Raw genomic sequence first — 144,179 nt, forward strand, 5'->3', positions numbered from 1 at the left:
TTTCTTTGATTGTCTTGGAGAGAAATGTTAAGTGCACCAAATGCTCACTTCAAGCTAAAAGGTTTCAAGGATCACATGCTGGCCTAAAACAACAGATGGATAATCCTTGAAAGTTCCTGGAAAGCGGAAACATAAACAGCTTTGTTTGTTAGAAACTGCAAGGAGCTGCTTTGGAGGGTTTCTCATGTGTATCCTTCTTCTTTGGTTACCTGACACAATCCAAATTGTCCCAGCACAGAACATCACCCCACCATTGCTCACACATTTAAGCCAAACATAATATAACATACATATAAGAGGCAGCCTCATTTAAAAACGTCTTTATTCATCAACCGGATCCAAGATCTTGTTTTCAGACTTGTTTACATTCCGACAAACAAGGTGAGAGCACATGCTGAGGACAGGAGAGGAGGCAGGTCGAAGTGCATGGGTGCTCTGTCATACAATCCTCTGTATGTATGTGTGTATGTGTCATACAGTCCTCTCTGTATATGGGCGTGTGTATGGGCACTGTCATGTGTGTTTGGTGTGTGCGTTTGTGTGTTCTCTCTCTCAGACAGTCTTTTGATCAGGCGCCTCCGGAGCTGTTGAGGCAGATGCTGAGTCCTCCAGGGTTTTGTCTAACCCCTGGCTGCAGCCTCGGTCACCTGACTGCGCGCCGTCTTTCACCGTCGTCGCAGCGATGGAGTAGGACGCGTCTATACTCTCGTACGCCTCTGATGTCCACTGAGAAAGAGGAAAAGAGAGAAGGCACATCAGGTATAGCAAAGCACATTTAGTTTAAAGTCAGAGCTGTTTTTACACCATTTTGCATCCCTAGTCAAATTGTGAAAGTAGGACTTCCATGTGCCCACAATGCAAATGTATCATGTCTGGTGGTTTGATTAGATAGCTGATAAATAGTTTTGCCTTACTGGCTTTAAAAAAGGCAAATACCAGCTTATCTTCTGTTTTTATAATGATTAAAAAAACTGAATGGGTTTTTGGTTATGTGTCTGAAATAAGGTCTGTGGTTAACACATTTTTCACGGATTGTTCAGCGACCTTAAATACCCCAGTAAATCCCCCTTTTGTGAATTTTGAGTCTGCAACAAGTATTAAAGATGGTTGCTTACAGGTGATAAAAACCTACAAGCTGAAAGCTAAGCGTTGGTGACACTGAAGTCATGCAACTGTGGTGTTTGTTTTTAGCCTAACGTTAGCTTTTCACTTCAGGCTGTTGCCTTATTAACCATCAAAGTCATACAAGTGTTCATTGTTAAAGCTCATCTTGCTGAACAAAACATGTCAGTATCATAATCCCGATAACCCCCCAGTAAAATATCCTGTTGACTTTTAGATCTGACGCGAAGCTAGGGCCCCTAAAGACTACAACACTGATTTCACCTCAAACATTTCAGAGTGTCGGATAGGAAAAGCAACCTACTATAGTAATACTTCTATTGTCATAGAAGCAGGGGCGGGTCTAGACTTTTTTTGATTGGGGTGGCCCAACTGGGGCACGGACTTATGCAGTGGTGGCATGAAGTTTTTTCCACACGCAGAAACACACACACATATATTTTGCAACTTTAAAAAAAGATGAATTTGGAATCTAATTTGTTGTTTTTTCATCTCCTTGATTGTTCTATTGTTTGATATCATGAGACAGCTGATGTGCCAGGTTGTAGTGACTGTTTCTACTCAGAGTCATTCTTCTTTTTTCTGATGATGCATACATGTGGGCTCCTCCGGTTGGCTCATTGTGAAATTAGGCAGCTCACGAATGCCTGTATAGGGTAAGGCAGGGAGATGCTGGAATTACAACCTGATGAAGGTCGGTACGACCGAAACGTCGATTTTATTAAATAAATAAACAACAAGCGAGACAGTGTGCGGGAGTTTCTTCATCTAGTGTTTTAAGAATGCACCTCCGTCCGACGCACCCGTCACGATTCAGGTGTGCACGGGTCTTCTTAAGTAACTAAAAAGTAAAACAACAGAGTTGCAACATATAAATCTTGTAAGCTTAATTTTTTAAGGACTTAAAAAGGAGATGTCAGTCCAGAGAAACAATTTCAAGTACTAACAAAAGCAAATGTGCCATGTTGAAATGCAAAGAGAGCTACTAGCAGCCTGTTGCAACAAAGCCAAAAAGCATAAGTCCCGCCTCTGTCAAGGCAAATAGCCAATCATAGCTTAGGATTTTAGGGTGGAACTCGAGGTGATCAATTAGATTTCAAGGGGGGGCCAGGCCACCTCTGGCCACCCCTCTGGATCCGCTCCTGCATACAAGATCAGCTGTGGGGCTACAAATGTACATTAAGCCTCTCCTTATTTGATTATGAGCTACAGTAATCGTGTGTGCTTCAAGGCAGCCAGAGAGCTCTCTCACTGGGGAGCGTGAATTTATATTAAGTACATTTCAAGATCATGTGTGGTTATATTAAATACTCCTTTAAGGAAATATTCAACATTTTGTTTTTCTTGCAGAGGGTTAGATGAGACGATAACTACCGCTCTGATATCCAACACTTTTAAAGCTTCAGTCAGTAGATGTTAGCTTAAAGGATACAAACTAGAAACAACCAGCCTGGCTCTGTTTATGAATAAAAAATGCCTACCACAACCTTTAAACTTCACTAAATTATAAATTATACATTATACCTTGTTTGTATAATTTGGGAAAACTATTTATGCTTTTTTGTGAGCCAGACTATTTCTGCTTAAGGAGGAGAAAGTAGAGCAGTGTACCCTCGCCTGGACAGTGAATGACTACATTTATAGCTATTAGCGTTTTAGGAGCCTTTCAAGGACTGCATAAGCGGACGAGAGACAGAGGTGGTGCTTGAAGTAATAAATTTAATTTGCCGCCTACCTGTGTGGCCCTGCTGCTGGACCTGTGTGAGGGCCCGATGGCGATGTTGACGCTGGACGAGGACTGTGTATCGGTGGTGTTGCCCCCTTCAGCGGCGGAAAGCCCGGAGATAACGAGACCACTGGAGAAACTACGCTTCCCAAACAGCAGGCTGAGAGTGGACGAAGACGAGGACACCTGGAGGGAAGGAAGACGGCAGTAAGTCAATAATACATTAGAATCACAGGCTTCAGCTGGTCATCAGAGTTTTTATGATGATTTACAAATCAATTATACATTTTCAACCATGTGATATATTGGCTGCTTCCCAAGTCTCTTATTTGATAGCTCCTCGCTCCTCGCTCGAACCAGAAGTAGTTCCGGAGCCGCCATATTGAGGACCGTCTCAAAGCTCGGTGCTGCTTGGAGGAGCGAGAATCGAGGAGAGAGGAGCGATAAGCGAGGATACATGAGAGCAGCCTCCACGGACACGCGCCCTTATCAGATATCAGTTAGTGATTGGACGCTGCAGCAGATCGGACTGATGTGAAACTTCACAACATCACCTGAGTTTCATATCGCAGAGAGGAAGAAGCAGACCTTAGAACAGACTTTACAGGGCGCCTTGAAACCGACTATAAACAACGTCGGTATAATGAGTTGGTATTTGACAAGCTGAGATTGTTTAGAACGAAATATTGATCATAACTGAGTCAACATCTGAGTAAAAATAAGTTGTCTAAAAATCAAAAGCAGCAAAAACAGATTCGTTTCTATTAAAGTTAATCAAAAGAAATACCTCTCGTCATGATCAGTTATTCCCCTGCTAACTTTTATCACAGATGAATGAATGAATTCAGAGGGAGCAGGAGAGTCTCTCTGTCAGCAGGTAACACTTCTTACGTGTGAGCGTGATCATCAGTGAGGTCGGGTTTGATTAGCGTGACGTGATTTCTATTTATCCTGAAACTTTTAGCCTAATAAATCATTTTCATAGTTCATGAACAGACTGTATTTGGGCTTATTAAATAATTAATGATTAGTGATCGAAAATGTAAATAATGAACAAATAATATAAAGACATAGTGCTGTAGGAAATGTCCGTCTGGCTCTGCAGCAGGAACACAGACTGCAGCCTGTTCTTCATGTGCAGGTGTTTGTTAAACAGGTAACAGGTTACAGAGAGAATTGATTAAATACAGTGCACATGTGTGCAAACACTAACAGCTGTTAAAGCAGACTGACAGCTGATCCAGCTGTGTTCAGCTGGCGCAATCATCACAAACAGACGTCGCAGCACGTGACGCTTCATCGGAAAGGACGTCTCATGTCTCTTAAAAAACATTCCCTCGTTTCCTCTCTCCTCTCTTGGTTGCGTCTCCCCATGCATCTCTGGTGGGAGGGACTAAGACGCAAGTGAAGGAAGCATGGATGCAATTTAAGAGACATGAGAAGCAGCCATTGTTGAAAGTGTGCCTCTACAGAAGTGTAACCAGCTCGTACCTGGCTGGAGCGCTGCTGATGCTGTGCGGCCTGCAGCTGCGAGCTGATCCCACCGGCGCCTGACAGACGAGGGACCTGAGGAGAGACGAAGATCCTCTTTTCCATTTCTAGTCTTTGTAAAAGCACATTAATGCAGTAATTAAAGCAGGTTGGTATTTACCTGGGAGAAAATTGAGGCTATGGAAGTGTTAAAGGACAGCTGGCTGTTGGACAGACGCTGGACGAGCCCGTGGGTTGAGCCTGAGTCCAGGATGGGCCCTGATTGGCTGGTGACGGGGGGGCGCTGACTCTGCGGCTGCACTGACCGACTGCGGTACTCTCTCCTGGCTGTAGAAACGCACAAACTTTACTGTGTAACATAAATAAAATAACACTTTATATCATATATAATTAACAAAGATAGTGAGACACATTTTTGTGTGTGTCTGTGCGTACCTGCGTTGTGGTGTCTGTGGCTGTGTGTCGTCCGGGCTCTGTGCTGGTACAGGCTCAGGCTGTTGGACGTGACCGAGGACGGGCGGTTGTGGCTCAGCGAGGAAGAACCGCCGGCGCCACAGTCCACATCCTCCATGTTCACACCGCTGTTACAGCTGGTCAGGTTGTCCTTACGCACCCTGCAGAGCGCACACACACACACAAAACACACCGTTGCGATTAATTTATTCATGTCAAAAAGGGACATCAAAAATTTAGCAAGCCTTGACTACTCCAGCTAGTTATGCACACACACACACACACACACACACACGTACATTTACACCCAAAGATAGATGTTACATAACTGTGCGAGCATATGTGACACACACACACACCAGCAGAGTCTTCCTCTTAAATTACTTAAATGTGTTCTGGCTGCAGCGCCCGGCCGCTCTCCTTGGCTTCCCAGCTACTTAGTGAAATTAAGGCAACACCTTTTACTGAAACAGGATTAACAATCTAATCTAATCTGTAAGGAAAACACAGCCCCCTAAGAAGCTTAAGAGAGAGCCACAAAGACACACACACACACACAAGCGGAGCACATTAGCTGACCTGCGGAGGTTAAAGCAGAGCCTGTGTGATAAATTATGCTGAAATTAGTGTCTAAAGGAGGGATTGAAAAACAACACAGAGGGATAGGAAGAGAGGGAAGGACAGGTTTTAAGTAGCAACCAGAGGAAAGTCTTTTGGCAGCCATCCCACTCTGCAATCTCTTCCATCAAGTGTGCACTCCCGCTGTCCCTGCACATGTATTTAAAACGTAGCAGAGGAAGTCTCTCCTCAGCTGGCACCGTCTTCCACTTAGTCGATATCCTTAAGTCCACAGAGACGCATCGCTCAGCATGCAGCCGGCGCATTACACTGCCGTTTGCGTCTTTTACAGGGTGACTTACGGGAAATACAAGCAGCTGAGAGAGCGAACAATATGTGGAACCTTTGTCTCGTCTTTTTGTACTTTTGCACTCGTCTTAACCTCAGTGTTGCCTTACGCAGCTCCAGAAATCATACAGGGCAAGTGTTTTTTCTGCTAAAATAACCACTGTGAAAATGACACGCTCTACATTACGTGGCATGCTGGAACGCGACCGTGCAGTAGAGTTTGCAAAAGTTATTTAGCAACTCCAGAATTAGAAATGTTGTCTTATGAAACGATGGTGCATTGTGTAGCGCTGTCGCCTCACAGCTAGAAGGTTCCTAGTTCGAATCCCGGTTCAAACGAAGTGGGCCTTCCTGTGTGGAGTTTGCATGTTCTCCCTTTGCATGCATGGGTTCCCTCCTGGTACTCCGGCTTCCTTCCACAGTCCAAACACTTGCTCGTTAGGTTCATTGGTGACACTAAATTCCCTTTAGTGAGTGTGAAAGGTTGACTTTGATTGACTGGCCAGGTGTAACCCCGCCTCTCGCCCAATGACAGCTGGGATAGGCTCCAGCCCCCCTCGCAACCCGGAACAGGATAAGCATGGATGGACAATGGCTGGACTGATGGATGAAGGTCCTTCTAAGCAACAATCAGAAGATCAGCTGAAACTGATAACATACAGCCTCTGAGACTTGATGATTGTAAGAGGCTGTAACAGGGCGCTCTGCATAAGTACATTAAACTGAGCCTCTCATCCAGAGGGTCCTGTTGAAGGATCCTTAAAAGGGTGTTGCCGGAAATGCACCCATGACCTTTCAATTACAGCATCATCATTTAACCCATCACACTAACTTAATAAAAGATGCTATGGGGAGTCTTCTCGATCTTTAGCACGTGAAGAATGTGAACCGAAGAGTCACAGGTGGAAGTTCAGTGCCTGAGTTGGGAAACAATGTACATGTTTAAATATTTCTTCCAAACTGACCGTAACCATTTAGAGCAGAGCCAGGAACGAATGACGTCCAGGCTTAAAGCTCCTCCCCCGATGCTGCGGAGCGTGCGGTGAGTTCCTGCGTATGATGTTGTAAGCGGTGACACATACCTAAAGAAATAAGAGAACAAATGTCAGTAACAAGGGACACCTGCAGAAAGGCAAAGCTGTGAAGATAAGGACGTTTAATACCTCATTTAAAGCCCTTAAAAACCATGCATAACTGAGCAAAATCACAGGCACATATTAATAATTCACACCATCAATTAAATCCTAAAACTCCTCTTTTGATGATGTAGCAGGGTAGCAGTGAACGACACATACATGGGGTAGCCCAGCGGCTGGTCGCAGGACGAGTTGACCATGTTCCTCAGCGCTTGCTTTGAGTTCTGGATGCTGCCACGCTCCGGGTTTCTGTTCCGTAAAAACACCAACTCCTGCTGCTGGCCGGCCCACAGGCCTCGCACACACTCCTTATTGATCTGCAGAGAGAGGGGATCTGATTATAGGGGAGGATACATCCCAGAAGGAAGAGCACATGGCTTGATGTTTTATCATCTCTCATTGAAAAAAAACAATAAATTCAATGGCATTACTGTTCCTCTGGTTCAGCTTTTAATAGAATATAATAAAATATAAATTCTCAACAGAACAGAGATTAAATTACAGAGGTAATATGTCTCCTGGCACAAAACAGAACTATTTTCTCCTCTGCTTTTTGGCCTCATCCAGGAGACCGGATGCTTTAGTTTTAACTTCATCCATCTATGAAGGACTGAAACTTAATGTGGCGGAGCATTGCCAGGAAATGAGTGCACTTAGCAAAGTAATTGCAGAGTCAAAACGACTGATTAACAACCCACACAGAAAAGTGGCGCACAGTTGTGCACAGGTTAATAGCCTCAGTTAGGGATAAGACGTCACTGCCCTCTCCTTGTTTAATCCCGGGGTCACAGTTCTCCTGTATTTCCTCCCATATGTGGCACATTTTCAAACCTTTTTGTCCCTTTTTGTTACCAAAAAAAAACTGCTTGAATCACTGCGGGCCATCATCTATAAGCCAACAGACTCTAGTGTTCCCACTCAGGCAATAATACAGCTATACCAAATGCCGTGTCCTTGCATGCACATGACTCGAAAGATAGCTGCTTGCTCTTTGTCCTCCTCGGTGAGCGAGGCGCAGAGAGAGAATAAAAAAAACCTGTGTAGATGGAAACAGACTCGACATTCACTGAGACTCAAATGTTTCTTGTGGGGTCTCAAGGTTGGCAAGTATGACTCACTCACTCTCTCGCTCTGGGAAGTTGAATAGGCTACCACTCTTACATCTGTATGATATGAAGCCACAGCTAGCTAGGTACCTTAGTAAGCATGAGCCAGTGTTGCAGTCGAGTCACCAAACCTCGAGTCTGATGTGAGTCCCCAGTGTTCGAGTCAGAGTCACCAAAGAACAATCAGAGTCCGAGTGATAAGACCCCATGACCTTAGCGATCATCTTCAACCCAGTAGTAACGTTACCTTTGAAAGATAAACGCATGATTCGTGGCGCCCCTTTAGGCAACTGTTGCTGAACAAGACGGCACGTGAACGCACAGGCAGGTGAACACACACACACACACGTGCCAGCCCTTGACAATAAAAGTCCTTATCAGTAAATGAGTCCCAGTCCCCCTCTCCATCTTCCGAGTCTAATTGCAGTCGATGCTTGAAAATGTGAATGTTGAAATATTCCTTTAACATCATTTTCTCAGGCTGAACTGTAAATATCCTCTGATGTAAAACTTGTAGTGCTCGGAGTTCAGCGGGACTTTAAGCACTTAAAGTAACTGTGAGTAAAAAACATTGATCGTCAACCCTGTTGTGGTTATTGAGTGCAATGTGTTGATAACTGAACTTTACTTAAGGCAACTTTTATGTTAAGAAATCTGCAAGTCGGCACTTTTCAGGAGACATCCTGCTTCTGTCTGGCAGTGCCTTTGCTTGAAACTGAAAAATCACACACTTCTCACACATACATCACAAACTCCCCGTTTCTTACCTTGATGACCTTGAAGCTGAGGTGGCGTTTGTACAGCATGATGATCTTATACTCGTCCGTGCCGTCGTCGATCATGTGTCTGAGTGTGAGCAGCGTGTCGCGGCTGGATAGCACCGCCTTACGCCAGGCGGGGTCACTCTCGTGGCAGATGACCAGGCTGCTGCGGTAGTTTGTGATGGCTTCGTACAAGATAGATGCCTCCTCGGTCTCCTCCAGACAGGTGAAGTGATCCTGAGAGGGGCAGGGGAAGACATGAGCGAACGCAGGGATACACTAGTCTACAAATGATGCACAAATGTGAACAAAGGCACACCGTGATACGACAGCAGCAGCCATTTAAAAGCATTAAATACCTGATGCAGCTTGAGGCTCATTCTGACTGCAGGAGCCACCACCTTCTGCAGGAGGTCCAGATCAGCAAACACCCACTCGTCTTTGGTGGCGATGCGGAAGTCGCCTTTAAACAGGGTGTTGAAACCGTACAGAAATGACTCCAGACTTTGAGGAGGGAGGAAGGAGTTTGTTTCGGGAGAGAGGAAAAAAGTATTCTCAGAATAGAAACCACACAGACAAAAAGTCAGGCGTGCAGGGACAGTGTATGGTTTAGCTTCTAGTGCCCCCTTCTGGTGTATCTGCCACACTACAGGAAAATATCTATGATATATCATCCGGCCATTAGGAACACAATTCTTAAGGGAACTTTGCAACAAGTTAAATGGTAAAATTATGTGTAATAATTTCCTTCAAAACTAGCTTCAGGGAGACATACAACTATGTCTGAATGCAGTAAAATACACTTCACGCTAGATAACATTAGTCTGTATTTTTAGCTGAATTAAGAGTTAATTAAGACTTTAAGAAGTTTTAACCACTCAGATATTTTATCAGCTAATCAATAGCATTAAGTCACAATTTTGTCTTTCCAAATTGTACAACATAAAGGTCTCCCAAAGAATCTTGCATTAAAGGACTTGCTTCATGAAAAACATATTTCACTTAATGAATACATAAAAATGCAGTTAGAATTAAAAGAAATCCAAAACTAGCCCTGCCTTCCAAAAAAGGAAGCAAAACGTAACATAATATTTCTCTCAAAAATGTAAAGTTGAATTTAAAAGCGATTACACACTCGCTTCATTATGAAGACTCCAACGTTTTCTTGCTAAAGCCTCACTTATAGAGATGAATGTGAACTAATTTAAGCTAGCTGCAGTATCACAGTCTAACTGACATTACTGTAACAATATTTTTTAACATTAAGCCCAACCTATAGCTGTCAACACACAAGTCTGATAAAACATTAAAGCTGCTGTGAGGAACTTTCAGTTTGTGTTGATTTTGGCGCCCCCTGTGGACAAAGCAGTGCCTCTGATCTCTTTGCTGATTTTGTCCTGCACATGCTTAAGTGGTGATTTTCAACACAAAATCTCGTCCTGCTTTCTTTAACAGTCACATGTATCACTCCCTTTAAACTCTTGCCCTGGAAAATGTAAAGAAAGGTAGCGTGCAGTTAATCTCTTCGTCTGACACCGACACCCCTCCATTAAAAATAACTTTATAGAAATAATCAGTCTTCTTCCTGATGGTTTGCTTTTGTAGCTCATATAGAGTAATCAGAATTAATTTCAGCCTGTTTCAGAACCATCGAAAAACTCCTCACAGGAGCTTTAAAGGCTGACTGTTCAAAAAAGTGAAAGGTCAAATCTGTTTGTGCTCCTCTTTGGCGTGAACAAGGCTTACCTGTTGGACATGTTGTGTGATGCAGTCCCGAGGGATCTCCTTCCCAGGACAGAGAGAGCGTAACACAGAGTCACCAAAGTGGAGTCTTCATCGCTTTCCACAGGCTGAACACAAACACGAAGAGAGAGTGACATATGGGACAAAGTATGACGAAGATAAAAGGCAGATCAGATCCTCTAAAGGTGCACTTATGCTGATCAAAAATTGTGTTAAACGTCTTCTAAGAAAACAAAGTATAGTACAGAGTATTTTAAGTTTTGTCCAGTAGCTAAGACAAACAAAGGAGTGTTACTGAATAATGAAGTCTGACAGAATAATCATTAAGCGATGTACCGTCTCCATCTTCCCTGCACAGTACTGGATCCACTCCAGGTAGACGTTGCAGAAGCTGGCGCGCGTCACCCCCTGCAGACAGTGCACGTAGTCTTCATCGATCTTCACGCTAAACACCTGAGGGTCACGTTCGATGTGGTGCCACTTGGTGTAGGACTGCAGCGCCTCCTCGATGGAGGCATCCTTCAGCCAGGTGGACAGTTTGGGGGAGTGGACCAGGTAGTAGATGATGCTCTGAGAGGAGAGGGGGAGGAATGCAAATGTACACGGCTGTGTGTTAAAGCTGCTGAGTCCTTTTTGGCAAGCTGTTTTTTGTAGTAATGATTAATGTATAAGATATTAGTTTATCTGCCACTGTTTAACCTTTTGGCCGGAGTCTATTTAGACAAGCAGAATTATCCATTTAAAGTCCACCTCTGAAGAAAAGGTGAACGAATATGTCAAAGGTTGATGCATTATTAAAGCTGAACTACATTTCCATAGAGTCTAATATTAGCTACATTACACAGAACAGAGAGAGAGGGGATCTCAGCAGATCACATGTGGTATGTCAGGATGTTCTGACATCATGGCTTATTCTGAGAAAAAGTGTCGAAACTTAAATCAGAAAATTAAACTTTTCTTGGCTTGAAGAACAGCTCCAGTCATGTTTTAAGACATATAAAATGCTCTGCTTGAAGTAATAAATTGTGTCTGATATTTTTTTTTCCTCCTTCTCCCTCATTAAAAAATACATTTCTCCTTTTGTAAAATTACAGGCGAAAACAAAACACGTCTCTGCCATCGTTAGGTGGCAACTTGTTGAAACTTAGCGAGCTTGAAATGTAGTCATTATTAGCAGTAGTAATGTTAACGTTAGTAGTCAGCAGTTAGTTTGCAAAAATTACGATGGCGGTTACAGCTGGCTCGCACATCGCCGAAGTGGTTGCCATAGGTTGCACATAATGATATGCACAGAGTCACCCCATCCATTAACGAGATTAGCTCCTTCGGTTTGTGACGTCTCAAACCTGCCAATCTGAGAACGTGTTGTTCAGCCTGTCCTTGGTACACTGCAGTTTAAAAGCAGACAGGCCCAGCCATGGAGATGACTGCTTATGTTGTCCCTGATATGTCTTGTAGCACATGAGAAACACCACATGGAGACGTTTACAAGGTTAAACACTGGAGACTTCCCATGTACAAATTCTGGCCAATATTTTGTTGCATTCCAAAATAAAGGGGTAATTTTACAACACAATCAAAGTATTTGTTGAAGTATATTTTCAGTAATTTGTAAACTACTCTGCCTCCAGCAAATGCAACCATTAAAAAGTCATTATGACTAAGATTTTGGATTATGGGCTGCACAGTGGCGCAGCGGTTAGCGCTGTCGCCTCACAGCTAAAAGGTTCCTAGTTTCTATGTGGAGTTTGCGTGTTCTCCCCGTGCATGCGTGGGTTCTCTCCGGGTTTCTCTAAATTGCCCGTAGGTGTGAATGTGAGCGTGAAAGATTGTCTGTCTCTATGTGTCAGCCCTGTGATTGACTGGAGATCAGTCCAGAGTGTACCCCGCCCCTCGCCCAGTGACAGCTGGGACAGGCTCCAGCCCATCCGCGACCCTGAACAGGTTAAGCGGTATAGATAATGAATGGATTATGGATTAGGACTAATATCCAACCTCAAATCGTTCCCAGAATCTGGATAAAGAACTTTTAATACCATATAAGGGTGTGGCGTTGTTAGTGGAGGGCTGAAATGATTACTGTTTTAGTCATGAAATCAAATCAAAAATCCAACATACCTTCAGGTAGTAGGTGATGAGGAGCTTTCGGAGGTCGTACACTTGCAGCATGGTGGCGGCGTTGTTCTCGCTGATGCTGTAACCCTCCAGCAGGTACTTGGTGGCCATCACCTCCCAGGCCAGCCAGCGCAGGTTGAAGGCCGCATTGCACGACAGCATGTGGGGCAAGTGACCCGGCTCGCAGCAGCAGCACGCGTCGTCCTCCTCCACCCCCTCTGTGATGGCCTCCACCTCTCGCTGCTGGCAGTACGTACCTGACATGGAGAGAGATGGAGAGGATGAGCCAGACGGAATGGGAGTTTGTGATTCATTTAGGGAGAGGGATGGAAATGTAAGAAAGGTATGACACATTACCTCTGAACTCCAGCCCCCTCAGCTGGAAAGTGACCAAACCGTTGCCGATCTCAATGAGGTGGACCAGGGCGTTGAGGTAGTCAGACGCCAGAATGAAACAGTCTCCGGCGCCGTAGTTGCCCCATCGGCCCAGCATGAGGTCGCCGCAAAGTGAATGCTGCAGCGAGCGGGTCAGGTACTCGTAAAAGATGGAGTTCAGGTTGCTATCATCACATCCTGCAAGACAAGGACATCCGGAAAGAGTTCAGACAGATGGATGGTTGGGTGTCAGGAAGTAGATGAAGTCTGGCTGCTTCCTTTAATGAGTGATTCCAAACTACAAGAAGTTTTGTTGCTTGATTTTGAGAGGTCTGTGAAAGAACTCACCCGTCTCTTTATCCACTTGGGACACCAGTCTGCTGTTAGAGTTGTCGATACGCTTTGTGCTGTGACGGACGGAGACAAAAAAACACAGACATAGTTTGCTGACGTTGTTGAGCAGTGTGGTATCATGGGAGTTTGTGTCTTCATTATAAAATATCCACCATTGTCTAAAACAGTGGTTCCCAACCTGGGGTCCGGGCCCTCCTAGGGGGGCGCCAAAAGATCGCTGGGGGTGAGCGAGGCTTTGTCTGCACTGAAGTTCAATTCAAATATAGTAGCTGCTTTGTAGGCCACACCTCCGCAAACTATGATTGGTGTTAATTTGTGGCAATAAAGATCTGGAGTGCATCCCTTTATTGTTGTGGTGTACGTGTGTGCGGGCTAGGGGGGGGGCTCAGTCTTTCTTAAGCAGGGGTGGCTCCAAGGAAAAAAGGTTGGTAACCACTGGTCTAAAACATCAGACGTGACTAAGTAAAGTGTTAAAGTCTTACTTGTGAAGGTTATATCACCTTCAATCGCATTATGTCACTTCATTCTAATAAATGAGGTGCAATCAATGCTAGCTAACGCAAACAGCTAAAGGAAAGATCATCATGTATCATCTGGTGTTTCCTGTGACATTAAACGCACTGTTTGCTTGCACAGAATAAAAGTTTATCTTGGTTTAACCGTTGTTGGAAGCATTTGGGATAATATATGAACACAACTCTAAATTCTTTTTGTAACCTGCAGATCCTCCAAAAGGCTGCAGGTGTTTTAGCTTCTTCTGAACATGTGCTTTTAAGTGAATTTTCTCTGTTGCCATCAGGACGTCGCTATGTATGTATGCTATTCAAAATCGTTCTGCTCTGCAATTAGATTGCTAAAAGCTCCTGAGGTTTTTTATATCTCTTACAGAGTATTTATCATTTTATCAAGACTGATCCTTCACTGTTTCATCCAGTTTGTCTATTCATTAATCAGTCTTTTCAATATTTGTATTCATTTTAGATGTTATGTTTTCATTATGTCTTTTTATGTGCAAGCTGCTCCAAGCCAATTGCCCCTAGAGGGATTAATAAAGTTGTTTGAATTGAATTGAACTCATCAAAATAAAACAAAGATGTAGTTGCGTTAAGATTTTTAAAAATGTTACACATTTTACCTTTAAGACGAGTCAGAGTTTTGTGTGTTTGTCATGTAAAACAGGATGAATAAAATGTAGCTGATAGAAAAAAGCTGAAAAAAGCGATTTTGAGTCGAATCAAAAGCTTTCTTTTAAAGTAGAAACCTCAAATCAGGTTGAAAAATGCTGTTACAGACAATATATCGTCTTTAAATCCTATGTACACTATATTACCTTTGTTTAATGTTAAAAATGAATGCCTCCTGAGCCATTGACACAGTCTAAAGTAATACATATACATAATACATATTTTAAGACTATGCAGTCTCAGTTGTTGTCCATGTAAAAATGTTTGTTGTCATGTCCACTTAGTGTTCACAATGACAACCTGCACACCTACTGCCTGAAACGCCAACATCTAGCTCCTGCAGAGGTGCTGCTGCCACCATGTTAATGTTTCACTACTGAAGCAGACCACAGCAGCGTCTAAATATAATCACAGTCTGCTTCATGTCAAATCCCTGAAGTTTGCACAACAAAGCTGCAGCTATTTTCGGAGAGCTTTCAGCCGACTGAAGTGCAAACAGGCTCTCGCATCAATAAGTAAGAGGGAACAGAGGGGTTATGTTGTGGAGGAGGAGGAGGAGTCTGCCTCGCCCATTTTCAAGGATTGATTACTTTTTAAGTAAACACACACAGAAAAAAACAGATCATAATGATGTTATTTTTAACACTAAAAAAATGTTTCTCAATAATTCTCTAGAGGATCTCCACAGAAGCCAATTCTTTTATTTTTGTAAAATGCTCTGTAATATCCTTCAACGGCTGGGAACTGTAGTTTTTTTGCAAAGGCGTCTCAAATATGATAAAATAGTGCATTTCTTTGGGACTATTTTCTTATGCGGATTATTTTCCATTTCCTGCTCTAGTGAGTATTTACAGCAGTAGGACGTCGCATGTGCAGTTGACTCAAAGTATACTACGGTGCTGTTCATAGTAGTTGTAGTTTTTTCATTGAGGCCTTACTTGTAGTTTCGTTCCCAGAACTTGATGGGCCGAGGATAGGAGGAAATAAAGATGGCGCTGCCCAGGAAGGGAGCCAGCGGGGTGTAGAAGACAGTGGTGAGCAGAGTCTGGAGCAGCAGCATGGCCGAGTCTGGTTTCACACACGGCGGTCAATGGAAAAAAAAGCAGGCACTGATGCACTCTCACTCACACACACACACACACACACACACACACTGAGGTCTGAGCAGAAGGATACGAGGCACAGCAAACGGCTGAGCGAAGGCATGGAACGCGCTGCCCCAGGCGATCTGCCAGGGAGCGATGTAAACCAGGATGAAATGGAGCTTCAGCAACAGCTCTCGCATCTGGACACAAACACAAACACACAGCAAGTCCTCTGTAAAACACGTCAGCACAACAGTGGTTTTAATAACGTGTTGGTGTCAGTGTTATTTATATGTATTAAACAACCTTTGTCACACAGCAAAATAAAGTGATATCTGTGATATTTCTGCGCTAGAAATGTCAATAAGCCCTCTGTGGTCAACAGCTGGCAAATCAAATGTATTCATTCCACTTTGTCTGCGTTCGGCAGATAAAAACAGTTAATAATGTAATATTTTATGTTTTCCTTTAGGAACATTTCAGTCCTAAACTTTGAAGACAGTATTGAAATTAAAAATGAAATATGTACTGTCGCTTTAAATCAGCTCACAGTGATAGAAAGTTTCCATCACTGAACAACAGAAACAGAATTAAAATTGTAGCAGAGTAATGGTGCCACATTTCTCTTTTGGTTCCAGCCATCGACCTATGTTGCATATTATTACCCTCTCTATTCACTCCTACAATTCCCACAATGCAACTACATGGAATGTTTTCACCAGACTCTCCCAGACTAGTAAATGCCCAACTTTTTCACATCTCTTGTTTTAAACACAGACTTTCTGTTAAAAATATATAATCTGTTTCATGACATCACTGTGACATCATCAGGGTTATTTTTCTCAGATTTCGACAAAGCTCCTTCAGAGCCACAGAGGACTTCTCGTAACTGTTTTCAGAGTCAAAAGTAAAGTCCCCCAATGATGAAAAAACAGACTTTTGTTCATAAAATCGGTTGAATTCCCCTTTTCAATTTCAAAGGTCAGTCAAGTGACATCAGTCAGCCAATTTGTTGACTGTTTATATGTCTGTATCTGAATGTATCTTCGACACACACATGAATGTAGTCCAATGCACCGCTCATTAACCTACTCTGTCTCCGGATATAATTCAGCGGTGTTCTCTCACCTTGTGGAAAACAATCGACATGATGAAGAAGTCTAGCAGGAAGCTCTCGGAGGCGTGCGGACAGTCGAAGTGGAAAAAGACGAGTGTGAAGAGCAGAGTGAGGAACTGGAAGCTCGGGTCGCAGAAGGATGAACGCAGGAGTTTCAGTCCGGCAACTGTCGTCAGGAGAACATCACAGCTGGAGGCGACACGAACAAGAGTTAGACGACAGATTCACACATACACACTGATGGACAGGCAGACTGGCACTGCAGATGTGTAAAAGTTATATACGTGTGATAGGGTGCTGTGTGGATGCACTCACTGGATTCCCAGCTTTTTGCGATGACTGAGGGCGAAGCCGTCATTAGTGAGCGCGCTCAGTACAATGGCGGGGTACACCACGTACTTCTCAAAGCACAGGAGCCCCACATACAGTCGCTCAAACCACATCAGCACAGCGTCCTCTGTAACACAAGGATTATTTATCATTTCCAAACATTTTCTGTTAGAAAATCTGAGAACTTGATGGACTTGATGTTTGTGTGTGCTCTCTGATAGATTTCCAGTTGGTCCAGGGGTTTTAACTATGTCTATACAGTACAGCATACAGTAGGTATGCTGACCTCTGGGTTCAAACTGGTGGTACTCCTTGGTCTTGAGTACCGGATGGGAGATCCACAACCACGGGTGGTGCTTCCTCAGCTGGGGGATCAGGTAGTGGGTCACAACTCCGACCGTCCCCGCCAGAGCGTACAGTACGATGGTCACAAAGGGCTGGGAGAAATGACATAATAATTTAATAGTGAATAATTAAAGAAAGATGATGAAAATTAACAACTAAATAGAGTAGTGTAAAAATGTAAAAAGGGGGAAACAGTATCACCTTGAGAGACAGAAACACAGTGCTCGCTGTAATGGCGAAGGTCAGGATGTAGGCGACAGAGCACACGACTACATCAGACAGCAGAATCTCCTTCTGCAGCGGGGACGAGAGAGATGTGATCGTTAATAATCCACACTGAATGAAAACTAATTTGTCAGACCCATTTAGGTGCGATTACTTCTGTCTAATCATTCGGAGCCTCCAGTTTTTGGAGATCAAAGACGCAGCAGCTTCACAATCCCACATTAATACTGTAAACGGGGGCTGGAGGCTGGTTGTCCGTGATGCATAATTCCCTGTAATCCCACACAATGTTGTATTATCCGTCTTGAAACACAGAGTTTTAGACTCAGACACATATGGTGTGTGTGAATTCCAGAGCCTCAGGTGAAAAATATTGACAGCATGATGATAATTATTGTTGGCTGCTGTGATATAAAGCAGAAAACGCTATTTAATTAGAGCTGAGAGTAAAATGAACACTGGAAAAGTGTGTTTGTGCTGAAGGCCGATCAGAACATTACTGATGAAACAGTTTCAGTGTCGTCCTCTTTACTCACCATAGAGTTCTGCAGCTTCTCTGGCAGTGGGTCTTTACTGTCGGTGTCCTCCTCCTCCTCTTCCTCACTCTCCACCAAAGCGGGCATTATCTTTGACTTGATCAGAGACCTGCAAATAAAAACCACCACTTCCTTAAAGACAAATCGCGACCCAAATTTTTTAACCAGTTAAATTCATTTAATTAAAAAATCTGTGCAGTTTGGACCTGAGACGGAACGAAACATCACAGTATAATAGGTAGCCAAAACGATAAGCAGGCGGCACTGCATAAGAGGAAAATATTCCCTCTACAATTAATTAAATTAGCAGCCTTTTTTTAGCAGAAGTAAACAAAAAAAGTGCAACATAAATGCAACTACTCTAGGACTCATCAAGTTTCAAGAATGGGATTACCCAAACAGTGGATACATGGAGTGTGAAGAAATGAAACCGCTACTGAACGCGCTTCACTGGAAACCAATGTCCTTCAAAATAAAAGCGCAGCAAAGACTATTGGCCACAACTGTTTTTTTTTACACATCCGCGACCAACTGAAAACAGCTCCGCGACCCACTTTTGGTTCCCGACCCACCAGTTGAGAACCGCGGCATTAGAGGTTCTTACTTGCTAAATAACATTAACAGACATAACGTAATCTTTTATGTTACAAACTCTAAAGCAACCGACAATCAAGAACATTAAATTTAGCTTGAACCTGAAATATTTCACAATGTGCCTTTCTTTGTCGTTTTACTTCTTATATTTCCAACATTATCTTTAGTCAGCTTTTAACATATTGGCATCAAACTTCTTGAGCAGAATGAGTAAAAATAGTTTTTATTTTCAAGTCAAAGTTTCTGCTTTTCCTGTATTTTTTGCGTCCCCCTTTCTTATCTTGAATCTCAATAATTTGATGCGAGTGTATGGTGCTGTAAAAGTTGTAAATATTTATTTAAATTTAAATTCAAATTGACGTTTTATGTCTGCAACCCTGTAATTCTGCTGCTGCTTCTCTTGAAAAAGAGATTTAAGGATTATTACAAAGAGCTGAGTGCATGGAAACCCGGCTCTGTGTGTGTGTGTATGCAAACACACACGCACTGATACTCACAGTAGTACGGAGGGGTCACTGCTCTGTCGGCTGAGGTGGTACGAGAAAACCACCAGAAGGCCACAGAAACCAGAGAACAAAGCAGGTGTGTGCTGCTCGTCCCATGGCTCCTGTAACAACACACAGACACACATGCACCGTGTTAATCACTATTGTGTGTCCTTAAAGCCGGAGTCTGCTGCTGCTTTCAGATCTTCACAGTTCAAAGCTTCTTCCCGAAGCTGCAACCTTAAAGGCACTTTCAAAAATAACTGGCAACACTGTCTGTGTTTCTGTAGCTCTACTTTCATCAGTGAAACTGCCCGGCTCCACGCTATTTATAACTGAACTCCCTATCTGCTTCTATTCCTATAACCAGGAGGATGCCCATGAACCGAACTCCAGCTCAAAACTCTAAAGGGGAAAAAGAAGGATGGGGAAGAGAGAAGATGTTATCCAGTTAATTTGTACCTTTAGAGCTCCGAAGCAGAACCCGTAGAGCAGAGACAGAGCGATCAGACTGCGGAGGATGCTGTAGACTGCAGAGACGAGACTCGTAGCAGCTGAGACGCACATAAATGAGAGAATACAGGCAGAGAGTAATAGTTAACAATGAGAAACAAAGCTTAGAGTGCAGACTTTCAAGGAAGATTCACCTTTATTAAAAAGTCAGCTTTTTTCTACAAGTAATGGTTCATTCACAAACAGTTATGGACATTTTACATGAGAGATTTCTGTTTTTTTCTCTTCTTACTAGGCAGAGTTTTGTTGGAGGAAAGGGAACATATGTCAGGATTAAGCACATTTTAATCTGATAACAGCAGGGAGGTTTTTCTTATGAAACCACAACCACGAACTCCTGATAAAGCAAGATCAGTTTTTTATGTTAATTTCTAGTTTTTATGTAATTTTCTATCTTTGGTTGTTGATTTTAAGTCACGAATATTCAGTGCTTCAGAGAAATACTTCTCAGGCTTTAAACGTTAAGTGCATATTACACAGATTACATATCAAAATCAAACCAAAGCCACAAACGGATGCACTCAGTGTAGAAGACAGTTAAAAGCAAGCATTAAGTAAAAACACAAAAACATCTACGTGCTTGTTTAGCTCAGCGGGTAAATCACACATGTCATGTACAGTCCTTGATGCAGCAGCCTGGGTTTGACTACCAGCCTCGGCCACTATCCACTATCCTCTCACTCAATAAAAGCATAAAAGGCCAAAAAATAATCTGTAAAAATAATCACCCATCTAGGTTTTAAGGACTAAAATATCTATGAAATTAAAAGGTAAGAAACAGTTGAACCAACCTGTCCCTCCAAACAGGTGCATGTCAATCTGCTCCAGCAGGTAAATAGTGAAGGTGTTGATCTGAGGGAAAAGGCCCACCAGGAAGGTGATCGGGAAGCAGTACGTAAAACCTGTAATGTGCATGAAACAAAACAGATATTCCTTAATAATTATTGTTTTACACAGGAGATAGAAAAATAACAAACAGCAAAAAGTAAAATAGCTGTGTAAGAGCAGCTGCATGAAAAAGAAAGAAACTCATCCCTACCCACGAGCAGGTCTCGTATGAAGTGCAGCGCGTCGTGGCAGACGATGGTGACTCCGTACAGCGTGGAGACGGGCAGGTCCTTCATCCTCAGCAGCTGCTCCAGCAGCCAGATCAGAGTGCAGAAGATGCAGAAGTAGGCCGCTCGGCTGTAGGCCACCATCTGGTTGTGACCCTGGAGACAAACACGCAGAAGGACACAGATTAGGATGTTAAAAAATATAAAACTACAGATAATGCCAACACCAGACACTTATATAGAGCTGGGTTTTATTAGGTTGATTGATTGCACAAATTAAAACATGCTGGAATCTCTTATCCTTGTATTTTGTTTAGAAATTAAGTAATCATAAATTATACAATTCCCTATGCAAAATAAAGTGTAAATAAAAAGGTAAAAATTAATCAATATAAGACTGTTTGTTGGCAAGAGATGGCTTTCTCAAGGCACTTATGAGGATGTTTAAGATTATGTGTTTCCATGGTAACATGAAACAAATAAGAGAGCTCCAAAGAAAGTTACTTCACAGCAAAACTGTTATACGGAAAAGGGAACTGATTTTTTTATTCATACCAACATGGTGCCAAATGCTGACAACAGGCACCACCAATGAGTCAGAACCAACCTACACATGCATCATGTATGTCTGCATCAAATTTCTCAAATATTAATAATTATCATGCGACTAACATGAGTTTTCCAGTGGGCCGATTTAGTCTTTAGTTTAATATTTCAGAAGAAAATGAAGGTTAAACTCACATGTGTGGGTGAAGCTGCATCTGGTTGAACACTCTGGAAAGCAGAAGCCAATACTGAATCAACACTTGCACTTTAATATAAAAAACAAGGTTAATTCTAAATTCAACAGAAAAGGAAGTGAGTGGGCGCAAACAGAAACGGGCAGGCATGAGGTCAGCTTTACTTTTCATCTTCGTTAGGTCACATGTTTCCTGCCTCCATGCAGACTGGTTAAAGTGAATCTCACAGCTTTGATGTTTTACTCACAGTTTTATCCAACAGCTCAACATTAAAGATTTGTGTAAATTGCTAAAGGCTGGACACAGATAACGTTTAGGTATCATCCACTACCTTCTAGAGAGGTTTCAGTGTCTTTTTTTTTACCTTCAGTAAAGAATACTGGCAGCTGGCGATGACCAGGCAGAACTGGAAGACCCAGAAGTCTTTGAAGCAGCCGTGATTGAGCAGAACGAAACCCAGGAAGGAAACCAGGAAGGCCATGAAGACTGCGACTAGATTCTCCAGAACTTCCTGGTTTCTGTATGGAAACAGCACATGCAAAGAGAAACACAGGTTATGGTTTTGCATACAGTAGCTTATAAGGTGTAAATCCTTCCTGCACAAAACTGATGCTTATTTGTTGCTGTATTTAAAAGAGACACGCAGGCGTTAAGGGTTTGAATTCAAGAAACAATGCTCAACAGATATGACACTGATTGATAACACTAGAAAAAGTGACACAAATATAACTTAATTGACAAATAATTAAGTGAAATTGATTGAAAGTTACTGCTGTGAGATTAAGGTTTCCAATTTAAAGGGCAACAAACATCCAGTGAGTGGCGTTGTTGTGTTTGAAATCAGCTTGTTTATAAGAGTTTGAAGGAGAATCAAGGAATCACTGAACTTTTAATAAAACATTTTTCCAATGAAAATAACTCAACATTATTGTCAGAGATGAATAATGTGTATTAGGCTTCCTGGTGGTGCAGTGGTTAGCACTGACGCCAAACAGCAAGATGGTTACTAGTTCCAATCCCCATCCGGCTTCCTCCCACAGTCCAAAGACATGCTCATTAACTGATGACTCTAAATTGCATGTAGGTGTGAGCATGAAAAGTCTGTCTCTATGGCTGCATTCATACTGCAGCTAAAAGTGTCCCGATTTTTTCCCCCCTATGTGAACTGATTTTTTCAAATCTGTGTGAACAGCAAAAAGTTGCATGATGTCGCATTTCTTGAATTAGGACCTGTGCTACTTGAATATGTGGTACTAAATCGGGATCAAAACAGGCGACCTGTACACAATTTGTATTTGAACACTCAAATCGGAATTTGTCCGCGTTGCCTTGGTAATATATAGTTTCCAGGAGTGACTCTAAAGAAGAAGACTTCTTTTTTCCACTTGACCACAGAGGACAACGACACACAGCAGTGGAGAGACGGCGAAATAGCAGATCTAATTGCTATTTGGGGAGATGCCTCTATCCATATGAGATGTCGCTTATTTGCACAAAAGTTTATGCACATCCAAAGTCCCAACGCCCGAGAGCCATCCATGTTTTAAGGAAAACAAATGTTCTATTCTCATTGATATCTTACCTGGGTCACAATCTAAAATAGATGTGAACAGGGACCCCAAAAAATATGAGCCCCAAATTGGAATTGAGCATGAAGGCCTGCAGTATGAACGCAGCCTATGTGTCAGCCCTGTGATTGACTGGCGATCAGTCCAGGGTGTACCCCGTCTCTCGCCCAATGACAGCTAGTATAGGCTCCAGCCCCCCTGAACAGGATAAGCAGTATAGATAATGGATGGATGGATGGATGTTCGATTTCTAGACTTCACAAATGTGTGTGCATTAAAGTGGAAAGAGCTTGCAGGCAGGTTTTTTATGTATTACCTGTCCAAAAGAGCGAGCAGGGTGAGTCTGTCGTATAAAATGTTGATCCACTTCCCAGGAAACAGTTTAAGTTTGTAATAAATCTTCCTGGTCGGTTTCTCCTGAGTGGACGTCTCTGATGAATCATCCAGAGAGTCTTCTTCCTGACAGACGCATGCACACAAACACAAACAATTAACACCCACATGATTCCACTGCAGTAGCACAGGAAACAAGGAGAGGAGGCTGGTGTTTCCCGTGTCGAATATTCCAAGTACAGCTAGGATCATTAAACGTACACAGAACAATACAAAGTGGTGCAATCATGATTCAGCAGAGACTCTGTGTTGTTTCAGCTTCACTGCTGCTGGTCTGCATCCAGCACTGATGTAGAATAATTCAGGACTGATCATTTGCCGACTGTTTGAATCAGCAGCGGTGACTCATATTTTGCAGTTTGACAGAAAAAAAAAAAACACTAATCCGATTTACCAGTTGGTTGATTATCGTTTATGTCAGCCCCGGGGGACTTTCTGTGGTAAAACTAATGAAGGGAAAGACACATTTAAAGAGGAATCCGCATGTTTATTTACCTGTTTTAAGTCGTAACCAGATTCGTCTATTAATCTATATTTAATACATTTATTGATTGTTTGTAATTTGGCGTATCTTTTGTTTATTAGTCCATGTTTTATTTTGTTCACTTTCAGAATGCACAGTGGTGTAGTGGTTAGTGCTGTCTCTGCACAGCTAGAAGGTTGCTGGTTCAAATCCCGGTTGCGGACATAGGGAGCCTTTGTGTGTGAAGTCTGCATGTTCTCCCCGTGCATGTGTGGGTTTCCTCTGGGTACTCCGGCTTCCTCCCACAGTCCAAAGACATGCTCGTTGGTGACTCTGAATTGTAAAGGTGAGCGTGAAAGATTGTCTGTCTCTATAGCCCCTTTCCCACTGGTCAAAAAACCTGCTCACACCCGGCTTTTTTGCTTAGTGGGAAAGGTTACAATGGTATTCAGACCCAGGTCAAATGACTATGCAGTAGACCCGGGTAATTATTGCCTCGGCTCTGATTGGCAATGATAGTAAACGCGCAAGTTCCATCCGCTGTCGCATAAATACAGAAGAACAACATACAACTGCAAATGTGTTCTTTGTTTCGTGCAAGATGCAGCAACACTGGCAAGACAGCGAGGTGAGAGAGCTTCTTCTTGAGGGGAACAAGAAATAAGGCGAAAGGTTTCCGGAGTATACTCCACTGGCAATGGGAAAAGAGACAATCAGCATTTATTAGCGGGTCTTCCCGGGTCTGAAAACCCCGCGTCAATGCGCTAATTTTGGTGCGAAAGGGGTATATGTGTCAGCCCTGTGATTGACTGACAACCAGACCAGGGTGTACCCCGCCTCTTGCCCAATGACAGCTGGGATTAGCTCCAGCCCCCCTGCGACCCTGAACAGGATCCTGTGTATCCTTGGGGCCTCAAAGACACAAAGGCAAAACTGACTTTCAGAAGAATTTGAAACCTACTTTGTTTACATCCACGTCTGCTTGCTAGCAGTTTTCCTCTTCACTCCCTTTGTTGGCACATTGCTACATTTCTTGGCACCTTACCACCACAAACTACTCAATCAGGAAAACCACTGAACGGGGTATCATGTCGCCCGAGGGCATGCAGGTGCAAAAAAAACTCTTAAAACCACACAGGATACTTTTAGGTAACAATTTGTAGGACCCATACTTCCATGCAATTGCAAATCTTAAGACACAGAAATGTATAATTTTATAACATAAAATGTATCAGAAAATCAGCTGTAGTACATCGTGGGTGCTGAAGAAGAAAGGAGAAGTGAAAGCTCACCTGGAAGATCTCTGGGTGCGTCCTTCGTGGTCGAAGCCTGTGTGCCGGGATGATGCGTCGCTGGAAAGGGCAGTCAGCGTGACCCCCCGCCAGGCCGTCCTGACACTCTGAGTTCGAAGACGTTGACAGCAGGTCACTGAAGACACACACACACACACACACACACACACAAACAGACACAGAAAACAGCCCTCAGTAAGTATGTTGATTAAATTCCACACGCAGATATTACAGCTAAAGTGGAGATTAAAAAAGGCATAAAATCTAATAAAAGCAGTGTAAGAGAGCATGCAGGGAGATAGACATGGAAAAGGATAAACAGGATTTGGTAGAAAAACATAACTTGTTGCAGGTGCAGGTAAAGGAACAGGTGATACAGAGAGGGAGAAGACAGTGACAGAAGGATTTAACAGCACTACCACATGTTGCCAGTGATGAGCTCAGCTCCCAGCGGCAGGTTGAGAGCTCTCTCTGCATACAGCTTACGAGGTCTGTCCCCTGGTTAAGAAAAAAACACACCAGCTAATCAGTAGATAAATCTATGATGTGGTGATGTTTTTATTTAGCAATACAAAAAGACAGCAGAGACTGAAGTATAACTGAGCAGCTGAGCATGTTGGAGCAATTCCAGGAAAATGTAATTTAATCCACCAGCTTGTTGATCTGTTTCAGCTGCTAACAGAGGCATCCACACACACTGTATATTTGTTCAAAAGATCCAAATATTATCAGACAGCCCAAGCAAAAATAAAGTCCTCAAACTGATCGGGTGCCTGGATATATATTACAAGATATTTTTAGTTGCTTCTCACTACAGCTGAATAACTACACTTCCAGGAACTAATAGTTTAACATTTTTAAATCATTTTGCTCAGCAGCGGCTGCTTACTGTGTACAGTGTGGAAGGTGTACGCGTCTTCTTTGTTGGTGGCCTCTGGTCTGCAGATGACCTGCAGCATGGAGCTCTCTGACTGAGAGGTCTGCGAGGGCAGAGAATCATAGTCCGGATCCTTCTCTCTGTCTGTCTGTGGACTGCAGACAGGAAACACAATCAGCTGGAAGCCCTGGATGCTAGTACACTCATCTGTAAGTTGTGTAAATGTGTGTGATTTTTTTTTAAAGCATGTGGGTGAATAGGCTTGTGTACCTGTCAGGGGAAACTATTGGGATCTGTGTGGGTGTTATGGCCTGTAGTGTGTCGGTAGGCAGACTGGTGGGTGGTTTTGGTCTCTCTGGTTTGCTGTCTGTGTTAGTTTCTGTTATCGTCTCATCTGGTCTGGAAGTCACACTCAGATTCTCTGCAAACAGATCAAATGGAAATGACTTGTGGTTAAACTAGCAGAATTTTTATTTTTATTCTTTAAAGCTGCATTTATCAATATTTTCTAGATGAAAGATGGAGGGAGTTGAACCAACCTACCTACGAAACTTAGCTCTGTGGGAAATGTTAGCATCTTTTAGCTGCTTTTTTGTTTTAAGGTTTAAAACGTCGCTGTTTTGTTCAGTCTCTTCTCTATTATCAGCTGGCAGCAATGTATAGTACCTGCCTAGTACCAAATGGCATACAATGGTAGCAAGTACCTAGTGAAAATGATGGAGCAAATGGTGGAGCAATTGGTCTTAGCTTGTTACTTAAATAGCAAGATACAGGATACAGTAGCAAGCTAAGTAGCAAGCTAAAAGCCCTCTTAGCTTGCTACTTAAGAAGCAAGCTAAGAGGGGTTTTAGAAGTTCAGAAGTTGGTGGAGACCAAAAACAGAGATAAAGGAGAGCGGGAATTTGACTTATATTCGCCATGCAGCAAGAAACATAACTCCCAAAAAAATGCTAATGCCGCTAACTGTCTGCTGGATGTGTAAATTGGCAACTGTTTGCGATCATGTTCGCTATACTAGCTTAATAGGGCAATGCTGTGTTTAGAGCGTGATCGGCATCCCCCAAATGGTCCCAAAACTTAATTAATGGTGGTTTAACCAAAGAAATCACCTTTTCAACAACACTAAAAGTCTACAGGATCACTGGCAGCAACTACAAGCTTTGCAGCTCCATTTATCCCATTAAACTTTAATGGTTTACATGAGCTGAGCTACTGAGTTGCCTCCTGCCCAACATTTTTGGAGCCTAGCTTGGCTAAAAACATCCTAAAAATATCAACAGATGTAGTATTATAGTAACAGATCTAGAATAGTACAGCATTAGCATGGAGCTTTAACCTTATGTTGCTGATGGGACACCGTGCACCAACAATAGGAAATCATCACAGCTCACAAACCGACACTGACACTATGAATGCTCATATGCATACAAATCTGCTTTATCCGTGAGCCTTCATAAGGAGACTGAGGTAAAGGAACAAACCCTCCTGCTGGGATTTACCTTCCTCTGCAGTGCCCTCTTCCTCTTTGCATTCTGTCACATCGTCTTCCTGCGTGCTGGCAGCTCCCCCTCTGGCACTGAGGGACCCCAACAAGGAAACAAACTCCAAGAAGTTGGATTCGTTGGGTATCTGGCCCTCCTTCGCTTCCAGATCTGACTTGGAACTGGTCATGGTGGTCTGATGAAGAGACAAATGTTTGTTTGTATATATGCATGGACAGATGGATGTGGATAAGTTGGATAAAGACACAGAACTAGAAACGAAGCCAACATACTGTGTTATGAGAGCGGTCTGAAAGCAGCACAGCATCTTTCCCGCTGTCCATGCTCAGCCCTCGGATGTGAGTCCTTCCCCCTGGACCGTAGCGGCCCAGAGCTGGCGGCAGACGCAGGAAACCTTGGGAATCCACATTGAGATCCAGAGGATCCGTGTCATCCGGGTGGGAGTGGACATCGATACCTGATGAGCTGTTATCATTAGTCAGCTGTGGGCTCGGCGTGCTGTCGTTAATCATGTGCAGATCGAGATGTTCCTGATCTGGATCTGGACCCTCCATTGTGGTGAACTCAGAACTGGTTGTTTCTCTACACAAGTGAAACTCTTCACTTTGGCTTGTTGTCTGTTGCTGTTTCAGGGTGGGGTCATCGTCCGAGCCAGTCCGTTCTTCTTCTTCTCCTTCATCCACTTCCTGCCTCTCTTCCTCAGGGGAGTCAAAGGTGATGACGGGGATCTTGATGTGACATTCTCCTGCCTCTTTCTGGGCCTTAATCGACACACAGAGACATATCATACATACACATGGAGTCTTGGCGCAGACTACAAAAATGTCGACATTTGGCTTTGCGTTTATACATAATCTACCTGTGCATTTTCCAGAAGGCTCTGCTTGACGCTCTCCTCCAGCTGAGCAGCTGTCTGAGGGTCACAGCTCATGGTGATGATGATCTTGACCGTGTCGCTCTCGTCCAGGTGAGCCGACACAGGCCCGGGTCCGGAGTTATCAACCAGAACCACTTCAATCTCATCAGAACAGTACATCTCCTCCACCGGCTCAGCCTGAGAGACAACATGAGATGTACAGATCTGTACTTTCTTACTATTAAGAAAGATGACGCCTTAATCCTCTTCCTTTATCTGTATACGTCTTACCTGTGCAGAAAGATCTGGAATGTCGATGAAATCCTCTTGGGAAGTCTCCAATGAGTTGTTGTTTGCGTCTGAGGGCTCTTTCTGCCCCTCACTCGCCTCCTCGCTCTCATCTTCACTGCCCTTTGAGGGTGGCAGACCTTCATCAGCTGTTTCCATATCTTCCACCTCTTTATCCTCACACTCTTTCTCCTCTTCTATTCTGTCCTGCTCTGAGTCTTTCTCTGATTTTCGCTCCTGCTCTGATTGTTCTCTATCGGCCCCCGTCCAAGAGTTCTGAATGTCTGTTCCTTCTTTCGTGGCTACACTTTCAATTATTTCCGTGTCCATTTTGCCCGTCCCACTAGCAGATCCAGGCCGCGTCTCTTCTCTTTCAGCTCGGGAAGGGGTCCTCTGCTGGGCCTGCAGCAGGGGGGCGGCCTGGTCGGGATTGGGGCTGGAGAGGTCATCTGGAGAAGGCTCTGGGCTTGGTTGCAGGCCTCCCTCCACAGGCTTCTCCTCTGCAGCACTCTCACCCTGTCCTGGAATTAAAGGAAGTGCAAATTCTAATTGCTGATTTAAGGTGCATTTATAATGAACTGCTGTAATCCTAAAAAACTGCCATGGTGGACATTTTATTGTCTCTTCTTTGTCTGCAGCGGCAACTCACAAAATCCACACTTTTGTCTACAAGTAAATACCATACTACAGCCAAATGACAAACAGGATCCCTCTACTAATCAGATAGCAACATTTTGTGCAATCGTCTGATCAAATATAGCACAGTCTAGAGAGGGATTTTAGTCTGACTAATCACCAGTGCATGAGGTCATACATTTACTGGAAGCAGTCAGCTGGTCTTGTTGGCTGGCTGCTAATTCTGATGCTGCATGTCTAAAAACATTTACAACAATGATGTTTGCAGAAAAGGAAGTTGTCACTCTACATTTTCTAAGTAGCCATCGAGTGCATTAGGGAAGAGGAACAGAGTTGGCTTCTATCACAAACTGATTCTGTAAACAAAGGACACTTGTTTCATTAAATCACACAGAAACTCTCAGTAGCTACAATAACAGCTGCCGTCTTTCTACATCCATTCATTCTATACCTATCACTTAATCATGTTGTCTGTGTCATATTTAGAGTTACAAGGATTACATCTTTTATTTAACTCATAACTACTGCTTCATATAGGCTGCATTTGGTAAACTAAGCAACTGCTGAATCATTGTTATTCGCATATGACGCAAATTCTATAAAACTAATGAGTGATTTTACACAAAGTAGAAAGTTCAGCCAAACAACAACTGAATGCATCCTCCTGTGTTGTCAAGGCAACCTAAGTTTACCTTATTTATATATAAAATAATCTACAAAGCACAGTGGCTTCATGTGATGAATAAAATTAGACATTTGCAGTCTTTCTCAGTTGTCTCTTTTAGCCTGTGGACAGATTTCTCTTTTCCATGCCTCTCTTCAGCTCCGCTACAGTGCCGATGGTATGCTAACACTTTCTAACTTTAACCAACACCCAGCACACAGAATCCACAGACACACAAAGCACAAAAGGTTTTATCAAGCGAAGCCCGACTAGCTAACGGCAACTAGGCCAACGCCAGGGGAAAACTTAGTTTGGTTTTGTTAAGCAGTGTTAGCTTGCTCGCTAAAACTGACAAAAATCTTGCTAGCTAATGCAACAACACACTGGTAAATTGGCTGTCTTGCTGTTTGCAGTTTGTTTTATCAGCTTACAAAACAAAGCCACCAATGTTAGATTGATTCAGCATGACTTAGTTAAGCTAGCGAGCTAACCTTGTGTTTTTTCTCGCTTACGTAATTGCTAGCGATATACTGAATGAGAGGATATGTTAGTTGGCTAGCTAGCAAAGTTACATCACCAGTTAACTTTACTATGATGTATTATGACAAATGGGGGGATTTTAGCCAACAATAATTGATTCGCTTAAAGTACACAGCTAATGTGTATGTGATGCTAGTCCATCAAATACAGTCTTGTGTATGTCAACTCGCTGTTTTGGCCAATGCCCAGAGCTTGCATCTACAGAGTGTGAAATGTAGTAGCAGTCAGGATAATTACTATTTTTTAACAGCCAACAATGTAATTTATTCAACTTTTTTCCCCTTAAAGTTACTCATAGAACCTTTAATCTTTGTGCAATGGATAATTTAGACATCTTCTAAATTCTTACTAAGCTTTAGACAAAGCCTATCTTTGTAAAACAGGCCCCTGGTGAATTTGAAGGCTATCATATTCATCAAACATTTGTGAGAGTTCCCAATATTTGTCATGTTTTGCAACACAAATTTTCTTTAAGTTACCCATCTGTATCTAGTAAAATCCAGAGAACAAATAGCATCACCTTCCATAGGCTTCACCTCGTCCGACTTTGAGCAGTCCTGCAGGGAGAATTCAGAAACACATGAACTAAATTAGGACATCATGTAGGTCAACACAGTGTACTCTGTAGCTACTATACATGTTGTCACTCACCACCCCAATCAGTCCTTGGTCGGTTTCAGTCTGTTTCACCGTCACCTGTATCACTGGACTGGGACCCTTTCGAGCCAACATTGTCATGGCCACACTGTCCGGGACTGTACTGCTCTTCCTGTTAGACGAAGACAGGAGACAGAAGAAATCATTCCAATCCTCATGTGTGTTGAATACAAAAATACACAGATTTATAAAGATGAAGTAGTGCTTAAAATACTTGTGTCTGGACGTTCCGTTTAATCTCCTCACAGGCACTTCAAAATTTATAAAGAAACTAAAAAGAATACAGACAAACTGGGAGCAGGAAATGATTGATTTTCTTTTTTTAGTCCCTTTGCAGATCAAGTGTGTCAGAGCCGAGTTACAGACTGAATATCCCTGACCTCCCTTCATTAGCTCACCCATTCACCGAAGCTGTACTGAGTCAAGTCTTTGAAATGAAGTGGAAAGCGTCTGTATCCCACTGTGAGACACTTGATCACGAAACCAATCTGATCTCAAAGAAAGACAGGACTTAGAAAAGTAGACACATGCAGAGAGCGAAAGAGGAGCTTAATAATGGTAAGAAGAGGATGTCAGGCGTGGTGAGACTCTTAGTTATACTGTGACCATTATTCTAATATGAGGCCTAAATGTTCGATTCTATGTTAGTATTAAGTTGTATCATTAGGGATTTATCCATCTAGCCTAGATTTGGTAATGGCTAACTTGATATCTTTCTAAACGGCCTTGAATTCGCCATTTTTCTCTGACGGAGAAAAGCTCCAACATTGTTATAATGTTTTACTGCTGTATTCAAGGTTTGACTGACAAATTATGATTTCACTGCTTCTCGATTGCTCAACAAATTAAATGATATTAGATAGTTAAATTCAGGAAGGTAAAACATATCTGAGAACACATTAGCTAGCAAAAGATAAGAAACGGCAGCTACGCTAGCATACAACCATCTCCTCGATGACAGTATCGCTAGCTAGCTAAAACAACCATAAGCTAGGAGGTCTTGCTCTCCTATCATATCAAATAACAATACCCAACAGTAATTTAAGCTAGCAAGTTGTTGAATGCTAACGTTAGCTGTTGTCTAATGATGTTGAGCTTATGAGTTATCGAGTGCCATGTCAAACTAGTTTTACCCTAGTTTTCTAGTTGACGTTAGCTAGACGGGCTTCACTGGGTTACACTTTTGAGCTTGGTTAAACTATCCATTGTATTTACAGTTGCTGTTGAATCTGGAAGCCATGAAACTATAGAGATTTGTCGGATTCCCAGTGATTGTACGACTTGCGACCTGGAAACCTGCAGTACGACATTAATAGCTGAGCTTCCCAACTGGGCGAGACGTCAGAGGAAAACGGCCACAGTTTAAATATGAAGAACACGGTTGTAAAGGTGAGACCATATCTGTAGTCAAGAGCATTTGAGCTACTTTAGATTAATCCCACTGACTGTGGTTTAAGGATTATAAGTATGTGTGTGAGGGTTATACCTAATATTGGCGGGCAGGCAGGAGTCCGAGGCATTGCTTTTCTTCTCCGGAGCCTTGCTGAGGTCAGAGAGGCTGCTGCGGATCACCGCCTCGCCTTCGTCAAACATCACATGCAGCCGGTAGTTGGCCATCTTGATGAGGATGAAGAAGACAGTGATGGAGGTACAGTAGATGCTCAAAGCCATGGTGGTAGGGGGCAAGGCCTGAGGAGAGGAGAAAAGAAGAGCTTTAGCATGTTAAAATCTCCAGAGACTCCTGACTCCAATGGGACAGTGTTTGATTTGATGCTTGACTAGAGGCCACAAAAGCACAAACTATCTCTTCTCATTTTTTTGTAAGCAGGTAAGATTCTTGATAAAGTAAAGCGTACTTGGTCACATGACCACAGTGTACCCAAGGTTTATTACAGGCTCAGCGAACCACATGATGTAATTTGATTAACTGGTAGATAACTGAAGTGTATTGATCCCAAGGGAACAGCCCTTAAGGAAGAACAGGAAGATTTAAGACAGAACATCTGCATCATGCTGATACATGAGTCATACAGGTCTAGAGAGAGTTTGTGCTGTGTTGGACTCTTATTGATGTCTGCAGGTAAAAATTTACTGTCTGAATTTATGTCCCAGTGTCATTCATGCTTTTATCCAATTGTTTCCTCAACTTTCTGCCTTCATTTATCTGGCACTGTGTGTTGTTAGTGACCTTCATATAAAAATGCTAATAAACATGAAATTTGAAACATCTTTTCCCCAGAAAGCTTGTGTTGTTTTTGCAGGGAAAGCAGTGGGTGTTTCCAAACAGAATGAAAACTGTCAGCAACAACACTTTAATATAGCTTTAGTGGCAAACGTCTGAGCTGTCACTCTCCCATTGGAAGCTCCTACTTTGCCTGACTAACTCTCCTTAAAGGATGGCTAATTTGACATTATCTAAACACATGGTAGAAACACATTTAGCCCTGGTTTAAAGGACAGAGATGTGAGTAGTAATACATTATATCTAATCTGGTTAAACCTCTCATCCGTATAGATGTTATTGAGGAATTGAGACACAGTATTTACATTATTTATCTTTTTTACATACAATAACAAAAAAGCTGTCATTGCTCTGAAGGTGTGTGTGTGCTAGCCAGATCACATCCCTTCTTTCAGTACTGTACAAGGCTGTTATTGCCATACCAGAAACATGTGAATCCACTGTGGTATCACTCATACTTCATCACAGCTAAGGTCAAGGTGTGTGACCTATCGCAGCAACTCTTCCCCTCATTAATTGCATCTTTCTGCTGTATTGCTTGTATTGTTTTTCTCCTTCATATCTACTGTATCTCTTGATTTCTACAAGGTAAAACGCTATCACAAATCCCATATGGAAGTTCAACTATCAGGGTAACTGCAGCCTTTGTTTGTCTATTTCAAAGGCCATGACATGAAAATAGTAGTGAACTACAGTTTCACGCCTCCTGTCTCTCCCATTGCCACATCCAGGAGCAGCCATGCGTTCCCTCACCGCATGCAAGGAAAAAATACTGCGACAGTGCTGCCTGTTTTCCTCCAGCCTTGTACTTCCCTCAGTAGCACCCAGACAATGAAGGGTATTAGATTCTTGCAATGGCACTACACGTTTATCCAAGAGAGGATTAAAAGGACGCATGACAATAAAACGTTACCTATAGGTAGAGTGAGCACCTCATATCCCCTTCGCGGCCTTGAACGTCATGTACCCTAAATAAAAACTCACCAGATGGAGAGACAGGGGCAACATCAGGAGAAATATCCACAGATAGAGGTGGCAGGAGTTGTTGAATTTGTTCTGGTCCGGGTCGTGGTACCAGCCCCCGGTCAGAGATGCCCAGACTCCCTGACGCAGGGTCTGCACAACCTGGGAGCCCATCTCTGCTCCTCTGTCCTCCTCCTCCTCCTCTCCGCTCAGGTTGGACGGACGGATGATGCCGCTGCTGCTAGGCTACAATGAAATGATCTCCTCTAATGCATGCTACTGTCGCTACGCCTCCATGTTGGGGCGATACGACACGTCTCCAGAGCCTTCTCTTTCATGCCTCATCGGTCTTCCTCGGTGCTTTCCACTCGTCTGCCTTTTCCCATCCCAATGTCGATTCGTCCATTGCTGCTGCCGCGGTCCTCATCTTGTCCTGTTCGTTTCTCTCCTTCTCCCTCTCCACCTCTCCTCTAGCTGCCTGTACAGATGCGCAGCTCTGACCGCCTCCCCTCCCCTCCCACTCCTCCTCTCTGCCTCCTCCCTCACAATCCTTTGCTATTATACGATTCCCACCTTCAGTGTTTATCTGCGCACAAACGCAGCCAGGCAGTTTGCGTGCAAAATCACGCATACAATCAATCCACTTGGTGCATATGTTTTGACCATATGCAAGCTTATGTGTATAGTATTTAATGGCCGTGAATTGTTAAAGGTATCGGGTTTAATACGCATTTAGCCTCATCCATTATGAATACGCTATTGACATTATTGTATAGGCTTTGTTATTGCGTCATTATAAGACTATATTATTATTAGTAGTAGTAGTAGTAGTATTAGGAGGAGAGAAGTAGTATATGTTTGGTAATGTTTCAGCTTATATATATTTATATATACATGAAAATGTATATATGTTATATAAATTAAGGATTTGTCTGATGATGTGATTTTCTGTATTGATTGTGAATACTTGATGTCTTACAATGAAGAAATACAACTATGCATGATGTTTAACATTTAAATATTTAACATTTACATTATGTCTCTTAGTTAAAATTTTTGGAGTTATGTTTATATATATATATATGCAGTCTTTGATCTTCTTGTCCTTGTCCTGCACTTTGGACTGTGACACCGGGGTCCATAGCACCTTGTATGCCTTAACATGTTTTTAAAATAGTGGTAGTAGTCGTCGTAGTAATAGTAATAGTAATAGGAGTATAGTAGTAGAAGAAGTAATAGGAGTAGTAGTTACGTCTTCACAATAATATAATTTGCTGTTCCCATGGCTGGTGTTTAGAGAGAGAGAGAGAGAGAGAGAGAGAGAGAGAGAGAGAGAGAGAGAGAGAGAGAGAGTGTGTGTGTTTGTGTCAGTCATCCTATATGGCCCACTATTCCCATAATTTCCCTGAAGGCGCGCTCTCCTCACACATTCCTATGGTAGCTCCTCCCCCCTCCCCCCTACTGCTCCGACGGTCACGTGTCATAGAACAGCAAATCAGAGGCCACCACAGCGAGCAGCGAGAGCAGCAGGAGCGTCCCACTGATCCTCAGCATTGCCACTGCTGGGTCCGACTTCGTCTGGCGACAACGGCGATGGGGGTGTTGTTTTGATTAAAGTTGACGGATTTTTTGTCGTTTTTTCAAACTCACATTTTTGCGTTGAAATCCAGGATATTTGATTTGCTTGCTTCGTTCAACCTTCGGCTGTTCCTCACGTCACCGAAGAAGAAACAAACTTGGGAGTTATCGATGTTAAAGCTGAGAGGAGCAACTTTTCCAACTGCCTCACTATCAACGGGCTGACCTATGCTAAGCTAGCCCGCTAGCCAATGCTGTTTTAATTCACATTAAAAGTTCACAAACGAGCAAGCGGACGTAAAATTTCGGGCTTCAGTAACTGGATGACTTACCCCGGTGACTTTAAAAGAGAAACCTGTCCCACTGAGCCTCTGTTTGTTTCATCCGAGTGGACGGGGCAGGTGCACCTCTTGCGGCACCTGCGAACACTCGGTAACTTAGCTCCATCGGTAGAGAGCTAACTTTAGCTCGTTCATGTTAGCATTAACAGAAACTATGAAGTGACTGTTTCTCTTCTTGCTGAGTTTAAAGACATAACTTGTTAATGTCCAACTTTGTATCGCTGTTTGAAAGTCAGCCCATAAAGTGTTGACATTAGTTTAAACGTGTTAACCGGAGCACCAGCCTCGCCGGTTGTTATTGACCCTCATACACTTTACCGGAGTGGCGACGTGGATTCAGGCTGTAGACTCTCAGGACTTTGGTCGCCGTTTGACCCTGACGTGGGTAATCGCCTCTACTCTCATCAGCTAGTCTCGTAGATGTGACAGCATGAGGCTTTCAAAAAGCTACTTTTTACCGTTTTAAGTTTTCATTTTGCTCTAAAAGCTCTGCACCCTATGGTGCCGCTACGGCCACCAAGAAATGGATGTCTCGCAGGCCGCTTTCCCAAACGGTGAAGGGCGGCCGGGCGGCGGTGGGACTCGGGAGCATGCCGGGACAGAGTCCCCCACAGTCCGGGCGTGGGCTCACTCAGCCCCGCTGTGCCCGACTCGGTCCCTGTGGACAGCCGCGTATGACTACGAGGCCAGCGGCGAGGACGAGCTCAGCCTCAGGCGAGGAGACGTGGTGGAGGTCCTGTCGAAGGACGCAGCAATCTCCGGGGACGAGGGATGGTGGACGGGTAAAATCAACCACCGGGTCGGGATTTTCCCCTCCAACTATGTCACCTACCAGCCCGCTATTTACCGTCTGCCAGCTACGAAGGGGACTGTGGGGGAACCAGAGCGAGTCCCGAGCTCGCCCGTCCAGATCCCCTTCAGTGAACTGGTCTTGGAGGAGATCATAGGCGTGGGGGGGTTCGGTAAAGTTTATCGGGGCACATGGAAAGATCAGGAGGTCGCCGTGAAGGCGGCTCGACAAGACCCAGACGAGGACATCACAGCCACCGCCGCCAGTGTTAAACAAGAAGCGAAACTTTTCTCCATGCTGCATCACCCTAACATTATTAAACTGGAGGGAGTGTGTTTGGACGAGCCCAACCTGTGTCTGGTCATGGAGTATGCCCGAGGCGGGACACTGAACCGGGCGCTGACCGGAAGGCGCATCCCTCCACACATCCTGGTCAACTGGGCCGTGCAGATCGCACGCGGGATGCACTACCTACACGAGGAGGCCGTGGTACCCATAATACATCGTGACCTGAAATCTAGCAACAGTAAGCAAAGATTGAAGTCTGTGTCGTTTGTGTGCATGTGACAGAGAAATTAGGATTGAAAACTAACTTTAGGAGAAGAACTTGTGCAGCCACCTGTTGCACATGGTGCAAACCCTACTCTTGGTTGCAGTGTTGTCAAACTCCTCTTCCTAACCTGTTGTTTTAACACTAGTCTACCCCAGACAGCTTCACGGTTCAATATAGCAACTCCACGTTTCAACCTGCCACACTGTGCTTTTTTAAAAGGACATAAAAGACATGTGGCTTTAGGAAATGTTAACCTCATGCTTACAGATTACAAGGAAAACATTGTTTAGTCATTACAGCCTCTATTGCAGTTGCTTAAAACTTAATAATGCACTTAATTTCACAACATGTAGCACTACCCTTTACTCACACTGGATTTAAAGAGTTGTTAAAGGTATGCGGGTGTATGAAGTGGTGGGGGGATACCATCGAGAGGATGTGAAATAAAGTCAGAGTTTGCTCAGCTGGGCTGCCCTCCCTCCCTCCCCTGCACTCACCCCCTCATCATCCTTTAAAACACACGCACACAGACACACACCTTCCCAGCCCCCTCTCCTCGCCAAGCTGAAATGTTGTTCAAATAAAGTCAGTGATTTACCAAACACATAGCCAGACACACTTGGTCCACACTGTCAGGCCATGTGCTCGACCAACCAGAGCTAATACCAGAGGTCATAGGGTAAAATAAGGCAGGCAGAGAAACTATCTTTGTTTAATAACAGAAAGAAACACATTAACTGAAGAGTTTTCTGTAATGCAGGGGATGTCTCTTGGTAACTTAGCTGGATCTTGTAGTTTTAACTTGTTTCATTGCAGCAGTAAGCCAACACATGCACTTGTTCCTTGATGAGCTCTTAATTGACAAGCGGCCAGCAAACTGTAGTTTCCCGGGACTGAATAATGAATGGACAGGAGGACTCAATGAGAAAAAAAGGAGTCTGACTCAGATACCCACACTGACACAAGCTACCCACTACAACTCAGGTGTGTTTATGTGTGTAATATGACTCCAAACACTATTTCTCCCTTTGTGACCAGAGAGTCTTATTGACCTGGGGCTATGTGGGGAGCAGCTCTTGTGTACTGATGTCTGTTAATCTCCAGCTGTGAGAGCCTATGTGTGAATGTTGAGTCAGTAGACCAGAGCCTCCATGAACACCAGATTTAGAGAAACTCTTTGTTTACACATGAAGAGAGTCCTCGTGTGTAGACTGACTACAGAAATATGTGTGCAAACCTATAACCAGTGATTATTATTACATTATATGCTGCAACCATGTTCTGTTTACAGCACATGGTGATAATGTCAGTCAACTAGCTGTAGGGATAACCCTGGCAAAAAAAATGTCACACTTAATCACCCCGAGCGATAATGATAATATAAATTATACAATATATTGAGAGCAGTTGAATATTGTTTATAGTCTAATTTAAAATGTGCACAATCAGTCATTGTGTCTGCAGACCGTTGAAAGAATGTTTTTGGGTGTTTTTTGTTTGCATGTGGTGCCTCTTATGCCAAGGGATGAGCAGTGTAGAGGAGCCCAACCCTAAAATTAGTCTCATTTAAGTGCGGAGATTTGTGTAAATTATAGGGCAGATGGAGAGAAAGGATTTAACTGCTGTTTAGACAGTTTGAGTTAATCGGATGTTTGGTGAACATACACAAACAATCCTCCCCCGAACAGGCACAGTGCTGCGAAACACAAGTCGGTGTGTTTGTCCTGCCACTTCACTGTGACCACGAGCGGTGGGTGGCAAACTTTTTGCAATAATGTCCCCTCTTTTAGAATATTTTTTAGCCAACTATTTTGGGTTGAAAAAAAACAGTATTAAGAGGTACACCAGAGTGATACCAACAGTATCAAAACCACAACCTCTAAACTGTAAAGGTGAGGTGCGCTCGCTTCATGCAACTTGGCTTAATTCTCCCCATAAAGCCTGGGGATGGCAAAAAACGTGCATTTAAACACATTATTGTGGATACGTACAGCATTTCGTAGGCTTAAATCAAATGCTCTCTGTTTAGCTGTCATTCAATATGAAATCTTCCAGTGTAAATACAAACAGCGTAACAAATAAACATCCTTGATTGCGTTTGTTATGACAGCTGACCGCCGTTAACGATTGCATTGAAAATAGGCCTATCAAATGTGGGTTATCAAACTTGCATTTTTGTTTAACTTTTTTATATAAAATAATACATCAAAATAAAAAAAATCAACCATCCTTAGGGGCACTAGTAAACAAATTTGAGCAACACTTAAACAAGTTAAGAGAAAGGCTTGAACCTAAATTCGTGAGGGCCAATTCACAATGTGCTTCTTGCAGTTCTATTGAAACCTACAACATCTTAACCTCAAAAATCTTCCATACACAAGATCCAATTGCAATGCTAAATGAGACCCAAAAAACACTAAATTCTACAAGTTGGCATTTGCAAGAGCTACTAGTTGCAGTTAGTTGATGGTCCCAGGGTCAGAAGTCTGAACATCTGTAGTCAATATACAGTCTTATCTAAGTAAAGAGAGGCTGAAAGAAGCTGTATGTGTTTGCTTTGGACCAGGGCATTGAGTTCACAAAGGACTCTCCCCTACACAAACACACAAACGGCACCCTGTGGTGTGTTGGGTTGTTTTCCTAGTAAAAAAAACTAGAATAATGCAGCTTAGAGGAGTTGTTGCATCTGCTAGCGTGCGCCTGTTTGTCTTGTGCGTTGGTTCGTCTAAAAGGATAAAAGGAGGGAGAATTATCTACACGGGGGGTAAAAGGAAAATTGATACATTGCCATGAGTGGTTGTTGATCAGCAATCTGTCACTTTTTTAAATATTTGATAAGCAAATTGTCTGTCAAAGTGGCTGTAACGCTTTCACTCCAGTATTTTACCCTCTCAAGTGAAACCAGGTCATAGACAGGTACATATATAGAACCTAACTTCTCCATCTTCCCTCAACTGCTCAACCTGTCATTTATCAACTCACAGTGTACACACGCTGCACACAGACAAACATACAGCTATTTGATCAATGATTAGCCTGTAAAGTAATATGTTGGAAGTCAGCAAGATTTGTCCAATCTCTTTTGTGTTTTTCAACCTAATCTGTAAAATCCCAGCCTGCAGGGAGGAATGTTGCTAATGAGGGATAAAAGCTTAACATACGTTTGCACAATGGACTGGTCAAGCAGCGGTTGCTAGGCTACTGTGACCAGAAGAATGGCTAGGACTCGGAGGGTCTCAAAGCCCTCGTTTTGTTTTGTCCCGTTCATATTTAATCTCCCAGAGAGCAGCGGTACTCTTTTATTGCCTCAAAGTGAGGGGGTTTCCCTTCTTACTTCGTTATTTTTCTCCTTACTTACCTTCCTTCCCTTTCTTTCCCCTCGGCTCCCTCTGGCTTCTTTTATTATATTTCATGTCTTCTTTTTTTAGTCAGTGAAACTCACTTTAAACTTTAAAGGATAATGCTGGCTTTTTCTTTTAATATTGATCAGCAAAGTTCCTGAAAACTAGCAAAGAATGTATCCCTAAAAGATAAGTATTGTGTGTGTGGCTGCAGCATGTGTGCAGTAGAGCTTCACTGTCATCAAAGGACTTCTGTTTACTATTACTGTTGTATTGTTGCACTGACTAATTTCTTTATTAAAAAAAGCTTGGTAACTATAGTTTGTTCTAAAACAACTGTATTTGTGGAGACTGGCTTTGTGTCGGGAAGACGACTCTGTGCTGGCCCAGAGTTGTGGTTCCATGTTTGCATTGCTTTGCTAATTTGACCAACTGAGAGGAATGCAACGTATTCACTCTCCAATGTCCCGCTCAGAGAGGGGAGCTGAAATGCTGTTACAACTTTGTGCTGCTGTTTTTAAATGGTCTGCACATCTTATACATGTAGGGAGTCTCACAAACTGTTGTCATTTCACTGCTCAGCGAGTTAGCAAAGTTACCAAAAATGTTGTTTTACAATAAGGCCTCCAAGTCCCTCTGAGTTATCATCCTTTGCAAGTCAGTTGGTGATAACATGAGAGGAGGTGTAATGATGACCTCTTGTTGGATGATTTATTGTAATGAAGGTATGTGGCCTTGGTTTAATTGCTTCTAAAAATCTGCAGTCATATCATTGATGCAAAACTTGTATCATGTTCGGCTTTGGAGAAAATACGTGTTTAGTAAGATTAACTGTTATTATTGGTTTTCTCAGGGTTTTGTTCATTAATTTGTTTACAATGAAAACACACATTCATCAACATTTCTTTAAAGCTCCTGTGAGGAGTTTTTTGCATGGCTATAAAACAGACTGAAATTAATTCTGATGACTCTGTATGAGCTACAAAAGCAAACCAGACCATCAGTGACAGGACTGATTATTTCTATATAGTTATTTTTAATGCCTGAGACTGCTGGTGCGGGGTAGGTGTCAGACAAAGCGATTAACTGCACGCTGCCTTCGTTTACATTTTCCAGAGCAAAATTTAAAATAAGTGACACATATGACTGTGAGAGAAAGCAGGATGTGTTTTTTTGGAGGTTAAAAACCACCAGTTAAGCTCCTGACAAAATCAGCAAAGAGATAAGAGGTACGGCTTTGTCCACAGGGGGCGCCAAAATCAACACAAACCAAAGGGTCCTCACAGGAGCTTTAAATGTGCCAATTTTAGCAAGCTGGCTAATTTTCAACTGCAGCCCTTCGGCACGAACTCCAGGAACAAGAAAGACAGCACAATAAGCTTTCTCAAGACTGTGAGAGGCATGCAGAGCAACATATGCATATAGTGCAATATTACAGCAACTATGTGGTAGCTACATGTTGCCATGCAAGCAACACAAAGCATCAAAACACAGCAAGCACGACGGTTTGTAGCCATGTTTTCAAATGTACCTAATACATGCAGAGCACGTAGCAGTATTAACACATTCAAAATGAGTTGATAAGTGTTGAGACATTACATACTTTCAATAACCCCTTCCTCCATCCCTGCAAACAACTTTGATTTAAACATTCACCCTTCAGCTAGGAGTGAAAGTATTCTTAGCGCGGAAGATAAGAGCAAAGAAATCACACTGAAACCTGGCCCTGAGCCAGCACTCATAACCCACTTTACCTCTGGAGTTTCACATCTTGGTGCGGTGCGATAGTATGCCAGGAATGTGTGCTTGAACGCCACTGAAACTGATGGAGTTCCGTTTGGAGCGTGTGCAACCGCATTCTCCCGTCAATCTTAAGCTATTGTTTGACTTCATCACGCTGTCGCTGTGCTCCCTCCCTCCCCCCCTGTGTGTGTCTCTCTACACACAACCCTCCTTCTGCAGATCTCTGCTGACTTTGCAGAAGTGGAGGAGGCACAGAAAGGAGTTTCTTTAATGTCAGGAGACGGAGATGAGCACAGATGATGTGAAGAAAATGTGGAGAGAACGGCTCGTGCAGATGACAAGCGCACCTGTTATTTCCTTTACTATATCTGAAGCACACATATAATTAAGTTTTAGTGTTGTTATGAAGCCTACTCTACGCAAGCGGTCACATTAATTGTGTGGTTTTAACAGTCCCAATTATCACTCACAAAGGAAAATGACCCACCTAATGGTGAGGACAGTTGCTGTGGAAAGTGACCAAAGCACAGGCTGTACATTGCTTTACATTGCTAACTGCTAGTGTAAGTATTGCGAGCTAATTTGCATCTTCCTTTACATGTTGCCTGTCCTTCTGCTATTGCTCTGCGACATGAAAATGCTAAACAGACCTGGTTATCTTATCGGTTTAGATGTCCCTGTGAACCTCCCTACTTTCAGTTTTGTAGAAGAAAACCTCTTTAAACTTGTTTCACATTAAGAGATCATAAATCCACTACAGCAGAGAACAGTTAGGCGAGATGTAGCTCAGGAAAAGTTAAAGAGAACCCCTTTCCTCCTGTAATTTTTCCGTTGTCTCGCTCCACTTGTGGAAAAAGGAGTATCTAAGAGGAAAAGTTAGCAAAGCTTGACTAGGTGTTGCAGGGCAACTTTTCTCAGGCTTCCCACAATTACCCCTTTTGACACACAGACAGTTACTGCCTGTCTTTTCTCTGACCAGAGAATGGGCAGAGGGGAGAGAGGAGGAGTGGAGATGCTTTCACTGTGTTTTTTATGACCTCTCCCTGACTGCACCTATTGTTGCAGGGCAGGGTGAAAAGGAAAACGGCCCACAGCTGAGAAGAGCTGCCTTCCCGAATCAACCAATCCCCTCTGTGGCTCCTCTAGCACATTGATCGATGCTAATACAGTAAACGGTACTAGCTGAACACCTTTTAACATGTGGTATGTTTTAATCAGGTTATGGGTTAGTTCAGGCTTAAACTGACAAAAACTAAGAGAGGAAGAGGACAGACAAAGAGCAAGTGGCCCGGAGAGACGTGACCATGATAGATGGATTTAGCCAGCCATTAGCCCTGATCCTTTTCCCATCAACCAGAATGCCTGGGGGCACTCTCATTTCAACAGGGAGAGACGGACCAGTCGGGGAATGTTTAGCAGCCTTGTTTCTGCTTACTACAGGAAGCCCACTTGCTCTCATGCTCAGTCTGTTGGCACAGTTAAGAAAATACTGCCACGTCAAGTTAGGAGGGGGGCACTTTACAGCAACCATGTTTTATCAACGCTCAGCTCAGGAAAGAAAATGCTGATAATGGACCATTTCTAATTTAGTTTGCATCAAGAGGAGCATAGTTTCACACAGCACTGTTTCTAGAAAGAGAGATTAAAAAGTGTAAGTGGCTCCTTCAGTTTTGGTCGTTTACAAGGTGTTTAATGGAAGCAGAATTATCGGCAAAGGTCTCCTTCATTACAATAAGTGAAAATACTGTATAAAAAGACTGAAAGACGACTGAATTGGATGTGTCAGAACATCTCTTAAAGATGAAGTGTCTCTAATATAATGAACGACTGAACACATGAATGAAGTTTTGTCAGAAAATAACAGTTTAAGAATATAATTTGTGAGCTCTGCTTTATCTTTCCCTCTCATTTGTTCCCTGAGTTGTTGCAGGGTGTAAATGTATTTATAGTTTGTTGAAGAGAGGAGAAACGGCCCTGTTTGCCCGAGACGCGCGTTTCTTTTTTTTTTTCTTTTTACCTTGAGGGGAAGAAAGCAATGGGAAGAAGCGTGGGACCTGCTTTGAAGGCAGCTGCTCTGCTTCTGATCTTCCCACTGCTCCACCATGAAAGATGGGTCTGCCTGAAGATCCACTGTTTGGAAAGGGGAATTAAATGGGGGCTGGACTGAGGGTGGGGTCTGCCTTGGAGGCATGACCATCTCCAGTTGCGTTGCACTGTTGTCTGCTTCAAAACATTTTCTTTTCAAAGGAGTGAGACTTAATATATAGAGGTAGAGAAAGCAGCACAGGGACAGAAAACAACATACAGTCTGTGTTATGACCTTTTCAGACATCACAGCTGTTATGGACCGTGTTTGAAATGCATCATCTTGATGACCAATTCAACACTGGAAAAAATAGATAGTTTAAAGCTCCTGTGAGGAGTTTTTAACTGGTTATGAAACTCACTGAAATTTATAATGCTGCCTCTTTATGAGCTACAAAAACAAACCAGACTATCAGTGACAAGACTGGTTATATCTCTATAGTTATTTTTAATGCCTGTAGCCACTGCCAGAGGGTAGGTGTCAGGCAAGCATTTAACTTTGTGCTGCCAAATCAGCCTTTCTTCTATATTTTCCACTGCAAAGATTGACAGCGAGTGACAAGTTTGAATGTGAAAAGAAAGCTTTTTTTGTTGAAAAACACTTCCCACACATGTACAGGACAAGATCAGCAAATTACATCTTTGTTCAAACAGGCCTTTTATCATCCACTGGAGAAAAAGCTATACTGAAGACTGACTAGCCACAGACTGATATCTGCTAGCTCAGCTGTTAAGGCTGAATTTAATGAACACAGGCACCGAATCTATTTTCCCAGTACTTTTAGGATGACCCTAAAAGAAGTCAACCAGAGCATCTTTTACAGCCTTTTTAATGCAGTTTAATGCGACTGTACTAGGTATTAGCATAAGACTGTTATACTGTAGGTGTTCCACTTTTATTTTGGACAGTGAACTTGACTACTTACAACTTCGACTTCAATTTTGCCTCATACGGGTAAACTCTCAGTGTTAAGAGAACCTAATTTCAATGAAAGACTTTTTTCTGTAGATCAGGCATATAAACTGTGACAAGGCTAGAAAAACAGAATATTGATCTGCGACAAGATTTTTATAAAAAACTCTCAGAGCTTAGAAGAGGGTGAAGAGGTCATGGGAGGTGGACTTCAAAGAGGTGCTGGTGATGTGTTGGCTGGAGGTGAGCCATTTGTCGGTAAATAGGAGACCATGACGAGTCCTTACTTGGCTTCTACCTTTCCCACCCACCTAATGTTCTCTGTTATCGTCTTATTTATTTCTTTATTGTATAGAGTATTGTCTGATTTTAAGTTAAAGGACAGTAGTCCATTTTAATATTGCTTGCCAGTTCTAACAGTAGTATTTAAGGAATGCATTGTTAAACTGTAAATGGACTGCTTTTAGCTACATCCCATTCACCCCATTCTCACATTCATTCATACTGGAAATGTGGGCTTGAGACGCAGGGGATGACCTATTTTACCTCCTAAGCCACAACTGTGATGGTTTACACTGCTGGAAAAAATTAGCAAGCAAAAACCATTTGGTGCGAGTGAAGAATGTAAAAAAATAAACGTAGTAAAGAAGTCATTATAACACAAAGTAAAAGAGAGATGTGTTCTTTACATTTACACGATTTAGACAAACATAAATAATTCATATTATGTAGGAAGTACACATTTGTTTTAACTGGTCATAATTGTGCCAGGGTTTTATCACAGCTTATTTATTTTTTGTATTTCAACATTATTTAATGCTTACTGTTTAATGCTAAACTGTTTTAATTAGGCTGTATAGACAGCAAATGTCATGGGTGTAGAATGTGAACAAAATTATCATAACAATTCACTATAAATGCATGAAATGCTTCGACTCCAAAGCTACTAAACATAGCTTCAGTCCAAGGCCTTGGGCTTCCAAACAGGTATTTTTCTAAAACTATATAAAGACATTTAATAGACTTAAAGATGAATAAAAGGGAAGATATTTTTAGCTGCCCCAATTGCAAGTTTTTTTTATCATATTGTTTATTTTATCTGGTGAGATTTGGTTTCATTTCATTTGTTTTGACTTGTTAGTTAATGAGTAGTTGAAAATGGACGTTGCATGTATTTAGCAATTTATAATAATGTGTAACACGTTATCATCAATCACAGGTTAACCAGCAGTAGCTACGTAGTGAGTTCGGGTTACTAGCTCGGCTGCTAATAGACTCCGATAGCTAAACAAAAAAAGCTGGCTGGGCTTGAAAGGTGTTTTTGTGGCATAACGTCAGCATGGAGTCATGTAGACAGGAGCTCAGCCTTTTATTAGATATTTCTAGAGGGCTGACACTGAAGTCTCACGGAGCTACAAAGAAAGTATTTGGCATGATATTCTATAGGCCAATCAACGCAGACGGGTTTATCCCAAAACCACTGTTCTTCTCAGTTGTGTAACTAAGCCATCATAAGTCATTATAAACCTACAGAGCCTGCTGGGAGGAATCTATGGAATCACTGAAAGAGGACTTGACAACAGGAAGTAGGAGTATATCATTGGTCTAGTGAAACCTGTTTGTAATGGAATTCCTATTGTTGCAGCTCAGGTAGAGGATCCCCTCAGTGCCCGGGGCTAGTAATGGCACCTATACCCCAGTTATTAGTGGAGACCCAATGGTTTAAATGCTGCTTGAAAAAAAAAATCAGGCCCATTAAAAATACATGAGGATTTCTGTAGCTGTGTGTTCAATGTGTGCCAGTTCTTATCTCATTGATTGGGATGATGATTGACACAATTTTCTGTTGTGACAAGATGAATGTCCTTGATGCTTTTAGTCATTTGAACAATGATCTACACAACTGGGTATTATAAACATTGTAAAAGCTATAGTTTTGGCCAGCATGAACTTTTTTGCCATTTCAGGTAATCCCCATTTTATCTCTGAGATGTAACAGTGCTGTGGGAATGAGAAAAGAAAGGCATCATGTGCTACTAAATGTTTGCAATGGTCTGTTTGTGCTTTGTTGCAAGTAGCTTATTGTGATTATCCATCAACTTTTGTGGTCTGTAAAAAAAATGGGCATCAGAAGATCCCTTAACCCACGTTGGTGCCATCAAATAGCTTGTTTGTAATTATAAAATAAAACAACCACCGGCAGCAAATCCTCATGATTGACAAGCTTGAAACAACAAACGCATATTTGCTTAATACAACACAGACTTTATCTTTTATTAAAATATGATTAAAGTCAAGCTGAAACGGCATTTCCAGTAGTAGAGTATCTATCTTCCGCATCATGACGTATTTCCGAGTGAAACAGGACGTGCAGGCGGGACATATCATTAGAGGGATTTGATTTGATCGTTGAGAAGTGGGCGTAGACGGACGTTCTCCACAGCGCAGTAGCTAGCTAACTGACCGAGCGTTCTTGGTGCTCTGCGGCTAAATGTTGCAGATTGATTGACAGGTGGATGTCATGATATTATTGGTTGAAATTGGTTGGTACTAGCTTACGTAAGCACACGTGATATTTTGTTTTACAGGAAGAGAAAAAGATTTTGATATACGAATACGAAGAAATTGATTTTCTGTATTTTTTTGGCCTATATTGTCAAATAGATGCACAATATTACCGGGGATGTGATCTAAAAGGATTAAAATGACATTTGTCATTTCACCTCGACTTTAAGACTGACTGAAGATTTCATCTACGTATTCTTCCGCTGCAGTTTCCTCTCATTCACAGTAACTATAGATGCTTGTATAAACTTCTTTACTAAGTTCTGAGTACAGGTTTTAGGCTTTAGAAGAGGAAAATGTTAACATTTCTGATCACAGCACTATGCAAGAGAGAAAGTATCTCACTTACTTACTTACTTCTTACTCTCTGCTCTTGAACTCGGCTGTCCTCCTTCCCGCTCCCACTACATCTGTCACTGTCTTGACACATTTGCTGTGTAATTGGGCACACATGGTGTTCTGCCTATTCAGGGCATGGCTGTTCAGAGCACTCGCCTGTTTGGAATGATTGCTTTTTAGGAACTGTCCGATTACTGACCATCATATTGGAGAGGTCAAGATCTGCTGGTAAACAAATGCTTGGCCAGTTTTTTTGCTGAGATAATGGAATTACAGACAGACAGACAGACAGACAGACAGACAGACAGATTCCTTTCTTAATAATTACCTTTCTTCTTAACTAGGATTGAAGATCTGTTTGCTTACTGTAGGTAAACCATGCCAACTGGGTCTTAGATGGTTATAAAAGAGGTGCATGTTTTGGCAGGTTTAAGTTAAGTGTGGAGGAATCAAGTCCAAGGTCAGTGAGCTCTTTAGGAGCACACACACAGAGTGCAGCAAGTCTATTCATGTAATCAAAAAAAGCCTCTGTTGAAAACTGGTAACAACAGGCTTTTAAATTAAATGGCACTTTTCTATCTGAAGTGTACATTGTGATTCAGGAGGTAAATGTCTTGATGTGTTTTTCAAAAGTGTAATTTACAAGTTTCTCTGCTACATTTTTGATACTATGTAGAATCAGTACGACAGTTAGGACATGTTCAAATTGACCTGCAGCTGTAGCACAGCATGTAAATACAGAAATGTGACTAATGTTGGAAATAATACCAAGAGAATAAAAGGATGAAAGAGTCTGGAAAAGGCTGCTTCTTGTTGTCAAAGAGAAGACACGATTATCTGGCAGTTTTTTTTTTATTAGCACAAAGAGAGCAGATTTACTCTTGTTTACAGGAAACATTGGACAGGAGGAAAATGTCGTTAACCGTCTCTGTGTGGTGAAGCTTCAGAAAGCTTTATTGCTCACTCCTCTGTTTAATACTGATACTGGCTTGTGTTTACTCTGACATCTGCAGCTTGGTCACTTTTGTTTTTCTGTTTTTGTTTATGTATTTTTTCTTTGCAGATTTTATGCAGCATATTTAATTTAAACTTAATTGTGGTTATATATCTGTACTTCCACTTACATATTTAATTACACTACTATGTCAATGACTATGAAATCAGCATCAACATGTAGGTAATACAGTAAAAGATTCCCTCTTATGATATACGACATTGAGGACCTCAGGGGATCAATATTTTGAATATCAAAGAAGTGAGTTAGGTTAAGTAAATGACTTCACTAGCGCAGGGAAATAGAATGATTGGTCAAATTTGCGGCAATTGGCTAAAATCGCATGGTCGAGAAAAAGTTTGAATTTGCGTGAATTCGCAGGAATGCAACTTTGCAACTTCCTGGAGGGAGCATGATTGGTTGGTTGGTCAGAGGGTTGTGTCTTCACTGTGGCCGGGCTCTCTGGGCAGGTGTTGTGTTACAGGCAGGTTTGGAGGGTCCCTGCTGTCTTTAATGTGTTTAACAGTTTTAGGACCTGAGGACAGGTGCTTTGTGCCACTGTCAACCTCCTGTTTCTACAGTAATAAATGACCTGCATACCTCTGTTGGCCTTGTTGAATATCACTATCATCTACTCACCTGCACGGCTGTCGTTTTCATGCCCCCCGCTCGTCTTTCTCCTCTTTAACCCCTCACGTCTATCACTTTCGATCCTGTCTTTCCACTTTTCCTTTTCTCTCAATCACTTGTTTCTTTTATTTATCCTCCCACTCTCTCACTGAACCCGCTCTAATGTATCCCTTCCCTGTCCTCTCCCTTTCCAGTTTTATTACTTGAAAAGATCGAGAATGACGACATCGGGAGGAAGACCTTGAAGATCACAGACTTCGGCTTGGCCAGGGAGTGGCACAAAACCACAAAAATGTCCGCCGCAGGCACCTACTCCTGGATGGCCCCTGAGGTCATTAAGTCATCTCTGTTCTCCAAAGGAAGTGACATCTGGGGGTAAGACAGATGACGCACAAGCCCAAGGATAGAATATATATACTCCTACTCATTTGTCTGACGTTATAGCTCATCCCTTTATTAAATATTCTTTCTGTTTGATATCATCTACCAGCTACGGTGTCCTGCTGTGGGAGCTGTTAACGGGGGAGGTGCCATACCGGGGGATAGACGGCCTGGCTGTTGCTTACGGTGTGGCAGTGAATAAGTTAACTCTACCAATCCCCTCCACCTGCCCTGAACCCTTCGCCAAGCTCATGGAAGGTAAATTAAACAGGAAAACATCTTTCAATTTTTTTTTTACAATAATACTATTCCCAAATCCCCGGAGAGTTAGATTAATATGATAATTAAAAGATTATTATCCTTCAGTCACATATACTAAGATATACTTTTATTTCCCTGTAGGGAAATTTGTCCTGACGTTTCACAGAGGATAAACATACAACATACATACACTACAGAAAAAACAACAATGCACACAGCACAACACTTCTGATAACAAAATACTCCTGGTAGGGAGCACATGTTCCTCCGACTCCTGAGGTGTGTTCATGAGCTTTACGTCAATGTGGAAACATCATGAATGCTGAAAATCAGCTGTATGTTATGCTTAGAGCTTTTAAAAAACACGCTTCAGTGGTGTATCAACCTTCTTGAATATAACACTACAGTGTTAAGTCATGACTTAAATTAGCAGCTAAAAAGGGTTCATTCCTTAGAGACGAGTCCACTTTAAATCATCGATCCAGAATTTATCATCTGAAATTGCTCAATATCAAAGCTTACTTACCGGCCCTTTTGTCAACACTCACTGGTAATATGTCCTGAATGGAAGCATCTGTCCAGGATCAAATTAAGTACCGTAAGATTCGGTGTATAAGACGTACTTTAAATAAAAGTACCAGTGCGACCGATATACCAGTGTTCATTTAGTTACCAAAAATAATGACAAAAAATTTTCATTAACGATCTTTTTTTCCGTGACGAAGACGAAACGTTGACGAGCTAAAAATAGATTGTTGATAATTAAAACTCTTTTTTTTATTAATGAGATGAGCAGGACTTTAACGTTCTGTCCGTCAACATACAAGCAAACTTTCTCTGTGTCACCCAGGCTTTCTGCGCCATTTGACGCTTCTTCTGCACAAAAAGGAGCGATCATCGGCTGTCTGCTTCAGTCAGACTGTTTAAATGAGAAGCAATAATGAAAAGTGATGTAGCTGCTGTGTCCTCATCGTTCTTTTACTGTATGGATGATCTGCTGAAATTCAAAGTCTTAATTTTACCTGGAGGGAGAGAAAATGTTTTGACTAAAAGTAATGACTAAAATTTGTTGACTTTTTACCGACTAAAATGTTTTGAGTTTTCGTCGACTAAAGCTAGACATAAACTATAAAGGGCAAAAATGACTACAATGTGACTAAAACTAATAAGTGTTTTCGTCTAAAGACTAAATCAAAAATAGCTGCCAAAATAAACACTGTAATATACCGGTATAAAATGCAGAGAGGTGTGTAATTGTGTTCCTGTATTTTACCCAGACGATGGCACTATAATATAGCTAAAGCTTCGTCATGGACATGTGCCACCATGATCGCCAGTGCAGCCACCACCCTCACAACAGTCAACATTACCGTAGGCTGAGCTTAACTACCGCACTGGTAGCTAGCAGGATCGCAAACTCGACATGGTGAAAACAGATGAATGTGGTCCAAATGAAATGAAATTGAAATGGTGTTAAAATAACTTTTTTATTAATAAATAGCTGTAGAAAACCTTTTTCCCTCTGGGATACCCCAAAAACAGACTGCGTTTTATATTCTGGAAGGATTTATATTCTGGATTTTACGGTACTTGTGTTATATTTGGAAGACATTATCATCGTCCACCTACATTTTCCATAGCAGCCCTGCAGTCATAACATTGATTCAAAATGAGCACTTTGTTTTGGCCAAGCTTATACATGTTTTTGCTTTGGTGGACGACCAAAGCTTCATGCAGATCAAACAAAATATGCAGCAGTGTTTGTTATTGTGTCAATCTGTGTGTGTGTGTGTGTGTGTGTGTGCAGAGTGTTGGGACCAGGACCCCCACGTGCGTCCCTCCTTCTCCTGCATCCTGGAGCAGCTGTCAGCCATCGAGGAGGCGGTGATGGCCACGATGCCCCAGGACTCGTTCCACAGCATGCAGGACGACTGGCGTGTGGAGATCCAGGAGATGTTTGATGAGCTCAGGACCAAAGAGAAGGTCGGTCTCAGATACACACACAAGGAGACAAACATCTATAGGCACAATATGAAGGCCAGCAGGTGGCTTTATGTCCTCCTCCTTTTCTGCTGTCTCACACAGTGGGGGAGTAAATGTAACAGGCCTCTTTTTTTTTTATCAATGATACATTTTAACTCATCCATTATTAGGATTTATTCCAGCCCTACTGAATCACTGGGGGAGAGCTTTATGGACTGAAAAGTGTAATTGGTTACTTTCAGCAGACAAAGCTAATCGCACGTTTAACACAACGAGTCATTAATGCCGAGGTGCTTCAGCGTACTTCCCCTTGTTAAGACCTTAATCTGCTTCCTCCTGTAAGTCTCCCGTCGCTGGCTTAAAGAGGGAGGTTAATTAGTGTTTGGAGCAACAGCAGGATCAGGACACAGAGCTGGGTCAGGTACCGTATTGGTCGGAATATAAGACGACCCGGATTTATAATTATTATTTTCAACACTGATTTTTTTCAAAAAAGGCTTTGAAGACCTAATTTGTTTTTATAAAGAAAACAATTTATTTTAGCTTTGAAATAAATTCACGTTTCCAATATATTTTAGATAAATTGTCGCATTTAAATTAAATAAAGTTCCCTTTAAATCATCTATTAAAAAAACCCCACTGTATTTCTTGGCGGCTTGACTCAGCTGCATTAATAACAATTTTACATTTAATAACAATTATCTAAAATTGACATCATAACTGCGCCTCAGTTGTTGGTTAACTTGGCCTACTTTTGAGCCAGTTTGTTCCAGATGATCACCGTGTCTCTCCATCCTTCATCCCCCTGGCACTGTGAGTGACGTCTGGCCTCAGCACTCGCTTTAGATAAGTGATGCTGTCTACTGCTGTGAACGTATACTGACCTTTAAAAGTCTAGACAGCGAATATAAGACCCAAAAGGTGATAATGAATTGAATGAGAAGGATACTGAAAAGATCAGACTTTAAAACATAGAATAACTTTGTATGTACCTGGTTCTGGTTTATCAGTGATGGGAAACACTCATTTCTACATGTGCTTTTGTGTTATGTAACTTCGAATAATCCAATTTAATCACTTAAGCACTCTGATATAATCTGCCCTGCCTTACGTTTACAAAACACTGTAAATTCTGCTCAGAATATAAAAGTTTCAAATATCAAACGGAGAAAAATAAAGAGCTTTTGAGCATTAGCGAACATTTTCCCATCGCAAATTTCACAAGCTTACTAGCAGAATTAGTCGCCACATCAGCAGGTTTCCTGTAAACATCCCGCAGTAATCTGTGTCTAGGTGGGTGGCTGGAAGGGCTTGACTGTAAAGCTGCTTTATGGAAGTCATCCAGTAAGGATTATTATTACTCAGCTGAGTGCAATTAGAAAGAAAATAGAGGGAGTAAAGAAAGCTAAACAGACGTGTCTGCTCCCGTGGCTTACTCCCTGTAACACAGACTGAAACAGCAGGCAGTAATCTCCTGAAACCAGGTTGTTAAAGACGAAGTTATCTAATAAACAGCTAACACTCCTGCCTCTCTTGTAGAAGTCTGTGTGCAACAGCTTTTGTATTTAGACAATTATAAGATGTTTTTTCTTCTAGTGTCTAAACTATTTATAAATACTGGCTTAAGCTTTATCACACAGATGGATAGTAACCAGCGACAGAGATCTAGCCACGTTTTCCTTTTTAATAGCGGATGTCAACATTACCCACCATGCTGGATACTGGATGAACAAAAATTTGTTGGATATTTTTTTTTACTATTAGCTGCTAAAGTAGCCTTGAGCTGCTATCTTCAAGCAAGCATGATAACTAGCCACTTAGGTCTGGTTTCCTCCCTTTAATAACTCTACAACTCCAACTTCTGTTGTCATAATATACCTGATACAATGACTCGCAGTCTTTCACTTCACTCACGTGTATCTTTCCTCTGGTTCTTCCAGGAGCTACGTTCCAGAGAAGAGGAGCTGACGCGGGCCGCCCTCCAGCAGAAGTCTCAGGAGGAACTGCTGAAGCGCCGGGAGCAGCAGCTGGCAGAGCGGGAGATCAACGTGCTGGAGAGAGAGCTCAACATCCTCATTTTCCAGCTCAACAAAGACAAGCCCAATGTGAAGAAGAGGAAAGGCAAATTCAAACGTTCCCGACTCAAACTGAAGGATGGAAACCGCATCAGCCTGCCGTCAGGTGAGTGGCTGCATGTCCGGACATGGTTTCTTAGTTAGATTGGTGCTTTTCTTGTGTTGGTGCTTGAAAGAGCTTGAGTGTTACTGTGAGTGGATGGAAGTTAAAGGGGGTTGATGTGAGATGTTCTGCTCTGGTTAGGAACCATGTTTGCATTTTGTTGAAAATGGATGTTGTTGTGTTAACTCTATTTATAACTGCTCTGACATCCTAATAACATCACCTACCTGTCCTCATGTGCGTGTTGCAGACTTCCAGCATAAAATCACTGTGCAGGCATCGCCTTCCATGGACAAGAGGCGGAGCCTTCACAGCACCAGCTCCTCTCCTCCCAGCAGCCCCACACTCATCCCGAGGCTACGAGCCATTCAGCGTAAGTCCAGTGTTTTTCCATGTCAGCCTGATTTTCTCCTCCACCTCTGTGGTAGAATTGTTCTGGTTTTCTATTTGTCGGGCCTATTTCTTGGCCTGGTTTACGTCAAACCTGCTATTTAAAAAAGAAAGAAATCACACCATCTATTTCAGAATTATACGGGAACATTTGAACAGTATCGTTCTCAATAACCAGAGCCGTGTGAACAACAAGCTCCAGAGCCAGAAGCAGTCAGCCAGTTGTTTGAACAGTTTGATAATGTTGTTAGTCACGCACCGACGCCCCTCCAATAACTGGAACTAATTCCTCGTGAGCATTTATGTAAGATCCCGATATTCAGCCAGAGGGTGCACATTGTTGCTCGTTTGTCACAATAAGCCCCGACGGCTGATATGGATCAACCGTTTCACAGCCGAGTTTAAATCTGAGGAACGTGCGAAAATCAGCAGAAGCCACAAAAACATTTTAGTGTCACTCTACTTCATGAAAGCGGTTCTGCTGGCAGGTTAATTATGTAGCCTCTCTGTAACATAGGACAAAGAAAAGACTTCAATAAAGACATTTATTTTTATTTAGAAATAAACAGCAAATAGGTGCACACACGTCCAGATAATTACAACTTTAAATAATATATGTGGGTATGATTTTCCAAACCCATCTTTAGATTTCACTTTTCATTTTTAGGTCACTGTTTCATCTGATTTTTTATTTAAATATCTCTTGGCAGCATGTCCATGAATACTTTAACATGCTCACTAATTTCCATATTATTATGCTTACAAGTGTACGCTACCTGTGTCCTAACGCTCATGTCGGTTAGAGGTAACACGTATGCTTCCCTCCTCAGTGACGTCTCATGTGCAGAGGGACAGTTTGCATGTTTACGAACAGGATGTTGATCTGACCAGCGAGCTCACAGGCTACTGTGGGCTCAGGAGGAAAGGCAAGCTAATATCTAGCCACACGCAGCAATCGGTGCTATTAGCCACGCTGCGTGTGGCTAACTTTGACAACTGGAAGGGTTTGATGCCTAACAGCTTCCCATCAGTGGGGTTTGTCGGGTTTGATTGGCGAGGGTCTCCTGTTGTTTGAATTACAACAAGACTTTGGTGTTTAAATGGTTCTTAACCTGAGCTTAAAGGACAAAGTAACAATGACGAAAGTTTCTGCCACAGACTTGGGCCAGTGCAGTTTATATTTGATGCTTTTTAAAACTGTTAAATCACACATTTCAAGTGATCCATAGTTACTCGTATTCTGGCCTAAGCCTGTTGTCCTGATGTCTTTGACGGGTCCTGTCTTACCTCACAACTTCAACTTCACATTGACTAACCAACAACTATTAGAAGCTTTTATCACACCAACTTTTTGGGTTTTGGTTTCAGTTTTTTTGGCTTCTCAATTCAAAAATTGCTGTTTTTATAGTTTTCTTCCTGAAACAATCAAATCTAATTTTAAAGACTTTACAAATGACATAATACCTTTTTAACCTCGGTGACAGGTCTACGTTAGACAACATCAGCAGCTTGCTACAGCTTGTTTTTAGTCTGTGGTGACACCTGTGGTCACTCTTGTCAACAGTTACTCAAGATGAGAGCAACCGTACGTGGGGCCGCAGCACCCTCTTCAGGCCAGAGGAGTTCGATGATGTGAAAAAGGGAATCAAGAAGAAAGGAAGAACCTGGGGCCCCAGTTCAGTACAGAGCAAAGAAAGGCCTGCTTCTGCTGAGAGGTACAGGGAATGCACACGCACACACACACACATGACGGTACATTTTCGATCATGCTATCTGGGTGGAGACTGGCCACCTTTTGGTTCCTGTTTTCAAACATAACTACATCCCCATGTATACACAATACATTAGTAGTAATACATACTAATGTATTGTTTTTTGTTTTTTTGCTCCACACATACCTTTTTAGAAATGTAACTTCATGTCTGTGGTTTCAGAGTGCGTCCTCTCTCAGACGGCAGTAACCCATGGTCCACCAGCCTGGTCAAGTCCCAGAAGTCTGTCCCCCTTTCTGCCCTGTTTGCTGAACAAGGTGAGCCTGAAATCCATTCTGAGGTCGTATGTTTTAAAGTTTAAAACCTTTGTGTTTGTTTGTTATTATTGTGAACATTTTTGCTCAGCATTTTTGTTGTCATTTTGTCCAAAGTGACAAAGAACTGGTCAGAGGATCAAAAGGGTACATGTCATTAATTTACACTTCAGGTTTATCAAACAGATGGGGCGAATGTTTTGATGTTTGTCCATCATTTGTGTGTTCATAATGTCTGACTCCACTCGTGTGTTTTTAGCGGGGGCTGGTAAAGATGAACCCTTCTCCCAGGAATGTCCCGACAGCAGCTCCAAGCCAAAGCAGCTCAAGTTCCCCAACCAGGTGTACATCGATCTACCTCTGTGGAGGGACGAGCAGCAGCCTCAGAACCCCGGTGGGCCGGGAGATGCAGGGGTCGGGGCAGCAGGTCAGGGCGGCCCGCCAGAGACGTCAGATGACCCCTACACCACCACATCCACGTCGTCCACCTCCACCACCCCACAGCTCACCCCAACCAACAGCCTGAAGCGGGCGTCAGCTCGCCGGAAGACTGACTCGGTGCTGTACGGCTGCGGCTCGCTGCTGGCTTCAGTCGTGCTCGGTTATGATATCAGAGAAGCTCTAAAAAACTCTGGGGAAGATTGTGAGCCTCAGCGTGAGGAGAAGGAGAAGAAGAAGAAGGAGGGCCTGTTTCAGCGGGCAACGCGGTTCCGCCGCAGCACCTCGCCACCAAGCGGGCGCTCCCGCAAGGACGAGGCATCGTCGAACCACACCACCACCCAACCCGTCAATCTCATCTCTATGTCAGCCATCATGGAATGCAACTCCACCAAGTGCCTCTTACAGTCTGAGGCAGAGGTGTCGGATTGTAAGCCTGGGAAGGTTGAGCTTGTGACTGTCAATCATAACACGGAACCACCGAGACCCAGCCCAGTGGCATCCACAGAAGGCCAGAGCAACAAGACTGTAGCTAACACACAGACACCAGTGCAAACCCAAAGCAAGCCACCGGAGAGCAACCACAACACGGGAACGCGTCTGCGCAGAAAGAAATACACAACCAACCACAATAGTGAGTAACTCAAAACAGGGGTACAAGTGGAGGAAGCTCGAATGTATGATCTGATAAAATATTAACGCACAAAATCTGTATCTCCCCTGTCTGTTTCCAGCCAATGGCCCGCCCACGCTGCCTCCTCCAGCCACACAGAAGAAGCAGGAGAAAGAGAAGGACGGCTCGTCAGAGAAGCCCTCCGGTGGTGAGGCCTTCTCCAGACCAAGGCCGGTGTCGTTCCGGGCCAAACCTCATGCCTGGGCCCTGCTGCGAGGACGCAACAAGAGCTACTCGCTGGGCCACTACTCCGGAGAGAAGGCGGCACAAAACCTAAACGTGGTGCTGTCCTCAGAGGTGGGGATAGGCTGCTCCCTGCTGGACATGGACACGGAGGGCCAGAAACGAGACTGCACCGTGCCGCTCTGCCGCATACAGAGTTCCCCTGCACGGCCCTCTGTCTTTGAGCTGGAGAAAGAATTCCTCTCTTAAAAGCCTCTGTCATATTTCATCCCATACAACATAGAGTGTTCCAGAACATACAGACAGAAGTCTTTTGGCCTAAAACTCCTGGAGGGTTTAGAACCAGGCTGCCTTTTTTTTCAGAGAACCCAGATGTGTCTTAGTTCGAGAACATAGTAATGTCAGTGTTCTAGAGCGTAAACAAGAATGAGATTCCTAGGAGACAGCTGTGTCACAGGAGATCTAGAACGTGCACGTTAATCTCAGTCTGAGAATGTGCGAGGCCTTACACACTGCCCACACACGCACCAGCGAGTAATTCTGCAACCTGAGCAGAACATTCCAGACCTGGATCAGCAGCTCCTCCTCTGACCCCGCGGTGCTCCACTGCCATTTTTGTTTGCTCATCTCTCTCTCTCTCTCCCTTCGTCACCCTCTTCCTCTCTCTCTACTGTCGGTGCAGCAAAACGTTGACCGCTGCTGCAGCTTTCGCAACACAATACCCTCACCTTTTTATTTATATATATATTTTTATAGGTAATTTAATACGAAGAGACTTGACCTTACCTTAGCAACCAGCAGGATATACATTCCATGTCAGTTTCAAAGTCGTGTGATCACGCTTTTAGATGTTTTGACTTGAGAATCATGCATGCATGTACCCTTAAAATGTTGAACAAAAAAAATCTTTATGCCTTGTTTGTAAATATTTCTTTTTATCCGGCATCAGCCTGATGCTGGCAGTCGTTTTGTATTGCTTATATATACTGTTTTATGACTGTTAAAAGTCAGCGATGCTGCAGCACAGATTGTGTTCATGGTACCAGTTACATACTGCATCGTAGCAGAAATGCAAGTACTTTTCCTCCAAGAATAACCGGAAGAATTTAGAGATGCAGGAAGACAAAAACTAGAAGTCTTCCTAAACATAAGTGGAAACTTATCAGTTCAAAGTTGGATGAAATTTAAAATGACTGTTGAAGTCATGTGTTGGATTTTTCTACGAGTATTTATAGAACTTTTTTTTTGGTTCACTCAGCACACTGCAGCAGAGCGGGGGAACACTTCGATACAGATGGTCCTGTCAGGAGAACCTGCCTCAAATTTATTAACTTATACCTAATCCCTTTGGGGACAGCTGATTGGATGCTGTAACGACACAGCATCATTTCAGATTCAGGTCATGAACTGATTACTACACAGCCTGGGAGTGACCGAGACCCCTAAACGTGACCTAAACCTTCAAGTGCTCAAGTTTCTTATTATGCTAATCATGTCCTCATTATATTAGGGTTTGCACACGGTTTTGTTATTAATGCAAACTTTATTTTTTATTTTTTATTTTAATAGCTGATTATCCAAATACCCCATTGACATTCTAAGTTGAATATACATTAATACACAGTTTTATTAAAGTGATAATCTCGAAGATCTCAGTTACGTCTCTTTGGCGGCACCTATGGCGATAAATGGTAACCGGAAAAGCAGCCGCTTAGCTCCGCCTACCCTCTCTGGCAGACCAACCACTGCTGGGTGATGGAAAACACGTCACTAACTGGGCGCAGCTTATGTTTGTTTTTTTTTCGCAAATGTCGTCACAGACACCCAGTTCAGAATACTGCAAAGGCTTTCATCAGTGGGCCATAGGCTCAATCAACATTGTGTTACATCAGTTGGCGATAGATAGTGACTAAACAAACATTTATTTAAATAAAAATCTTCCAGATTATTACTTTAAATTTCTTTAAAATGTTTTTCTCCGGACCTTTGAACCTGACAGTGTTGAGGTCTGACTATGCAGAATATATCCTTCTCCTAGTTCCATGGTCACTCCCGGGCCCCTCTCTAAACATCGAACAGACTCTCTTAACATCCATTCTTAAAAGCTAACTGATGATTAAGTTCCCCCAACTTTTTATGTCCGTCTTCTTCTTAAAGTCTGTTTCCTGAGAAGTTCATTAGAAAATGTGCTCACTTTTGAAGGACGAAACAAGGGCTCATTTACAGTCGAATATGACCTCCCAAATGGTGTATATATAATTGTGATTGCTGAGTTGTTTATCACTGTGGCATCTTTATGATGATTTAGAATGTGAAGTATCCCATGTTATGTATTTTATGACCACTGACTGTCAAACCAACACTGTAAAGGCCTTACTTATGCTGTTAAAGGTGCAGTTTACAAGCCAAGATATCACTGGATTTACCCTTTTTTAATGAATTAAGGGTTATGTGTAAATACAATAATGCACTGGTGCTTTACATTCCCCTCAAAATATTGTATTTCAGTTGGAGGCTGAAGTCTGCAGGTTGTCGTTCACAGTTGCATCTTTGTTGGCAAATAGTTAACAAAAGGGCTGTGTGTATTAAGCTCAACGATGTGTCGACAAACCCAAATAAACATTCCACTACATTAGGAAAAAGTGCAGCAAGAATATTTGTACCAGTTATCAATATGGTGCATTCAGGCTTCTGGCTATGGGACCAAATTCATCTCTACCTGCACTAAGGCCTCTCTGTTATCAGGACCAAAACCACTAAATGAACTAGCTGCTAGAGAGAAGTTTTTACAAAGAAAACTATTCTGTACGAAAACTTCACAAACAATCTCAGAGAAAGGACCCTTCACCCTCTGATCAAATAACAAGACTTCCTGTTAAATGCAACACTTCCTGTCAAATCACTGAACATCTGTCACGCTGAATGTGTCAGGTTTAGCTTTGAGTACGTCTGTTTCAGTGAACAGTTCTTATCACTACAGTATTGGTTATTTCACGCCTGATTGATCAAGAGTATCAAGTTTATCAATATTTTGAATAAAGTCAAAATGAGACTAAACATTGTCTTTTTGTATTTCTTTTGAGGCTGAAGCACCACAATTATTTATTGCTGTTCGCTGTGTATTTCAAGCTCATGTCTTTGTTTGTGACCCCACAAATGTATTAAAACAGTATGTGCGTGTGTATCCCCACAAAGATCAAGGATAACCACTTTGCCTGTGTGACCCCACAAACATAGAAAAATCAGTTCCAGTTCCTGTGTTTGTGTGTGTCAGTAAAAGTCATCACAAAGACGAAACATTCGCTCCACGTGTGACCCCACAAATATATAAGAACCAGTGTGCGTGTGTGTGGTCCAACAAAGATATATGACCGGTTTGTACGTCTGTTCTTGTGACACCACAAAGATATAAAAACCTGTTGTGACCATAAAAAGATCAAAGATATAAAGACTAATTTGTGGTTATGACCCAGCAAAGATTTAAAATCTGTCAATGTACCCATAAAGATAGATGAACCAGTTGTTGTAGTAACCGATTTGTGTTTGTGACCCCAAAAAGAGAGAAAAACAAGTTTGAGTGTGTGACCCTACAAAGAAAGAAAAAACATTTTGAAAGTGTTTGAGCCCAAAAGATGTTTTGTCTAATAATTCCCACTAAGATATTAAAACCTAAGACTTGTGTTAATATTAAATACGCAATGTGTTCGGGAATCCAAAAAGATGTAAAAAACTGGTTGTGTGTAACCCACAAAAATAGAAGCGTTTTGTGTGTTGTCCCCACAAAGATAGAAAAAACTGGTTGTGTTTTGACTCCACAAACCCAAAAACCCAGCAGTGAGCTGGCATGCACATATAGTAAACTTTAATCTGTTGTGGCCATTTGTCCAAAATAGTTTTTTCAAGATTTTCAAAAATATCTACATATTTTTAACAAAAAAACACTTCTGCACCGTTCCCGTTGGGTCGGTCTCAGTCAAGATTCACTATTCAAGTACTTTAATTTCCAGCTCAAAGCAAATGTACATGTTTCCATACCGCCTCTCATTGGGCCTCATTTACGAACAGTGCGTACGCACGAATCTGTGCTTGAACTGTGCGTACGCACGTTTGACGCACAAATCTGGGATTCATCAATTTGTTCTTACCTAAATTTCTTTGTACTCTGCGAACAAATTTAGAACTCCCTCAGACCATGCGTACGCACAAATGATGAAAGAAATGTCCTAGGAAATGTTAACACACACCCTTTAACTAAATGCATACTATATTAAAACTTCATTTATTGAAAAAAAGGCTTTAATAGACAACAATAATTGAATTTACTAATGTGTGGACCAAACGTAAATGCCGTGTCATCCTCATAATTTATTGTCATATAATTAAATCTTCAATTATAGCAGTTGAGTTAGTTTATTAAGTGTACAATAGAGTAGACCATATGAAAATGTTCATATTGAAATGTAACACTTTTGTTACAATTGTTTCTATTTCTGCTGATGTGAAATTTTTCTTTTTTCCTTTTGAGGCCATCTTTCACGTTCTTTCAGCTTCTCCGTAACACCGCTCTCTTCATGCGGCACCAAACAGATGTCCTTATATAGAGAAATAGAGGCGTGGCAGTATGCTGATTGCAGATCGCAGACATGCACCTGTCAATTTAGAATGGTTCTGATTTACTAACATACGCACGGTGGTGAGAACAAAATTGGCCGGTGCGCATGTGTCATAAATCCGACGGTGATTTTGCGCAAGTACTTATTTTTTGCGGAGAGTAAGAACATTTCTGCGCAGATATTAGTGAATGAGGCCCATTGTCCTCATGAAAAAACCCTTGTCCCCTTCCTGGTGTAACCCACCTGCTAAACATCTGAATCCTGTCAGTCATTGGTCAGCTGTTTAGCACCCCCTTGTGTTTACAAAGAAAAACTTAATACAATAATAATGAACAATAATCCACTGAAGAAATAGCTCCTACATTATCATATCAATAAATAGAGATAACTGTATTGCAACATGGTGTGTTATTTATGTTTTAAAAAAGTATGATGTTTGTAACTTAAATTAGTGTATCTCTGTTGTGCAACAGCTTTTATTTTGGTAATGTATTAATCACTACTAGTAATACTTTATGTTAAAGCTTGGCTAAATTTGAACTTAAACACAGCTAGTGCAGCAAGCTGCCTATACAGATCCTAGCTATTAGCATTTTTCCCAGAGATTAGCCCTGTAGGCCCAATTATAGGCCTACTCTGTGCTGGTTCAGGGACCAGGACCGACTGAAAAAATATAGAAAATATATATATCACTATGTTAAGTTTTGGCTGTGACCACTAGGAGGTTCAGTGAGCCCCTGAACCAATGCAATCCGCACCTTTTCAGCACAAGACTTTGCGTGAGTGATGTAAGAGTACAGTAATAGATCACACACGAGCCAAGGCAACCCCAGAACTAGCATTTCTATAAACCTGTGTAAGCTTGTAACAGTAGCCTTAAAGACTGGACAAAGACAGTTAAATGGCCAGACAGTCAATAGGCAACACAGAAATGTAAACTTAAAACAATGAGACAGAATTAACCTGTGTGGCTTTATTTGTACTGTAACACACTCAACAAATACATTTGGCAGCTGAACTAGTTATTAGATATAAGTTAGTGTTAAATAATAAAGTGCATCACTTTTTTGGGCACTGACGTTTTTGGCTGCAGCCGTCGAGGTAGCGGTGAAAATTAAAGCTAAACTGATGGAAGTCCAGTCCTTCAATGCGTCAGGTTTGTAGTTTGTCTGAAGCAGAGAGAAGAAAAGACAAAGGAGAACATATTAATGAACAGCACAAAGGAATAGCTCTCCAGAGTTACATTATCACTGTTCTATACTCCGTCGCACATCTAAAAATAGTAAACAGGGTGGGGTGAGCTGAGGTAATTATAGTCATTGTGGAGAAAATCTCCTGCTAACATTTCTCCTCCAGGAGTTTCATTTTCCCTCCCTCTTTCTGTCTCGCTGCCTCAGGCGATTGTTCTGCGACAGCCGATACGTGACTTCTCATTGGATAATCTTTTGTTACAGCAGAGAGGTTACCTTTCACTGGCTAACGATACTGTCCAGCTGGTCTGTGAGGACGCAGTCGCACAAAGCAGAACGTGTAACATATTCTCACAGGTAAAGAAGTGATCTGCACTGAAGTGGTTTAACAAAACACTACTACTAGTTTTAACTCCAGTGAAAGACATTTATCTCCATACTTGGTGATTTTGAATGTGATTTTTTAAAACCCCAAAACTACCTGATTTTCACATGTGCAAAGAGATGTGGTCACATTGTATCACATGTAAACTATGTGGAAAAATGTGGAATTAGAACATTTTCCTGGTGTGATATGAAAGCCCTTTATATTAAGATGTGTTGAAAAAAGTTTTATTGTTAATACATTTATATTTTAAATTAACCATTTAATAGCACTGTGCAACTATGCTTTTAAAACAGTGTAATATAAATTAAGTTGTCATTATTAATATTATGGGTTCCACTTCTTAAGCTAAAAAAACGAATGAATGAAAAGTTGACTTATGATATTGATACGTGGTTCTCAAAGGACAGCAATGCTGCAAACATACAATGATCTTATGGAATATGATGCATTGCTGTATATTTAATGCGTAATGAGTAATTTTATATCTGATACATGAAGTACATTTTGTGGATGATACTTCTTTACTTTTGTATAACCACGGTAATGAAATGAAAGCTTTTCTCAAGGGTCTGAGCTCTTTATCCACCACTGGACAAGACTTTGTGTGTTCATACCTGTGTGATCAGAGCGCAGTGACACATTTCACAGAGCTACGAACGCTACTCTTGGCCCAGCGGGGGATGGTGGTCTGTGCTTGGAAGCAATATTTTGCTTTGTGTTTGAGCTCTCTCAGAAACAGCTTGCAGCACTCCATCTCATGCACCTCCTGAAGAACAGAGAGTAAGACAGGAGACAGATCAGGGGGATGCTTTGGTTGGACTATGATGCATATTTTTACTTAAGCTTCTGTGCAGTGTGGCAGGAAAGTGTGCCTTAAAGCAGAAATGAAATAATGTGTAAGTTGCCCTCGTGTTTTTTTAGTTATTGTTGTACTTCTTCTTCCGCTCTTCTTGTATTTCATATTAGTAATTGTAGAAGTTTTGTAGAAATGTTAAATTTCATTTGTTCCCGGCTCCATGAGCCTATGTGTTACACTGACAGTAATACCTTTAGCCGTTTTCATGCTAATTGATGGATAGAAAATGTATCATAAACATTTCTGATGATTCCGGTTTAATGCTTTAGTCATTTATTAAGCAAAACCAACAATCAGTTTTTGATTCCAGTTTCCACCAATGGGAGGATTTGCAGCTTTTCTCTGTTTTATACCATAAAAAGAATCAGTTTTGGTTTTGTACTACTGTTCATCAATGCAGACATTTGAAGACATTAACTCACCAAGGCCGTTTTCCACTTTTTCTAACAGTTGAATATCTGGCAAAATCTGCATTTCATTAAACTAACCTTTGTTTAAAAGGTTTATAATTTACCACGGCTTTCTATGTAATTTGATACAAACTATAGGGGAAGTAGAAATGAAAGTGGATGTAGCAAATATTACTTTTCCACTGATTTGCGGACTACCGCTGTTAAGCCTTAAATATCCATCACTTATGTTTAGCCTACCTGCTGTGCACTGGATAAAGACCCTCTAGGCTATGCTACAATTTGTTTTATTGTAAGTGCAGAGTGCATACTATACATGTAATTTGTAAATTAAAAATGCAAAGTTTTGTGTCTGTTACTTGTTCTACATGTGTGCATAAACATTTACATAGAAATGCAGAACAAATAAGACATTTAAGAAACACAAAGGTATAAAATAAATTATAAAAACAATCATATGATTTTCCAGATAGTGTATAAAAGCGTATCATCTGCATATGTCAGAGTTTTAAAATATACAATCAAATTGTCTAATATAATTTTTAAAAAATAGCAACCTAATAATAACAATAAGAATAATGTGCATGTATACCTCCTCTCCACTGGTGTGTGTAACGTAGACCTTGTAGTGCAAGCTGCTGTGCATCATCTTGGTGAGCAGTTTTTGGGGCCTCACACGGACCACAATCCCTTGCTCTGTGACATTCAGCCTCAGAGACGGAGGGCTGATTTTGGCTGCAGGCGAGAGGATCGTGTTTATTTTCTCTTTTCTTTGCACAGTGACAAAGCACAAAATCCACATTGAGACAAATTAAACATTTTCTAACTTTTAAAAAGTGGATTTAGTGTAAATTTTGAAGCTTTAGGTTAACTTTGTACTGAAAGCTTTCCTTCAAACATTACATACTTTCCCAGCTCTCTGAACAAAGAACTGTTTTCTTTTTCTTTGTGTCTATTTTTCTTATTGTGTTATTGCATCACTTGATAATGATAAGAATGTGTTAGAACACTTACTGTCCCAACGCGGGCTGAATCTCGGGGAGAGGGCCCAGGCTGATTTGTTGGAGGGCAGCGAGGAAGCGTGCACTCTGGCATAGTACCACTCACTGGGGTCAGAGGTCACGCTGCTTAGGTCACAATGCCGCTTCTGGATCCCCTGACAGTTCTGCACATCTAACCACTGGGGCTCTCCATAACTGAGGAGTAAAGACAGAGACGGACACAGAAATGAACAGGTGATCATTTATTTTTCGTGTAAGCATTAATACCACACAATGACTCAACTAAAACAAAAATGAGGTTGGAATAAATAGTTTTTCTACCTGCCTTTAGTGTGTGTGTGTGTGTGTGTGTGTGTAATGTCTCACATCTTCCACTGGATGTAGTACTTCAGTGAGGCTGTGTTGTTGGGTGGAATCCAGCGCAGGATGTTTTTAAAGTCCATAGAGTCAAACTTCACCTGGGTGGGTGGCGCGAGCAGCACTGGAACTGAGGAAGTCATTCATTACGTTTTGGATTATCAGTAGAAAAGAGTGTCAATAAAATTCTTAAAACAAGAAGTGATTGATGGTGGTAATTACAATGTGACAATGTTACAGTTTAATTTAGCATCCGCTTTTGTCCAAAGCGACGTACATCTGAGAGTTAGTTCTGCGGACCGAATGGAGTTTGATAGCTCGTTCCACCACCTGGGGACTACAGAGGAGAAGAGTCTTAGAGACTTAGGGCCCTGTTGTGATGGGAGTACCAGGTGCCTTTCATTGGCAGAGCGTAGTGGGCGTGAGGGAGTGTAGACCTGGATGAGGGCGTTCAGATAGGAGCTGTTTTTGTTGCTGTTTTGTAAGCGAGCAACAGGGTTTTGAATTCGAATACAGGCGGCAACTCCAGTGGAGTGACAGGCGGCAACTCCAGTGGAGTGACGTGCTGTTTTGGGTTGATTGAAGACCAGTCGCGCTGCTGCGTTCTGGAACGTCTGCAGAGGTTTGAATGTGCATGCAGGAAGGCCTGCTAGGAGGGAGTTGCAGTAGTCAATGCGTGATATTACGAGAGCCGGTAGCAGCAGTTGTGTTGCATGCTCTGACAGGTAGGTTCTGATAATTATTACACCAAAACTCTTTAGGAAAGCACAATAAAATTTGAGTGAAACCCATTTGAAAATACAAAAAGACAGCTCAGGATTTATGCTATGATTACTTATAGCAGCTTCATAATAACAACAACAGAACAAGTAATATTCAATCACATTTGATTGCCATTCAAATAGATGATATATGGGCTCTGAAATGATAATAAAATTCAGTGTACGGTGGGACTTAAGGGATTTCCTGAACCTTCTTTATCTTATCCATCCATTATCTTAAGGTTTAAAACCAAAGCTTAACAAACAACAGTTAAGTAAGTTACTGTTCTGCCCGACAGTAACAGTTATTTGATGTATTGTGTTTAGATTTTTCTAAAAGGATTCCTTATTATCTCCTGGGTCAGGCCTAAAGTAAGTCAAATTTAAACTTTGTTCATCGCCTGTTTGTATTTCTATACCACAATATGTAACGCTATTTCAGATTCACTGTTTTGTTGCATTTTATCCTGAATTAAACACATGACATCAAGCATAAGTTAAAAACACAAGATGCTCATAAGGTCACGAGTGTGTATTATCTAGTATTAATAAGTTCTGTAAGTGATTTGTTTTTTGTGTGAACCATTAGCTTTAAGTTAGAGTCCACTCGTCTCAGCTTCATGTTACAAACATCAACCTGAGGGAGAATTTGGTGATTCAAGCTGATACCTGACAGAAATAAATCATTTCAATTGAAATCAATTCAAACATAAAATAACAACAATAATCCACGTTGTAAAAAATAAATACTATATACCTTGTTCTGTGACACAGTCGCCCAGATTCCCCAGCAACACGGCTCCGAGCAGTAGACGGTTCATGGCGGTGAAGCTGTTGATAGATGACAGACAGGCCAACAGACAACGAGCCACACTTGACTGACGCTGCTGGCAACATGAACCTAACATTTAACATAGACCAACTTCCTTCTTATGCATGATGCTTTAACCTTTTATGGTATTAAGAACACACCGGGGATGGCTCCACACAGAAGTACACCTTTGTGCAATTTACATGTGACGTAGTATTTTACAAATGTTCCAGCCTGATCGGTGTTATACCTCAGACATTTGACGTAATGATGCAGTCACAGACTGAACAGTCACCTTCAGTTTCCTTTACACGTCACAGGTTTTATTTGATGGAAATGTTTTAGAAATCTAAGGAAAAAAAGTATGATTATTAATTGCTCAACAAAGTGGTTCTTAAGCTTTCTCACTTGAAAGCTTTAAAATGCGTTCACCCCTCCACCACGTATACCACAAACCACGTCCTTTCTTGTTGATCATTGAAAAAGATACAAGTATGAACTATTACCATCAAACGGAGATACAGGGTCCCAGGTTTTAATAAGGTCAGCCTGGAGCATCCTTTTGTTCATCAGTCCATTCTGGTCAATTAAATATGGAGTTAAATCCCAGATCTAAAGGGCCTTGAATACTGTACATAGGACTAAAAGTTGTTCCATTTAGTTATCATGCACGCATTTCCGTCTGTGTTGTGCAAATTAAAATGTAAGTAACCGCCAGAGTTTTTGATTCAAAGACCAAAAAGTAAAAACAAACCAAATAGCAAAATAGACTTGTTCATACTTTTCATTTGACTGATTTGTTTCATGAGCATTTCTTGTTTTTGTTTCTCTCAAAACAAAGCAGACTTTTTAGAGACCCCAGCTAGAATATTGTATAAGCAGGAAATAATGTTATACTTTAATAAGCCTTCTTCACAGCAGATGTTTTGATGAACCGGGGCCATAGGCTTCAGCCGTCAGTAACTCGTAATTCCCAAATAACCCTTCTTCAAATGAAGTTCGATAAGTTGTGTGAGGACTTAGCAGCCCTTTGTTCTCTGAAGGTCAGAAACATTACCACAACTCATTTATTACAGGAACAAGTGATGGAAACCTCTTCAGTTAACTGTAAAATGTGTGACCCACTGAATCACCATGACAGTGCAACAAGCCATTATTGTGTGTGTGTGTGTGTGTGTGTGTGTCAAAAAGGTGACAGGTGACATCTTATCTACTTATTGCCCGCACTTCATGATTCTACTCCGTCAATTATTTTATTATGTCATTAAAGGATTTATAAAAATATATACAGAAGCTGCTGAGATTCTATTTTTAGTGCAGATTATTTATCTAAATTTACTGTGCAAAGTTAATATTTCACATCATTACAGTTTGACTGCAGTTTATCAAGTATGCAGTTGTTTTTAATAAATGTTTTCAACCTTATTTTGAATACTTGTCCGTCATGTTCAGTGTGTGTTTGAAACACTTCTATGCAGTGTCAGTTAAACCTGTACATCCTTGTACTGCAGAACCCATATAACTATGGTTGTCACTCAAATGATCTACACCACACTGTTAAGATTACTGACTCCAAGAATAAAGAATACAAAATTCATCTTTTTCATAAATTAATTGGGAGCAGATTAAAAGTAATGGATAAAAAGATTAAAATAATAGCTGGAAGTGGAACTCAAGGGAAATGGATGAACTAACTTTAATAGATTATGGGTAAAAGCTCAAAATGAGTGAATACATTGTTCAAATAGCTAGTGAAAAAAATATAGATAAATGGTTGAAATTGTTACCTAAAATAATGTTAAGTTAAATTAAGAACCTAAAAGTGGATACATTGTTGAAATATAAAGCTAAAAGTAATGAACAAATGGTGGATGAATGGTTCAATAGTAAGCTAAACATTACAAACATAAGTAAGATTAATGAATGAAATAACTAAAAATATATATATAAAACCTTTAAATCTGTTCTCTACAAAGTGGACCACAGTAATCGTTATAGTAATGGATTGATGGGGAAAGGTAACGGATACATGGTTTAAATAGCTTTAAGTTACAGCTAACAGTTCAAACAAGAAGCTAAAAGTAAAGGATTAACGCTGAAATCCTAAAAGTCAAATGTTTGGAAACGCTCGTATTGTATACATTGATAAAATAGTAAACTAAGAAGCAGATAAAATTGATGAAATTGTTATACAAGGGTAACTGATAAACTAGTTTATAAAGGGTTAAAAAGCTAAAATAAGTTAATAAATGGATTTAATAGGTTAAAGAAATTACACAAACAGCTGTATTAAAAATAATGTTCAAAAGTAATAACTTTGAGAAAGTAATTGGATTTATTATCGGTATAAAAAGCTAAGGGCAATGGATTAATTGTGCAAAAGTTGATAACTATTGAAACTGTTTGCTAAAAAAAGTGGTTGAATTGTTAAAATAGATAAATTAGCAAAGAGAAAAAAAACATTTAAAATATAAAATAATGATTAAATAACGAATGGATAAATGGAATTGTTGCAAAAAATAATATACTGGATTAGCTTTAAGTTGCAGATAAATTAAGTTAAATTAGCTAGCTAAAAGTAGTGGATAAAATACATTAAGTGTTAAAGATAAAGCTAAAATGAGAGGATCAATGGATGAAATAGTTTATTGGTTAAAATCTGTAATAAATGAGCTGTTCGTGTGTTCAGTTTCTGTCTCTCTAGGAAGCAGCAGCATTTATGCAAACCTAATCCAACCAACCTAACAATTAGTTTATCTACAGAATAACAAACATGCATTTTGCAGTATTCAGCTTTATACAATCTAATATGACTGTGCAAAGTGTTGTTGATAAAGTTAGTTTATCTAACAGGGCTGTTATCAGACACAAAAAAAGGTCAGGAGCCACAGCAGCAGATTACCAGGAACCTTCAGCTCTTTCACCTGCAAACCACATTACAAGATTGATTTCAGTATACCTCATAGGAAGTAAAAATGGAGGTTTGTTATCAACTCTTACTGGAAACAAGAGGTTGCTCCCAACTCCCACACACACACACTCACAGCAAAGAGGAAGGAAGCGTAACAGACATCTGTGTACACACAAACACAAAAGAGGCTTCCCTTGTCACAAGGGTGGTTGGTTTCAGAGGAAGGAACATGGATTGCTCAGCCTCTAAGCGAGAATTAGTCTGCTGAACTACATCTTTATAACAACTTCCCTTCTTTTAATGGCTAACATTTCACATACAGTAATTTGATGATTACATTTTGAATAAAGATTTAGGTCACACGACATTGCACCATTAACCACGCCATTTATTTGAACAGGATACAAGGAGAAAAAAGGTAGGAATTCACATCTTATTTGAGACAGTGTAATGGTAAAGAAAGAAATAATGGCACCGCTAATAAAGGACGTGGCTGACAACAGGGAATAGCAGAAAGACACTTGTTAAGGATTATGTACAGCTAGGTAACATGTTAAGTGTTTGAGGTTAAAGAAGGGCTATTATGCGGTTTCACATTTTAAGACATGCAGGGGTTGACAATGAGCACAATTTTCCAATGGCACTCTGGGCCAGTAACTTTCCAAATTCACTGGCCCTGCCATTAAAACCACTAGCCCTGAAATAATTTTCAGTACTATTTTAACGTAAAATTCAGTTTCTCCTTATGTAAGGGTTTTTATTACTGAATGTGCGTTCAGTCAATTGTAGAACTATTATAAAGTCTTGGTTCAGCAAATCTGACACCCACATGAATAAGTAGTTATAGCTACAGTTGCGTTACTTATAAGCTGTACCAACCATTACTGACGCTGTTAAAATGTATGTTTAGTTAGCGTGATCAGCCCGTGAGAGTAACTTTTTGAAACAAAAACTTACCGTCTCCTACTTCCTGTAGCCGTTAAAAGAAAACCGCGGCACATCCGCTCTGTGAACGGTCTGTTTATGTAGCCGCAGCGCTAACGTGCACCGGGACGAGCTGCAGTTGATAACAGGAATACACACACTTGTTGCCACCTCACGCAACTGCCGTTTGACTCAAGCATCCCGCAGGCACATCTGTGACGGCAGGAGCATCGCGTGCATGTTTACGGTTCACAGGCAGGTGACTGACACACAGACTCTGCATGCACACAGAAGTCAGTTTACTCTGTGCTCTCAATAAAAGCTGCACTACGTGATATCAGACGGACTTTTCCTGTTCTATGTGTGGGAAGCACCACTATGGGTGTTACGTGAGCGTTGGGGGAAGTAAATCTCCCTCGCGTGTGTACAAAAAAATATGTGTGTGTTTATACTAGTCCGCGGTAGCTTGCTAACGTCAATTAGCGTGTTCTAGATTGACAGGTTTTTCTACACGCTGCAGCAGGCTTCTCAGAGCTGGCCAATCAGAAGAAAGCGGGCTTGTAGGGGCGGGGTTTCTTAAAGGGTCAGAGCTGACTGAGCAAAATTAGCATAATACCCCCCCTTTAATGGGCTTGCCAGTTTTCCAAGCATTCACTCCAACTGGGAATCAATACTCTTCTTTTCATACTTAGAATTGGTGGATTGAAAACTTTTGCACAAATAAAAGTTTATTTTAATCAGTCAGCGTCATTTCGAAAATTTCCTGTTGTTCACTTCAGCCAACCAGACTGTATTCACACATTCAACAGTGTAAGCTTGGGAATACAAACAAGATATATTTTCAGTTTTTTAACAAAAACAACAACCTGATACAGAACAGTCAAAGTTTAAAGTGCCGACACAAAGCTCAATACAAAGTATAACAGTCTGTTTAATCTGACTTTATCCGCTAGTGCAAGATTGGCTCTCATTTCATGAGAAAATTAGAAGTTTAAGCTGCATTTAGTGCTTTTAAAAAGACAAACTGAAACAAAGCACATTTCTGCAGCAAGGATTCCTTTAAATTGCTTGATTATTCTTTTTCATTTAATATCACAAACACTAATAAGTAATACTTTAATAAGATTTTAACAATACTAATACCATGTTATTTTATCATTTGTCCCTTGTGGGCCTTCTCCTAAGCTAGCAGCACATTAGAGTGGATGCAACCAATGCTCTACGGTTCCATATCACTCTGTATTCATTGAGCCATTCTCACTAATGATTCAATTCAATCTGAAGGACTTCATCTGACCAGTCTTGTGACGTAACCCTCTCCCAACCCAAATAATCAATGTCACTCAGAAAAATGTCACAATACAGAAGACGCTCAAACGTCTGACAGACTAAAGCATTTGATCAAGTGCAAATAAGGAAGAGGACATTCCGTTTTCTTTGCCAGACAGAATACAGTATTTTGACATTTGAGCAGAGTAGATGATGAAACGGTATGTAAATATTGTAATAACTATGTTTCATTATGCATTACAGGAAATGAAGTTTAGACCCTTTAGTACATTGAGTGCAGCGAAGCCTTGAAAGGCGAGTCTGTACACGATGAAGGTAACAGGTAACAATCTGCAGTATTAAGTTGAAATCATGGCATTTATATTCTGCTCAAGCTGATGGAGGAAACGTTTTTCTGAACTTTGCAGGAGTTGAGAGAAGAGATGAAACTACTTCCTGGGTGTTAGTTTCTTGATTTGCTGCTGAGAAAAATGCTAACGATATATTTAATGCTAACTACCTCAACACCCAAGGCTGGGATCAGCATGAACGTGATTTATAAGAACAAAGAAGATGTTCAGTACGTGCGCATGACACAATCAGTCAAAGTGTTGTAAAATGAGTTTTTTTCTTAATCACTAGCACAGCACAGTGTGATTGCTGCAGAATGGATCATAACGGTCATACATTTATAGTTAAAGAAGAAGCTAAATAAGCTCATTTTTGTGTGTTTTGATTTGGCAATCACCTTGATCTATTTAATATGACAATTCTAAGTCCATTCCGCTGGTGTAACTCTAATAGAAATTGCTTTGCCAAAATTAAGTTAACAAAAGGCTGCTCGTTGTGCTGCTCTGACATTTAAAACTGTAAATGATTTTAGGAGCACAAAAAAAAGAGCTAGGTTTCTGATTGAAGGAAATTTGACCTACTAACATATGGCTGCTTAAGGGATACAGGCTCCGCCTTCAGTGACGGTAGCCCTCAGCCTGTTCATCTGGAGCTAATTCAACCAAAACTGGGCGTCTCTCGTAACCGGAGCGGATCTCTCCGATGTTTTGTGTCTCGTCTTCTTCCAACCATCCGCCTTGCCTGTACTCATCCTTCTGTTTCTCCTCGTCTTCACACACGACTTCATCCTCTGTCAACTCCCCGATACGCAGGCGGATGTCATCGGAAGAAACATGTGTCTCTTCTGTCACATCAGTGGTTGGCAATAGAGGTGTGGGTGAGTGAGGCTCCACTTCTGGCACACTGACCTGCTCCTGAACCACTCCGAAGGTCAAATGCTTCAGTCGACTTTGGATGTCCTTTAAAGACACAAAGAGAAACCATTGGATAAGTGTCCCAACAGTAGGGACACATTTTTTTAAGCTTATATGTCCTGAATATTTTCCTTTTTGATAAGAGTTGTCCAATAAAACCAGAGTTGGCTGGATGAACTTACCATAGACTTTGGGAGAGAAGAAGAGGGTGTGGTCTTTTTTTTGTAAACCATGAAGAGGATTAAAACCAACACAATCAGGCCCAACACGCAGCCCACGATGATGTAGACGTAAACTAGACAAACCAGATGTAAAGTTAATACATTTACAGACAGAAAAATATCCATAAGGACAAACAGGGACGTAGGGAAGTTAAAAAAAAAATCACTCAACAGTTCGCCTCAGCTGGTGTCTTCTGTAACGGATGGGAGCAGTAGTCTTGTGTGGCAATAACGGACATCCCCTGCATCTCTCCCTTGATCTTCAGACAGTGTGTCTGCTGAGCAGTGTCCACTGGAAGAGTCTCCTCACACACACTCTCCACACAGCTGAAACCGTGGGGTTGCTCTTTCTGTGCACACAACACACAGTGATGCAGACAAGTAATTTGGATACACAATGCATTACTACCAATAAAAAATAATACTACATTTGCAGCAGTATTTTCTTCTTCTGACTCTACTAAATCAACTATAAACATTACTATTGTTTCACTAAAGTAATAATGAGAAAACTGATACTGAGTCTTGAGCTTATTTCTTCTGCGTTTACTGATTCATCAATTTTATAACAAACTTTAGAAGATGTGAATCTGTGCAGTCTGACCTGGTTCAAGATCACAACGTCGTACTTAAATTCAGGTAGCTGTTCACTGAATTGTGGGTCATGACTTCTTCTCTTCCTGACAAGCCCTTTTTTGTGGTGAAACCACCAGGGATGTATGAAGTGAAGCTGGACAATGTCATCCTTCTGGGCGGTGACATTAACTGCTGGAAGGTCCACAATACCTGGAAACCAACAATAACATATCTTTATAGTTAAGTGCATCTAAATGTAACAGATAATGTTTAGAATAAAAACAGTCTGTCTGATAGAGCAACATTTTCAATATTTCTACACCTGCTTTGTTCACCTCAAATAGCAGTCTTTTTCTGCAGCCAAAAACTGTTGATCACTGGAATAGTGTGAAACTGTCAGCAGGAAAGTATGCTATGATGCTGTTGTGGTCATGGTGGTGGCGTGTTTTGTTTACATTTAAATCACGTGTGTCCAGGGTCCAAAATTTACTATCTTAACCTAATGCTAAAAAATAACAGAACATATGTATTTTTCAACCTGCCCTTAAAATTACAACATACCAATAACAAAGCATGCAAAACATACAGGTGGAGTCAACAATCCTCCAAAAGCAGCTGACCTGATTTATTTCATTTGCCATTGTAGATTTCTCCTCCCATTGTTAATTTTGAACCCTGCATGCATGCTTATAAATGTGCAGGTTATAATATTAATTATTACTAGGCTGTCATTCATGCATAACTAAAATTAAACCTGTTACACAGCAGAGATAACTTACATTATTCTATAATTTTATTCTAACACTATGGGGTAGGTGTTAATCATAAAAGGTCAAAATTATACTTATTACTGGAAAAACTGTATTGTGTCAATACGCATCATTTTAGACTAGAAAGATAATGTGCACAGTAACCGTGACAATTGAACTCTATTTTTAATAGTTAATTGGCCGCTTTAGTTATGACTCAACGTCCAAACTGGTTATGCCCCAAGCAGGGCTCACGTGAGCCGCTATCTACCGGCTGCTGTCCGGCAGATAAAGATATCAACGGCCAAAATGTCTGGTGGGAAAATTTGCAAAATAAATAATTAAAAAATTTGTAATGGCGTATTGAATAAACTATTGTATTTATTAAATACGTATTGCCATGAGATCTTAAATATAAACTTATACAGCCTTTGCCTTCACTGTTAAGACATCAAGAGACGGACAGGTGGAGACGGACAACGGCAAAGTGTTCCCATCATTTTCTTGGTACTCTGCAAGATGCAGTGCCGATGATGAGAGCGCTACGTGGCTTCGGCAGGCTGAAATTCTACTCTGACTGGGCAAAGCTGGGCAATTTCCATGTCGAGTGTGGCTGCAGAACGTGGATTCCCAATGGCTTGGATGGCTTCAACCTTGCTAAAGCCCTGACCTAAGAGGCTATTTGTCAAACGCTAATTTGGACCGACGAGGCAATTTTTTTTTAAACATTTTTTTAGACCTATATTGGCTTCTTCATGTAGCTTATTTTAAACGTTAATGGAATGCAAAAACATACATTTAGGATGATGTCAAAAAACGTTTCATTGTAAGCTCGGTGAATGTGGACACTAATACTCACATTTCTGACTTGCTTGAGAGTCCATGAAATAGCTGAAATTGATTCCCTCAGGAGGAGCTGATTCAGACTCATTGTCTCCAACCACAGCAGTTACACTGAGGTAGTAGTCTTCACTTGGTTCACAGAGAGATGACAAGCTAATTTGCTGAGTTGGTGGTTCCACCCAATGCTCGACTGGAGGCCTGAGGAAACAGATAAGTAAAGAGAAAATGTTGTGAAAAGGAAGAAATAACCCTGATGATGCAATAACTTATCCCACTTGAGGACTAAACATGTATATCAGAAAGCCTGCATTTCAACCTTGGGTTGTAGAGTTTGAAAGACATTAACATTAATATGCATGAAATGGGGGAAAAAACGCTATTGGTTGCTTCATGAGAAATGTAGAAACAGCTATTTGTTTCGCAACATTCACACTCGTGCCAAAGATACAAACTATAATCATAAGTCTTAATTCAGATTAAACACATCTGGGCTATATGTAGTTAAATTTGTTAATAAGCAAGATTATGTCAAAAATGGGTTTGAACAGGTAAACAGAGTTTACACAGCAAATGTGTACGAAGAGAAAGACAACCCTTCTTGTATTTACCGAGTTAAATAGCCGACGAAGACTTTGAATCTTAGTCCAGGCGGGTGTCCGTCATAACTCCACTTCAGAACATTCTGAAGCAGATTTCGGCAGTCCAGGGTCACATTTATCGGCGGCTCCACTGCGGGAAAAAAACACACAATTAAGACTGGAGAAATTGTAAAGCACACACATTTGACACTGAAAGGCCAAAACCATGAAATTAATATCAGACCAATAAGTTGTTATATTGTGGGTGGAAGTCACTATTAACAGAGTTTATCAGAATGTTGTTGTTTGGAAGGATATAGTCTGACAATAGCAATTCATTAAATGTATGTGGCGGAAACACTGCTGCTTCTCCAAGTCCGCCGCATTTACAAAATAAAAGAATGACATGTTGTCATCTTAGATGGTGGATGTGCACCCGGGGACAGCACACACAGGCATGATGGGGAAAAAAGGCGATCGTTAGGTAGGTAACTGCAACAGGCATGTGCAGAGATGTTCAAGGTGTGTGGACACGAGCTAGGGCAGACTCAGAGAGAGGGATTGATCGCGAGCCCAGAAGTGTTATTGCACCTCTGAGGGTGGGGCAACTGCGGTTGATTATTTTACGATTGGTTCGAGAAAATTTATGACGACATAAATATCCTCACTGACCACGCCCAATTTAACCCCAGCGTCAGGGAAGTTAACAAAGTAAGAATGGCAATAACCCCAGTTTGGATTAAAAGTCATTTCTAAACCTTTTAACATGCTTACAAGTATGTACATAAGACTTTAAATTGCATAGTGAGAAGGATTTTGTGGATTTGGGTTTCCAGGGGCTTTATTGGAAGATAAGGGTAGAGCGCAGCTTTAATCCCGCACTCAATTTTCTCAGTGGAATCTAGCTGAAAGTTCTTGTCATGTCCTCTGAAGGCGACATAAATACAGAGAACCTGAGAAAAAAACCCAAATAACTTTGCAATGCACTACTTCCTCAAATCCTCGGAGAACATAACTGTTAATTTTTAACCAAACTTCGTAAGCGATCCTCACTTCAGTGCTGTGACTCACAGCTTCTGTAAAACTTCTGCAGCAATATAAGAGAGCTAAAAGATTTGATTAGCAGGACTGATGAAAACTGCCCCCATACAGTGCGTGTTTACACAAGCCTGACGTTTCATCAGTTACAGGAAAGACTTACTTCATAGCTTTGTTGTTTCCACTGCAAACAGACGCAGACACACACCACTGATCACTCACTTGCTTTCTTTTTTAGCAAAAAGCATCAGTTATAAATCATCAAAAAGGCTCACCTGTTAGATAATGATTTAAGCATTTTTATCACCGAGTTATTGTGTGAAGACAAACCAGCATATTTTACACATTTATAATGTGAGAAATCATGCTTATTTTCATTAGGCCATCACAGTGCATGTAGACACTAGGACTGTTTCTCTATCAATGTAAATGCAGCCAAAGTGTAAGGTTTAATTGAGTTCACCAGCTCAGATTTAGCGCACAGTGTGGTTATCAGATTATCACACCGATAGCATTTTCTGCAAGTGTTAAAGGAAGAAAAACAAGACCGAATTCAGAAAACACGCAACGCTTAATACAGAAAGGTTTCAAGAAAGGCTGCGTTCTGAAACACGCCCTCCATACGTTTATGAGTCGTCTTATCAATAAGCTAAAGATGAAAATTTACATTTTAGTTTCATTTCAACTGTGAAAGAACATTTCCTTGCATGCACGTGATGAAACACACCAACAGAAACCAAGTGCGGCTCAAAAACAAGCAGAGGCGTGAGAAGAGTGAAAGAGAAATCACAGATGGAACCATGTTAAAGAAGTGATAACCGCAACAGTTAGGTATGGTCGCTGAGGGCTGTGACCACAAGGTAGCACTAAACACACACACACACACACAATATTTATTTCCCATATTTCACTTCTCTCTTATTTTCAAGCACTTTAAATGACGTTTTTTTGAAATAAAAAATATATTAGTCATCGTAAGTCTTGTCATTGCACGTATGCAAAAGCTTTTACACAAAATATCCCATCTGTGAAAGAATTTGCAAATATCGCCTAAATGATTTGCAGCAAGGACATATTCACAAACCCATTGCAATGATACACAACGTAATGTACAAACTGGAACATTATTTAAATTGACATGTTTTAAAACTCCTTGTAGTTTTTAACTAAAGCTTAAAACATTCAAATTCAAACTGAGAAACTGATTTCAATAAACCAGTAACAACGTTTGAACAGTCAACTTTATGAACAAGATCAAACCCCAGCAGAGGAAAAGCACAAATTATATCCGAAACATTTAACAATCTGCTTTGTTACTATTAACCTATAAACATGTTCAGTGTTACATTATGAAGACAGAATACAGCAGCAGACAAGGCTGAATGGTTTGTGCAAACAAGGCAAAACCCACTTTCAGAAGCAGGAAGAGAGAACAGATGTAATCAGACATTTTAAAAAGGAGGTCACTGGCTGCAGAACACATGTCACAAAATGACTGTCAACCTTCTGAGTGCTGCTTAAAAAACACTTCCTAAAAAAGTTCATCAACAAATTCAGTTAGTAGCAAGCGGTCCCAAAAGGTTGCAATGCAATAATTATGCACAAATGTTTGTGTACACAAATTGTAGCATGCTAGCACAGTAAGTTAAGATTATCCCTTACTTCTGCTTCTGCATCATTGAAGTACTTTTACTATGTAAATATATGGTTAAATGTTGATGTTAATACCTTTATTTTTAATTCAATGTCTTTTTGTTTTTGCAAATTCTACCTTTGATATCTTTAGATTCTTATTTTTATGTTTGTTTTGGGCCTCTGCTATAGAACTTGTCAGCATCCACCTAGACATTTTGGCTAATTTTAGCCGTAACAGCATCATTGCGTAACAGCATCATTGTCCCTAAGAGCCATGACTGTGAGCCAGCATGCACAATACCAAAGCCCTGCTAGCTTATCTAAATGCCTTGTAGTCATCTAAATGCCACAAGTGTGAGGGGCCACATACTACATCAAACTCAAACTTGAGGTCCTCAGACACAACTAGTAAAATTCTGATGAAACTTGACACATTATGGGATTTTGTGTTCCTCATTGACAAACATTAAGGCTGGTGGTCCTGATTGCGGTTGGTGCAATGAAGCACCAAAACATCTCAGTTTTATTGCAAAGTTAAGCAACTTTGGCCGGCCTAAGATGTGCCCGCATCTTTCATGTTTACTTGTGTGATATTGATCCAATCATGTCTTAGTTAAAAACAACACTGGCTAAAAGGGCTGTCCCTTTTCCCAAAAATCAAGTTTGTTCGAATTATATCGAACCGTAACATCAACAACCATATGTCAATAATTTGCCCTCCAGTTCTCAAGAGGATTCATAGGTCAAAACTCAACACTCAAGAAAACAAAACTAGGTCAAAACCTAGTATGTGGATGACCGCATCAGGTCAATGTGCGCTCTTGTGGGCAATGTGTTACAAGGACTGTCCTTATGAGGCAGATGACAACGTGTTTGAAAGCAGGTGCGCGCTGCAGACACACTGACAAAAGTCGTCACTGTGTAAACACACATTTACAACTTGTGACAACCACAGTGGCAACAATAAACACATTCAGCTTGACATAAACACCAGAAGCCCACAGTTGTGCCCACATGTCCTCGGTTTGACTGCAAACATACACAGATACAGGTTAAACACCTGTTCAGTGACTGAATAGATCATCATGAACTCTCAGCCTTGAAAAATGATTGATTATGGTTTCTAATCCCTCGACACAAAGCAACTCATCTTTGCAGGGATACATTTCCAGAAAATCCCTTGAGATAGGATGGATTTTCTAAAACAAATTAATGTTTAGAAATTGCAGTTACAAGTGATTTCCTTCTGTGGTATATCAAGAATGTAAACTAATCAATAATAATGCTATAAATGCTTCCTGAGTTGCTACTTCAGAGATGATTTCAATTCCCTCTCACCAATTTCACTTCATATGTCGATAAACGCTGACACTGTTATGCTCAACAAGAAAAGCTTACACTGGCCACAGAGAAGAAACCTGTAACGGTTAACTATTCTAGGGCTACAACATAAACTTAATAGAAAGACATCTGTGTTGTTAAATTTAGCAGAACCTATTAAAACATAAATCGATGTTAACACCCTGTAATTGTGTTGAAATGTAGGCTAAAAAACTTTTTAACAGCGTTGCCATTTTTGGCAGTGTGACTGATAATAGGGCAGCAACTGATAGTCATTTCCATAATCTATTAATGAGGCAAAGAAAAGCAGAAAATACAAGTGAGACGCTGGAATTGTGACAGCCCCTGCTTATGCCAAGAGTATGCTTGGTTTAGATATAGGTACCAATGTCTTCTTTGAGGTGTCAGGGGAGCTGATGGACATGTCCTCCCAGATCTGAAGAACCTGGGCCCATTGCTCCCAAGGATATAAAATCCCAGCTTCCTGCTAGACTTGATAGTTTGATTTAGTTTATTGTGTTAGTTCACACCTTCCACTACATTATATGACTTCACACATCTCACAATCATTGTTATTATTCGGTTATTAGAGTTATTTTTTATTTTGGCAATCTGTAGATATGAAATGATCTGAAATGAGACGAGATTTTGACCATTTTACATCATTGAAGTTATACTATTCCTGAGTGGTTTTATTTTTGGCTTCTACTGGGTTTGATGACTACCTGTTTTACTAAATATTGACTCTGCAAAATAAGACTTCTTCTTATAAAGAGAACTGCATATGTTTGCTGACGTACATCAGAAAACCAAGGTGTCTTGTGTAATACCGAAAAGTAGAAAGAGGAAATAAAGAAAAACCCCTAAGACAGACGGCACATGCACTAAAGTGACTTTGTTCCAGCAATATGTCATATTTGGTGACACGAGTCTATCCGATTTATATTTATGATATTAGACAGTTAACACTTGACTATGTAGCATCTTAAAACGTTTTAAAATGTTCACAAGCTTTGTGACTTAAACATTTTACAACCGCATCACAACTGCTCTCCAGCTGAAGTATGTATGGTTAAGTTAAACCTTAAAACACCTTGATAACAGAGGAGAATTGGCCCGTGTATTGACTATTTTCAGAACAAATTCTCCCACTTCCTTACGGAAGAAAGCTAGCAAGAATCCACCGTATTGTCCAGAAATCCGTTCTCATCAAACCTTTCCAAAGGAAATAGCCACGGCATGCCGCATACACTGAATTACCATTTTGTGAGACGTGAGAGAAATTAGGTCTTACTTACTGGTTCAGTTTAGGACTGCAGAAACAGGCTAATAGTAGCAGTAAGAGTGTTAGCACAGATTGAAGTTAGCTAGTAGAACGCTTGTTGAAAGAAAACGTTAGCTTCTTACCTTGGCCTGCGAGAGCTTGTAAGCAGACGAAAGAGACGAGAACAGGATAAAATACCGTTCCAACCCGACCCATACTCAGTCAGTAACAACGATGCTCGTTTTTCCTCAAGATTTCCGACTTTACATCAAAGAGAGATGCTATCTTATCTAACGTTTCATCGCGCAACAGCCTAGGAACAACAACAGCTCGCCTTTCCCGAAGCCAGCTGCGTTTCTCTCACTGCAGATCCGTTGGACATTACAAAACGGATGCTAACCCTCCCCATTGCTGCCTTTTCAAACCTCGGAAATGTAGGCTTCCAAATAATAAAGAGACCAACTTACGGTTGTTTCAAACGAGAAATGAAGTTGCATTAAGAACATTTAACAGCAACATAAAGAGATACAGTAAATTAAGACATGTTAGATAAATTGAGTAATATATCTGCTAAAATCAAATCAAATAAATCATAAAAGTATCAGTCCTCTCTCTTAAATGCTTCCCTTTAAACGTATATTTATGCTTGTTCACCCGAAATTCTTGCAATTTGCAACTTATTACAAGTGGTTTAGTAGTGCACTACTTTTCGAGTCATTTTTTTAGTATTTCTGCGTCGTGTAAGTCCAAATAAAAAATGTCCGACAGCACATGAATGCAGCAAAATTTGCTTCATGTTTGTGTCACCATACCGGGAATCACCAGCCCTTCCCAGGACTTTTTTCCCTCCGCAAAAAGCCTTCTTTCTCCTACCAGGAAATACATTTATTTATTCAACTGATAAACCAATGTGTTGACGGCGGATCAATATTTAAAAACACATTCTATGAAGTTTTTACCGTAAATATAACTTATAGAACAGAATATGATTTAAAACACAGGTAATGCTAGATTTGGGTGTGTTGTGAGCATGAGTATACCTGTATGGCATTTCTACAGACAAAAATAAATATAAGTGAAGAGGCTTCTGGGTGAGCCAATAAGTCTACATGTGCAAGCTGCTGTATGACATGTGGTATGTTAGAAAATATACTAGCCTATCATTTGTGGGATACTCTTTGGTTCAGTTCTGTTCTGATTATAACAAAGTATGTTTTTCTAAAAAACTTGAAGCTGAACTCTGCTTTTAGTTACAGCTTCCTCTGTGGGATACTTCCCCCATCCTGACGTCAGCTGGATGTGTGATTTTTCCTCCCCATCCCAGCCCCAAACTGACGCATTCACATATCAACTCAACAGCAACTTGAGGTGAGTTACATACAAGACAGCTGGAAAACCATCTGTTTACTAGCATTAATGATCATTTAGCCCAGCATCTAATCTATGTTTGCGTTAAGTTAACTCTTGTTAAAGGAACAGAAAGCCAAGCCTGCTGTATATTCTCATGTTACATTACATAGCTTGTGCATTCCTCTGTCTGTTATGTAATAGAAACATTCTCGCAAAACTGCTTATGATGCTGCATTAACAACTGACCAGTCATTTATTTCACTGTAGGATGTCACTTGTCATCATATTTTAACTTGTGATAACACACTTGAATGACTCAGATTGAATTTGTAGAGTTTTAACGGGGCAAACTTCAGCTCTGTCTAACAAAAAGGCTTTTATAGCCAAATATTTGAGGTCCGAGTCACCTTAGGTCCAAGTCAGTGATTCAATGTTAAGCCAAGTATGTGGTCAGAAACTCATTTTTATCTTAGTGGATGGAAACTCTACTGCCAGGACACAGAGACAAAAATATTTTCCTTGCTTATATAAGTGCGATACTTGTGAGGCAGAATTAACTATTTTTGGGCCTGAGGGATAAGCTAACAGTGGCACTCTGAATCCTTAATTTACCCTTCCTGTCCATCGTGTTACATTTCCAACCTGTTTCAAGGTGGCCATGAAAAGATACTTTCGTGTTATGTTGTCATTGTCTTTGTTTTAATGCTGGTTGACATCTTCTTCATCTGCCTTTTTGATCACAGTATCAGTTAGCATAAAAAAATACACTGTGGCTGTTGGTGGTGAAATCTATTTTCTTTCACTCCTCGCTAACACAAGAGGCAGAAGGGTGGACAACTTGTACTAGCAACTTGTACTACATCTCCTTTTTTTTTCTCAGACCTTTTGTTCTTTCTAAGCTACATTTTGCTTCAAAAGATCCATCTTACAGCCACTACTAGTGAATGGAAAATCTTGCCGATTTTGGATCAGTGCTTTAGCCTAGGATAGCTTGACTGAGTATTGGAAGGCAATGATCAAACTAATTAGTCATTAAAATGTTTCTACGTTGTTTAAACTGAATTTAACTGACATTTGGGGAGAGAACATCGATATATCCTCCTGTTAAATATAAAGCTACAGTTAGCAGCCTGTTAGCCTAGCTTAGCAGGAAGACAGGAAGCAGTCTTACTGGTTTTGTATGCCGGACAATTTCTGTGCTGGTGGCAGTATCTACCTGAATTCTCTGCTACTTTCAAACTCAAACTCCATTTTTATACTGATACAGTTGAACATTTAAAGAAAGCTTTGATACCTTCGGACATAGCCTGGCTAGCTGCTTTCCCCTGCTATCTATGCGCTAAACTGAGCTAATAGCCTGCATAGTCGTGTCTCTTATGTAGTTAGTTATTCATACTGAATAAATAAACTATTAAAAATGGGATTCAAATAGTTTTATTTTCCAAAAAAGTGAAGTCGTCTTCTTAAAACAGCCAGTCACTGCTAATTTTAGGAAATATTGTTCAAATATCAGTAAATAGTGCATTTTTGGGGGGGGGCTATTTTAACCTCGACTTGGTGCACAAGTGGGCTGCACGATAGTGCAATGGTTAGCACTGTCGCCTCACAGCTAGCAGGTTCCTAGGTCGCGGCTCGGACGAAGTGGGCCTTTCTGTGTGAAGTTTGCATGTTCTCCTCGTGCATGCGTGGATTCCCTCCGGGTACTCTGGCTTCCTCCCACAGTCCAAAGACATGCTCGTTAGGTTCATTGGTGACTCTGAAATTGCCCGTAGGTGTGAGCGTGAAAGGTTGTCTGTCTCTATGTGTCAGCCCTGTGATTGACTGGCGATCAGTCCAGGGTGTACCCCGCCTCTCACCCAATGACAGCTGGGATAGGCTCCAGCCTCCTGCAACCCTGGACAGGATAAGTGATATAAATAATGGATGGATGGTGCACAAGTGAGTATTTAAGGCAGCTTGTTGGTCTTTGTGGCATTGAGTCAAAATAAACTGCAGTGCCTGTGTTCATTGCAGTAAAGATGGCTCAATATGTGTTTTTTATATAGTTTCGCGACAACAACTGAGCTCTGTAGCATACAGAAATAATGGTTCTTTGCTTATTGTATAGTGGGATTGAATCACTGTTTATGTCATTCCATGGGATATGTTAACAATAAGAAAAATGAGGATTCACAAGATTACCGAATGCAACACTGAGCCGAGGTGGCAGGTCAGTAAGCACCATGCAGCGCAGCCATTCAATGTTCAAACCCAGTTGAAACATCATAGAGTTTCAGTGAGCAGCTGCAACAAACAAATATGGAAGACAATGTGGAATCAGAGGATGCTTTCCAACTTTAAGGGTACAATGAAATGGGAGTAACTTGATGTTAAATATACTGCTGATGATAGCTCTCTTCTGTTTAATGTCACACGAGGCCAGAGGAAGTATGTATTGGTCAGCTGAGTCCGAGCTGCAGACTGAGGCAGAAAGTCATGTTCCTCGAGTCATTCTAGTGCCAAACCAGCACATTTACCCCGACCTTATTTAGAGCCAAGATTTCGAAACAATGTTTTCCCTGGAAGCTCAAAGTGTATGTGTATCATGTATGTGTGTGTGTGTGTGTATGTGCTGGTGCATGTGAAATACAATGTGGGCTCCCTACATTGTATCCTCAACTGTAGTGCAGGAAGAACACACCCATCACAAACATGGTGACTGTGTGTGTGTGTGTGTGAGTGTGTGACAAAATACTGATCCAATGCAGCTGTCATTACGTCCACATCCCCTCTCATGACATCCTGGAAGAAAATACTAATACTCCAATAACAAGAATCTCCTGTATGAAAGATGACCTGAACGGAGAGAGGGCTGGGTGTTTTTACATGATCTTATTTTCATATAAATACTGGAGGAAAAAGTATTTAGATGCTTTACTTAAGTAAAAGAAGCAGAACCAAAATGCATAAATATTTATATAAATAAATAACACTGCATTTTGTACCATGCTTATGTATAAGTAAGGTCAGTAAAACAGGCCTGTTTTCAGCTATGATTACGTATCTTCCATCTTATCTAAAGGGAGGGAATTAAACTGTTTATTTAGCTTAAGAAGTGGAAGTTTCTCAAGCTATAAAAGAACACTTAATCCCTCAGCGTATCAGAATAAATCAAAATAGTTCAGAATTGCACGCTTGTTACTGCGCAGGAGGGTAAGAAAAAATGTAATCTGTAAAGTGAGTTCAGCTCTCAGGCTGATGAAATGGAGTAAAAAGTACAATATTAGCTCTGAGATGGTGTTGAGAACAAGTATAAAGTTGCATTTAATTGAAATACTCAAGTGAAGTACAAGTGCCTTAAATTTACACTCAAGTACAGCGCTTGAGTTAATGTGCTTATTTCTCTCAGTCATTCTGGATTTAACTATTGGATGGATTTTTTGCCTCAAACATGTCAAGAATATTATTTGACGTCAAACTGATTGTGTAACTCTCTGTCTTAAAGTACATTAAAACACAGAAAGATGGAACACGTTAACACCCTCTCCCTGGGGTAGGTCAACAGTTCTTGTTGTAAATCATAAGATGGAGCAGCTGAGGCGTGATGAGGACAAATGTGTTACCAAAAGATACAATTACAACATGAATCCACTCGCACAATAAACAACAGTGGAAGAAATATTTTTATCCTTTACTTTAAGGGGAGGGCTGCACTGTGGTTAGTGCTGGAGGAAACTAGAAGGTACCTGGTTCAAATCCTGGTTTCAACGAAGTGGGCCTTTCTGTGTGGAGTTTGCATCTCCTCGTGCATGTGTGGGTTTCCTCTTGGTACTCCGGCTTCCTCCCACAGTCCAAAGACAAGCTCGTTAGGTTCATTTGGGGACTCTAAATTGCCCGTAGGTGTGAATGTGAGCATGAAATGTTGTCTGTGTCTATGTGTCAGCTCTGTGATAGTCTAGTGATCAGTCCAGGGTGTACCCCAACTCTCACCCAATGACAGCTCGGATAGGCTCCAGCCCCCTGCGACCCTGAACAGGTTAAGTGGTATAGATGATGGATGGAATTTAAAGTTTTAAGCTCGAATCTCAAATGTCGCTACAGACACCCAGTCCATAATACTGCAAAAGCAAAGGCTTTCATCAGTGGGCCATAGTCTCAATAACCATTGTGTTACCTCATTCAGCGATAGATAGTGGCTTAACAGACATTTATTTAAATGAAGTCTTTGAGAATATTACTTTAAGAGGAATTTTTAGCCAAGCAACGCCTGAAAGTTTGCCTCGTTGTCAATAGATGAAGCATCATTACGCCTTTGGGGCCTGCCTCAAGGCTACATTAGCCGCTACTAGTATAACCCAACCGAATCTTCTACAGAGCATTCGGGGCGGCTGTGGTTCAGTGGTAGAGTTGGGCATCCTTCAATCTTAAGGTTGGCAGTTTAATCCCCGGCTGGGTGATTCTTAACCCCAAAATGGTTCCAAGGGGTATTCGAATGAGAGTGTGAAAAATCCTGATTGGCACTTTGGTATTGCAGCCTCTGCCATCAGTGTATGAATGTGTGTAAAAGCACTTTGAGCGCCATACAAGTGCATGTATAATTAGTTCTTTCCTCCGCTGGCATTAAACATCTCATGCTGTTGACAGTTACTGTGTCAACTGCAGTGCTGTATCCAAGTCCAAGACAAAGTAGTCAAACATCAGCACAAATACGTTTAAACCAAACACAGAGAGCCTGATTAACCCTGGGCAGTCTGAACAAATAATGAAAAAGTCTTCCTGTTGTCTGTGTTGGAAACAGCTGCCACACCAGGCCAAACAAAATTAACGAACGAGCAAACAGACCAGAGTTTGCTCAAACCGCATCAAACTGGTTAGCAATAAGAAACAATCTTTCATACCTTATTTACCTTCTTTCCTGATGTTCTCCCTTCCTTCTTTTAATTTATTTACTCCCTTTCTTCCTTCCATACTTGCTGAGAAAGAAAGAAATGTAAGAGAAACAAAGAGTAAAATTTAGAGACGGTTGGCTCAGGAGATGCTCCAACACGATATGTAATGTGTGTGTTCTCTTTCTACAGGCTCAGATGTGCATACCTGAACACCCCCCACACACATCCACGCAGAACATCCACACTATGCCACCTGCTCCCCTCCTCCAGCAGTGATGCCTGCCTTCAGCCCTCCTGCTCCTCTCCTCTGTGTGCTGCTGTGTGTGTCCGTAGCTCTGCAGCGCTCTGACCTGCGCCTGGCTTATGTGACCCACAACAGCTTTTCATACTACTCCTGCAGCCAAGACCCCCAACCCTGCAGCGTGTCATCCCTCACAGACTGCAGATGCAAGGACATCCAGCCCTCCACGCAGCACCGCCCGCAGCCGTCCCCCGTTTTCAGGATGAGACGTTTGACTGTTTGGTTCACGTCGCCATTAAACACAGCACGTCTGCTCAACAACTCAGAGGTGATGCACCTCACCCTGATCCACTGTGGCCCTGGAGGATCCAGAGGGACTCCCTCTTCTTTACTGGAGGGGCATTTTGCCGTGCAGCACCTGGAGAGGCTTACTGTGGTGAACATGCCGCACAAGCCAAACAAAGCCAAAAACCTGGACTCAAACAGTGACCCAAATGGAGATAATGGTGCTAACTTGGATACAAATAGATACACCAGGGACACAGACACAAACCTGGATCTGATTGCAGACATGAAGAGAGATTATCTGTCATCATCCTCGCCCCAGATCCAGGACCTCTTCCTGGGCAGGGAACTGGGAGCAGCGTACCACGAACAGGCCCGACTGGGAGTCATCCACAGCTCTGTGCTGGAGTTTGGAGCAGAAGTCAAAGCCTACACGGTCCAGACACACATAGACAACAACGGTGTGCTGCCTTTTCCTGACCTCCACCTGCCAAAACTACCAGAGACATCTGTCATATATGTCAGCTTTGTGTACTGATACCAAGTTACTCTTTAAGGGGAAAAACAGGTGGAAGACTCGCCAGTGTTCAGGACCTGCAAGCAGTCACTTTCATGCTCCTTGGGGATCCTAATGTTTTTGCACGCCTTCACATCTGATTAACACTTTTACTGAAGAATATGGTACGAGAAATGGGAGATAATGTGGATCAGTTTGCAGATTATGTTGTATTTTAAGTTGGCCTCATAAGGAATTTCTTCAATATAATATTTGGAAAGAAGAAGCCGGGAGCACCAGTTCATTATTTTGTTATCTTAAGAGCACATAGGACATGGACATCATAAATGACGAGGACTTATCTGATTGTTGTACCTAACAGAAAGACACAGTGCAGTCTCTGTCTGTTAGACCATGACTGAACCTCAGTCTGATGCATTTATCAATAAGCTTTAATAAGATGCTGCCGTTTTTAAGATGCCTTCTATGCATGCTGGCATGGAACTCCTGATCTCTGATTAACATTATACATGATTACAGGAAAGAGCCTTTTGTCCCTCTGGTCATAAAGGTTGGGTTTTCTATTTGGCTCAATGTAACAAATCTCATTTTGTCGAGATAAGGAAATAATTAACGTCCCCAGATAAGGGCATTGATTAATATTAGTTGCATGCACGACCGTTCTTGGCTTCTGTATCACATTTTACTTATACAACTTTTTAAGAGTGAACACTTGAAAAAAAGGACTGATAAACTGAGACGAAAACAAAATTTGGTTTGGAGATGTTCCAGTTGTAAACTCCAAAGTAAAGGCAAATTTTCTCACATACACAAGACCAAATACAAAACAACAAAATTAAACTTCTTGTCCAATAGCTTTAATCATTATATTCCCAAGTGGCCTAAAACTTTGAACAGCTGTTTATCAGCATGTTAAATCAAAATATGCAGACTAATGAGAGGCCCTCTGAGGGAACTAGAGCAGCCCGCCACCCCCCTCCAGCTCAAGTGTCCTTTGTTTCCAAATGTTGTTTATCCTAATTGATGGTGTTGGCCCCAAAAAGACATGAAAGTAGTTGTGTATTTGCTCTCTTTCACTCTCCATCATTAAGATTTTTACATTTGTATCAGGTCACTGAACTCATACTGAAAGTTTGGCCTATGACTGATAGTTTCCAAATGACATACTGTCCGTTTTTTATGATGACACATATGTCAGATGATATGAAAAGATGTAGCGTGTAAGGTCATCAGAGTCCTGTCAAAGTTATTTAGTTAAATTGTAAGCCACATTTTTACAGCTGTGTTCAAATTAACATTTTGAGGGCCGCTTGATCTTGATTTTTTACAATGTGGGCCTCATATTTCCATATTTTAAAAAAACATTGAGCATGTGCTGCAGCATGAACTCATCGCAGCTCTGTTCATACATTTCTACAGCTGACTCTGACCTTTGACCTCTGTGTAAAAGCAGGCAAAGACTTCTATTATCCGTGATGATGAACTATATACAGTATTAGTGGTTGTATCCGTGAAACAAGTGGTGATAAAAGTAAATGTGAAATGCATGTTTGCTTACAGAATTTAGCCACAAGATGGCAGCAGATGCATTTGCATTAGAGCGAAGGACTGAGCTGACTCTTTAAGAATCCAGTAAACGCGTGTCGTAATGCATCTCAGCACTTTAAAAGCTTGTGAGGAATTTTTTTTGTTTTTGTGTTTTTTGGATGGAGGTACCTTTTTGAGGTTTATAAAGTGTGATATTTATTTGTTTTTACTGAGATAACAATGTCATCAATTGCATTTGTTGACAAGGAAGACAGAAATAAAGGATTCACCTGTTACCAGTGGCTTGTTAATTTAAGATCATGAATTTTCACACACGCACGAACAAACAAACACAAAACACACGGCTGAGCCCCTTGTTCCCCCTCTCCAGATATACATATATTTTATCACATAGATTTGTAATAAAAACGCGTTTAAGGAATAATAACTGTGTCATGTAGCCTACAGGCAACATACTTACATTTTTGAAATATTAAAAAACTAAGTATCATCGTATTTTTAATTTACGTAATGACGTTTCAGTGACGGAAATGATGATGACCGTTGAACTTCCTGCTTGTACATACGATTGGTTTGGTTGTTGAGCGTATTGGACAACGTAAACAAACGTTACTCTCAACGTTTCTAGGCTATGAGTTAAATAAAGTGACAGATCCATTCGGTGAAATACTAAAAGTTTGTGCTAACCAGCTGATTGTAGACCGTGTTGCTTTTGTCATCGATAAAATAAAGAAAGGTGGATGATGGCGGCGCAGATCACAGACAGCTAATTCCAGCTATGCGGATGCTAATTGCTAACGTAGTGGAGTGTTTCTACAAAAGGAAGTGTATGAAGATGAGGAGGAGGAAGAGGACTGTCTGAACGTTTGAACTGTAGGTAAGTGTCGTGAACTGAACATGAGCTAATTCTGTCTTGAGTTGTATGCCTCGGGCTATCGTTAGCTGCTTGCTAGCTCGCTGGAGTTGTGTATCCCTGTCTCTTTAAAACTGTAGGATAAAAGATGAACCTGCTTTACAATGATGTCATTCAACCCTAACACTGCTACAGTCTTTCTTGCTCACAGTTGAGGTACTTTATAAATCCACAGATACATTTTGTGGTGACTTTGAGGTGTTTGCATTTGTGTTGCTTAATAGTAGGCCTAATGTGGGCAATTAATTGTGCTAGCGTTGTACTTTATCTGAAATAATTGAACGTCGTTTCGCTTTACGAACATTATTTGTTATAGTTTGTTTTGTGGAAACTTATAAGCACCTGCTGCAACATACCCCCTAAAGTCACCTTTTAGAAGTTTGTTTACTCTTTTTTAATCTAATATGCTGATTATTTTGAGGTACAGCTGGATTTAACTCCCTTTCAAGACGCTGCACGCGCACATACATGTTTTGCACGTGCAGGTTTTGTACGCGTGTTGTTCAGTGTGTGTGCGCTGACACCTGCCAGAGAGCTGCTGCTTATTTGCATGATAAACATGCTGTGGCCCATCTTGTTCAGCGCCTTGTGAATGCAAACTGATGTCGCCTGTTGATCCTGCACCTGAGAGGTCAGCAGCAGCACCCGGCACATACCGAGGGCAATTACCGGAGAAATCACCGGTGGTGGTGGCGATTATAGCCAGAAGGCTGGGCCGCTCTTATTATGAAAATAAGGACTAAAAGGTCGGTGTGAACCATGTCTTCCACTCTGGATACTCTAAAGACAAACTACCGCCTGTAAAAACAAATCAATTACATGTTCAGTCTGCTCCTCATGATGTATAGACCTCTCTGAATGCACACTGTAAATATTTATGTCAGTCTAAAAAGCCGGACAGGCCGAGACTAAACCGGATTGATTTTGGGTGGGCTCTCCCTCCTCTGCCCCCCTCCAGCAGAGTCTTTAACCACGCTGCCGCCGTCTCCTCACCGGCAGTTTAGCAGTAAAACATTTTTATAATCAGACGTTATTGTTCGCAGCCTCCTTGTGGGAGATGCGCCCATGTTCATTTTTTAAAAGGGCAAATCAGCCATAATTCAGTTTATAAACTGCAGCGCGCAGGGGAGAAATGCCTGGATGAATATTCATTAGAGTCCGCCCGAACTGCCACGCTCCGTGATTCATTGGGCATATGTAAATATCACTCACTTTAATTGCCCCCTAAACTGACTCAACATAATGTTGTCATTAGCAAATTATTACTTATTTGTGATACTAATGGTACGGTATGGCGCGCAGTGCTGGAGCTGCACATATATGATTGCAATTACAGCTCTTTTTATTCACAGGAGGACTGAGGAATCTGATGGATCTGCTTTGTGCGTGCGTGCGTGCGTGTATGTCTGTGTGCGTGTGTGTGTGGCTAAGGTGCCAACAATTAATTTCACTGACACATGCACAGAAGATTTGAGTCGATCTAGCCATTAGACACTAACACATCTCACACACACTAAATGACTGAAATCGGTTTAATGGAAAATTTCAATTTATTTTTGATTTACTTTTATGTGAAATTATCTTCCCTTAAATTCTAAGGCCTAACTTATGTTTCAAGCAATTCTATCAGACTTGCGTTGAATATAATTAATAAGAAAAGCAATTAAAAATACAGTCGACTTTATACTTTATAACAGAAATATGTTTGTATGTTAAAGCTCACCAGGATGGATTTTTAAAAAAAGCAGTGCTTATTATTATGCTATCATTAAAAGCATAAGACAATGTTTTAACATGATAATAAAGGCCAACATTTGAAAATGTTCTTCTTCAATGACAGTGAATATAATGACAGATTTTGAACTGTGCTGATTAATGTCTTAATTATTCAGAAATGGATGTTTAGCCGCAATCCTTTAAAAGTGCAATTAAATAAAATGTAACTGGAATCGGCATAAAAAACCTTATTGGTTAAAACCTTGGTCGTATGATTTAAATTACTTTCAAAGAGGAACAGTCAACACTTTGATCATGCAGAAAATTCTTTGGTTATTTCAAAGTTGCAGCTCAACTTATATCTTTAATGTTTCATCAGACATTATGGCACATTTCAAAAGGAAAAACTATCTTGCAAATGTTTTACTCAATTTTACTGGCCTGAAATGGCTTAATTCAAACATGTAGAGGGATACTTTTAGCAAGTTGTGAACAGGTAACAAAAGAAAAGTTCACTAAAAGACAATGTTGTCAGAATTTGATAAATTTATGTTAATTTGAAGAAAAACAGACGGGGATTAATGACACTTTTGGGGATTCGGATTTATTCATTTAGAAACAATTTTCTTAGCATCAAATTTACAACATTTCCCTAAATTTAAACTCGCTATGACTCATATTTGAACCAGAGGCTCTGCATTATTTAAAATGTTTTTTTATTTTAAAGTAATCCCTCCCTGCTTGTCACAGTTTGCACAACACCACACAGTTTGGATTTGTTTTATAGAGGCAGCAGCAGTTTGAAACAACCACCATGACAAAACAGGCCCACAAAACAGAGGGAGAGAGAGCGAAGGACAGGCAGAGACAAATAATGGTGTGTGTGTGTGTGTGTATGCGCGTGTGTGTGTATGCGCGTGAGTTTGTGTGCATCTGTGAGAGAGTGTGAGGGAGCTAATAAAGTAATGTGATGGATGATCTCCTTTCTCCCAGAGGGACCAGCACCATGTAAATTGGCCCACACAATGCATTATGGATAAGGCAGTTGAGATTATAGCTTGTTAATGTGTCCCTCCCTCGTCCCCTCCCTCTCCTTTCTCTCTCTCTCTCTTTCTCTCCCTCTCTCTCTCTCTCTCCATCCCTCTGCTTCGGCTCAGGCACTGACATGGTCACCTCATTGTAGGGCCGTGTGGGTCTTTTAGGTGCAGATGGAGAGGGAGAGGAGCTGTACTGCAGCGATCTGCCAGACTTAGTGGAGCAAGTTTGTGTGTGTGTGTGTACTGTATATCTTATATTACTGACATTGTGGGGACTAAGGTTTATATACAGAGTGACATTATGGGGATCGGTCCCCACTAGGAAAACTGCAGTATTTCAGCTGTCCTTTTAAATGACAAAAACAAGTTTGTGTGTGTGTGCGTGAGATTCTGAGCCAGCCATGAAGCAGCCAGCAGAGACAGTCCGTCGACAGGGGCCAGGGCTGTGGACATATGTCTCCTCCCTCCCTCATCCCCCCGCCTGCCCCCCCTTAGTCCTCCTAAGAGGGTGCCAACCCCCTGCAACCTCCCTCCGTCCCTCTTTAACTCCCCCATCCTCCCACAACCCCCGCCCCCCTCCAGCCCTCCCACCACCTTGCAGGCCTGTCCAGGGACCTGTCAGGCCATCTGTTGAAGCAGGACCAGAGGAGGAAATGCTACTGTAGTGAGGCTATGTGGCTAGCCTGTCTGTCGCTAACTAGCAGGAGGATTTCGTGTGTGTGTGTGTGTGTGTGTGTGTGTGTGTGTGTGTCAGGGCATCCCACTCTAGCATAATTGTCCAACAAAAACAAATTGTGTATTTTTGTAGACTTTTATCATCATAGCTTGGTCGTAAAGTAACACACCATTAAAAATGAGGCTAAATAAGTTATTAATGAGAGGAGCACATTATCCATAACATATACATGAAAAGTTTTACATATTAGCATTTAAGCATCAACCTCAATTCAACACAATCACAGTTTTTTTTGTACAATCCAGCCCCTTTCAGACCCTCGCCCTTTCACGTCTTTAACATGGGCAGTTTTATATTGAAGTAATGTGGGTGTCAGACGAAGCGATTAACTGCACACTGCCTTTGTTTACATTTTACAGGGAAAAAATCTTGAAGAAAGCAGGACAAAAATGTTCGTTAAAAACCACCACTTAAGCATGTACAGGACAGAATCAGCGAAGACATAAGAGGCATGGCTTTGTCCACAGGGGGCGCCAAAATCAACACAAACCGAAAGATCCTCACAGCAGCTTTAAAAGCCCAACTTGCAGCATCTTCTACAATTAGCCTATTTAACTTCATGTAGTAAATAAGATCAATGTTGAATGAATATTTTTTTTAAATTCATTATCCCCTCGTGGTTCGGCCGGAGCAGAAGAAATATCAGTTTCTCCCTGCAATTGAAATGTTTATTCTTGCCGACTGATGAATGAATAGTAAGCACAGGGAATTTAATATTTAGCCTCCTGTCATTTACCATAGTACTGCATGTCAGCAGAATTGGATAATCTAATCATTTAAATGATGAAATAGTAATGCAGTTATAAACAAGCTGCTTAAATTCTGTCCTCATTGTGAGATTTAAGGACAGTCTGAAAACGTAGCACTATCACAAGCTTTGTGAGTAAAAGCAAAAACAAAGAGAAAAAGATTCAGCTAACATTTAGAAAGGGATCAAAAAAGATGTTCAGCAGTATTTTATCCCTGATGCATTACCACGTGACATAATTAAGGGAACACATTTATTCCATGGTGGCTCAGGTCAGACAACACTTTCATAATGCTTTAATGTTTAGTTCAAGTGAGTAGCCGATCTTCAAACTTTTGTCTTGCTTTGGAAAACAGGCAGCAGGGCTTTAAAACGTATGCAATTAACTGGCCAACAACATTTAAAAGCAGCTGTATGGTTCTTAAAGGAGTCAATAAACAAGAGCACAGGAACCAGCAGGAAAAAACGGCTGAATGATCCCACCGAGAGCTCGACACCTGCACACACTCAGCTCACCGAAACAGCTGCTGTGATACGCTGCGATGTCTTTCCCTCATTTAGGAGATCTGCTCCGATGATCTTTGCTTATTCTGTGTGCATTTTGTGTGCAACCTTACTGATCAATCTGCGAGTTGTATTGCATCTGTAAAATGTCCTCAAATTCTGTCTTTTCTTTGACAAAGACTTTTAATGTTCAAGGATGTAAATGAGAGGAAAGCAACACATATTCACATTTTTAGAAGCTGTAACCAGATGTTCTGCATGCTTGCTTTATCATTTACAGGGAAAATTAATTCAAAAGTCTGAGTTTTTCAGGGCCAGGGCAGATTTGTCACATGAAGCAGTTGTTAAGGGTTTTAATAGGGGTTTAAAAAATGCAGCGTGTTCCCGACTCGCTAAGTCTTATTCGGGCAAACTAGACTATGCCAAGCGAGCTTAGCGAGTCGTAGTGGCTGTGTGTGTGTGTGTTTGCAGGACCCTCCGCGGCCGTGTGTGTGGGTGGTTGCCTCCACCCATTAGAACGGGTCATCTCTCTCTCATGGAAAGTTTTCACGGCTGTGGAGCGGATTAGGAGCAGGGAGAGAGAGGAGGAGGAGGAGGAGGAGAGAGAGGAGGAGAGAGAGATTACTGGGCATGCTGGATGGAGAAAGGAGAGAGTGACAAAAAGAGAGCATTAGCATCTACACTTGAGCATTTGTTTGTGGTATGTAGCTGACACTCATCCGGAGTGCCCGGGTTTACAGTGAGAACAAATGGTGGAGCAAGTGAACGCTGGTATCTCATCACGAGTGGAGTTTTGAACAAAGAGGAGAGGAGAGGAGGTCTGAGGAGGAGAGACGGGAGAATGTTGGGTTAAAGAGAGACGATCCTTACACGATTATAATTAGATATTAACACAATACTATTCCACTTTAAAAGAGTGGAAATAAGATTGTTGTTTCCACCAAACTGTCTGGGTAATTCTACGAAAATTAACAGTAGCTGTTTGACCAAAAGATGGGTCTCAAGCAGCTTTTGGGTACTTTGGTGGCCCCTGTAGCTTAAAGCAATAAGCCTGCTGTCTGTAGCCGCTTTCCCACCGGTCAAAAAGCCCACTAACACCTGCCAACAGATTGCTTTTTTGCTTAATGGGAAAGGCTACAATCGGCATTCAGACCCAGGTCAAATGACTCTGCAGTAGACCCGGGTAATTATTGTTTTGGCCCCCGATCTGCAGTAATGGGAACACAAAACCCGGGTTGACACGCTGTCCTAGCAGCACTCGAACATGGTTCTAAATTTGTCGGCACCGAGTTTGATAAACAGATTGAATGAGATATAGATACAAGAAAGACCTAACCACCGTAACATATTCACTGTTTACTAACCCTGTTTCGGGCACATTTGTGACGTCAGACGGTGACGCAGCAGAAAAGAGACCGAAAGGAGTAAACTCCACTGGCAATGGGAATAGAGACAATCAGCATTTATAAGTGGGTCCTCCACGGCACCTCTGCGCTGCGAACAGTCTGTTCGTGTGGCCGCAGCGTTAACCAGCGCCGAGACGAGGTTCCGCTAATAACGGGATCACATTTACTGAAAAGCAGCCTCGCGTAACTGCGCGTCTGCCTCAATCATCCTGCCGACATTATATATGATGGCTGCAGCGTCGCGCGCATGTTTATGCAAGGGGACACACAGAATTTGCATGCACAGGTTTCTGTGTGCTCTGCAGAAGAGCTGCACTAATGTGATGTCAGTCGGACTTCTTCTGTAGATAAGTTTTGGAAAACAAGAAACTGGGGAGTGTTCGTCTACCTTTGTGTACAAAAACCAAAACTTTTGTGTTTATTCCGGAATTGACGGTATTGCTAAGTCCATGTCGTTGCAGAACGTGACACCGGTGACAGTATTGAACTGGTATACTGCCCACTCCTAGTCCCTTGTTATGTAATGTCATCATTATAAATAGCCAACAGTGAGATACAGGCTATGTCGAAAGGAAGGCCAAAATAAAAGGTTGCGTTATAAGCCAGTTTTTTAAATGTCCACTGTGACCTCCATATAACTGTATGCAGCCCCTTCTCACTTAAGACAGGCGTTACAATCTTCTTCCTGATGGTCTTGTTTGCTTTTGTACGTCATGTAGAGGCACCAGCATCAAATTGTGACTACTTTATAACCAATTGAAAAGAGACGGTTACAAATAATATCCACCTTTAAGGTTAGCCCTGATTTCTTGTGCCATGACCTGAAAGTCAGCAAGTTATCACTAACTGGTTAGTAGGCCTGAACAATATGTGAACACCCTGCAATGTGCGATTATTTTGTTCAATATTGCGATAAAGATATGATATGCGATAAACAAATATTAAAGAGTTTCTATGTCTATCTGCTGCTCTGCATGTTTTACACAATATCTGTTTTTGCAACGTGTCCTTCCTGAATTCAAAATAAATCCAGAAAGCTGTTTTTTGTTTTCACCACTATATTGACACCAACTGATCTGAGCTAATAGCTAGCTCGGGCTGCATCTGATTGCATCAAAGTGGTGTGAAAGCATGGCCATTATACACAGGACTCAATCCAATGTATCCTAAAATTTGTGCTAATGCTAACGGCTTTTTTTATAATTGCGATAAATTGGGATGCATTGCACAGCCCTACTCTTTAGCCACCTTAACAACATGCTAACTGTAGCTGAACGAGATGGACAGGTAGGCTGACCGCATGAAAACAGGTCGATTTGGTAGTGTTGGCTGATGGGCGATGCCACACACAGTGAATCTACAAACTTTGTTTATGTCATAGTTTACTGTAGGATTATTTTAGCCGTTGTGATTAACTTAAATTTAAAGTTAACCCTCAGTTCAGCTCGTGTTGTACTCGTATGTTTTAGCAAACCTACAGTTCTCTAACAAACTTTCTCAGTTCTTAGCACACATCAAATAACACCTGTCAACATGCCTCATCACACAGTCAGTGTAATAAAACGTGACAAAACAGACTGCCTAAAAGTGTCATCGGCCCCATCTCATATCCATAATGAATGGCTGCTGTGATATTCAGAGAAGCTTTTACGAGAATGTATTATTTTCTTTATGGAATATTTACTTCACATCTTCTGAATGGAGCCTGAAGGTGATTAAGACTTAAAGTGAACCAAACATTAAACCAGACAAAGTTTCTCATTTACAATTAGAGTTTGAACTATAGTCTTAACTGCTGTTTCTCCCGTTCTCACACACTCACACACACACACACACACACACAAGGAGCTCCAGCCGCCAGTTGGTCTTAAAGAGGCAAATTCCTCCGCAGCATTTTCTCAACATCGTAAAGCGTCTGCTGTTAAAGCGATGTTTTTTCAATCCGTCTGCTCTCCCTGACATTTCCAGATAACGTTGGCATTAGCTTGATTTGGGGGAATTTGCGCACCATATGCTGCTGTTTCAAACACCTACATTTAGGCCGGCTATGGCTCCGCATTCCCTAATAGCAGCATCATCGGAGCTTGTTTATCTAATGTGCCTGTTAATGTTATTTATTGGGAGTCTGCCCGCTTTCCAGTTCCTCCATGCATGCTAAGAAGACAGACATAAGATATGCAAATGCTAACGTCGGCCTAACTTCACGGCAGTAAAACAGAGCATTTGCATTTGATGTAGCACATAATAAACTGGTTATTAGCATTTTAAATGCGTCAAACAAACTTGAAAAATGTGGCCTGTGCTGGTGTGGTTTTTATTATTGCTGCGTGCAGTCAAAACACACATACACATGCCACACGTGCCTTCACACACGTACAGAAAAGTGTGCATGAGCAGACGCATAAATATAAAACTGCTGCACACAGGAGCAAACTGATGTGGCAGAGCAAAGAGTCACAGGACAGATGATGTGTTTGATGAAGTTGTGTCTTTCTCTCTCTCATGCCATAAACTTCTCTCACAGCATTAAAATATGCAAACGATCATTTCATCGACGATTCATCTCTCCAGCCCCAGAAAAGAAGGTCTGGTTTAACGGTTGACAAGCAACGGCGATGAACAATCTGAGTTAACAGTAGCTGCTGTTGTCTCTGCACCACGCGGCCCGCTGATGATTCATTAACGGGCCTCCAGTGAGAGGAGGGCTGACCTTTTAAAACAGATGAAACACAAGGTCAACCACTGAAACACTGATTCAAGAGAGTTCAAGACACTTGCATGAATTGCTCCATAGAAAAGAGAGTCGAAGCTCATTTTTACTACATTTGATTTCAGACACAAATGGAGTTAATTACGCAGCGATGTGTGCATTATTTCATCCAAAACTTTGAGCATCATTTTATACATCTTCTTGGTACAAAAAAAAGTGATAGCAAAAGTTTAAGTTGCAGTTTTTTAAAGGTTGTAATGTTTCGGGAAAGTTGTGGTGTCAATATAAAGTTTTTTGAGTTAGACTTAGCAAATAACTCATAACGTACATAAAACCTGCGACCTTTTGTCATTCAGACTTCAGTTCAGGGACAAAAAATGGCGGCAGACAAAAACATCTGATCGGTGTGGAGGGAAAAGGAAATTAAGCCTGCACAAACAACAATGTTAAGCATGTTTTTCACATGCTTTTCCATCATTTGATGTTTGACTGCCTCTCTTTTTGTTACGCACTAGTGATGAGTCATGATTTTTGAATATTCTAATATTCATTAATTTATTAAAAAATCGAGGAGTTCATTCAAATATTACCTCATCTTAAAAATATATTCTTTCCATTGTTGTTAGCGGTGCTTGGTCTTAATGCGGTACAACCACCAAACGATGTCTGTAGCGCATCTGAAAGCTGTTTGCTAGCCGCCATTAAATAACAAAAGAAGGAGACAGCGTTAGCGCCAGGTGCCGGTGAACGGTAGAAAATTCAGAGACCTCTGCAGCCGCCAAAGATTTTGTTGAACTGCTTTGCAAAATAAAAGATAAATGAAAGTGAAAACTTTGCCAGGTAAAAGTTGCATTTAATAAGTCTGTAACAACTATGCACAGCATGGACTGCTTAACACGTTTAGATTTAGTGGTATTAATTTGTCTGTTTTGATCGTTTCGACAAGCAACATGGACAAATTCAAAATGCAAGTTTTTTTTGGCAACTTTGTAAAACATACAGCTCATGATGAATTGTCAACAGAGCAGACACATGTATAGGGAGAGAGAGAGAGAGAAGGGGGAGGGTCTTCGAATAATACTCAAATACAGTAGTTCTCAGTGCATATTGAAGAGTATTTACGCACCTTGTTGTGCACTCTTCCTCTTAAATGGCACCTGAATAGAGAATCATTGCCTCTAGCAGCGATATTCATTAAACCAGAGGTGGATGAAAAAGCTCATTAATTGCACTGTAGTTGTTTTTCTGGAAAGCTGGTATACATTTTTGTTTCGTTTGGGTGGATACTGTAGGAATAGCACCCTTTTCCTAACGGAGGGTTCTCTCCTCTTCTTGTCTGTGATTAAAATTGACCCATAGTTTTGACTTAAATAATGAAACTGCATGGATGGTTCATGTGTTATCGCCCCTGTTAGTGAGGAAAATCTCAGACTGAGTGAGGGAGGGAGGGCGAGCACAGAGCGCAGGAGGAGAGCAGTCTGAATTGGTTTTTCATTAGCAGTTAATGATGTGATAATCTCTCTAACAGTAACCAAGCCTGCACCCTGCAGCCTGCAATACTCCGCTAATGGAGTGTGTGTGTGTGTGTGTGTGTGTGTGCAGTCCCACTTACACATGATTGTAAGAGAGGTCTGTATATGTAAATGTGCATGCTTACAACCTGTGTGTGACAATGTTTTACATTATTATTAAGATAGATGGATATTAGTCACACACACACACACACACACACACACACACACACACACACGCACAGATAGACACAAGCATGTCCACAAGCCAGACCTGATCCAAACTTTCCTCTCTACATGTAACCCCACTCATCCGCTCTCACCCCATCACACCAGCTTAAACCCTACATGTTAATCTCTCTCCTTCTCCCTCTCTTTCTCTCAAACACACAAACATACTCGCTTTCATTCTCCGCTTGCAGAGACCCTCGCTTCATTTTCTGGTCATGTGAACCCATTGCGAGGGGGCGAAGCGGACACAAAGTGACACAGGGAGCAGTGCGGGGGGAGGAGTGGTGGTGGAGGGGGCGGCGAGGCCGGAGCTGCAGCCTGAAAGGAGGCGTTGGGAGGTGTCCTGATTGTCCCACGCTGAATGGGACAGTTAAAAGGAGAACCTTGTTGCAAAAGCTGATGGGCCGGCCCAGAGGCTGGTTAAGTGCTGGTGGTTTGTGTAACTCTGTGTGTGTGTGTGTCTTTGTGTGCTTGTGTCTGTGTGAGTTTGATGAGGAGGAGGAGGATGACTGATGACCGAGGTGAAAATAGACTGATACCACTCTCACATCTAATATGAAGCTGAACAGCCAGCAGACAGTTAGCATAGATTAGCTTTAAGACTGGAAACAGGGGCAAGCAGCTAGCATCTTTTTTAGCTATTTCTCATGGTTTAATGTCTTTGGGTCTTTCTAAAAAATATTCTAATTGAACAAATAATAAAACTTAACCATAATTAGACTTTGCTATGTCAGGTGTCACATGCCAATAAAGTCAAATACTCCTCCTCATATATAAAACAGGTGGAAATTGCTACCTGGATCAGTCCAAAGGTAACAAAACACTCCTACCAGCATCTCTATAGCTAGTTTGTCATATAATATCCAATGTTTTACAGATAGTTTTGTACTAGACTTCTTTTTTTTTTTGCCAAACCCAGCAAGTTACATTTTTGATGAGTCTTTTTGAAGGTGCTGTGGGTGATATTTCAAAATACAATGGCAGCAAGCCCATAAACTTCATACCCGGAAGACAATTTATGCAATTGCAGTACCTTCATATGTGCATTGGCATCATGTAGCCAAAAGATTCTTTCAAAAAAGGGGGTTTTGGGACCCCGAGACCAAATAGTCTAGAATTGGGAGTGGTCGTTACCATCTCGTGATGGCCCAAGGTATAGGCTAACAGAAAATGATAGTGGAAAAAAAGGCAGCAAAAAAAACCCTGTTGTTTTTTTTGTACAGCTAAAAAAAAGAGCAAGAAATAACATGTTAATGTGTGAGCTTAAGAGGTCTTGGTACTGGTGTTTTTTAATAGTGTTTACCTTTGTCCAGAAGATATGTTTCCCTGTTTTCCATCATTGTGTTAAGCTAGGTAAGCTAACAGGCCAAACAGACATGGAAGTGACATTCTTCTTCATCTTATCATCTAAATTTGCCAAAATTAAATGGATATCATAGCATGATCAGCGAGCTGAAAAAAATGGTGCAAGTACTCAGCCATTGCGCTATTCATGAGTAACAAACATAGTTTTTTAGCCAAACAATTTTTCCCGACATACAGTTAGCTTCTTTTTTACCAAGATGTGCTGTAAGTGATGTTAGCCACAGTAGCTGGTGGCTCTGGAAAGCTTCCCTTTGCATGTTAGCATTGCAGCAGCAACTTTGGCGTCAGTTCGCTAACCAACAACCTAGCTAACGTTTATTATCTTACTTCCTGTGTCATTAGTCAAGCATGTGACACAACATAGTATATGTCTGTACTACTTTTAAAAAAGCAGTTTTAAAGCCGGAATCTTCTGAACAATATTTAACATTTTTTCTCCAACTCTGGATTTGACTGGACTTTCAAAACACAAATCTAAAACAAAATTATGACTTTTCACACACTAGTTAAAATTTCACTTAAAAAAAAAAAAGAAGCACAATCAAGAAAAACACATCTCGCGCTGTTGTGCATCCAGATGAAAAATCCCAGACAGGAAACTTCACTGCTTGTTTGATAAAGCTCATCATCAACATGCTTCAGAAAGCTTTCAGATGTTAAATTTGTATCAGAGCGTGTTCAGACAGAGAGAAATAAGAACATGAAGGTATGTTTCTTCATTACTGAAATGTTAATTTGACTTGTTTTTGCCTAATTAACGCCAATGTCTTCCAAGAACAAAACAGCCCCACAAATATTAATTAGGACCTCAATATTCATGTTGGCGGAGATGGTTGTGAGGTCTGTAATTAACGAGCTTTTAATTGTTTGATCGTCTCCTTAATTAAAGGCTTGCTATAATTTGAAGGTTTGTTTACGTCTCAGAAAACGGGAATAAGAAAGACAGAAATCTTATTGATATAAGACCGAAAAATTCTGCTTTTAAAAGTTATCCAAACATTTCTGAGAGGTGCGGAACATTATTTTCACTTTTTATATATTAAGCTTGATTAAAATAAAACAAAAAAAACCCTCTGAACAACTTTTGATGGGGGCCTGCGGGCTTTGCTTGTCTTCACTCTCAGATCTCGACGTGTTCCTGTCTTCCATCTGCCGTTCGAATGCTCCAACCTTTGTGGATCTCTTTCTGTGAAACTTCAAACTGTGGTTTGATGGCCTCTTTGATGGGAAAATGAAAGGAGTATAGATCCGGAGTTACACGTTCACTTGGTATCATATACTGCAGGCCCGACCGGTACTCGGTTGACACTTCTGAGTGTTAGTATAAAACTGATTTACCTTTGAGATACCTTTCAGCTCAGATATTATATAAAATAACTTTATGTGTATTGTGTGATATTTAAATTTCAACATACTGAACAACACACATTTGGTCATTTAGCGTGTTTCTCATCCCCAGGTTTGTTATGTAAGAGAGTCTGTATTGACTTGGCCTTTAGCCTGGCCTTTTCTCAGGTGGCTTTATATATTTTCTCTTTCATATCTATTGTCCATGCATCTCATTTCGCTTCCTGTGATCTTGTGATCAACATGTACCAATAACACAGTAAACAGATGTCTTCCATGGGTTTTTCAGTTACTGGAGTCAACAGAAAGTGTCCAGATCAGCTCAGGTTCAAGAAAACCTCTGGCCAAAAGGGCTGCGTTGCGTTCACTGCAATGATTGAATAAACCACCAACTTCGTCTCACAACCATTCTTCAAAGCTGTGCTTTCCCCGACTGCAAATGTTAGTCACCAGTTAGAAGCCAGGATCACGATAACTGAGTCAACCTAAAGAAACCAGATTTTAACAACTGCAGGTTGACGGACCAACGTTCAAAATGTTACAGCAAATATCAGTGAATGTTTAATTTATCATTCTTCCATATCTTTGATGCTAGCAACGGTAAAGTTTTATTTATCATGCTAGCCGATCAACGCGCTTGCTGCTGGGGTAAAGTTTTAATTCATCATCCTAGCCGATCGTTTGTGCTAGCTGGGCTAAAGTTTTATTTATTATGCTAACATATCTTAAGTGCTAGCTCAGCCTAAGTTTTAATTTATAATGCGCGCCAATTTTTGGAGCTAGCTGGGGTAAAGTTTTAATTCATAGTGCTAGCATATTTTTGTTGCTAGCTGGGCTAAAGTTCTTTTTATCATGCAAGCCAGTCTTTGGTGCTAGCTGGGCTAAAGTTTGAATTCATTATGCTAACATATCTTTGGTGCTAGCTCAGCCAAAGTTTTTTTTATTATGCTAGCCAATCTTTGTTGCTAGCTGGGCTAAAGTTTTAATTTATCATGCTAACCAGCCTTCGGTGCTATCTCCGGTAAAGTTCTAATTTCTAATGCAATCTTTGATGCTAGTGGGGGTAAAGTTGACAGTTGAGGCCAATGTTCATACTGTGTTAAAGCAAATGAACAAAATGTTCATTCTCCTTGCTGGACCACCTTAAAACAGATGACATGAAATATTGAACAGCAGCCACACTTTGGTGCCTGATTAGAGCTACAAACAGGAGCTATCTGAATGCAACAGACAATGTTTTTTTAATAGTTTGTTTCAGTTTACACGCAAACCTTGACACCTTCGAATGCGACCTTGACCTTTTGTCACTGTGCTCCTGTCGGCTCAGAGATGTTCACTGTTTGCATCACGCTGATAGTGAAGCAGCCACTAACGTACTGTCTTGTACTGCTGGAGGGATGCCTCCATTGACCGTTTACTGCCCTCAGCTTATTAGCGCGGGTCTTGTGGCCTGGCCCACCCAGGAGGGAGATGAGGAGAGGCGATTGGTTGTTTTAAACCTCGAAGGCACAGGTTTCCGCTTGAAAGTCCCAAACGTTTACCAGGCCGAGTGCGGCACGATGCTTTTGGTTGTCTGTCCATCTCATTCTTGTGAATGCTCTATCTCAGGAACGCCAGGAAGCAGTAATGGCATAAAAGGTCAAGGTCACTGTGACCTCAGGGCATTGTAGCACACTATTCTAGGTTAACTTTAATAAGTACCAATGGGTTGTTTTCTCAGTTTTTAGGCCTCCGTGCCAGTGATAGCTGTGACCGGGTCAAAGGTCACTGTGACCTCATAATTTTGATTAATATGCTAATTATGATGAAATTTCACACAGATGGAAATTAACATTATACTTCCAGGTTGTCTGCCTTCACGCTCAGCCGTCCGTCCACCTGTATGTCCCATTCTTGTGAACACTATGTCTTTAACAGTCCTCGGTAAAAATAAGTGAAGACCGCCTGTTTCTCCTGGAAGAGGACAGAATTATAAAGAGCCGTTTAACAGTGATATAAAAAGTAACAGATTGTCTTTGGAGGTTTTCTTCCAAGGGGAACTGTGTCAAGTTAACCCAGTATTGACATCAATTGGGTCAATTCTGACCCAGCGACTTTTACTGTGTGACCAACTGTCCTTTTGCTGCCCATATACTAATGTGCGAGGGCTGAGAGGCACTTATAAAGAGAGAGGGATAAAAAGAGAGGGCGAGCAGAGCCAGAAGCTCCAGAGACGGAGTGAAGACGGCGAGAGAAAGTGTGAGAGGAGGACAGATAAAAAGACATGAACAGGGGGAATAAAAGGAGAGCGAGGAGCTTACGCAGTGAAAAGAGCACATTAGGGGCGACCTGCTGCGACAGTAGTGTGGGGAACGCTGAATAACTGCCTCCATTTAGACCAGTGTCCTGGTGGCGTGGAGCAAGGGGCCTCAGACGGACACACACACACTCAAATACACCCCCAAAAAATACATAAATAAAGCAAAAGAAGCCCATTCAGGAGCATGTGTTCCTGCACAAAATGATACCTGACGCACACACACCCTCTCCTCTGTGCCTCTCATTCACACATTTCTCCACATTGGCCGGATTAGGAACACTTTCTCTTGGGTGTGCGAGGCTGCCCCGCGCACACAAAGAAACACTTGGGGACAGGATTAGTAGGCTTACAGCGGATTCACATATGTCCAGTTCAAGCAATTGGTATTCAAAGCTTTACACTTTCAAATGCCACCAAGAGAGAGCAAAGCCGAGCAGCGCTTTCTCTTTGCATTGGCAGCACCTTTATGAGAAGGGCTCTTTTGCTGGGCCAACAATGAGGCCGTGAATACACATTTTTACTGTTCTACCAGGGGGATCTCACCGAGCACCGAGACCAGTTTGAGACAGACTTTATTATCCGGGTTTGAAGTGCTGTGTGTGTGTGTGTGTGTGTGTGTGGGTGCAGACGGATGGATGGACAGACAGATGGATGGATGGATGGAGCGATGCAGACTGAGGTGGTGGTCACAGGAGAAGTGCTTCAGCCACTTCCACATGTTATTGTTGGAGGCCCAATCCTCCACTCCACCTCCACAAAACAGATCTGGAGGAGACTCTTCAGAGTGGAGAGAGCGCTCTCAGCAGCTCAATATACACAATGCTGACTCAATTTAATGCTTTCTCCACATATTTTCACACTTTCAGACGCCCGTCGGATCTAAATCAAGATTTTAACAATTATAAAAGATTGTTTTTTGTCTTTTATTTTGAAAAGGCATTTAGTGGCAGTTTCTTTTGTTTATTTAAAAAAATCTTTAGTAAGACATTTCTAACAATCTTATGTTTTGGGTTTATATTTTTATGTGTGTGTGAATTAATATTTGTGTCCCCCATTTAAGGCACAAATCAAGCATTTTGATTTTAATTGTTGAAATGTTATTATTTTAAACTCTTGTCCTCCAGTTAAATTTTTTAGATATTTAACGAAATCGTTTTTTAATTTAATGGGGCGTTTTTTAAGAATTGAAAAACACACCTTTAAGCTATTAAATACCTACAAATAATAATGCTAATAGTAATAATTACATTTAGAAATAAAAATAAAACAGAATAATTAAGATACGAAATGATCCTTCAGTAAACCTGGAATCGATGAGAAGTTTTGTGGACGTCCGGACCCTGACGCCCACGTGCTGCCATACGAGCGCAGAGTGTAGTAGCGGGCAGGTTACCTCTGTCCCCGCGGAGGCCGAGCACCCTGCGGCCGCAGGAGCCACTGAATTGGGGAGGCAATTTCCCTTCTCATTCCTCCTCACTCCCTCAGGCAACCGGCACCGGCCGGAGCGCGAGACTCAAAATGCGTGTGTCCGAAAAACACTCTGCAAAAGGAAAGCTGGGAGAGGATTATAGAGGACCTGACTTCTTCCGGGTGCATCCAACAGTTTTTATGTCTTTGACATCAAAACGTCTTTAGAAAATAACATGTTTTAATAGATTTTGTGCGTAAAATGCGCAGCTCGGACAAACGCTCAGCAGACATGACGGACCACAAAGAATATATTGTAAAATAAAGTCTTGAAGGTTCTTAAAATAACTTCTAAAACGTGTATGATGGCTAAAGAAGCAACTTTAATACTGACCAGTTTGTCCCAGGAAGAGCAACTTTCTGATCCACGAGAAGAGATAAGAAAAGAATGAAAAGAGAAGAAGAGAAAAGAGATGAAAAGATGAAGAGAGAGCGAGAGAAGAAAACAAGAAGAAGAAGAGGAGAAGAGAAGAGAGGCGCGCTGTGCCCCCCAACAGTGTCCTGACAATGGCAGTGAATGGTTGCGCACCGCGGTCACTGGGACAGTCAAAGCACACCGCCCCCTTTCTAACGGGCGCGTCATCCTCCTAACGAGGCGTTATGAATAGGAAAGCCGCTTTTGTCTGCCCGCGTGTATAAATACCATCATCAGTGTCCTCCACCGCAGAGACACAGAGAGTCAGAGGCAGAGTGTCAGCGGTGTGATAAGGACAGAAGTTTGGGACGGGAGGCATCCAGACACCATCAGGTGACCAGAGTGACTACAGAAAGAGAGAGAGAGAGGAAAAGAGAGAGAGAGAGGGAGGAAGCCTGCAGAGACCTCCTACCCAACAACCTCGGAAGCAAACCCATAAAATGAATTCAGATTCCAGCTCGAGCAGCAGAGCCTCTTCCCCGGACATGGACGGCATGTCTCTCCGTGACCTCCACCACCCACACCTCCATCACCACCTCCACCACATCGGCTCCTCCGTGTCCTCCTCCACGCAGAGCGGCGAGCAGCATCGCCAGAAGCATACCGGCGCTGATCTGCACTCTGATGACAAGTCCTCGTCCGCGGATAGCAACAAGTACAAACTGAAGAAGCAAGTGACCGAGGAGGAGATGTACCACCTCCGGCTCAAGATTAACGGCCGGGAGCGGAAGCGCATGCACGACCTCAACCTGGCCATGGACGGCCTGCGCGAGGTGATGCCCTACGCGCACGGGCCCTCGGTGCGGAAGTTGTCCAAGATCGCCACGCTGCTTCTCGCCAGGAACTACATCCTGATGCTCACGAGCTCCTTGGACGAGATGAAGCGGCTGGTGGGGGAGATTTACGGCGGGCAGCACTCTGCTTTCCACTGTGGCACCGTGACACACGCCCCCGTCCCGGGTGGACACTCCGGAGGCCCCGCTGCTGCTGCCGCCGCCGCCGCCGCTGCCGCCGCCGCCGCCGCGCACCAGGTGCACCCTCTTCTCGGTGGCGCTTTAACTTCCTCTACGTCCTCCACCCTCACGAGCGCGCTGCCGGGACTCACGTCAATCCGGGCACCCCACCCCCTGATGAAGAGCTCCCCGGCTGCGCCCCCGGCCCTGCAGCTGGGCTCCGGCTTCCAGCACTGGGCCGGACTGCCGTGTCCCTGCACCATCTGCCAGGTGCCCCCGCCTCCGCACATCCCCATCACCTCCACCGGGCTCACGAGACTCACAGGGGAGGGCAAGGACGGGCTGAAATGATGCCCAGAGACGCGCACAGACTGAGATGTAATGTGATTGTAAATAGAGAATTCAGGGCATGAGGGTGGATCCGGCCTCACTTGTGCATGCTGTTGTTCTGTCTGTTTTCTTGTTTGGCGTATGAGAAAAAAAGTGTTATTTTCCTCCTTGTAACAAGGACTTTAAAGACTGATGATGACGGTAAAAAGAAAAAGTTGTGCGTCATGCAACAAGCTGCCAGAGCCTCCTGTGTGTGACTGAGTTTAGTCTCACACCTTGATGTGAAAGCTGAAGGAGGCTGCATGAACACTTGTTAATTTGACATTTTTTTCTGTATCAGGCGTCATTTTGTGAAAACGAAGAATGCTCTCTGTGCCTTGTACCAAGGATTTTAAAACTTGAGTTCTATATGAAAATAATGACATTAATGTGTTTGGCTAAAATGATTCTGCTGCACTGCGGAGGTTTATTTAGATTCATGTTTATTTTGTGTCACGCTGTTCGTCCATTTGTGCTCGGATTTTTTTTATGATCATATTTTTTTTGCATGATGGTAGCTTCAATTACTGCAGCATGATTGTTTTTGCTGAACTGAGTTTGTTATGCCCAGAGACCCCGTGTCTTTATTTTTGTACATTGTTGATGAAATATTTATTATCGCCCAGCGTCCCTGGATGAAATTTCAATAAAACTGAAATTATGGATCAGATTCACTGTCTTTCCCTCCTTTTTATTAAAAAAAAAAACACTCACTTTAAACTCCAAAACATTAACAAAAAAATGTATTATGTCATCACTACATTTAGATCATTTTTGACTCATTATTTATTGCTTTTTATTAGCTTTGATTATAGCACATTTAAATCTATTGCCTTACAAAATATAATAATGATTGGTTCATTGTCCGACAAAGACAAACTTTTTGTTTATTTCAGCCAAAATATATGTTTCTAAAACATTTCTCATTATTTAAAATGTATCTTCAATTACATACTTGTTAAACACACAATACGAAAGCAAGGCCTCAATGGCCTGCTGCTTTTACAGACTTTATGTATCACCTATTAGCTTGTGTACTTGTGCAAAATGAACAAAGGTAACAATTAACAAAGTTTAGTCCAAAAAAATACAACAAAAAACATCAAATGTTGGTTTGTAAACAAAATCATTAAAAGGAAAACGCCAAAATTTACTCTGTGTGTTTTTATCCGACAAATTATTTCACACAAGTTAAATAATCTTCAGTGTATTTGCAACACTTTCAAGATTTTTCCAGCCTGTCTGCCATATGTAATATTTAGGATACAGCTTTAGAGAAGCCTTAAAGCTACAGCTCGATTTTCTAACACTTTCCCACTTTAAACTGATTTTCAAGCCAGATTTTACACCCTTGGTTCATTTAATTTTCTCGCCTCCCCTGTGCACCTCCAGGCCCCATGTTGCAGCTAATGACGAGTTAAAACACAGACAATGTCAGGCTGCATTTATTTAACATTTCCGAGCAGCCAACACAAATGTTAAAAAGGGAAAAGGAGGATGAAATGAGGGAGCGGGCTGCAGCCTTAATGGAGCCCGGCTGAATTGTTCGCTGCAGCAGAAAGAAAGTGATCCTCCTCGGGGAGCGGCAGAGCGGTTTGTCCGCCGGGTCCCTTGGGTGCTTCTCCGTCTCATCTCTGCAGCGACAGAATGTATGTTTGTGGAGATTACAAGTTAATTGTTCATGGGGGACCAAGAGGAGAAAATCACATCACAGAAAGGCGTCGGGATTACAGGCTACTAAATGCAGAAGATTATACATTCAGACCCCCTCCTCTGCCTCGCCAAATGCAAATGAGTGAGTGGATTAAAAAAATAAAGAGGCGGAAAAAGAAAAGACGAAGAAGAAGGCCTTTTGTAACTTATTCGGAGGGAAGAAAACGCAAGTTCTGTGGCTAAGTTTGGAAAGAGTGAAAGAGTTCATTTTACACTTCGTTTTTTTTTTTTTGTCTTTAGGAATGAGTCGAGCCTTTCTGTCCCTCGCAGGCCGCCAGATGGGATGTAAATAGCTGGGAAGCTGCAATGGCCTTTTAACCACACAACACTGAGGAGGATGTTGTCAAGGGAAGCTGGCGGTTTGCGAGTTAATAGTCATGAGTTGGGGTAATTACTTAAGGTTTATTATGCTCCCGTTTCAAAGGAAATGGACTCTTCAATGGGCCGAGAAATACTTCTTAATTCTGGCTAATTAGGAGCCGAGCAAAGCAGAGACAACTGCTGCTGCTGCTGCTGCTGCCATCCAGCTCTGTTACATTCATGCAGGGGGGGCAGTTGTAAGTTATAATGCACAATACAATGATGCACATGCAAATAACACGCACAAAACAAATGCAAAACATGGCAGTTGCATGTAAAGGGGTGAATTTAAATGACTGCTTTTTCAGCTTTATTCTGGGAGTGTAAATCTTGTAATAATCACGGGGTTACAGGAGTTTTTTCTTCTGAATTTCAGCATTTACCTTCTGTTGTCTAGCTTAGTAAAATAAACAATTTAAAAGTAATTAAACACTTGCAAACAGTGGTTGAATTAAGTGTTTTTCTGCCACTGTGTTTATCATAATGGCGGGGCTTATCTTCCTGGCAGGACTCACAGAAATGATGCTCATTAGACTTTTATTTAGTCTTTTACCTCATCATGTAAATCCCACTGAGACTCAAATCCCTCTTTTTCTTTCAGGGAGGCCTAGAAGAGATGGAAAGTATGAGGTGATAATGATGCAAAGTAGCATATAAAGCAATGAAAAATAACAGGATATATTAAATGAATGATTACATTTGGAACAGGAAGAAGAAATGAAAGGTAGACAGCTGTGAACACCAGCTATAAAACGTAGACATTTCTTGTTTTTTAACAGGTATTCAAGCTACTTTTTTATTCTTTCCTAGCAAAAACTTTTGATCAATTATTTGACGCTTCTAGATTTTTTTCTTCTCCCTTTTTCTTCTACCCTTTCTGCCACATTAAAGTCTGAAGCAGCGATCAAAACTTCTAAAACTTAAATTGGAGGTAGATCAGGTGTGAACAGTTGCAAAAAAAAATGAGTTGATTGATAAGAAAAGCAAAAGAAAACCGTCTCACAAAAGAAGCGTAAGTAAGTTTGTAATGCAGAAGTTAAATCTGCAAATTAACATGAATATTTACGACGACAAGCATAAAATAAAACTATCATAAAAAGTGTGAGAGGTTTATTAGACAAGAGTCAAATAACATCTCTTTCAAACAGTTCATAATTTAAGCGCGGTGATAAATCAAAGTGTATATATGCACAAGACTGTGTGACAGATGTGAGATTTATGTCCTCTGTGTTTCGGTCCGCAGGGCCGGTCAGCGATCACTGAATGGACTTGTGGCCATCAGCTCCTCCTTTCACGAGGCTTGACAAACGAGCGGTCCTTGAAAGAGCACACACCTGTTACTGGGAGCCACTCGAGGTTTATCACTTAAAGCAACACTGCTTTGTTCACCCTCTCTCCACACACACACACACACACACACACACACACACACACACACACACACTAACAGGCCTGTTTTCACTCTTGGACACAGATGCTAACAAGGCAAACAAATGCTGTCAGGCTCACTTGGTGGCCCTGTGAGCAAGCTGCGTCTTTTTCGATAAATGAGAAGAATGGGATGTTCAAAATCCTTAAATGTTTTGTGCACTGACGGATCGGAATGGTCTCACAAGTTGGCCACATTTGTTTCTACAGTCTGTGTGAAAATTGTGGTTTCTTTTTCTTGCAAAATAATGGTGTCTCTTACGCCTTTTTTGGGCTGGGAATATAAGTTATGCATTATATAATCATACAATAAAATAAAGTAAAATAAGCCTAATAATGAGCTTTACAAAGCTGCAAATATAAGGCTGTTTTAGTCACCATGTTAAAACATAGTCGGGGCGTTTAAGACTTAAACTCCAGAGTTTGTACAAATTTAATCACAGATTGTCGTTGCATTCAGCCTTTAGTGTGTGTGAAAGTGCGTGTGTGTGTGTGTGTGTACTCGCTCGGTCAGTGAGCGGCTGCGGGGCCGGAGCCTGAGGGCAGCAATTGAAAATAAATTTCCGTTGAATAAGGGGCAGCGAACGCATCAGGCGAGCTGCTGCTGCTAGAACAAAAGCAGTTGAGGGGATAAGTTATTGACCGCGCTGACAGCCTGAACGAGGCTGATTATAACTGCCTGGTCGTGCTCTGTGTGTGTGTGTGTGTGTCATAGTCATAGTTAGTGAAGCAGGTGCAGAGGCCGTCCCCTCTCTCTCTCTCTCTCTCCCTCTCTCTGCCCTCGGGGAAGCCTCGGGGCCCTCTGCCCTCCCGTCCTCAGCTGATTCCACAGACTAATGTTTAACCCATACTGCCAAAACAGAAAGCATATTTCCATCATAAGAGCGCTTTGCCATAGCCATTAGCGACCGAGCTCATTTGCATGTTAATTGTGCAGTTAGAGAGGTGGTGTTGACACTTCCCTTTGTCCGCGCAGGGTCGCGGGAAGTGAGAGGATGGGGCTGCAGATTGACATCCATGTGCGTTATTGTTGCAGGCTGGTGTGTCATCTGTTGTGGTGGGGCTTTCAAACACAATGGAAAACAGATAAAGTTAATTTAATCAGGTTTTTTAATCCAAACTGTAAGAATCAAATGAAGCTCTCAGCTGTGAAACTTTGATTATGAAACATTATGAAAGTAAAATCAAGTCTTAATGTGGAAAATATGTAAAGTGGTGAAAACTCGAGGACTGAACTTTACTTGAGTATTTTAACTGAATGCTGCTTTATACTCCGCGACACTTCAGAGGGACATATTACGCTTTCTAATTCAGCTACATTTATCGGACAGCTGTAGTCGCTTTAAATTAAAGTTTAACACACAAAATATAGGATGCATTTTATAGATTAACAAAGAACAGTGCAAGAGAGTACCAGAGTATTGTGTTATTATGAGGCACAAATGTGCAGCTTTATCCTGCTAAAGGTAGAGCTAGTTTTACCTGCTTGATATACTTTTTGGTAAATCCTAAGTAAGTAGCTGCTGTTGCTTTCAGAGGTGGATTAAAAAGTAGAAATATTTGAATCTTAAAGCTGTAGAAGGATACAGTGGCACAAAGTGTGTACCTCGAAATTGTTCTTAAATAAAGCTTAAACAAATGTTCTGTATGTAACAGTATAATAAGCAGCTCCTTCCTCCGCAACATTAACATGCTTTATGCATCTATAATGATACTAATCCTGTAACATGACTGACAGAAGATTAAACAACAAGCATGTTCAGAAACATCAGCCAGTTCAAGCTGCTCACATGTGAGCTTTAGTTCCTTTTGATTATACATTGAATATCCTTTTGTTATTTTCTAATATTTTATCTAATAATACATTAAAGCTGCTGTGAGGAACTTTCTGTTTGTGTTTATGTCGGCGCCCCCTGTGGACAAAGCCGTACCTCTTATCTCTCTGCTGATTTTGTCCTGTTCATGCTTCAGTGGTGGTTTTTAACAACAAATCTCACCCTGCTGTCTTTAACAGTCATATGTATCACTCACTTCAAATTTAACAGCCCTGGAAAATGTAAACAAAGGCAGCGTGCAGTTAATCGCTGTGTCTGACACCTACCCCCCCGCCAGCAGATTCAGGCATTAAAAATATCTATGTAGAAATAATCGATCTTGTCGCTGATGGTCTGGTTTGCTTTTGTAGCTCATACAGAGTAATCACAATTAATTTCAGTCTGTTTCAAAACCAGCGAAAAACTCCTCACAGGAGCTTTAATCAATAAAGAATCCCATCATTAGTTGCAGCACTTAATACCACATTTATAGTACTGTCAAGCTTGATGAGTACTTTCATAGTGTGAGTATATTTGCTGTTAACACAACTTGATTTCACATTATGGTAGTGCTTTAATCTTAGTAAAATACATCAGCTGTTCCTCCATTAAATTACCAAGAAAACATGATCATTTTTGTCAATATTATTAATTACGACCCTGTAAAATAAAACACATGCAACACACCGCACTGACAGAACAGGCGTGCTGTGTTTACTCTGCATGCAAAATATGCACAAGAAGACAAACTTGTGCACACACAAATACACACAAGTCAGTTCTGGTGTGAATTTTGTGTAATAAATACAGATTCAGCCAGACAGTGTCTGCATGTGTGTGTGTGTGTGTCAGCAGTGATATCCTCCTACAGTGACTGACAGATGGCGTTCAGTGTTTGGCCGTAAATGTGCTCTCTGAGTGTTTGTCTGCGTGCCAGTCGCCTGTAGTTTGGAGACTCCCTGTGAGAGTCTAACTGTCCTGACACTGCTCAAAACCAACTGTCCTTGATTGTCAACCATGGATGAACCACAGCGTATGTGTGTGTGTGTGTGTGTGTGTGTATGTGTGGGTTGGTGTGTGCGCTGGCCTTCTGGAAAGAGCGGAGCAGGCCAGGGGAGCAGATGTTAATGGGAGAGATATATCTCGCTAAATCTCTGGCCACCACATGCTGCAAATCTGCCCGGAGGAACCAGTCTCTCGCTAAGATGACACCGGGAAAACAGAGCAGGAGAACTGCTACAGGAGAGGAGACGAAGCAAAGATTTTGTGTATGTGCGTGTGCCAGCTCCGGGCCTGGCACAGCGCTGGGTGACAGTCCCCTCTCAGCGGGGAGAGTCGGGCGACAAAGTGAAACATGGTCGTGAGGAGAACGAGCCACGACTGAAGCCAAGAACAGACAACACAAATAGAGAGATCAGACCACCTCTTTGTACGGTCCGGTCCAGAATGAAATAAAAACGTGTTTGATTATGTTCCTTCACCGAAAACAAAATCAAAACAGGGGCAAAAAAAAAAGTTTCTGACATGAAGGGAGTTTGAATGTGGACCAAGTTGTTTTGGCTTTGAAGGCAACATGGCGTCCTTCTTTAGTTGATATTTTCAGAGGTTAATGCTCATTAACTTCGCCTGCCATTAAATTACTATCATTGATAACAGATAAGAACAACCAGAGACTTTCCGGGAGAGTGAATTAAGCTATTTTATGACAGCAATAAGAAATGCAGAAGGCTCCTAATATACAAAAAGATTAGATAAGGTGTAGAGTGCATTATTTTGTGTATCAGGACCTCTCAGATAGTATTATCAGGCTTATACTGCAGCCACTTACTTAAGACAAAAGAAGTTGTGTTCAAATCATACGAGAGACAGGACATGTGTGGACTAGAGAGTGGAGGATGACATGCACCAAATGATTGGCAGACCAGAAGTAGAGCCTGCGATCAGTGCGTTGTAGCCTCTGTAAATGGGGCCGCCTGCTCTACCAGCTGAGCTAAACCAGCGCCCTAAATCATCAATTTTTAATGTTTGTTTGTAGTCACTTCAACCAGAGAAAGGGGACGGATAAATCTGTCTTAAAGGGCCAGTTCACCGATTTTCAACCTCAGTCCTATCATGCTGTTATGGGGAGCTAATGCCATTATGGTAGGAAGAAAATGCGCTTTGGCTCTGTGCCTTTGGAGGACGCTATCCGCTCCTCCAATGGGCCCTGGAAAACCTCCGCCAGACTACGTAAAACGCTTCATCTGGCAGAGGTCAGGGAGCTCGTTAAACTACACTTCCTCAATCTAGGACGCCCGCCTCCGATGTCATGTCTCGTTCAAAATTGTCAGGAAATGTAGACTGCAGACCTGAAGATTTTTTAGACGATCCACCGGTATATCCTTGTCGTATTTCGGACTCTGTATTGCTGTGAGCCATCGCCTGCAGCGAAAAGGTAATATTTCACTCCAGCGTCAGTCCAGTCCAGTCCAGTCTCTCACTAGGCCGTTCCTTTCAGAGGGAGGGGCGCAATGCACGCTGGGTGTTGTAGGAATGTAGAATGGGCTCATCCACAAGCTGTTTGTACAACTTTCTCCACAGCTATGGAGCCAATTTCAATTATTAAAGCTTCTATTGATTACAGAGAACACCAGCTTTGACTGACCGCGACTTTTTCCAGTTGCGAATTGCTCCTTTAATATAACTCATGTCCTGTTTTTGGAGTTTTCACCATTATTTCCAATGGTTTTATAAAAGCACACACAACAAAGAAAGCCACAGGCAGCATGCAGTTTGTAAATATCCCACCAGTTTAGCCAGATAATATACCATACACTGTATAACTTAATTGTGAGTGTGGCCGTAATCCCATGGAAAACATGTTTGTAAAAGCAGGTCAAAGTTCAACCAAGAATGATGACAAAACACAAGAAAATAAGACCAAAGAATTTGTTGAAAAAAAGTTGAAAATGATCCTCTAAAGGCAAAGTGTGACATCTCGGGAAACACACGTGTTACCTATACCTATTAAAGCAGGGACACTGCCTTAATGTCTGCATGCTTTATCTGAAGCTACAATCCGGAGATAACTAGCTTAGCATAGAAACTGAACACAGGGAGAAACAGCCAACTAATGAACGGGCTGAAAAACACAAGAGACAAAGATGGAGCCAGAGTCAAGCTAGTTTTTGGGCTTACCTTTGGGGTTAACCAAGATAACTAGCAGTTTGTCAGATTGATTCATGTAGTCTGAGCTTAAATTAACACATGCTGTGTTCATATTCTGTTAATATAACAGAAAATCATGTGAAGTCAATCAATTTTTTGTAGCCAACGCATAAACACTTTTGATTTAATGACATTTTAGCCTAAAACATGAAACAATAATCATTATTATTGTTTATTTGAGCTTTTCTTTCTTTATTAATCAAACTCAAAAACGAGGGATTCAAACAGGCCTCTGAGAATAGTACAAACATCAATGTTGAGTGTAAAAATAGACATTACACCCCTCCAACATGATGTACGTGGCTTGGCATCAGTCTTACAGTGACCTCTTTTGTCCATCATGCATCAGTTGGCAGAAGAAGTAACGCAGAGATCACACCTCTCTCTCTGTGTCCAGATGTTACTTCACTACCTGCCAGCTGACCTGATAAAAGTATATCCGAAAGGGTCTTCAACAAAGAAACTCAATCACCTTTCAGGTTTCTCTGAGGATTTCCAACCCTTTCATTACATTTCCTCAGGTCTGTTTCTGAGCATGTGATCTGGCAGTGCTGTTAACCCAGGCGTTAGCCCGCTACCTGACCCTCTCTGTGAGCTGGCGTTGATGTTAAAGCAGACATTAGCCTCCTCCCTCTGGCCTGGATTCAGCTGGCACGCCTGGACCCCATTGATGGGGCTGCCAGGCGGACTCCATCACAGTTGGTGGTTTTGATCAATATCAACGTTAACAACACCCGGACAGCTTGTTGGAGAACAAACAAACATGTAAATAATGCGTTAACACATTCTGACGTTCTGGACCAAATGGTTATTGGTGGAGGGGTCAGAGAGAGAGACACGTTTATCTCACCTCAGAGGTCACAGTGTTTGTCACGAGAAATTGTGTGTAACATGTACATTTACGATTTCTTAATCTCAAAAATATTGTGACCTCACTTAATTCCTCTTCACGTTATTGTCTCTTAAAGGGAAACTCACTCTTCAGTAACCATTAAACATACACTAGAAGGTATTTAATATTATTTATGTGTGCATCAAATACAAATAAACAAAAGCCACAAACGACAAACAAGTTAGACTCAAAATTCAAGATCTAATTTTCCAGACAACAATGGAGAAAAGTCCTGTCCTGTCTGTCTGACAAGTTTTATTTTATAATTTGTCAAGAAAAAAAGTGTCACCAAACAAAAAGGATCAATCTAAGTATTTAAAAATGTTCCTTAGTTTTATGTGTAAAATAAGATTACCTACGACTCAGTGAATTGAGCAGACTTAAAGAAATAGACTGGCATGTCTGCATTTGACCTGTGGCCGAGAGGTGATTAGCCTAGCTTAGCTTAGACACTGGAAACTGGGTGGAACAGCTAACCTTACTCTGTCTCAAGTATAAAATACACCCAGCCTTCTCACTCTTCTAATGTTCACTAATCTTTACACAAAAACGAATCTAAACATGACTATTTGTAGTCTTAGGAAGATGAATGCAAAGAAACAATATATTTCTAAACAAACAACCGTTTATCTGCAAGTCAAACTTCTGCACAGGTTTGGATATTTCTTTGCATGTGAGAGACATTTTTGTCAACTTTAAAGGTGGCATATTTTTTTACTCTTGACAGAGCCAGGCTAGCTGTGTCTCCCTGCTCCCAATCTTTATGCTAAACTAGGCTAATTACCTCCCAGCAGTTGGTGGTTTACAGCATGATGCAATATTTACTGTTTGGCTCTGTATATAGCAATCTTTTTTTAATTATTCCTGGGTCAGTTTTCAAACGTCCAACTGTAGATTATGATCTAACCTCTAAGATGCTAACCTAAGTTAGTCATAATATGTCCATGAGCTTCTTTATTTTCTTGTTACTGTTGCAATTTTCTCAATTTTCCTGGATTTTTTTAAAAGAAAGATCTATTAAAGAAGGGTAAAAATAAGAATCTCCAGGCTTACTAGCTTAACTGGCAGTTAGCTTGTTCACTAATGCTACACAGTTCATTCAAAAGATGTGAAATAAAAACTTGTTCTTATCTTCTTCTTTGACTCCACTACCTCAGCTTGTGTGGGTCAATAGCTCAACTTTGTTTGTCAAATATCCAATTAAAATCCCTCCCAAAATGTTTTCATTTTATTGCTAGCGTTAGCCCTTTTAAAACTCTGCTTACCTTTTATTTGAAATATAATGTTACATATAGATCGGACTATCTCTCTTCCTTACATTTAATAGTATACAATATTTTAACATCATAATGATCTCACCATGTCGCTGTGTAGATGTTGATCTGCGGCGGTCAGCAGCGCCGCTTGGCAATGCTAAGCAGCGTGAACGCAGCACCGGTGAGGAGAGGGGAGCACACGGGGAAAGCACAGCTCTAATTATAAACAGGCATTATCATGGGTGTGAAACCAGAAGTGACAGCAGCAGTGGGCAGACAGGCACACACACACACACACATGCACACACAAACAACGTCTGTATGGGCCAGAGTCATCATATGGACAAATCAAAACTGCTCTGGCTCAGTAATGTCTGGCAGATGTTAACGCTTTGTACTTAATGACTCCCTCAAGACCTCACCCAATCAGACAGGACACAGTGACGGGCCGGGGGATGTGTGTCTGCTCTGTGCGTGCGTGTGTGTGTGTGTGTGCTGCAGTGGGTACGGTGGAAACGATGATTCTCAAATTCATACATGTCATTAAACCTTGTTGAACATCTGTAATATTTGAATCTTATGTCTTTCAGTTTAATCGGAGGTTTCAGACAAACCATTTAAAACGTCTATAACGGTGTGTGTATGTGTATGTGTGTTTGTGTGTAAGTGAGTGAGAGAGAGACATAAAGAGAAAGAGAGAGAGGAACCCTTCTGTTACCAGAGAGTAATTTCATGCTTGACTACAGCATATTTCAAAGAATAACTAGATTTTTATTGCACATCACGACAAGTTGTGTGAAATAAAATGATCAAAACAAACAAGGCAGGACAGAAACACATTAACAAATCGACTCTGTGATGATTAAAGCAATGGCAGGCTTTGTTTGTTTGATTGCTCTGAAGCAAAAATTGCATTTCTCTGTAGTGTGTGGAGGATCATTTGAAATAGTGGATAGTGGATATGGCCCGTTCACTCGTGGAGGAGGTGTTTTTGCTTTCGTTTTTTTCTTATAAATGATGACACTGGGGAACATTAAAAACATTTTCATTGTGTATTCATGTTGCAGGGCTGACTTTTAAAATGAACCTTTTTTTGGACTCAATTACAAGTGCCTCAGTGATTTATTTTTATACCTGCATCCATCAGAGGTCAGAGAAAGTATCTTACCCTCCAGTACAGTCTATGTGCTGTGCTTGACACAAGTTATGTCTAAAAAATGCCAATTGGCAGCAAGTCCTTGTGCATAAATTCTGCTCATGTTATCCATGATGGTCTTTTGTAATGACAAGTTTCTTGAGGATGAGGGTGTCCAAAAGTGGCAGTCAGACAAGGTTGCACAGTTGACGTGGCTGCAGCCCTTTGGGAGTTATGCTAGCAGGGTGAACTGTTGTTTTAGGATATGTTTTTGACATTTTGATTTTCCAATCAACCTGGCTTTGGTCCGTAGTGTCCTCCTCCATTATTATTTATCAGCTTAGGCCCCGTGTCCACGTTGCACCTCTTCTGGCAGAAAAGCACTCTGGTGCTGGGGAGCGCTGGGGTGAAGCGCTTGTGCGGTTAGAGAAAAAACGCTGCACGTGGGTTTTGTTTCTGCAACAATAATATTCTACTTACTACACAGCTCACAACAAGCTTACAGGGTCAAAGCAAGAAAGATGTTGATGTACTTGTTTCCAAGGTCAAGAATAAACTCTGAACCTCAGCTATCACGCCAACATAGATGAATGATCAAATCTAAATGTAGTAAGTGGAACTTTTGGTGTAATCGTTTCCTCAAGAACAAGCAGATTACACTGACATATGTTTCGAACAAGGTCTGAAAGATGTCTCTGACTGTGCTCACTGTGTGCAAACCACACTGGGACAGATTAATGGCATAAAAACAGCAGTTTTTCTAAGGAACTTGTGTGTTATAGTGTCATGTGTTGCATGGATAGGAACCCACCTTCTTGTATGTTGCATGGAGATCACTGTGTTTCCACATGGCATGCAGCAGGACACACGCTGCCTGTCTCGCTCTGGTTGGTCCAAAACTTGGAAATAGAAAGTTACAATTATTCTTCTCTACTTACAAACTGTTTACACAAGAACAAAGGTATATTAAAGCTACACATCAGAGGTTTGAGGTTGGTCGCTTATGTGGTGATCATGCCTAATGATCCTTCGGAGGGCTCCCTGGTCGACGATGGCACTGACGTTCTGTATGTCGCTATGACTCAGGTTCATCAGGATGTGTAACAGGGTAGCTGTTAACTCAGTGAGCAGGTCGGTGCCCGGTGTCGTCGTGGGGCAGCATTCGCACCAACTCTGGCAACGCCTGATTCACTTCAAGACAACAAATAAGAGATAAACTCAGACAATAAGTAGTTGCTTTATATTTGTTCACACTAAGTCGAAATAAAAATGAATTATTTTTAATTAATTACCAAATACTGCTTCAGTATCACATAGTACCGGAAACACACTATAACAAATTTTCTAGGAGTAATGTGACACAAAACAAATCCCAAAATAGACACATAAAAGTCTAAAGAAGGCTGTGTGGTCTGCACAGAGCTCTATGTTGTTCCTCTCCTTTTTACAGAACATTAGTTCACATCTGTCCAATCTCACCGCTCCGTTGCAGATGTTCTGCAGAGCCACTTCGCTGTGATCGGATCACCCAGGACACATGCATAATACCAAATGCGAACAGGGCCATCAATTACAAAAGGCAGCTAGTATGCATCGTCGTGCTAAAAATTCACAATGCCGGAGATTAGCTGAAATCCAGATGATGGTTGAAGGGGTTCAACGGGCAAACACAGACCTGTGAGGAGATTTTTATATAATGTAAGGTTTTATCTAAACATGTGTACATTAGAAAATAAACCTTTCACAGAGTTACGTTCTTAAATATCACACCGAGAGGAAACCTCTTGCATTGTCAGTGTGGATTTTTGTCTGAAGGGATACCTCCGTGATCTTGACACTGCGTTAAGCAAAGCAGCCGACAGTCTTTGCCTTGGGAGCCGATTCTTGGAGATCTGTGGTGTACTTAATTTTGTGTAAACTACCTTGAACGGTCTGTTGTGCTCGTGGACTGTAAATGCTAGATTCAATAAGGTCATCACGTTTGGAATATTTCTGTTTTTTTCCCACATAGAAACCAAAGTTTGGATTAAAAGTTACAGCCTGAGTATTAGCCATGAAGTTGCTCATGAAATGCAACTCTAAGGCGGTTTAGGGGGATTATTTGATGCCCCTTTGGGAAAATGTACTTGTTACAGCAGCTCAAGAGTGAGAGTAGAGAAAAAAGAGTGTTAAAAAAATGTAAACAACATGTGCATCTAACTCTCGAAGAATATATAGTAAGAAGATATGCTAAAACACTCACACGCAGCCCTGCTCTGTGGAAAAAAATGAAAGTAGCCTTGTGCGGCACTTTTTCTCTCTACTACATAATGTCATAAAAGCAGCAGTGCTCTGATTTGCTATATTGAAAATGTCAGCAGCAGCAGATGCTGTGCTAATAGCCACTGGATGCTGCACTGGAATCCAGCAGCTGGTAACCATGACACAAACTACCAGCAGGGAGGAGGGCCAAGCTATCCACAGCCCTGATGAGTAGCAGCACACAACACTTCATCACTGCTATACTTACGTTTCAGTTAATGCGTGCTGAGTAAAAAGGTTTAATGAGGTTGTTTTTCACAGAGCCCAAGTGAAAAAAGTTAGTTTTTGAGGGTGGATAAAAAGAGTTTGATAAAGTCTCAGCCACAAGACTGCAAGTTCAGCTCATGATTTGGCTTGTTAGGCTTGTAACTAAAGAAAGTAACTAAGAGTAAAAGTTGCACTGTCGCTTTCTGATGCCCCGCTATGAGCTGTCACTCTCCCCCACCTTTCTCCGTCTGTCCGTCAAACAGGAAGAGCCTCTCTCCCCCCTCCATCTGTTATCATCTCTTCTCTCCACAAGTGCTGGGGGGTCGGAGGGGGCCGTCCGCGGGCTGGTCATCCCGTTAGAGGCCTATTAACTGTCCCCAGGCTCTCTGCTGGGGCCTACTGGAAAAAATCCATATCAATACCTGTCTGTTATGCCTCCCGCCGCTCGACACAGCCGGGCTGCCTGCCTGGCACAGACAGCCCTGCATGGGCCTCCTGTCGAGACACAGCGAGGATGGGGTTTCAATGCAAGTGTGGCACTTGAGTGCGGACCTCCTGTCAGTCCTCCTGTTGCACTGATGGACCCGAGTAGACAAAGCAGAGTTTGAAAAGGCACACTTCCTAGTCCTGTTGGTGTCTTTAATACCATCAGTTGTCTCTTTGGATCACATCTGGCCTGCAGAGTTTACAGCATGCCGCTTCCTCCGACAAGCTGGGAGAAAGGCAGCTACAGAGAAAGAGGGTGAGGGCACAGACTCGCATAGATCAAACGGTGAGGTTCGAACTGTAATATGATGGGTTTATCGAACATGCACGCTGAGAAAAGGCGGGAAAGATTGTGGCAAACTTTTAATAACAGCCCAAATTCTGCTGAATTTGAACCATAAAATAAAAGCTTTTGCTACCAGTCTATGGCCATTTTCTATCTATTCACGTGTTCCATTATTTGGTGTTGTTCTCCTGGAAATGTCAGACTGCAGCTTACATTAACTCTGATTTAAACTACAGTAAACATATGCTCTAAAAACAGGAGGATCATGGATTGGGACGGACAACTGATGCTTAAAATATTGAATAAAGATACTCTTCACTTTGGCTTAATCACAGTCACTTACACGTAATCTCTATTGCACCATTTATTTCTATTAGGGATAGACCGGATTATCGGCCGGGCCGATTATCGGCACCGATATTCGGCATTTTGACGCATATCGGCATCGGCCTTTTTTTAAAATCCAACGGCCGATAAGAGATCAATTTTTTGTTTGTTTGTTTAATAAACATATGCTTAAAGGCATTTAAACAAAGTTAAGTGTTGGAGTTTGTATTATTCAAAATTTTGACGCCAATATTTTCACTTTTACTGCAAATTAATATCGGCTCCAAATATCTGTTATCGGCCTCCTTGACTACTAATAATCAGTATCGCTATCGGCCCTGAAAAAACCATTTCGGTCTATCTCTAATTTCTATTTATAGCAAAAATGAATGTTCTTATAACTTCAAAGAGCTTTGACCTTTGAAGCAGCAGCACCTGTCAAAACAATCTAACCGTAAACACCATTAAGTCTGCAGCCTTTGATCAGATCATTTGATCTTCTTCAGCTCAGAACACATTTACAAAACATTTTCCGCAGCATCTTGTTGCTACCTCTAATGCATGTTGGTTTAAAGATGTGTTAAAATTTTAATTCAATGTGCACATCTACCACTCCAGGAAAACTCTGTCTACTGATAAAGAACATGTGATATGATGGAAAACTCCGGAACAGCAACTCAGTGGTCCTTCAAGTGAGATTGTTTTGTCACATATGATGGGCAGTAAGTGATTTAATCTGCAGTTTAATGCTCAAGCAAACACACTTGTTCTCTGATACTCTGAAACTTTTCTTCAGATAATGCTGGTTATTATAGATTTTATTATTTTAATGTTGCAACATATAATTTTAATTCTAAAGGAAGTTTCTTCAGTTTCTCCTGGAGGAGCTGTAACTCTGCTTCTGTTTTGTGCCGTAAAGAAGTGAAACAAAAGGGGGAAAACCCTGAAAAAAATGGACCAGTTACCAATATTTTAGCATTTTTTGTTTTTAAAAACCAATTTCAAATGTTATTCTAGTTATTGACAGCAGTACCCTTAAAAATCACTTCCAGTCACATGCCTCCAAATCTAGCACACCACCAATCAGAGCCTCTCTTCCATCTAATCCGTCATATCACTAGGAAGTTAAAAACAAACATGTCGTGTGCATCCATCTGTCTTGATGTTAGCAGAGAATAGAGGTCTGTTTCCTCATTAGCAGCTTATTAACAGCCCCGGCCCAGCAGAGAGCACTCTCCCTGGAGGACAGGGGCTCAGAGGGAGGGCATTCGAATGGCACAGAGTGCTTTGTTTCTGGGACTGGCCTCCTAGACCGGCCCCCTGTCCGGATCTGCCCAGGGGACGCTGTGTTATGCATGGAGAGGATAAGGAGAGCCAGAGGAGAGGGACGGAGAAAGGAGGAGAAGGAAGGATGGAGAGGGAGAGGGAGAGTTGACTGGAGGTCATCCATCAAACCTGCTGTCAATTTTACCACCTCCTGCGGGGTCACGGGGAGAAGGAAAGAGAGCGATTAAACTGCTGGTATAGAAAAACAATTTAGACTCTAACTGACATTTAAATATATTGTCAGTGTTTGTTTGGTCCAAATTTTAGTTTAGTGTTATCTGACAGAGATCCCTTAAATAATGTAGGCAAGACCAGAAAATAGTTCATAGTAGCGCTACAGCTTCAACAAAGACACAAGCAGCTAATCAGTAGTTAACTGTTAGCTGTTGCTTTTTGCTGTTAGTGCCAACTTTGGTTTGAGCACTCTGTAGGTTACTCTGTGATTCAGAGAATAATGCAAAGGATTGAAGAAACAGGACTACCTGTTGCTGTGAGTTGTCACAGTATTGTTAGACTATGTGCCTTCACCATTAGCCTATGAAAGAGGGTCCGCTAACAGTAGCTAATGCCTCTTCCCCTCTATATTTCAGAAAGAAACTGCACATGCCTTTGATACTTTCTTTGGTTGCATTACTGGTACTTTAAGGGCACTATCAAGTCGTTAAATTTATTTAGGGAGCACAGAATGAAGTCACTCAAATAAACTAGCAGACAGTAGATGTATTGCCCTAAAGTAAGGAGGGAGTGTGTTTGAGTGTGTAACTCAGCAGGTGTTGAATTATCATGAATCTAAACCAGCATCCCAATAAATGCTAATGTTTCAATTGCTAGCTTCGGATTTTTTAGGTTCTCGTGAGCTTCTTTAAATTCTTAAAACATTTTTCATTCGCATTGTTGGAGCAAGCGAAAAAAAGAATTTCATGTATATTCAATGTATTTGTTTGTGACAAGTAAGTTAGCTTACTTTGTTAGCTTCTGTTTCTGAGTAAATTACGAACTTAATAGCACAACAGGTCCCGGTGTTTAACGGCTTAAATTGGCCAACATCTTAAAGGACAGCTTTGACAATTTTACTCATCAGTGTGTGTCGACAGGTGTTGGGTTAGGGCGAGGCTTTATGGAAAATAGATACAGCCCTTTTTGCTTCAGAGAGAGCTGCCTCAAGTGATGCCACGGCTGTGTCCAAAGACAACATTGAAACAAGGTAAAGAAAGATCTGGGGTTGTGTCTTAGAAAGAGGTGAGTGTCCCAGACCTCTGTTGCTCGCTCCTCATCTCTGCCTAAGGCTAGCAGCTGGAGGCTACATTAGCTGTGATTAGCATAACTTACAGGACTATGGGTGTTTGAGTTGATTTGTAGCATAGAAGAAGAAAGAAAGTTATAGAAGTATAATACTAAATAGGTGGAGTACCTTGAAGTGTATGGGTTCCTTAAGTTAGTGGCAAACCTGTAAACATTTATAGGCTACAGTAGGCTCCCAGTTCGTGTCTCCTAACAAAGCCAGCCCCAAACGTCTGCTGCCGTTAAACGATTGTATCCTCTTCCATCTTTGAACAACATGCGCAATAGCTGCAACGTCTTAAAAGTTTAAGAAGGTGAACGTACATTTTCAGTACACTAATAAGGATGGAATTAATTTGTTCAATGTCGTTCTCCCCTTGAACCACCTCGGTAGCTGTGACGCCACTTTTTAAAGAGCTGCTATTTGTCCCCAGATTTGAATATCACATCTGTTAGTCGGTCTGTGCCAGCAGAGACATGTGTTGACCTCGGACCAGAGCTGAACCCTGCAGGTCTCGTGGTATTTGTTGGTTTGTCCTGTGATCGGGAAAACAGGGCTCAGGTCTCTGTTGATCACACCCATACAGCACCCATCTGTCCAGTGTGCAGTATGTACTGTACATACATACAGTACAACAATAGACACACAGGAGGCGCATATGTTTGTGCACATGAACAGATTCTTACACAAGTTTAGGGAACACACACATGGCTAGCTTCCCAGGTTGCACACATTTTAACAAGAAAAACAGCACATTCAGCGAGTTAAGCATCTAATTATACAGTCGTCCTCCTATTTACAGTATTGTGGAAGTGAAAGGCAGATGACACAAGCTGGCAGTTCCTCACAATGCTTTACTGGGCTCTGCGAGGCAGCTGGTTAGCAGAGGGCCTGAGTAGGAGGAGGGAACCGGGAACAGCTGTTGAAATGAATGCGAGTAGTTAAACACAAGTCCTCCTGAGGCTCGGCGTGTCGAATGATCACCTGAAGCTTCGTATACCTGCAGGATGAGGAGAAGAAGATGAAAATGAGACGTGGGAGTAAAACATAGCACGCAAAATATATAAAAGATTGTTTTCCGCTGCCCTTTAAATGACATACAAGCTTTTTCTGATCTGAAGTTTGTATTTCACTAACTTTAATTTAGTTTGTACTTACTTTACTGTTTCTGCATCCACACCACCTCTCTCTCTCTAACCACTCTCCTCCTCCCCCACTCTTCTGCAGGCCACAGTCCCTTTCCCAGCCTGCTTTGCGGGCCCGGAGGCGCCAGCCGCACCCTGTCCCGTGCAGTCTCCTGCCGTCCCGCTGAAGACCGTGAAATCGGCATGATTAATAATTATAATTATTGGCAAACGTGCCAGCTGCTCTGTGGCAATGGGCACCTCTGATTTATGGTTCTGTAAACGCAAACAGTCATTGTCCATATTCAGAGAAGAAAGGAGGGAAGGCGGGAGGGGAGACGCAGGCAGACGGGGAGTTTTGGACGCCTGCCCTCGAAATATGATTTTATCTTCGGAAGTCAGCGGCCCTGTCCTGCAGGCATTGTCCTCCGTCCCTCCCTCCTCGCGGCCAACCATTCGTCTCTTGTTCTGCCCGTGCTCCTCACCTAGTCCGTGCTCCATGGAGCATTGCTTTTTGATCTCAGTGGGCTTCAAAGGAGTCTGGGGCCACAGGGTTTCAAGCTTTGTGCGCGCAGACTGCCGGCTTTATGAACAGCGATCGTTAGCATTGTGTTACCCTGGTCTTAGCTCCTAGTGTTGAGGTGTGCGTCCATAGAGCTCCGTGCTCCAGTGAAGGACAATTAATGATTCAGGAGAAAAGTAAAAGTAGCTGCTTAAGATAAATCATCAATTAACTTGGCATAATTACAATTTTCTGATGTGATAATAAACAGGAACACAACCAGGAGGCCTCAAACTACACTGACAGAGTTTGCACTTCTTATTTGTGTTACCTGCATGTGCGTGTGTGTTTATGTGTTTGTGCTCCGCCTGATGGAGCTGCACAGTCTGTTCATCAGGCTCCGGGGGTCTGCTGATGTGTCTATCATTGACAGAACGAGACTATGGATTACCTCGCTCATTAATCACCATCAGTGTGGCAGCTCGCGCGCACACGCTCACACAGACTTGCGTACTGCCTGCTCACACTGATGCGAGCTCATGCCTTCATGCAAACACACACACACACACGCACATTTACACACACATTAATCTCTCCACACACAGACAGAGTAGTTGTGACAGCTACTGGCCACCAACCTGTCCGCAGCCTAATCTCATTAGGGTCCTTCTGGCATCTGGGCCTGTTCTGTGGAGGGATGGTGTATGATGGAGTGAAGAAGACAAGGCGTTCAAGCGTATAATAGATGTCTAAATCATCGGGAATCAGCCAGCAGGTCCTCTCGCTCTTCCGTGTTTCCTCTAGAAGAATGCAGGGAAACACGCGGAGGGAGATGGATATTAAAATAGATACCTGAAATTTGTGTTGGTGTGCAAATCGTAGCAGGTAAAACAAGGCGGCAACCACTTTGTAAGGGACTAAATAGTATGAAACAGTGTCTGGCGGTGACGCAGTGACACTCATCACACCTGTCTGCCACTCTCCAGTCTGCTGCAGGCCTGTCCTGTCCTGTCTGGTCCTGGAGTGCAGTGTTGTACCTGTCAGTGTTGTGCAGATGGGCTCCAGCTCCCTCAGGTACCTGGGCTAAATACCCGTCATTAATCACCACATAAAGCCTCCCCAGCGGGAGATGCCCCAGGTTAGACCACATCAAGAAATAAATTGGCTGAAAAATGGCTCTGGACGAAAGCTCCGTCCCTGGAGAGGAGAGGGGAGGAGGAGAGGACGGGAGGAAAATCTGAAAGCATCCTCCTCAAGCCTACTAAGTGATCTGTCAGCGAGTTAAGCGACATCATCATTCACCCGGCCCCTATCGTGTTCCCGCGGTGCTGACAATCTCGGCTGTTTGCTTTCAGATTTGCACACATTCATCTTCTTTATTTTGCCAAAGTGGCTGCGTATAGACGGAAGGCTGAGCTTTAACGCTTCGAGTGTGGGGGCCTTCAGTTCTGACGGGCTTTGAATAAACACTCCTGGAAGAAAGTAAGACAACATGAAAGCATCAGGAGAGGAAACACAGACGCAGACGGGTGGAGAATAGCAAAGAGACAGGAAGTTCTTCTCATTTTAAGCTCAGAATTCAGCGATCAATATTTAGATTCTTTTCTTATTCAACTGACAACATCAAAACTGTGTTATATTTTAGCTTTTGCTACCAAACCCCCCCTAAAATAATCCATATTAATCTTCCTGTGACCCAAGTAAAGGTCACGACCCGATCTCAGGACATCATGGCTTCAGGGCTCACACTGATGTAAGGGCCAATAACAACAGAAAAGCTAAATTGGGACACTGCCCTTTAATACGGGGTCCTATCAGCACAACACAGACCTGTCTTTTCTCAGCACTTAATCAATCAATCAATCAAAATGACTCCACGTGAAATATTATATATATTATCAAGAAATGAAACAATCAAACGCATACTAATATTAAGAGTGTAAAAGGAACAAAACGGAGTGAAACATCTGTGAGATAAAACAGATAAAGTAAAGATAAGGTCAAGGACGTGTTGTCGTGCGTTGGCCCAGACCTGTCCACCTCCGAGTCGTGTGTCTGTGGCTGTCCGGTCCGATGATTAATGACCACATGGATTCCCCTGGACATCCACTGAACCTCTGCTCTATTGACACCAGTGCACCTTTCACGGTGATGTCCTGCAGCACCTCGGGGCTGCACACAGTCTTCAGGCTGCATTGAACACTCCTCTGACATCCTGCAGATTACATATGTGATGGTGGACACTGAAGCTGAACTGATTTAGTGCTTCATTTATAAATGTTTAACTAGTGGTACCGGGTGTTTAGTCATGTGCTTATGTGTATGTTTTGTTGAGATGACACTTGAAGACACTTTACAACTGCTGCTTTCTGATGGTTTCAATCCTACGTCTCTGCCAGTAGTGGTTACTACGTTTTTAGGTGTAGGTTGCTTTTATGTTCTGTAGCACTTCTACTCTAAATTTCAGAAGGAAATATTGTAGCCTATTTTCAATTGGGCTACATTTATCTTTATTTTGCCAAATAGTTTTCATACAGTAATCAGAGTTATCATTGTTTAAAAAAACAAACAGAGGATTAACCAATATGCAGGAGACAAAAGGCAGCAGTAAGCAGTTTTTACCCGGAAATACTGGAGGCTTAAAATGTCTTTTCAGTTCCTCAAGAATCACAGTGACCCAGCATCATCAGCAAAAACTAAAGCAAGCATAGAGAAACAAAAACTAGGTTCCTTAAGTTCAAGGGCCAACAATGTTGGCATCAGGTGTCGCTAGAACTTAAGTTGTGTCTCACATCAGGCGCTGCATCCTTCAAAGGACGTATTTTAAGCCAATTGGGTCACAGCGGCACATCGAAGACCGTCCCATTTCGAATCGTTTCAATATAATTTTATTATTTATTTAATGTTATATACAAGTGTTCTTAATTATCACTGTGCCATTTTTGTAGTGTTCTTAATATATTTGCAGCATGTCTTGTTTTGTGTTAATGTTGCTGTGTTTTGTCTAAACTAAAGAGCTGCTGTTCTGCCTTTCGTTGTTTTTATAACAGTGACAATACAGACAGACCGAGAGAGATGCGAGATTTCCCGTGCCGTCCCGGGCCCAACGTATCCCGAGATTCATTGCGCACCAATTCAAACGAGATGGCGGACTCTTAAACAGCAGAGGAATGCAACTTTTAAAGTTTTTTGGTTCAATCAAATAGCAAGCAATACAGGGGCACTGGTTTAGCTCAGTAGGTGGAGCAGGCACCCCATATACAGAGGCTGCAGTCTTCGTCGCACTGATCGCAGGTTCGAACTTGCGGTCGGCCAATCGTTTGGTGCATGTCTTCCCCACTTTTAGATGTCAAAACGTCAAGAGAAGGGTCTGTTGCAGCAGGTCAGTGCTTCCTGTAAAAGTTATATGATAATTATCAATTCAAAACACATTTTTAAACACGTTTAGAAATTTCTGCAGGAATCTGTTTACTGTCAAAGACATGTAGTATAAGCAGCTCTTAGAGGTCATGTAAGGACAGATGTATCGGAAAGGCAAATAAACATGCAATAACATATATGGACTAGCAATTGCCAATAAAGAACTGCAGTTATTAACTTTTATGAGAGCACTTCTCCCTGACATTGTTGCAGGAACTCAACGATATGTATCAAACTCTGCAAAGAAGACCCACAGAAATGTTAGTCCCATAAGTCTGTGCTGACTTTGAGTTCACACGTGGTCTTTACCTCCTCCAGCACGTCCTAACACACACTTAAAAGGCATCGCAGAGATCAGAGGCCATTATGTATTTAAAAAAGAGGGGCATGGTGAGCAGCCAGGTTATGCTCCTCTATTCTTCTTATTCTTCCTTCAGCAGAGCGCTCGGTGTCAGTAGGAGATGGCGGGACAATGGAGGTGATCTCTCTGATCTCAGTGCTTCCATTGTTGCTCGTCGTATTATTAATGTTCATCTCTGAGAAAAGCCACGGCCTCTGCCTCGCTGCTTCTGCATCGTTCTGTCATTTTCTCTCTGCTGGATTTTCTCTCTTCTCTCTGTTGTACTTCGTCTCCACGCTGCTCTGCTATCTCTGTGCTGTATTCTCAAGTCGAACACACATGCACACACAGAAAAACATTTTAAAAAACTGAAAGGGCATTGTCAACTAGAGCCTTCTGTCCCGTCTTCTTCTGGAGGCACAACTGCTTTTTATGTGTGGATACATTTCCAGAAGAGTAAGAATTAAATTGTCATTTATATACTTCTGTGTTGGAAAGTTTTAGTCTTGCTAACAAACACAACATACCTTCTTGACGGTACTTTGCTTGTAAGGTTGTGGAAGGTTAGGAGTCAAAAATTTAACAAGGATAAACAAGTTAGCTCCGTGTGTAAGGACTCAGCATCATTCTTTTCCCTCTCTTCAGATTTAAGGCCTAATGCTGAGCCAGTGTCTCCGTCAGTACTGGTGGAATAATACGGACTCTGTCGGGCACTTCATCACAAGCAGAATATGTGAGTACAGAGACAAGCAAGGTGGACAAACCTTTTCTGCTCTCTTATGCGGGGATACACACTACAAGATAATCTGGCCGAATTAGGGCCTGATTCCCGCGTTCCAACAAAAGTAAGCAAACTCCCAATTTTTGATGGTTCTAAAGATTATCTAGCCAGATGTTCCTGTGGAGGGATTTTACTTCCCCCGGTCTGCTCGGAATAATGTCGTGGCCACACCGATTTCAAATCGTAAATGATAAACATGTTCATTATTTACAATCCGCAGATCTCAGGTGGTCACATGGAACAAGACGATCGCCAATTGGGAAGCAAAATGTCTGAAGAAGGAAGCACAACATCTGCAGCCATGGTGGCAAAAGCAAACGCGAAGCATAAAGTAACATGTACGGCCCGTGTTCACTCCGTCTGCTTTAGTTTTTTCATCATGAATTTTCAGTTAAAAAAAAAAGATCCATCTACAATTCTTCCTGCCCGTTGTCCGCCATGTTTGTTTAGAGATTTTGCGAGATTTGCAGTTGTGAGAGTCAGGAGTTTGTCAGCGTGTGGTGTGCTGTTTTGGTCATATCATTCCTCTCCACGCGCTACAGGAACAAACGGTTCAGTCTATCATTATCTGTCGTCACATTTTCATCTGTTAGTGTGGGCCTTAACAGGATTTTCCCGCTGCTTCATTTGGGAGTGCTGCTTGTAAACTTGACAAACCACCACAGAAAATTTAAATAATGTTCCAAAGTCAATATGAGAAAAATTACCTTTCTCACATTCATCTCTGTGATGCTGCAGCGAGGTAATTTCTCTTTAAATGCCTTCCAATTGTGTCGAAGCTTCAAACCCACATTCCCTCTCATTCCTAGGGTCTTTGTTCTCAGACAATTGTGTAAAAACGGGAACACTTTGAAGGTATGTTGCCCACCCTCTTTTCAAAACACACAAACGAGAGAAGCCACGGTAGCTGTCGTTCATTTATCAGAGCTGCTGTGGGCTGCCCGTGCCTTGCTGTGCCGTGTTTGGGGTCAGGCTTCCATCGCTGTGATTCAGAGTAATTATTAACCTACTGGGATTGTCCCAAAGTCCTCTGGTCATCTGGGACTGCTGGGTGTCAATCGGCAAAGGTCAGGATGAGGCAACACACTGATGAGGAAGGAGGTAGAGTTAAACAAGAGAGAGAGACAGACTGATGAACTGAAACCTAACTGGAAAATCAGACTTCTGGTTTGGCTTGTTTGCTGTCTTACGGGTAGATAGTGGGTTTCTACCATAGACTGTATAAACAGATGGACGACAGGACAGCTCCACAGAAGTGACGCTAAAACATCTCTATCGCCCCCTGCTGACTAACGGCAGTATGGCTCATAAAGCCCGCCTCCTCTGTGTTAGCAGATGGGACATGAGTCAAACTATAAAATCAAACGAATTTTTCTCAGACATGGTTCCTTTCATTATAGTTAGTTATATTCATGCTGATTTGTGTCCAAGTGTTTGTAACCCCCAAAAGGGGGTGTAATGACGTGATTGACAGCTCTGTTGACAAATACGGCTCCTGCAGCGCTCTGGACGGGAGTAGCAGAGTAGAGGAGGAACGGCGAGAGGAAACGTAAATTAAAAAATCACTACATTCATTGAAGTTTCCATAACTGCTTCAGACCAACACAAGAAGCTGTTCTGCTGTTGACTCTGCTGACCTGAGGGATCTTTGCCGAACCCCAAACATTCATTTAACTTTGCCGTGAGTTAAATGAGTGTTTTGAGCAGGGAAAGGGGCGGGACATCATCAATTTGGCGTTTTGCCTGTCATCATCTGGGTTCCTTGTCCCCAGAGGATGAATACATGTTGCTTTTCCACCCTCTGAAACATCCCCTGCTTCATCCTCAATTTTAGTCTAAATTAAACCATAATTTACAAAATCATATAACATCATGCTGTATTGAAGAAGGGATTATTAACTCATTAGGAAAATGTTTACTGAGGTAATAAACCAGCTTAGAAGTAAGGTCACTTTTACAATCAGACGTTTTTTTCCCACCTGTGGAGTTGCCCCCTGGTGGCCATTAGAAAGAATGCTTCTCAGAATGCTTAGCTTTACTTCTCAGACCTGCAGGCAACGTCCATCTTTTAATATTCAGTCTACGGTCTCTCTGCAGGCCGGTCAGATACATGATTGTGTTTCATGATGTTACATTTTGTGTTCTTAACTAACTAATGTTAGACACTGATGTGTTAAGGATCAGGTACCCCACAGCTACACAGGGACAGGGCCTCTGGAGTGCCATATGAGGTCACAAAGACCTAAAGACATAAAACGCGGCTGCGTTGGTCAGGAGGTAACTATTTTAACCTCCTTCAGGAAGATGTAAACACTTTACAGAGCTTTACTAAATCAGAAGTAATGAGCAAATGCCTGAAGATGACAAGTCTTTCATGTCTGTGTTTAAGTAAACTGCTCAGATGTATTTAACAGTATATGTACTCAAGGGGCACTGTTTGGTTCGGTTGCACAGACACCCCATGTATAGAGGCTACATTTCTCGGCGCACTGATCGTGGGTTCAACTCCCGGTCTGCAGGTCATTTGGTGCATGCCGTCTCCCGCTCTCTACTCCCCACGTTTCCTGTCTCCCTTCAGCTGTCCTATACGAAACATAATCTTAAAAAATAAGAACATGTACTTAAATTGAAAAGACAAGTCCCTTAATAACTTAACTGATAGAAAATCAATCTGCAACTGTTTTGATATTTAAGTCATTTTTCAATCCAAACATCACTCGTCAATAAATTTTGTATTCAGTCTTTGATTTAAAAAAAAATCCCCTTTCTGAATTTTTAGAACCCAATCTGTTAATTGAGAAAATGATCAGCAGATTTATCAATTATTTGAATAGTCACAAGTCTCAGCCTGACTGCCAACCCATAAAGACAAACAGAACACATTACTTTTGTGTTCCAGATGATATAAATCATATACTAACTTTCTTATCCTCCTGTGTCCTTTGTAAAAAGGGATTCAGGTTGAACAAAAGATTTGAAAATGTCACTTTGACCTTTCTGCAACCTAACGGCTTCTTCTAACCAAACATAACATAACACAGCCAAAAACCAATTGTAAAGTTTCTGCTTCCCCGTACTCACTCAGCTCGACCCCCTGTGTGTGATATAATCTGGGAAAAAGTGCTTGTTATCATGGGAAGATCATGGTGTTAACGTTCTCTACATAAAACCTACCACCTCAAACTGAAGGTCATTTAGTTGCTGCTGTGGCATTGTGGCCCACAGAGCCTTTGTGCAGCAACACACAACACAACTTCTAAAGATGTTTGGGTTTTGTGGGGAATAAATTGTGCCGTTCGTCTGCGATGCGGCTCTATATCATATTCGGCTGGCCTGTCGGTGCCACTGAGGTGGTGAATGGGGCGACCGGAGGCCCAGCCACTGGCGGGTGGTCTGACACAGAAAGGTTAAATATGGTTCAGCCTCGGACGCTCTCAAAGGGCCCGGCTGTTAAAAAAATAAGTTATGTGGGTTGTATGTCTTCACGCAGTCAGGAAATTGACAATACTGGCGCAGTGAGGCACAAGGCTGTCCCAGGGCTGAACTTCATGCTTGACCGTCCAATTGAAAAAAAGAGTCACAACATCACTTGTTTCCGGCGGATTTATTGACGGCTCATCAAAGCCGCGGCTAGACGAGAGGTGTAAAATCAACACAATGACCGTGCCTATATAATGGTTATATTCATCCAACGTCTTTGTACTTCAAACTATGATGTTACACTTGAACTCCTCAGTGACAGAAAAAGGGGCAGACAACAAAAATGCAGCAGTTACAGAAAATAAATGGTCGAAACATTAACATAGTACAAGCATTAAGTGTGTTAAATACTGAGAGAGACACTGGGCTCACACACATCGCTATGGTGATCTATTGTACTGTTGTATAGTTAGTTGATCGTTTATTTCTGCTTTGTATTAAAGGGTCAATTCTCACATTTCATAACAAGAGTTTTCAGTTTCTTTTTGATTCCCACATCCGCCCTGATCATCAGAGGACAAAGAGTTCATCTCCATTAAAAGTTATTTATGTAAATGGTTCCATCTGACAACCAGTTTAATTAAAGTAGTTAATTTTAAAGATAATTCTCAGCCAGTGTAAAGTAATGATTCCAGTCACCTGACACACCTGTTCACACACAGATCTCCTGCTAACGTCTGTACCACAATTAGGGTCGCTATAATGTTTTCCTTCTGCTTTGTTCCATCTGAAGTAATCAATATCATTTACTAACCTCCATATTGATCAGTATTGCAAAAGATATTGGATCAAATGTAATAATACATTAGCCATCGTCAGACAACAGCTAATGTTAGCAACCACTTCCTAGCTTACAGTACCGTTAGCTATGCACCCAGTATGAACCCCCCGAGGGTGCGAGCCGCAGCAGTTCAGCACCGCAGCCGTCAGGCACTGCTCGGGTAGTTACTGCTCTTTGGATAATTTTTTGCCCTGGGCATTGCCTGTAGCTGCCCTGCCTTTGTGATTGTTGGATGTCATGAGTGCTGAAAAAAGCAGAGACAGTGAATGTATCATTCTGCATCTTGTCATTTGAAGTCAACATTTTCTTAAAAAGACACTGCTTTGTTTGGACAACAGTAGTATGGACTACATAAAAATAATCATTTATATACTTTAAAAGACATGAATGTGTCGACTTTGTTTTGCTGGTGATTTTCTTCCAAAGCTCGCATTTTGTAAATGTGTTTTTGGTGTCTTCCGAGGGGGTGACTGGTTCTCACTTAGTTCTTTAGTGCTTGATGTTTATGCCTGTTATCAGTTGTTTGATACAGAGACTTTAAAAAACGGTTGTTCTTCGCTAAAGATTATTACAAGCAGATGACCTGACTTGGGGAATGTGATGAGGAGGATGTCATCAGGATGGATCTTGGCGTGCTGCAGAGCATCGAGGTCGCTGGGTCGTACTTTGTGCTTGGCCAGAAAGTTCCTCCATTTATACTCGAACAGATCAGGATCAATAACTCCAGAGAATTCATGGATGCTGAAATTGAAGTTCATTAAAGAATTATAAGCTTCATCATTTAATTGTATCTGCTCCCAATATCAAAGTTAAACATGCTGACTGTAAATTACATACAAATAAGATTAATGGAAGTAGACGCTCTTGACAGACACCATTTTCTTTTTCAGCATGTAAGCATGCTGATATTAGCATTAGCTCAAAGATCTTGCTCATAGTGGTTTAATGTTGGGTCTGTAAGTAATATAACGAAGAGTATGTACTAGTATGGTCTATAAAAAAATGGATGGATTGATTGATTGAGATCACCTGTGCAGAGCTGCTAGCGTGGCTGTAAACGCTTCATCTTCTTCAGTCTTGTTAAGTAGAAATTTACGTCTGCAAAGACTTTATCGATGTGTCTGATGACAGGAAACTATTTGATCAATACTTGAAACCATCGGATATCATCCAATGGCTATATAGCCTCTGTGAGCAACGTCCAATTTTTCAGCACTTCCTGTGTAGCCAGCGGATATTGGATTTCGTTCCAAGGCTTCCTTTTCCATTTGACCGTCACCGTCAAGAGTCCGATAAGCAACTTTAGACGAGAGAATGGATTGGAGTTGAGAAGCGATCAAGGCGAAGTCTACAACCAGCTTGTTAGCTGCACTTATATGCAGATGTCTGCTTGTAGAGAAGAAAAAGCAAAAGTCAAATCAGATGATATCTGTTGGGTTACGGCCCATTCATTCTGCCTCTTTAGCTTTCACCAGTTTTCCTGTACAAAATCGATGGCCGCTAAATGTTAGTACACGATACTACCTGGAATACAAACAAACCAGAACGCTTCTGAGACCCAAAATTCAGAATCTGTTTATAGAGATTATTATTGGATACATTTGAATTTGGGAACTCTAAAGGACATCTCTGTGGACGCCCAAGGGTTGGACAGATCTTCTGCTGAATGCAAAAACCAACCCATGGATTTGTTTTCTGACATGGCAAAGAAGTTGGTTTGTTTTGATATTTTCTACAGAGGTGGGAGTAGGAATGGGAAAGGAGGGTGTGTGTGTGTGTGTGTGTGTGTTGGGTTTGGGGGTGTGTAGAGAAGCAGTGAACAGGATGGGAAGAAGAGCTTCAAAGCCCAGGGAAGAGGTCCCTGGCCCCCCACTGCAGCCTTGTTCACATGAGAATCAATCTGGTGCCAGTGTTTGATGTGAACCGCAGATAAAAGAACCGAAACAAAGAATGACAGCGGGGAGATCTGGAAAGATTGGGGCACAAACAGACTGGGAGATTAATGGGACGGAAGATAACAAATGTAGAGGTATGAAGAGGTGCCAGAGGGACAGATATGGTATCTGAACAACACATTCTAGTGTACGGACGATGCAAGAGCGTTAAGGATGAACTCTATCGAAGACATTTAAAGGCAGACAAAAAACATCCAACTGATTGACAGAAACATGTAAGTAGGAGGACAAAGTGAAAGACGGACAGGATCCATCAGTCAGTCAGACATCGAAGGGCAAAAGAAGGTTCAAAGCCAGCGTGGTGGACACCAGTGCAGCGTCTCGTCGCTCAGTCGCCCCGTGACGCCAGGAACTCGCATTAGCATCACAATACAAACTGCATTATCATCATCGCCATCACCATTATCGTGAAAAATGAAAATCATATTGAGTTCAGAGCGAAGCCTTCAGCCGGACAGCTTTCGATAAAGGATTCACCCGTCTGGAATGCGGAGGATGTCTCTCTGCATCAGAGCTGCGAACTTACAAACACACAGTCTCAGACTGACGCTCCAACGCTAACGTACTGTGTCAAAGGTAAAAGTTGTAAAATTAGCATAAAGCACAGTGATAAATCAGAAGTATCCCTTTTAAGTCCCGCATGATCAGAGCCGAGAACTCCCCCCTTGTTGGTCCGACGGCCGGTCGTCATGCTCCTCATGAGACAGTGTAGGAATGTTGTTTTATTTGTACTTAGCTGAACAGAAAAGTCAGAGCTCTGTTATCGCAGCACAATGAGAGGCGGAGAGAGCAGCTTTTGGGTCTTTTCTTGTTTTTATTTCAGTCGAAACAGGCTCTGACATTGTTGTTCTTTCTGCTAATTAAGCTGTTAGAGAGAGGGGCTGGTCTGACAGGGCCCTGCTTGGCGGGGAGGCCAAGAGTCAATGGGCCGAAGCTGAACAGGGGACATTTATGGGCCGCCTTAAGCCATTGTTTCCCCCCACCGAGGATCTTTTCAGGCCGGCCGCCTCTGTCTCGGTGACCTGTACAATGAGAAGAATGCCACTCTGAGAAACCCAGAGCCGGCCACAAAGAGCTGCCCCGCAGAATGAGGATTTCACGGCACTGGGTCGAATCCGGACGCTGCCAAGATTCCACGGATAGTTCTCGCTTCTCCTGATCAGACGCTCTGTGTCACTCTGTGTGTGTTTATCTTACGAAGGTGGGTGGATGTAGATGTTTTGCGTGTGTTTATTGAGTCAGGTAAGAGGAAAAACATGGCTTGTGCAAATGCGTCTCCATTGCTAATGGATGCTAATGCTAATTTAAACCCAGTCAGTAAATGATAAAGCTCTCCGTAACAGTGAAATTGAGGATATTTTTCGGTTCCTAAGAAGCCTGAAAAGTTTATTTCTCCATCAAAGTGTTTCTCCTCAA

The 144,179-nt window shown here is 41.7% G+C and overlaps 6 protein-coding genes across 7 annotated transcripts; 3 read left to right on the forward strand and 3 right to left on the reverse strand.

The window, feature by feature from the left end:
• Positions 1–304: 304 nt before the first annotated feature.
• pcnx2 (pecanex 2) lies at positions 305–34,932 on the reverse strand. Its single transcript, XM_069658544.1, has 40 exons — positions 34,460–34,932; positions 32,720–32,922; positions 31,228–31,345; positions 31,097–31,133; positions 28,740–29,257; positions 28,452–28,646; positions 27,865–28,353; positions 27,590–27,767; positions 26,361–26,511; positions 26,103–26,245; positions 25,633–25,711; positions 25,214–25,349; positions 23,382–23,524; positions 21,862–22,015; positions 21,499–21,531; positions 20,742–20,913; positions 20,494–20,604; positions 19,652–19,743; positions 19,202–19,311; positions 18,111–18,219; positions 17,551–17,643; positions 17,291–17,441; positions 16,990–17,131; positions 16,686–16,863; positions 15,649–15,757; positions 15,411–15,540; positions 13,283–13,341; positions 12,917–13,132; positions 12,563–12,816; positions 10,781–11,014; positions 10,448–10,551; positions 9,061–9,205; positions 8,708–8,938; positions 6,994–7,151; positions 6,664–6,780; positions 4,775–4,953; positions 4,500–4,666; positions 4,340–4,414; positions 2,858–3,034; positions 305–726 (listed from the first exon to the last, which is right to left on the reverse strand). The coding sequence occupies exons 1-40, from the start codon at positions 34,610–34,612 to the stop codon at positions 553–555; spliced, it is 6,417 nt and encodes a 2,138-aa protein (XP_069514645.1). The 5' UTR covers positions 34,613–34,932; the 3' UTR covers positions 305–552.
• A 1,438-nt stretch (positions 34,933–36,370) lies between these two features.
• Positions 36,371–61,839, forward strand: map3k21 (mitogen-activated protein kinase kinase kinase 21). The gene is made up of 10 exons (XM_069659037.1): positions 36,371–37,673; positions 50,505–50,685; positions 50,801–50,949; positions 52,760–52,935; positions 54,876–55,116; positions 55,364–55,486; positions 57,068–57,218; positions 57,438–57,532; positions 57,789–58,601; positions 58,702–61,839. Exons 1-10 carry the CDS (start codon positions 36,881–36,883, stop codon positions 59,070–59,072), a joined length of 3,093 nt encoding a protein of 1,030 aa, XP_069515138.1. The 5' UTR covers positions 36,371–36,880; the 3' UTR covers positions 59,073–61,839.
• A 2,573-nt stretch (positions 61,840–64,412) lies between these two features.
• Positions 64,413–69,265, reverse strand: il22ra2 (interleukin 22 receptor, alpha 2). Of its 2 annotated transcripts, XM_069659157.1 has the most exons (6): positions 69,157–69,265; positions 67,648–67,768; positions 67,295–67,476; positions 66,873–67,015; positions 65,629–65,780; positions 64,532–64,605 (listed from the first exon to the last, which is right to left on the reverse strand). In XM_069659157.1, the coding sequence occupies exons 1-5, from the start codon at positions 69,218–69,220 to the stop codon at positions 65,637–65,639; spliced, it is 654 nt and encodes a 217-aa protein (XP_069515258.1). In that variant the 5' UTR covers positions 69,221–69,265; the 3' UTR covers positions 64,532–64,605; positions 65,629–65,636. The 2 variants fall into 2 exon arrangements, with proteins under 2 accessions (XP_069515260.1, XP_069515258.1); XM_069659159.1 differs by lacking the exon at positions 65,629–65,780 and having other exon boundaries at positions 64,413–64,605.
• Positions 69,266–72,397: 3,132 nt separating this feature from the next.
• On the reverse strand, positions 72,398–84,192 carry gdf10b (growth differentiation factor 10b). Its single transcript, XM_069658704.1, has 7 exons — positions 83,968–84,192; positions 78,577–78,697; positions 77,985–78,166; positions 76,405–76,586; positions 75,973–76,150; positions 75,762–75,874; positions 72,398–75,624 (listed from the first exon to the last, which is right to left on the reverse strand). Exons 1-7 carry the CDS (start codon positions 84,038–84,040, stop codon positions 75,283–75,285), a joined length of 1,191 nt encoding a protein of 396 aa, XP_069514805.1. The 5' UTR covers positions 84,041–84,192; the 3' UTR covers positions 72,398–75,282.
• Positions 84,193–85,104: 912 nt separating this feature from the next.
• On the forward strand, positions 85,105–92,906 carry LOC138588745 (uncharacterized). Its single transcript, XM_069658995.1, has 2 exons — positions 85,105–85,192; positions 90,232–92,906. The coding sequence occupies exon 2, from the start codon at positions 90,318–90,320 to the stop codon at positions 91,104–91,106; it is 789 nt and encodes a 262-aa protein (XP_069515096.1). The 5' UTR covers positions 85,105–85,192; positions 90,232–90,317; the 3' UTR covers positions 91,107–92,906.
• Positions 92,907–111,478: 18,572 nt separating this feature from the next.
• olig3 (oligodendrocyte transcription factor 3) lies at positions 111,479–112,342 on the forward strand. The gene has a single exon (XM_069659198.1). It carries the CDS (start codon positions 111,479–111,481, stop codon positions 112,340–112,342), a length of 864 nt encoding a protein of 287 aa, XP_069515299.1.
• Positions 112,343–144,179: the final 31,837 nt, after the last annotated feature.

This window comes from Semicossyphus pulcher, unplaced genomic scaffold (genome assembly GCF_022749685.1).
Source record: "Semicossyphus pulcher isolate SPU_LCO1_2020_fin unplaced genomic scaffold, fSemPul1.0.p SCAF_12, whole genome shotgun sequence".
Lineage (NCBI taxonomy): Eukaryota > Metazoa > Chordata > Actinopteri > Labriformes > Labridae > Semicossyphus > Semicossyphus pulcher.

Bases quoted from the DNA above. Each gene is read 5' to 3' on its own strand.
- pcnx2 (XM_069658544.1), bottom strand. From the start codon at position 34,612: ATGGGCTCCCAGGTTGTGCAGACCCTGCGTCAGGGAGTCTGGGCATCT. The intron at 17,442-17,550 runs GTGATACTGTTT...CATTTCTCCCAG, and splicing joins CTGTGTTTCTGTCTCTCAAG to CCCTTTGTGACCATCGTACT. The intron at 3,035-4,339 runs GTACGAGCTGGT...CCTTCCCTCCAG, and splicing joins ATCAGCAGCGCTCCAGCCAG to GTGTCCTCGTCTTCGTCCAC.
- map3k21 (XM_069659037.1), top strand. From the start codon at position 36,881: ATGGATGTCTCGCAGGCCGCTTTCCCAAACGGTGAAGGGCGGCCGGGC. The intron at 52,936-54,875 runs GTCGGTCTCAGA...TGGTTCTTCCAG, and splicing joins AGCTCAGGACCAAAGAGAAG to GAGCTACGTTCCAGAGAAGA. The intron at 55,487-57,067 runs GTAAGTCCAGTG...TCTTGTCAACAG, and splicing joins GAGGCTACGAGCCATTCAGC to TTACTCAAGATGAGAGCAAC.
- il22ra2 (XM_069659159.1), bottom strand. From the start codon at position 69,220: ATGAACCGTCTACTGCTCGGAGCCGTGTTGCTGGGGAATCTGGGCGAC. The intron at 67,769-69,156 runs GTATATAGTATT...TGACTTCCTCAG, and splicing joins CGACTGTGTCACAGAACAAG to TTCCAGTGCTGCTCGCGCCA. The intron at 67,016-67,294 runs GTAAGTGTTCTA...TCTCGCCTGCAG, and splicing joins ATTCAGCCCGCGTTGGGACA to CCAAAATCAGCCCTCCGTCT.
- gdf10b (XM_069658704.1), bottom strand. From the start codon at position 84,040: ATGGGTCGGGTTGGAACGGTATTTTATCCTGTTCTCGTCTCTTTCGTC. The intron at 76,151-76,404 runs GTCAGACTGCAC...TTGTGTGCACAG, and splicing joins ACGTTGTGATCTTGAACCAG to AAAGAGCAACCCCACGGTTT. The intron at 75,875-75,972 runs GTTGAGTGATTT...TGGTTTGTCTAG, and splicing joins GACACCAGCTGAGGCGAACT to TTTACGTCTACATCATCGTG.
- LOC138588745 (XM_069658995.1), top strand. From the start codon at position 90,318: ATGCCTGCCTTCAGCCCTCCTGCTCCTCTCCTCTGTGTGCTGCTGTGT.
- olig3 (XM_069659198.1), top strand. From the start codon at position 111,479: ATGAATTCAGATTCCAGCTCGAGCAGCAGAGCCTCTTCCCCGGACATG.